Below are 126694 nucleotides of genomic sequence, written 5' to 3'. Positions count from 1 at the left end.
CATCCATACCTGTCCCTCTATTTAACTCCCTGTCTCAGAAGCTTACAAATTCATGACATCCTCAATTGAGCTTTGCTAAATTGTTTAAATACAAATATAACACAATCAGACGGCAAAGCAAAAGTCTGCTTCTGTTTATGTACGTATGTAAATATGAAACATATTATTTGCAACTGTCAGGCCGGATTTATATTTGGTTAAAATAGTCAACAGGATGTAAATTTAAAGGTTTTTCTACAAATGTGAGATGGGTTTGTGATATAATAGTGAGTGTAAACTGAGCAGAACTAGAGCCTTGTCGCTCCCAGGTTGCGTAACAGGACGTGCAGCAGGGAGGGAGCAGATTCTCTCATTTATGAACTCTGAACCAAAGATTTGAATCCTGGCCCTCTGATTTTACAAATGTGGCCCAGAGGACATAAAGAAGGCAGTCAGCCCGGGGGTTACTAGGAGTCATTTCCTGCCCTGGTTCTGTCGTTTTTCTTATGTTCAGTAAATTATCCCACCAGCCCATCTGTCTGCTCAACACATCTGGCCACTGAACTTGAGTGCACTCTGTCTCTCAGCAGATTGTCGACATGTTCTGTCATCAGCTGCACAAGATGCCGTTGGACTTTGAGAATCAATCAAATTTAACAAAAGGTGGTAAAAGGAAAGAGAACCTTAGATGTGACGCACATTCCACAGTCACTCATTCTTTTGAACAAACACTAATAAATAAAGATCAGGCACAGTGAGGTGAGAACAGCTCAAACGATAACAGAAAATGTTGAATGGTCTTCATTTGCTTTAATGTGAGCTAAAGTGCAAAAGGGAGAGATTGCATTTAGCGAAGGTCAGAAAAACAAAGCATGAATTTATTTTTAAAGCACCATCCCCTGCCATGAGTGTGACTTGTATCTCCTCTCATGACGCGCAACAACAGGTGCTGAGCCTAAAAATGTGACGGGCTGGTAAAACCCGGGCCTGATTCCTGGCAGGTTGTCATGGGAAAAATAAGAGTTAACACGCAGAAACTAAAACACACTCTTTAATAGCACATCTAACTTTGACTAAGATAGACAGAGACACTGTGTTTTTACTGCACATTCGGGTGTTTTTTACATTGATCTGGCTGGAGTGAATCTGTTTCAAGACTGTGATACATGAGGATGCTAACTGGACTTCCAATGGCTGTCTCTCCCAAATTCTTGCCACTCTTCCATAAAGGACGTTGTCGCCACTATGCCTCCGTGTGGATCAGTGCGGTCAGGTTGGCACGAGCGGAGGAATAAACAAGGTTGGTACCAATGAACAAAAAATGAAAGGTCAAGCAGTTTTGATGTCCTCAGTTTCCATGTCCTTTCATTTTCAATTCAAAAAAAGTCCAAAAAATGCAAGTGCATTCAGAATGTGCATGGAGGTTAAGCAGTTACGGTTTTAACTAGTAGCAGCAGAACAGCAGGTGACATTCTAAAAACTCTCCTCAATCCGACACCCTCATGAATGAACAAGATGGCTTTTTAAAGGAGCCACGCCCAGCTAGGTAAAAACCACTTAAAACAACTAGGGGTGTACAAACATTAGTTCCTTTAAAAGTAATGTAAAATTCCTCCAAAAAAAACACCAATGATTATGTAGAAACCGGGGCTTCGTTACAGACGTGTTTGTGGGGGGTCCATCTGGTAGATGTCACTTCCACAGATTCCCCCACCTGAGCTGTGGATCTCTGCAGCTCCTCTAGAGTTACCATGGGTCGCTTGGCTGCTTCTCGAATGAATGCTCTGCTTGCACTGCCTTGTCAGTTTAGGTGGACAGCCTTGTGTTGGCAGGTTTGCAGGTATGCCATACTCTCCATCTTCAGACTGAACAGAGCTCTGTCAAAGTCAACAGTAAAAGTAGAGAACCAGTATGGGCTCGGTGAAATACTGTGTAACTGCTACTCCTATTACAGAGTAAATAAAACATCAGCCACAGGGCTCAGGGCAGCAAAACGTCCTTTTGAAAAGGGTAAAAGGTAAAAAGATGTGTCGACAGCTTGCCTGCCTAGGTTTCCTTTAGAAGCCAAAGGGACAAATCAAGGGAGCCTGAAGTAACACCTGTAATTATACACCCCAATTCATATAGATCTTTGTTTAAATGTAACTTCCTGTAACATTCTTGGCACTGGAGCTGATCTAATTACTACTCAGCACACCTGTTCAGTCTCCACCCTGCCTGCAATTAACTCTCAATGGTTTACCTGGTCTCATCTCCATATAAACCCCGTTCTGATCAGCCTCCAGTCTCAGAGCGTCTCAAGCCATGGGTAAGAGCATTCCAGCTTTTTGGTCATTTTGTGACTCCGTCTGTTTGCCCGTTTGTTGCCCGACCTTTCTCTGCCTTCTGTCTCTGAGCCTACCTGTTCCCATCTGGTCCTGTCTGTCCGTCTGGAACCTGCCCTGTCTGTCTCTGGAGCCCAGGACCTGGTTACCCTGAATTGTGTGCCCTGGACTCTGATCCGACCTGCTTACCAAGTTCCCTCCCTGCTGTGTCTGCTCTTCATCGCTTAACCAGCCCGGTCTAGTTTGAACTCAGTTCTTGTTCCTGAAAAAAGGCTGTCCTGACCAGAGAGTCAATTTAAGCTCAAATATTACCCCTACATATTTTCCAGTGTTCATTCAATTAAAAGTCAAAGCACTGACGCCTGAAGTGGCGTTGCCACCAAATAAAATGCATTCAGCCTTTTGTTTAAAAACAATATTCTGGCTTAACCACTGTTTGCCAGCAGTAATGCAATCCAGTAGAGAATACAGAACACTACTGCAACCAGGAATACAGCAATAGATGAGCTCTACAGCTCATGTGAGCAGCAGTGGAGGATGACTGGTGCTGTCAATGTTTGCTGTGCCTCAGTTCTTGATTCCAGCTCTTAGAGAGTAAATATTGGTATACTGGGCACAAATCAGGGAAACTGCAAAAAGGAACTTTCCTAACCAGATGTGTAATCTTCTAAAAATTGGAAAAGTCTTCCTGATTTTAGTTTAGAAATTGTTTTTGTTATCCAACTACAACATGTGTTAAATTATGTTGATTATTTTGCTTTACTTTTCTACTTAAATCACAAATCTACTTTTCTTCCTCTGCGCATCAAACTAAACAGACTTTTTTAACTAGAGAGCTGAAATCTGCATTTTTGCATTTTATGGTGGTCAATAATTGAGGGCGTGACACAATGTAGATCTGTATATTTAGTTCCTCGGTCGGAGAAGAATACATGTGTTGCACTAGTTCTAACATAGCGACCGTAGGTTTTCCGCCGTGTTCATGAATTTTAGAAACATGTTTCTGTTCTTGAACAAATAGATGCTGTGCCGGGAAAAGCATCAAGATGTCTATTTGTTTGCAATACACTGCAACGCTGTGTGGCATGCTAAAACGATGGTGTTCAAAAATTAACTGTCTACCATAGCTGTGCTAAACTGTTTCAGTACACGCTTTTCAAATATTTAAATAAAAAAATCCCCAAATGAAAAAAAAAAGTCCTGGAGGTTTTGGCCATATTTTCACCATCTAAAGGCTGTGTGATTTCCAAGACATCCCATCAAGTGTAATATTCTCACTGCACTGGCAGATGGCTCCTATTTTTAGTTTCTCTCCCCTTCAGTCAACTACTATTTCTCACGGTGATCTATTTTTTTCCTCAATGTAAATGTGAGCTCAGCAATCCTCTGGCTGGAAGTCATTACTTCTTTATGCTCAGCTCAGACACAAAGTAAAACATCATTTCTATAAAGATAGAGCAGATTCACCCCAACCCTAATGAAACAAAACACCTTTAGAAGATTTAATCTAAAATGACTGTTCATGGTAGATTTAAAGTGCTACTATAGAGCAGTTTATTCTCTCACTAAGCGCTCCTAAACAGTCTGCTGCCTCCGTTACAGTCCCGTACTAATACTGCTGTCCAAGGCCACATCAATTCAATTAGGAGTCCGGATTTGAGATTACAAAGGATCAAGGTGTCATTAGAGGTTACTGAGGTTGTATTGAGACGGCCAAACAGATGGACTGGGATCTAGAATACAGTGGGGCATTTGATGATACATCAAGGGCCTAAACAACATCTTGGTTGAAAAAAAAATAAAAATCATAGTTGTCTACATGTGATTGTCTTATGTATGACAGTTACTGAAACCAATCATTATACATTTGACATATCAAATCTTAAAATATACATTATTTAATATAGTTTAGTTTAAATAAGGTATTTAGGACTAAATATACACAGATATATAAAATATAGAACTGTGTGTGGAAAACCTCTATCGATAGCTGAACTCTTGAGTGTGTTGGTATTGAAAGCAGTTCATAGTGGCATCATTGTACAGGTCTTTTGGTGGAAAACAAGCCCATATCATCATACATGCACCACTGTGCTCAACGGTTGGTGAGAGCTGTCCGTGGTGGCGTTAATGAGACCCGCTGTCAAGTTCCCTGATGAACCTGCTTTACATGAACTAATCTGTGAACCATAAAGCATTCATTTTGAGTTCCGTGAAAGGTAAGAACTTTAGTTTATGCATTTAAGTTGCTGAGCGCAATACTGCAACTCTATTACCTCGTTATTTTTGATTAACGAAGGGGAAGGCAGAAGTAGCAGGAGGAAACTTGAACCGTGGATGGATCTTGCCATGAATGAGGCTGTCCTGCTCCTGGCAGTATGCAGATGTTGGCAGATAATAGTGCTGAGCAGCTGTGAGGGGAGGACGTGAGAGAAGCCGGCCTTTCAGAACCCCGACTGAGAGGAGTGAACTAAACAGTTCTGGAAGAACATTTTGTTAAAGCATTCTTTCCTAACAGCAGGAGTGTTGACCCAAAACTGTCCCCTAGAGCAGCTGTGGGCTCTGGAACACTGATGTCTCAGCAAAAATCCTGCTTTTGTGTTTTTGGCTGCGGGAGGAACGAGTCGATGTGCTGTCAATATGCTTGGAAGGTAGTCAGCAGTTGGAAGAAGAGCATGTCAAATAGCACTGTATGCCCCCAGTACTGATGAAAATGAATAAGATGGAGATGTTAACTGCAGAGTACAGGCACCTACCTAGCATTCTGAAGCGGCGCGAATAAACATGCTTCTAAAGCTGTCCAACTAGAACTGCTTTAGTGCCAATGTTTTAGTGACACCCTGTCATGGTAAACAGCACAAACCTTCAGCTCTAATATAAAACAGTATATATTGATCCGCTGGTCCTTAGCAAGGTACAAAAGCTACTAAACGGAACCTTAAATGGAAAACCCAATCCTTTACTGTCTCCTTTACCCGTCTCCTTTAGTGACAGACTTATACATCCTGTGTGTAAAAAGGAGCGGTACCGCAGGCCATTTATCCCTGCTGCCATCAGACTTTTCAATGCCACTGCACTATAACATGGTGTAATAACACTGTAATAACTGTGCAATAACTATTTGATACCCTGTGCAATAACCTGTGCAATAACCTCTACACTGCAATAACTGTGCAATAACTATTTGATATGTTGATATTATTTTTTCCCCATCCACTGTAAATATCTGGATGTACTGTATATACCTCATGCACCTTTTCCTCCTTTGTGCACCTTCTGTTGCTTATAAGAGCAAATGTCACAAGTAAATCTCTCCATTGTGAGATCAATGAAGTTCTATCTTATCTTGTCTTATCTCTTGTCATATTGTTTATTTCACAGACACTAAAATTAGGGGCGAAGCAGTGACTAGCCTTTAGTAGATTCCTGCAGCTTCCACACGAATGAATCATCTAAACAGAATCTAGGTGCTGCTGATCAAATGCACAGATTACTGAAGCACATTTTAAAATCTGAGTCCATCATAGTACAGTGAAAATATTCAGCATAAATGGAAAACACATGTGAAAGTTTTCGACCTTCCCAGGAGCCGATGTCCCAACATGTTAATCCCAAAGTCTGCATTGCCTTGAGAAACGACCCCAAAACCTAAGAGCTCTGTTCCCAGATCTACAAGCCTCCCTGGGCATGTTAAATATTAATGTTCATGAGAGTATAATGAAAATGAGGAAGTATGGGTTTTTTAAAGGTCTGAAAATGGCAGCATAGCTCCCAGAACACAAATAAGACCCGGATAGAGGAGTTCAACCATAAATACTAGCACGCACTGAGGAAACTAAAGAGTCTAAAAAGAACAAAAGTGCATCTTCTGACACTCTGGGGAATCTCAAAACCACTGCTTCTGCAGTTCAGAGGTCAGATCATCTAAAAGCTGGCGTCTGGAGAACTCATCTGGTGCCTCATTTGCTTCGATTCCCCATATAATATAAATATGTATTTGCTATATCAAGAGCTAACTGAACACGCCGTGAGAATTCATCAATAATCTTTTCAGGATTTTTTATGGTTTTCTTGGATTTTTTTCTGTGCAGAATGTACATCTCATTCTGTACCCTCCTGTCATCGAAACAGTCAAAGGAATGATCCCACTTTGAGAAGTACTTCCCTCATTAGTAATGAAGGAAGTACTGATAAGCACTAATAATGTAAATAAATGTACTTCACATTCAACCGATAAATGTTCATTAAAATTGTTGCCTCTCTCTGGGTCAAATATGGCAGCAAGTAGTGAGACACACAAACTTGTATAATTTTCCGTTCATATTTATTGTATTGCATATGTAAAACGACAATGCACATGCTGTTTTCCATAAAATGGATGAATTCCTTCCTTTCTTTCCTCCTGATGGCCTAGTGGTTAGAGTGGGGTGCTTGCATCCTGGAAAGGCTACAAGTTCCCTGGTTTGAATCCCACTGCCTGCCACTCTGAGTCCCTTAGGAAGACCCTAAGCTCCAAAATGTGCCTTGGGTGTGTTACTTTCCTCTGCTCCTTAAGAGATGGGTTAAACACACAGTACACACTGGAATGTTCACAGTTGCAATGACTGATAAAGATGATTGTTATTATTTTGTCATGGACTCAAACAAGGATCCCAGGCCTTGGAAATGCTGACATCCCCACAGCATCACCGATTCTGCAGCATACTTAACAGTGGGAACGATGCTTTTCCACATACTTAACATTTGTTTCCCACCCGGGGTGTTTGTTAATAAAAGGTTCAATCTCTTTTAGTTTTGTCTAACAAAAACACTCATTACCAGTTACAGTCCCAGTAGAGTTTAAAATACTCAACATGTTTGTGACGGTTGGACTCCCCAAACAACCAGTTAGCACATAGATAGGATGGTGGTGCCTGTGAAGACTTGGCTGAACCGAGCATGCCACTGTTCGTTGTAGTTCTTTGTGAGCTTCAGAGATGTTTTCACCATTTTTATCATCCAATTCACTGTGTGCGGTGCCAAGACAGACAAGGGTGTATATATATATATATATATATATATATATATATATATATATATATATATATATATATATATATATATTTATATATAATGTGTCCTGGGAGGTCCTTTAAAAATCTAGGTTTCCATCACAGAGTGCAATACAATGATGCATGGAATAGTACATCTATTGTCAGTTGCTTAGAAAAGGCTTTGCATTACATAGACAGTAATAACTTTTTTCTATAACTAGTCTGATGTCACAAGTAGCTTTGTTTTTCTTACCTCATAAAAGGGAGATTGTAATCTGAGCAGCTGAAACAAGTGTTAAAAGAAAGAAGAAAAGGATCTCTGCCTCAGCCTGCTTACCAGGCCTTGAGCACAATGAACTGAACTAGCAGCAACGTCACACCTCATCTCCACGGAGGCGAATAAAATGACAGATGTTTATCTGGTCCAGAGCCATGTAGAGTACAGTGTGCAGGGCCTGGAACCACTGTGGCAAAGCAGTCAATGACAGGGTGCTCATCAATACCAGAGTGCAGGTCACTGCTAAACCTAGTCACACTGACCACTAGGTGGCAGCCATGGGTGGCAGGGATGGGTCTTTCTGGTAGGCTGCTGTCAGTGTAAAGTCAGGGAATGAGCTCAGAATAATTCCTCAGGGTGTGCAGAATTGCATTCTGATCTGGATAAGTAAAACTGCCAGCAGGTTGTTGCTTAACACATTTGTTGCAAAACTGCCAACTTTAGCTCAGTCAGACGCGATGAAAAGCTTGTGTCTTACCACAGATTCTCAGTTAGAGTTAGGTGTGGATGTTGACTAGGACGTTCTAACACATACATCTACTTTGATGCAACCATCCCATTGTAGTTATGGCTGTATGTTTAGGGTGGGTGTCCTGCTGGAAGGTGAACTTTCACCCAAATCTCTTTTAGCCTAAAACAGGCTACAAAGTTAGCTCTTGTTTTCCAGTAGCTTTTGTATCAGCCTCCATCTATCTTCCCGTCAACTCTGACCATCTTTCCTGTCTGTCAAAGAGGTACATCCCCACAGCATAGTGCTGGCACCACCATACCTCCATGGTTTCCTGTGTGGATGTCAGAGAGATGTGCAGTGTTTCTGCCACACAGTGTTTTGGCATGTAGAAGAAAAAGCTGAATTTTGGAGCCATCTGAACAGAGCTCTTGCTAGCTGTGTACTCTACATGACTTGTGGTAAACTACAAAGCAGACTTCTTATGTCTAAACAACAGGTTTCCTCTTGTCTATCTTCCATCAGGACCAGATTCATGCTGTCTATGATTAATGGTTATGTCAAGATATTTCCCACCTGAGCTGAAGATCTCTGCAGCTCCTCCCGTCAGGGTAGGTTGGCAGCCGTGTAGTTTTGCCACACTCTTTCCACTGTGTGCTACTGGACCTGGACAGAATTCTGTGAGATGTTCACTGCTTGGGTGCTTGTTTTAGAACCTAAAACGTCTCCACAACTGTATGCCTTAAATTATGTGACATCTTAAAGCAACGGGATAAACTGGATTTTATTTTAGGAATATCAGAATAAATAAAACATTCCACACTATTCAGATTTCTGCTCCTGAGTCTTCAGTTCTGTTATAATGTATTATTTGCTTTACACTTCACAGTCACACACTACTGTATGTATTGTTGGAGGTTTTAATGTGACCAAAAGTCCAGAGGTTCAGGAGGCATGATTACCTGCATGAACTCTTCATGGCTACTGTTTAGTTTTACGTCTCCAGTTATATTTGGCTCACTTTTCCCATCATCACATTAAAGTCTTGAGCTTCCGTCGCTTTTGGTTAAGTGTAATTAAAAGGTTGCAGCTCATGGATTTTTCAGAATGAGGAAAAACAGCATGTGAACTGAATGTTTTAGAGATAGCTCAACAGGTTGTTATTTTAACGTCCTTCGTGGGATAATGAGATTTTAAAGCTATAATAAAATTAAGATGGAAAAAGAGAGATCCTTCATTATTAGTTTTAAATTTCATAATCAGATTCTGTACTTTGAAGTCAATCAGAAATGTGTTTTTGGCAAACACAAGTGGGAAAATCGTCAAGGAGAAAGACCCCCTCATAACCACGTGAAATAGGCCAAAATGGAAGAGATCAGAGATCATGCTCCATCCATGGGAATGGGACTGCAGTGGAAGCCTCCAGCACCTGCCTCCCCCCCCCCCCCCCCCCCCCCCCCCATTCTTTCCATCCCCTGCTACATGACTTGTCTGGGGGCTGCACTGGGAATTACAGATGTTCTGTGTTTGGGATCTGGGTAAAAGGTCACCCTGCAGCCCAGAGCTGGGAGGGAAGATTTTGGGAAATTGAATCAGCATCTGTGGCGAGGTGTGCATGGGTAGCATGTGACTATGTAGTGACTGTGAAGTGGGTAGAGACGATAAAGGCCTGATCACAGACAAATGACACGAAGCTGATTCTATTTCAGCTCACTGGTCGAGTCTTTTGAAACTCTTTGATCTTCATAAAATTAGATCATGTTTTATGTCTGTCCTCCATCAATATTCCAAAGTCCTCTCTGAATGTATTGCTACTGCAAGCATATTAATGAGAATAGGACTCATCCTCTCCTATTCTCACAATCCTGTCCTAACCCTTTAGGACATTTTGTGTGCATTTTGTGTTTTAATTTTCATTCTGCGTTAGTTCCTCTACAGGACATTTTTCAATGGTATTTGTATTCTTTACTTTGCATTTTCACTTTAGCAAAATTAGGATCCTAATTCTATTTTTATCCAGCAGTTGTGTTGTAGACTTTGGATTAGACTGTGTTGGAGGTTATTTTGCTGTTTGTGACTAATTTCAGTTCAAACTTCGACTGTTAAACAAACAGGGCCAAATCTGAATCTGAATCAGGGTTAAATGCCAACTTGCTTCATACAACAAGGAATTTGACTTTAGTTCCACTTTGCTCTCACTGAAGCGCTACAAGTGCAATACACAGAACGGGTAAACAGAAATACTTTTCTTGTAAATATGAATACATACATTTTCAAAAAAACAGGAAGACATTGTTGGACTGGTGTAAATAACCATGGTTACAGCCTGGTTACTCTGACTGTTAAGTGTTTACCAGACTGACAGTCCTGGGTGGACTTGTACAGATGAGTATATTAAAATCAGGCAGATGTTAAGCAGCCCAAATCACTAAACTAAGAGTTTTATTTTAGCGAGCCTAGGTCCTTGAGAGCACAGTCCAGATCATGACCCCTTCCCCACCGTGTTTAACAGCTGCTTTGAGGCGTTTGTGCCCTTGTGTTTTGTTTGGGTTGCACCAGATGTACTGCTGTCTTGTACTTTATGACCAAATAACTTCATGTTGGTCCTGTTGGTCCCAACTGGTGGTTTCCTGGAGCCTTGCTGTTTGTTCTCATATCTATTTCCAAAGCTGTCTCTCTCATTGTTGAAAGTTATATTCCTAATCTCACCGTCCCCTCATACATAGGCAGCAGCAGCACTTCTTGCTGCTTTTAATGAGCAGTGTTTAATTGGCAGCACCCTGCTGGTAGTCGCCCAGCTCATTCCTGTGGAAGCAGTGAGAGCGGACGTAGTTTTTCCATAAACTGTTCAAGCTTCCCAGTTTAGTCTCAGTGAAATTAAGTCCCACAGTAGCATTGCTCAGGTTTTTGCCGATCTCAGATTTTATTTTGCCGTTTTTTGACCCTCAAAAACGGCAAAATACGGACCGGATGGACCGGATGTTTTTCCCTCATGTCCCCATATGTGAAGCTCTTGGATTAAAAGGCGGCACTTTGTAATATTTTGGGCCCATTGACTGAATATGTTCCAATAAATGAAGAAACATATTTGGGATGAGAGGAAATGGTGTGTCTGAGAGAACAGGGCTCACCTCTGCAGCTGGTGAAGAGTCTGCATGGACTCCCATCTACCCGTCACCTTTCACCTACTTAGCCTGGGCTGCAGACAGGAGAGGGTTAACACAGCTCTTTCTTTGTGGTCTGGACCGCTGGCTACCAGGCGGAGACTCTTTCCCTTTTGCTGAAGTGTGTGGGCACTCTGTCTGCGTGAACTTTCCCCCAATTCTCACAGTCTTCCAAAGCTGCCAGCCACAGATCTTTACAGAGAGACACCCAGGGCCAAATCATATGCACCCCCTCCCCCTCACAACATGCAAGCCTTATGTCATCAGTGGGGGATGATAAGGAAATCCTCACATAAAGGCGTGACATTGTCACTGATGATTGTAATGTTGCTCCAGTATTTGCCAGCCCAAAAACACTTAATGATATTTAATTTCGTTTTTAACTAAGACAGTCCATCTTTTAGTGGTTCCAGCATCAATTATGCATTTTTTCACGTCAGAGATGCACTATTCAGAATCCTGTGGTTGATTTCAGATTTCCCTTTATCAAAAGCTTTTACCCGCAAAAGCTGATTTCTGCTGATTTTTTTAAATTTCTCTTTAATAACTAAAATATGGGAAGATATGAGAACGGCACTGAAAATGAATTTTCAGGCTTTTTGTTATGAGTGGTCATTAATCATTTATGTTAAGCGCTGAGGAGACGTCACACTGTCTGAGAAAGCAGTTGCTGTCAACCCAGGCTTTAATACTAATGTAAAACGAAGAAAAAAATGTTTAAAGAGTTTAGCTTAAATTGACTTTAGCATCTTATAACAGTAATCAGTGTGGTTAGAATTTTATAAACAGCCCTGACTGTAAATGACCTCTACAGACTAGAATCTAACTCTACATCAGAGTTCTCCTAAAGGCTGAGAGTTGGAAAGCTAAAAAGAATCAACCAGAGCAATATATTGTTGTAATAAATAAACTTACTATTAAGTCTTGTTCTCTGTCTCCTGCACCTGCCACCTGAATTAACCCATTGCCTTTAAATAGCTTCTTACATCTGTCTGCTTCTTTGCTGTTCACTTTTTAACCCCTAACTGGTACATAACTGGTGGAGTCTTCTTCACTCACTAACAGCATCCACACCAAGGAGTGTCACCTGTTTTTACCTGTTTATAGATTAGGTTTGGGTCATTTGCTGATCAGAAGAAGGTCAGAGTTGTATATTTCTGACCTGGCTGTCACCGGTCAGGCCTGATAACCATTAAAAGCTGTTTTCTCCTTACATCTCCGGTCAATATCATGACAACCTTTCTGTTTCTGTGTTGTTAGGCCATGAGGATGTTTAGTCAAAAAAATATAAATCTAAACACTGTGAGAAAATGAGCTCTGATTAATTCATTGATTTTATTTATAAACAAATGACAAAAATTTAAAAAATTGCAAGAAGATGTATTATTTTTGACTGACTCTAAAGGCTTCTTACATTAATTTAGTTTTTTTTTCCTTCATCCTGCTGCTGCCACCATGTTGACTTGGTGTTATTTTAAATAAATACTCCAAGGCAGTGAAGAGATAAGATAGAAGGAAATGGATTGATAAGATAATCCATTCCAAATGATGTGCGTCTTTAATAGATCAAGGTTCCCGCTTTGATTCTGGAGTTTGCCTCAGAGATGTTAATGAACAGTTTTGGTTGCATATGATTTTTTTTCTCTGGCTCTTCCAGACAGTGATTTTTGTTTGGACATTTTCAAAGCTTTTTGAGGACTACGTCTACATCTGCTGTAACAGGGTCTGAACTCGCCGACAGAAGTGGAAGAATCACCCTCAGCGCACAAGCTTGTATCTGGAGGCTGATATGACTATCAGCCCATTTCAGAGTGTTCCTGATAAATGGATAAGCTCAACTAATAAAGAAATGTCACAGATCTCTCTCTCAGCTGTAATTCAGCGGCCACTCTCAAAGCAGGAAGGACAACTGTTTGACATCAGCTGATAGAAGCGATCTTCTGTTATATCATCTCCCTCCTCGGCCTCTGACGGTTAACAGAGAAGCGGAGGAGGAACAGAAACCTGAGAGCATCTGCACCCCTCCCTCTGCTCCGTTGGCCAATGGTAGGCAGCGGCACAGCTTACACTCAGGGCTGTGAAACTATAAAACAGTGGAGCTGTGGCTGTTCTTCCAGGAGCATCAGCTCTCCAAATCTACTCGAGAAGACTTGGCAGGACACAGTTTGAGGGAAAGTTTCAGCCATTTGGCAGCAATGAAGACAACGCTTGCAGCTCTGACACTTTGCCTGGTGGCGCTCATGGCCACAGCTTTCCCTTTTGAGCGGAAAGGGGCTTCACAGACCGGTGGTGGTGCCAAGGAGAAGCGTGCCCAGTATGCGGCGCTGGATGATGTTAACATCATTGCCCACGGCCTGCTGCAGCTGGGCCAGAACCTGAAGGAGCATGTAGACAAAACCAAAGGCCAGATGAGGGACATTTTCACCAAGCTGAAAGCCTTCAACCGCACCGTGGCTGAACTGGGGAAGGAGAGCCAGAGGCAGCAGACGGAGGGGGAGACCCTGAAGGCCCGAGCCGTGGGGATGGAGAACAGAGAGGGGCAGCTGCTCAACGTCACTGCTGAGCTGAAAGAGAAGGTGGAGGAGATGCAGCAGGAGAGGAGGACCATGAATGAGAGAATGAGCCGGCTGGAGGAGCGGGTGGACAGCATGCTGCAGGGCCACATGAATGCTGGTGCCAGGAACAACAGTGATGGACGCAGCATCCAGGTGAGCATGAAACCATCTGTGCGCTGGAGATCATTAGTTGAAGAAAGCAGATCAATGGGAGGGTGACTTGTTGGTGAGGCCACCTAACGGTTTTCCTCTGTGTGAAAGGCTTTAAGATGTGGAATATTGCTTCGCAAGGTACAAAGTGTGCACTGAGTGAAAATGCAGTGAGTGAGCAGTGGGTGGTGAGCAGCTTGCGGGAATGAAAGGGAACGTGCAGTACGTGCAGAGAGACCTAGAGGCTGCTAGACAAAGGGATCTGCAAGCATCAGATCCCGCAGTATGAAGGGTACCTTGCTGTTATGGCACTGTAGAACCTGGAAGATAACATGGTGAGACCCTGCAGAAGGTGGCTCATGAAAGCTGGATGCATCTGAGCGCATGAACGCGGATCCCTCATTGTGAAGCAGTTACGTAAGCACAGGTTTAAAGTATAGAAGCTTGTCTCTCAGCTAAACTCCGCTGACCGCAAGTTTGTTGGCTCGTCGTTGATTTTACGCACGGACTTTATGTAATCAGAAAGATCCACACGGGCTTTATTTGTGCCGCTTCTCTCCTCAGCTCATGCTGGAGGCTCAGAACAGACGCATCGATGATTTGGTGGAGCGCATCAGGCTCCAGCAGGAGAAGCTCGACAAGCAGAACATGCGCATCAGGACGCTGCAAAGTCAGGTGAGCGGCGCTCAGACGCACGGCCTGGAAACCTGTTCTCTGAAAGCAGTGTCTTATTCATTCATATTTTCCGCATCCCATGATGCTCAGATCCAGCAGCCCGGACAGAGGCCCTCACCGCGGAGCAGCGGCACCCAGGGCCCCGCGCAGAGCGGCGCAGAGCAGCAGCGCGACTCACCGCTTGGTGAGTAAAGCCCAGCGGCGTCAGAACCCCCACCCCCTCCCCCTCCCTCCCTTCACACCGACTAAAGTAGACTGGAGAAAATCTGACGCCAAATGTGGCGAACCATCTGTTGGGTGAGGACAGAAAGAAGCTTAAATCACTAACAATTAAAGTCAGTCTAATCTCGCAGAAATGGCAACAGGTTTATTACCTTTCAACCCCTCACACTGTTCACACAGGGACGTATGGAGTGCTGACTTTATTTAGCTGTGGCCAAACACAGAGAAAACATCATACACCAGCCCTGATCACAACCTTTTTAACTTCACATTTTCTGTAAAGTCAGATTGTCTGTCTTTTTTTTAATTGGCATTTATATTTATATTCAATTCCGATTATGTTCCGATCATGTTTATTTACGAGAAAAAACAGATCTGATTCGTGTAGTTAAGGGCTTATAAAAATTCAAACTCAAATCAATGCAAGCTATTTAGGTATATTGACAAATTCTGACTGATAAGATCCAAATTGATCTCAGTTCTCATACAAACCAGTCAGCTTTACTTCCTAATGCCGACTGATTATCTGTCTAAGAACTCAGGTTGTTTGCATGACGTCATTAGCTCTGCAGCAAGCATGTGGCGACAGTGGAGAACAACACTTCCCCTTTAATAATCCTCTAACTGAACAGTATATAGTTACATGTCCTCTTTTTAAATTTGTCTTTAAACCTTCCCTCAGTTAATTTGTGTATTTGTTAGCTTTCTAAAATGAATGAAGACTGAGTTTAGTCAGTGGAGCTCATGCTGTTGCTTAAATGTGGCCCAGCCAACTGAAGCAGTAACCAGTAAGGATGTCTGCTTTCATCCAGGCTGTGATGGACTTTTTCTGAGCGAGCGGCTTGGTTGTTGAACAGGCCATTAATGTAGAAGTGGCCCAGCTGTTTTCTAATTATCTAAACTGCAGAATCTAGGACAGTCTTCTGTAATAATGGTCATTAAGATGCAAAACACATAATAGGTGGGCTATGGCAATTGATGGTGGACAGACCCCAGATCAAGTTCTGTTTAGAGCCCCAAACACACTTGGAAGTTTAGTCTTGAAAGATGCAAAAGAGAAAAGTAGATTCAAATGAAGTAAATAACTAGAATTTTAATTGTTAGAGATGAGTAAAATTTGAATGAAAATACAGTTTAGTTCACACTTGAGCTCCTAACCAGGGCTGGGCAATCTATCGAGATTTAAAAAATATCAAGATTTTTCAAGAGGAGATATAAGATGAGACTACATCTTTTACATTGAGATGGTCTATGTTGTGTTATAATTATATTTTTATGTATAAAAAGTATGTAGGTTCATTTTTCAGCTGTTTCTCATATTTATCTACAGCAAAAAATTTGCCTGTGAGACATTCGGGGATGAAGCTGTGATTCAGAGATGCCTTTTTATAATTACTTTATGAAAAGAATAAGATATCGAGATAAATATCACATATCAGCATTCGGCCTAAAAATATGGAGATATTCTTTTTGGTCAATATCGCCCAGCCCTACTCCTAACTGTTTCTAGATGTGAATTAGGTGAAAGGTGACCATGGCTGAGGCGGCAGGTTGGTTTAAATCGTCCGGCACAGATCCCAATAATACCACAAAACTCTGACATCAGCAGCGCTTGGGGAGTGAGGAGAAATGGACAAGTTTCCCTGGCAGAGTTCCAACTGGGAAAAAGTTCAGCGGTCTCAGAATGCTTTCTGCCAGGGTCAAAGAGCTTAGAGGATTACTCAGAGCGAGGAGGGAGAACGTGGGGAGGCGGTGTTCATCTGAAACAGTGTTTTCACAGAAAACACTTCCCTCTGAGCCAAGGGGGAGGATAATGGGAAATGGCAATCTAAATTTATCTGCGAACCTTGTATAGATATCCTCCACTGTTTGGAAGACCCTTGTTCCCGCCCACCTTTGATGGCATCAGGCTCAAAACAAATGTTTGGACGTTCTTCGTGAGCAAGCAACCTTTCCCCTAGATCTACCAACCCTCCTCCTCTTCAGCTGTGGAGATCTTTACCTCCCCATCTCTGAACAGAAAGAAAACTCTCCTCTGTTTCTCCAGCTGGTATGAGAAGGAAGTGTGCCAAAGTTCAGGAGATCCCCCTGACCCCCGGTCAGTCTGCAGCTAAAGTGCTCATTCCTTTAGAGAAGAGGTCAGAACTTACAGGCATTCCCCAACATGATGTCAACATGAGGAATGGAGAGTTGGTGCCTCACTAATGACAGCACTTACTAGCTACAGGGAACCCATTTCTAGACGCCTTCTCCAAGATCCATCAAGAAAAAAACACGCTCATCTGATCAGTCCTGAGGCATGCAGCAGGCATGCAGCAGGCATGCAGCAGGCATGCAGCAGCCATGCACAGCTGCGTCACCACCTACCGCTGTGCACGTGAGGGGGGTGTGACGGGTTGCAGACATAGGAAGGGGGGAGGTGGAGGAATGTAAAGAGTGAGAGGTGTGTCATCCTATAGGTTGCAAGGCCAAGGAGCTGTAAAAGGGGGGAGTTCTGCTTGGGAACTGGGAGAAAGGTCATGTTTACAACAGGGACACACTTGTTTTTAAAGGCTTTATCGGGTGTGCGTTCGTATCTCCAGACTCAGTGCGATAAGCCGCGCTTCGCTTTCTCTGAGCGATTAGTTTTATTTGCAAACATTCTGCTTTCTTCCAGTTGAGAGGGGCTCCTTTAAATACCACTGACCTATTTCTGAGAGCTTGGCAGGGGCAACAGGCTCCGATTCATTCGCCCATCTGTGATGGGTCCTCTCGGTATCACAGTATCTGACATGTAACAGAGAGCGGGGCTAATTTTATGACTCGTTTAATTTCTGAAAAACAGACACCCTAGAACCTAAATGTGTTGGGCGTAGTCAGCATTCCTGGGGAAAAACGGCAACCCCCCACCCCTGATTATGTGCTGGACCAAGACCTCCTGCACCTCCTCCACAGGTCACCCTGGAAGGCATTGACCCGGAAGAAACCTAAAAGAGTACGAGGCTAAATCCAGACTGTCCAGTTTTATTCCGGCTTCATTTTATTAGCATCTTTGACAAAACAGGAGAAAAATCCAATAATATACCTACAGCCGCAGTTAGAGTATAGCTCGGCTGCGGTATCCCTCCTGTTCTTGTATTCCCGATGGCAGTAAAATAAGTTTCACCTACATGACGCCACATTTAGGCAGACTGTGAGTTTGATTTCTCCCTCTTCGTTGTTCCAGAGGTTGCCACAGACTGTCATGAACTGTTCCTGAGAGGAGAGAGCACCAGCGGGGTCTACGCCATCCAGCCAGTCGACTCGGAGCCCTTCAATGTCCTCTGCGAGATGACAGCTGGTGAGCAAACGTCCTCCCAGTGTTTTTCCCCCTGGCTGATGTAACGTTTGTTTGATCAACTTCTCTCCGTCGTTCTCTGTCCAGATGCTGGATGGACAGTCATCCAAAGACGGCAAGATGGCTCGGTGGATTTTGACCAGCTGTGGGAGGCTTACGAGAAAGGCTTTGGCAGCCTGAACGGTAAATGCTCTTTAGAGTTTCATCCACTTTCACTATCCGGTGTTAGCTGGTCAGGGCGGGGTCAGGGCGGTTGGTGTTCAGTTCCTCTGCTGGCCCTCAGTAGCTCCTGGCACCGAGTCTGAAGTCGGTAAAAAGATGTGGGCAGTCACGACAACAACAGATGTCGGGATCACGAGCTTTGAGGTGTTTTGGACAAATTATTTTCTGTTTCTCTTCAGGAGAGTTCTGGTTGGGCTTGGAAAAAATCCACACCATTGCCAAAAACAGCAACTACCTCCTGAACGTCAGATTCTCAGACTGGGGGGATGACTCAGCATCTGTCCGCTTCCCGTTTGAGCTTGGTGGAAGGGAAACCAACTACTCGCTCCTGATCCGGGAGACTGGCGCTACTGATACGCTGGAGAGCTCCATGGCAACAGACTCGGCCCTCGCTCTGCCTTTCTCCACCCGGGATCAAGACAATGACCGGAAAGCTGACGTCAACTGTGCCAAACACCTGTCTGGTAAGTACTAAGAGCGGCTGTGCTGTCCCTCTGATTGGTGAAAAAGCGTAGCATGCTAACCACATCTGAATCTGTTTTTGAAGGTGGTTGGTGGTTCAGCAACTGCGGTCGCTCCAACCTAAATGGGAGATACTTCCAGAGCCCTCCTCCCAAGCAAAGGCACCAAAGGAAGCAAGGCATCTTCTGGAAGACTTGGAGGGGACGCTACTACCCACTGAAGTCGAGCATAATGATGATTGCTCCCGCCGCCATCAACAAATCTTAAAGAGCTGAGAGAGACAAGGAGGAAAACAGAAAAGTTGGGAGAGAGAAGCAGATTCTGGACAGTCCGTTCTATTCTTGTAGATGTGTTTTTGTGGTAGATACACCCAACTCTTTGGTTTCCTCTTTGTGAGGGGAAATCGACACCAGAGCCATGGGGCTGAAAACAGGAGGACAAACAAGCTCAGTTTAAAAGAGTTTTTAGTGGCCTGTTGTGTGAAAACACAGAGACTTTGCTTATTACTCTGAGAAACCTCAGCCAGGGACTGAGGCTAAAACCAAATGTGCAGTGGGATTTTTTTCTGAAATGTTATCCCAATGAGGTTTCCTCCTGCAGATGTGAGCAAGTCTGGGCTTGAGTCACCGAGCATTTTCCAACAAGCTCAGACGCCTCAGTCAGGAGGCTGTGGCTTACTGCTGAGGTTGTGTAAAGCAAACGGGACTGTTAGCCTCAGATCAGCTGCAGAACTGCTCTGTTTCTGTGCACAACGTGAAACGCTGGGTAGCTTTTCTAAACCACAAGCTGGGGACCAAATAACCGTCTAAAACACAAACATGATGAGACTGGCGTTTGATCACTGGGTTAGCTGTCGTCAGGCAGCTTTATGCTATGTTGATGTCGATATTACTCCCTGTTCCTGCCTTTTTTACTGCGTTACTTTATGTTCTATAGTCAGAGTCAACTGAAACTATTCTTCACTATTTTTTCTGTGGAGAGTTTGATATTTAGTCATATTGACTAGATGTCCCATGAATGGCATTGTTTGTACATATTTGAAAAATTATTTTTTTTTTTAGAAAGCATCTGTTTCTGATCTTTGCCAGTCGACTTCAGAATTTGACGATTTAGATGTTTGTTTATTTCTTATTTAAAACCATGTAGCTACTATGTGCTGCATTCTGTCTGTAATTTATGTTGTTTGGGGGTGGGGTTAGAAGACAAATGACAATTTTGGCCATATTGAGCCAATAAAACTGATTTAAGCAAATATTTATTTTCGAGTATTCATTCATACTGTTCATTCATACTATTTTATACATATATAATGTTAATATTTATGCAAAATGATATAAAGAATAGGGTTAGGGTGACCTGACCCCTAACCTTAGCCTACCTAGTGACAAGAAATATGGAACTAAAATAAATAAAAATTACTCTGTTACTCTGAAAATTTTATGCAATTTTTCTGAGGAATACAACTACCAAAACCTGCATTTGTTATTATGTCTATATGAAATCAGTAGGCTGGCTCTTTATCATCTTTATCCAAAGTTATTAAGACGCAGTGTGGAGAGCCCAAAAAGCCACTTGCGGCTCAGGAGCAGCAGGTTGCAGCCTGCTGGAATGTAAAGTAAGCTTAAAATCTAGTTCTGTGCCATGACACCAACTAGTTTAGCTCAGAGCCACCAGGTATGCCGAGATGAGTGGTCAGACTTCCAGTTTTTCTCCACTCCAATGTCGATATGATCACTGACAGGTCAGGTAAATAGCATTCATTTTCTCTTGATCATGGGTCCTGTTTGTGGGAAGATATATTAGGCAGCAAGTAAATATATTTTTTTACATTTTTATATTTTTGCCTCAAATCCAAGGCAGCATAAGGGGATGTGCAAGTTTTACCAGGGCCCAATTCTTATAGCTGTGTGACTGGGTCCATGTAGCTCCAAAACTGCTGCTTTTAGAGGTTGTTCTGGTCCACAGTGGTCAGGCTCTATTGCCGGTTCATTGATGCACAAGGGGAAGGAAGGCTAGCTTGTGCGGTCCAAGCCAACAGACGAGCCACCGTAGCTCAGACTCATCCTGATAAAAAGGTGTTAGAATGCAGAGAGCACCACAGTTTGTTGCACATAGGGCTGCACCAGTCAGGGTTTCCAAACTGACCGAGGTCCACCGCCAAAACCACTAGCAAAACGTGAGGGAACATCAGAACATAATCGCAAAGGAGAAAGGTGATTTGGTCTCATGAATCACATTTTCTTTACATGGCCGGTTGTGTGTGCATTGCTAACAGAGGAAAAGCCAGTCAGGTGGGTTCAACACTCCATTCAGATTAGAGATGTGTACCTACTTAAGCATAACTTCATGGAAACTGTATTCCTTGATGGAGGTGGCCTCTTTCACCAGGATAATCTACCCTGCCACAAAGCAAAACAGATAACTTGATCTCCAAATTATCCAGATCTCAATCCAACATAAATCTGGGGGATGTGCTGGGCAAACAAGTCCAAGTATCCACAAAGGCCTTAAAGTTGCAAATTCCAGGACTTAAAAGATTTGCAGCTAACATCTTGATGGCAGATACCCAAACAAAGTCATAGTAGTCATAATGTTATGTCCCATCAGTCCATACTCTGTAATCATTCCACCCTGAATTTCTTTTATCCTAATTCCTCAATAAAGCCCAAAATGAAAATGACTATTGTGCCAAAAGTGGCTGCACGTAAACTAATGAAGTCCATTAAAGGTGCCAACCATCTGAAGCCCAAACACATAAAGATGTAGAAAAGCCAAACATACGTATAATGTAGATGACCTGCTATCGTGCACCCTGCATTTCCAGTAAAAGGCAGATGGCCTGAGTCTGTACTAGGAGTTCAGCTGCTACACTTGACATCCTGCAACATTACATAAAACAGGAATATGATGCATATGGGCCAGAAGCATCTCACAACTGATTTTTACACATTATAGTCTTATATTAAGAGATAATACCAAGCACATTTTAGTCCTGGTATATTCCATTTTTTTCTTCTTGCATTAGTGTAAAAAAATAATTTTGTTTATAAAAACTACTCAGTTTCATTGTATGCTTTTTATCGGTCCCAACTCCTCATGTGACATCAAAGTCAATTTGTAATTTTTCCAAAGGTGTTACAGGATTAGATTTGCTCCCACTTCATGCTGTGTAACAACCTTTTTCCAGCACATGCTTGGCCACACCTAGCAGGTCTCTTGCATGTTAGCGATCCTGATTGTGGAGTTATGTTACCTGGAAGCTAACGTTAGCAGCTTTCAGGTGTCAGCACTAATTTTCAGCGCAACACTTTGCACTTCCTTGCCCGGCTTAGTTAATTTGCTTCATCCACTGTGATCCTCAAGGCACAAGATCAACCTGTGTCACCGCTCAGCAGATGAAGCTGGAGCCCAGCCAACCTTAAGATGAAGCCGGTCCATCAAGGCTCCAAACATTTAAAAATAAAGAAGCCTTTCTGACCCTTTTAGAACAGCTTTGTAACCCAACAATAATAGTCAGCAGTACTCTTTGGAGGCCTTAAAATAAATCTATAAAAACTAGCTGTTTTGATTGGCATGAGCCCACGGGCCCTTTGGATTGTGCAGTGGCCTCTCTGTGGATTCTTTTGGACTGTTTTCCCTAATTACACCATCATATCTGTATAGCACTGTGAAAAGTATTTGTGCCTTTAAAGATTCCTTGTGTTAAAAGAAGAAACACATTTTGTGTGTTAAAACAGTAAAGGAAAATGTTCACTAACCGATGTCACTGCACTGTCTACCACTGGTTTAATGAGATCCAACCAATCAGGTGGGCTAATAAATCATTTATAGCTGCACCTTCCTCTATATTCTATGTGTGGACATCCCACATCAGATCCTGAAATAAGGTTTGCTTGGCATGCACCGTCTTTCCCAGTCGGATTTCTGACTTCAGTGATAGTATGGATTTCACCATTGAAATCTCTCATGAATGCCATTTCTGCCCAGTCTCTCTCTCTCTCTCTCGTATTCTTAAAGACCAGTGGGCCAGCAGTGCTTCAGTCTGGGTTGTTCTGTAACTTACCAGATGAGTCGCCAATGTGCTCTGGGAGTAAATTTGGTAGGACAGCCACTCCTGCGAGGGCTAGTCACTGCTGCATGTTTTCTCTGTTTGTGGATAATGGTGACCTGGCCAGCCAGACTGATTAGGTTTAGCATTCTAGTTCTGCACATTCTCGTGTCTTTGTGACCACACAAATACCGCAAGAATTCATCTTGCAGGCAAGGTTAGGATAATGGTCCCCAGAGGAGAAAGGACTATGGCACTTTGGAGTCCAGCAGTATTTGTAACTCTTTACAGCCCAATAGATGTCTGTGACTATGTTTCTTATCTGTTAACAAATTTCTTTCCAGTAGGACAGGATGTGTTGCCTTTTGGCATGTTTTACCCTACTTCATGCTGCCATCCAAGTTCTTAATGGTCGACCTGAATTACAGGGTTGGCCGTGGTTAATCACTGGGAATTTACAAGAGGGACAGGGTACTTTGAAAGGGTACTACCCCCAGATTATTAACCTATCTATTTTATATAAAAACGTTTTTCATCTAAAAAAAAAAAAAAAACAGCTAATGGTTTTGACTACCCTGTCAGTGGACATGCTGTTCTGATTAAAGGACGAGCCAACACCTAAAAATGTTAGTCACTTTATTACTGGGGAAGTTATTCAGCCAAGTTATATGTCATATTTTTCTAGCAATTCTGCATTTAGGAGGCGTCACCTTTTTGCACTTTCTTCTAAACTCTTGCAACAGTTTTGCCTTTCCAGCTGTTTTTGTTTAAATTCTGGTAGTGAAGTTAGCGTAAAGGTTTGATAGGCTCTGGTTTTGCCATTTTGTTCCCTTGAGTCCAGCATGGCTGTCCAGTCTCTGGTTTCATGTGGAGTATCAGTTAACCAGAGATAACACTGGCAGAGTTTCACATAAAGACAAGTATAACCACGGCCACAGCGCTGTCACAGGAGGAAGGCGATCCAATGAGGACCCTTAATGCTTCAGTTGAGAACCTGAGAACGCCTGCTGCAGTGGAGAGGCTCCGATCTGAAGAGGGACCTGATGTGTGCAGAAAACAATGCAAGGCCAAAAAGGAAAGAAATCACCAGTGACCTAGATAAGCAATTGCTCCATCGGTCTGGGAACAGTTAGGTCATTTCCAAACCACATGCAGTCCATAATCTGGTGTGAGAACACTTGACAAAGGGAAACAATCAAAGTGTGGGCGGCACCAGGGGGTAGCTTGGAGTTGCTATAGCAACACCAAGATTTTCTGTTATGGAAACCGAAACTACACCGTAGTAATTTAGTAATGGGTTAATTTAAATTTCAAATATAAAAATTGCTTTTATATAAGGTAATTAATGACTATATTGAGCAATCATATTTTTTGACCTTAGACGAATCTCACGGTATCATGTGAGGGAGGTTAACGTAAATCAATAAAGCGGTAAACTTATAACGGTGAGTTTGAAAATGGAGAAGTTTCTCGTTCTGCCAGCAACATCTCCAACAATTCTGGCCACGGTGAGACCGTGGAGTGATAGAACTGTACTAAAGCAAAAATCTCAGTCTCATTCTAAACATGTTGGAGTTCAGTACAGCACAAGCTGTGTGGAAGGAGAAAGCCTCATCTGGAACAATGTGCTTTGAATAGATGGAGCAGAGATGAAGATGTAAGACCAAAATGGACAGCATCGTGGTGGGAGAAAACAGAGCGCTGCATGTCAGCAAACACCTTTCAGCCATAGCCAAGCATGGAAGTGGAGGGGTTAGAAGGTGGGCTTGTTTATCAGACACAGGAACCGGGCACCTTGCAGTTATCGAGTCAACCGTGAGCTCCTCTGTTTACCACAGTATACCTCTAGCTAAATGTAGCAGCATCTGTCTCTCAGCTGCCGCTTGGCCATCTGCAGGACCACAATCCCAGCCACAGCAGCAGAATTACAGCAATCTGGTCTGAAGACATCAGTACTGGAATCCCACAGATCTAAAATCAATGCTGCCGTGGGGCCTTAAGAACAGTGCAGAAAGGAGCGGCTGATAGCCTCATGGACCAGGAGGAATGCTGTAATAAAGAGCGGGCCAACATACCGCCGCGACCACGCGAGAAACATCCTGCTGTAAAAGCTCCTAGAGGTGTTTCTAAAAACTACAAAATCATGGGGCAGCCTGTTCCCTCACACAGACACTAAAGTTTATTTTAATCAATACTAAATCCTGAAGTGGAATCTGTTTATTTCGTCCATTTGAGATTATATTTAAATCTTTAAGAATCTGATGTGATTAAAGGATTTTTTTTTTTTATGTTCTGACAATTTTCCAACAACTGTGCTAGCTACTTCCTACAAACCCCACTGCAGAAGCTCTGCAGCAAAGCCACCAATCTGCGACAGGTTCACTGGAAGCCCACAGAATCACAGAGCCTGTGACCGATTCATCCATTTATTCATGTACAAATTGTATTTCGTACAAAGCTGCTGTAAGACTCCACTGCTCCCCCTCCTGTTGTCTTTAGTGCAGTAAAAAAAAAAAAAGAAAAAAGAAATACCAGCATGATCAAGAGTCAAGAGGTACTTTGGCAAATATAAATTATGTATTGAGAAGGCAAGCAGACATGTTTAGCAACATAATGTGAGAGGAGACGACGGTGCAAAGGTATCAACGAGTAGCTTCCATCAGAGGCCAATAAAAAAAAGAATAAAAATCCGTAAAAATATTTTATTCTAAACAACACAGTTAAAATGGGTGGAAGAGCATCAATCTTCTTCCTTTCTCTGGTATTATTCAGACTTCATGTCCCTTACTCAACAGGTGTGTGTGTTGATGAGGAAGAGGAAGTGGGACGTGTGTGGGCGTAGTGTCAGAGTTCATGCCATTAAATACATGTAGAGATTCCATTTAAGGTCTAAGTAGAGTGTGACCCTCTTCCTGCTGCTGACTCCGGTGAATAAAACAGGTTTGGGGGGGGGGCAACTAACTAACAACAACACTTGGCAAAAACCATCTTGGGTTTGGAAATGTGGGCGAACCATGACACAAAACGCTGTGTCCTCGTCTCTGTTCAGCTTTGGGGTAGAACTCTTGGTTTACTTCTACTGGCGCAGGGCGAGAGTTTATGGAGGGGAGACAGAGCAAGACAGAGAAAGAAAGAAAAAAAACGTACAGCTGCAGAGTGGAATTAGATCAAAAACATGGCTGCTGGGCATCTGACAACAGGCTGGCAAACTGGAGACGGGTTGGCAATAACAAGGGCAGAGAGAAGAAGGAGGGGCATATGCTTGGAGAGGATATGAATTGGAGGATATAACAGAACTAGATTTCATTCTGCTCTAGAGTCTCATTTTAGAGGTATTGTTGTAGAAAGTGCAGCAGCATTATCTCGTAGTGCTCTCCAGACTCGGGGCAGCGGATACTGTGCCGCTCGTTGGGGTAGACCTGGAACATAGAAGCAGAGGAACCAGGAAACATCAGGGAGATCCATCACATTGGAAAAGTACACAGATGTGTCTAAGCAAAGCTGTAGTTGTTAAATAAAACACAGAGTCAATCTTATCGTGATATTTATACATTGAAAATTCAGATAGCCAATAGAAGTATGAAACTACAACTACAGATGCACCTCAATAAATATGAGTATCATCAAAAGGCTCATGTGTTTCAGTTTTCTAAATAAAAATGTGCAACTTGTGTGTTATATCAATGCATTACACACAACATAAAATATATCAAGCATTTATTTCAATGAACTTGTAAGATTATGGCTTTACAGCAAACCTCAATTCAGTTTATCCCACAGTTAGAATATTAACAGGAAAACAGCATTTTTCACAGAAATGTTTTGGCTTGCACATTTCACGGGGAACGCTGCTCACTTGACAGCTGGCCAGCAGTTAGTCACTGACACGGAGGGAAAAACAGTAAATGTTGTTAAAGGAGCACGCACCTCTGTACCCAGGTGTATGAGTAGAAGGAAAAAGTGTGGAACAAAAGCAGCCTTGAGAGAACTGTGTTTCCCTACCGTTCTACCAGGGGGGCACCCCGCCAACAACGCTCCCCCCCCCCTCCCCCCATTATTAGCCTTTATTAGCTTTACCAGACCGCTTCCTGAGCTATTTCTGTCTTTAGGCTCCCACATAATAAGGCGGACATGAGCCCAGGGACAGGTATGTGCATATAAACTGCTCGGCGGGAAGAAGTCTTCCCGCGCTGCCTCAAGGCAGCTGTGACTTGAAAGCACCTGCGGCGTCAGCCTCTCTGGGCCACGGACTGACAGCTGGCTGCCTGCTGTGGGAAATGTAGTTTGTTACAAGAAATGTAGCCAATTAGTGCACTCAAGTATGAAGTTTAAAATGTACACTGAGTCTGTGCAGTGCAGATAAAAAGCAGCCTGAAGCTCCTTTCCTATCCACCACAGAGTTGTTACTGTTGACCCTGTGGAAGGTCAAGGAGCAGGAGCTAGAAGCTATTATTAAGGGTATACGGATGAAGCCATATTGCAGCTGCCTTTAATGTTTCTCCTAAGCTGAGTCGTCGCTCCTTTACTGTCAGCTCAGAGTCACCTGCGTTCGCACTCAGGTAAACTCACACTTCCGTCAGGTGAGAAAGTTGTGTTGTCATCGGGAGTGCAGGACCATTGATATGATTATTTCATGTGGCGCCCTGAATACTTCAATATACTGAGAACGTTTGGATGATACAAATATGAGGATGATAACGACTGTTTAAACTCGATTATTATAAGCGTTCCCGTTAGTAAACGCCTCCATGGTCATTTTTAGAAGGCCCACAAAAATACTGTTTACTTTGATCGTCACACATCACCAAAAGTCTGTCTGGTGGAAATAAAAATCCACCTTCCTGAGTCCATCTATGAAACAAGATGGCTGCTTTATTCTTGGAACACGCATTTCTGTTGCTAGATAAGACTTCATGAAAGGATCAGAAAGAGATCCTAAATGTGATAACATTAAAATGTAATTGAGTTATACTCAAAAACATACTAAACTCTGGCAGATCTAGATTTTAAAGAGATCTTCACACAATCAAGAAGGAGGAGGCAAGTAGCCTTCAAAATATAACTATGCATTTTCCATATATCCATACAGGTTAGAGACAGAAAGATAAAAAGAGACAGAAACAGATAAATAAGAGAAAGATGGAGAGAGACACAAGCTGTATTCTGTGATATTAATGAAAAGCTAAGTGGAGGGAAATTCTTTGCGACACTTTCTTTACTGCATTAATCATCTGGAAATGTGAGACTAATTGAGAAAATAGACTTGATCTAAAGTTGTATCAAATTAAAATCTCTCTTTGTACATTAAAATAACTATTTTATTTTCTAAAAAAAAAAAAAATCCTATTTTTGCACTTAAAATAGGAAGAACTCATCTCCATCAACTTATTTCAAGTGCATTATATCTAATTATCTTATTTTAGGGGTAAAATTACTCTACTGGCATTAAAATAACTATTTTAATGTACAAAGAGATTTTTATTTGATAGTGAGATTCAGTTGACAAAACTAAACAAAAATCTCCAGAGAGGACTAAATTGGTACTGAAATTAAATTAAGATGTATCGTCAGAACGAACCTGGTCTTACATAATCTTCTGCGTTTCTGACAAACAGAATTTTAGGTTTTAATTTTCTCTAAGCAGTAATCTTCAAAATAAAAAGACAAATGCTTTCAGACACCAACCTGGAGCTGGTAGGGCTTTCCAGCTCGGATTATCTGTGACACCAGGAAATTGGTGTGGAAAAAGTGCACATTCTCGTCTAAAAAGCCGTGGAGGATCAGCAAGCGATTGGGCCTGCAAGGAAAAGACGCACACGGTTAGATTGGGATGTTTTAGAGAGCAGCAGGGCTCCACGGAGCGTGCTCACATCCAGAGGTCCTGACTGCCTGAAAGAGATGCACTGCAAAAACAGAACGAAAAATGAGATGAAATCTTCTTGAAATGAGTGTATTTGTACTTTGAGTAGGTAAATAAGATAATCTGCCAATGGAATAAGATTTTTGCACTTAAAATAGGAAGAATTCATCTCCATCAATTTATTTCAAGTGAATTATATCTATCCTATTTTAGGGGTAAAATGACTCTATTGGCAGATAATCTTATTTGCCTGCTCAAATCAAGGACAAATACACTCATTTCAAGAAAATTGTAGTTATTTTTAGTTCTGTTTTTGCAGTGTGAAATAGCTCAAATACTTTAGTTTGCTCTGACATGTTGTCTGTCAGATCACAGCTCTTCAAGGTGCAAATAAGTCTTGTTCCACCTCAGTTTGTAACTAATATTACAGAATTTAGTTAACTGATAAAATCCAGTTAATGATGAATAAAACTAAAATAACTTCCAAACCCTGAAAGCAGATTAAGATGCTAATAGTTTTTGCTGCTTTTTACAATAAGATTATCTTGTGTACAGATAGTAGTGGGTAAAGGGAAATTGTTCTAAGTAACAGGCTTTTTAAAATGAACTTGAGCATGAATTTATAAAGAAGTGCCCTGAAGTCAGGAACAAGCATGTCTAACATCTGTGCATTAGGTCAGGACAGGCAGAGGCAGAGGTATTGAGGCCTGCCGGCTGTCAGGAATGAGCGGGTGTGTACTGACTCGCTTGGCAGCTTGTCCACGTGCAGAGCCACCGATCCCTCCTCGTAGCCCTGCTGGTTGTTCTCAGGCACGTCCATGTAGCGCTCCGTGTAGCCCGTGTCATAGGCCATCCACACCGTCACCGGGGCGCCAGCAACAGCCAACTGCCAGCAGACAACAGCGGAGGACAACAGCATTAAATGCAGATGCTTCAGCTGAGGGAACGGAGCCAAAGCTGTACAGATGGGAAACTGGCTCCACAAGCTGAAATCCACCTTTTCAGCTCTAAAAACAACAGGTTATATAAAAAAAGAACTGTTCTAGTAAATTCTGCAATTTAGGCCAGTGATCACGTCACTGCCCAACACTGACACCATGTGGTTGTAAAGAGCAGCTTCAGCGCCTTGCAAAAGGATCTACACCCCCTGAACGGCTTTTTCTTTTTCCTTCTACAAACACAAACTACAAATGGCCTTTTTTATGTTACTGAGATGTGGTGTGACAGGTCAGCACAAAGCACAGCTTAATCCAGTGGATGGAAACAGATACGAGCGTTTCACAGTTTTTATTATTATTGTCTTAGACCCCGTTCACACGTTACCCCTCCATAAAATCCAGTGAAGCCAGCTCCCTTCAGAAACCACCCACACGGCTTTTCACGAATGACGTCCTGTTGGTAAATTTAGAAGAGCTCTGTGTGACTGAGCCACGGCCATTTCAGATGTGGACTAATGTTGAGCGGTGGAGGCTGAATGAGTCAAATAGTGACCAGATCTGTGCTGAATATCGCCTTAGCAGACATAATATGGCAACAATAAAACACGGCTGCGTTGGTATCTGCTGCAGTGACTCGCGATATGATGTTTGTGACCATATAAAGGGAGGTTTTTTTTACACTGATTTTCCTAAACCCCGAAAGAATGCCTAGAAAAGTTAGGAGCTTGTAAGCGGGATGGTTTTACTGTGGACAATCTGAGCAAAGATGGATATGTGCTCTCTACATTTCATCGGTGGTAACATCCCTCATCTTGGTAATCATAAACACGCCACACACTTGGGCTGAAGCAGGCTATGAAATGTGAGCTTCACTGTTGCCAAGTCCGCTCATTGGAAGCAACTTTGGGCTGGTTTTCTTCTAAGGTTGCTTGCAACCTTCACTTGTTGTTTTGGGGCTTGTTTTTGTGCGTGAAGTCGCTCATTTGGGCTTGGCTTTTTCCTGGTTGACATGCGGCGCAACACAAGCTAAAATATCCCCACAGTAAATATATTGTAGTAAATGCATGCGTTTGTAATGATTAGAAGCGGTTTGTGTATTACATTGTGGTGGTTCGCTTGCTGGGCTTTTTGGATAGAGCAGGTGGCTTGTTTCTCTCACAGGATTGGTGATCTTGTTTGTGTGTGATTACAGTGGGATGACTGACTTTAATGCTTCAGAAAAGAAGCTGTTTTAAAGTCTATTTTTTGGAATAAGCCCCGTTATAATTGGAAACATAGGCATGTGATAATATTTTTTTTCTTCTTAGTATCAGCGGTAATTCTACACGGATTCAATGGGTTTCTTCCTCGCGTTTGATCCATTGTGCGAGAAGATAGGACAGCCTCCACTACCTTTCTACTAATACTGCTTTCTTTCCTCTCATTTTGAGGCGTCTACATTTCAACCAAGGATTCTGCTGTTCTACACCGTTTCTCAATTTGAAACGGGTTGTATTCGAAGCTCCTGGGAAGTCGCCATCTTCCAAAATTATTGGTATTGCAGATGTTGGCATCCTATGTTTGTACTCTGCTTGTCCGAACATCTGGGCAACTGGTGGTGTCTCTGGGCAAATGTGACGTCATTCACGAAAAGCCCTATTAGTAAGCAAAGAAAATAAATCCAACACTGTGCATCACTCTAAACACATCATCTGCACCTTAAACAGTGGTGGCAACATCATCCTGTAGGGAAGCAGAACTGAGACCAGGGCAGAAGTTTACCTTCCAGCAGGACAGAGACCCTGAACATACAGCCAGAGCTACACTGGAATGTTTCAGTCAATGCAAATTCATGGAGTTCTAGTGGCCCAGTCAAAGTCCAGACCTAAATCCTATTGAAAAGTATACTAAACTTTTCACATTCTTTTTTTATAACAAAAAAAAAACTTCACATTATGCAATACATTATATTGTCTATGAAATAAAATCACAATTAATACAGTCAAGTCACGTTTTTTTCATTCTTTCAAAAAAGAAATAGAGTTTACAAATGGAGGCTAAACACTGATTAGTTTTAAAAAATAAAGAAAAAAGCCAAGACTCTTTCAGGAACACGATCCACTGACCTTGAAGATGTTGGGCCGCTGGATGAGGCCCATGAGAGACAGGAAACCGCCGTAGGACCAGCCATGAATGGCAACACGACTGAGGTCCACAAAGTTAAACCTGTCAGCCACGTACTGCAGACCCTCCACCTGGTCCTCTATCTCCACCTGACCCTGGACAGTCCAAGAAGAGTCATTTATTGCCATCTTTTTCAGCTCACCACATGGATCCCAGCGTGTATTATTTGGTTCAGTGTTGAGTTTCTCACTCTACCATTTTGTTTTTCAGTGCACCCTCAAACTCAAGGCCCCTCTGGCAGGAGCCCCTCCCATCAACGACGACCACGGCATAGCCGAGAGACGCCAGCGTGTTCAGACGCAGGTACTTCATCCCCTTGAAAGAGTTGTTAACCAGCTGTACCTGAACACACCCAAACACACACATTCTTCAAAATAATTCAGCTTTTCCTGACGTTGTTCATGTTGACTGGAACTGCGTCAACACACCTGAGGACCGCCGTACACGAACAGAACAGTTGGGTGCTTCCTGCCGGGCTGCAGGTTGTGGGGCTTGTACACCATCCCATACAGCTGGAAGCCCGACTTCCCTGGAAAGTCAAAAATCTCTGGCGGGTTGTAATCTCCGGGGCAACCTGGAAAACATGTCAGCACGCGTTGGTGTCAGGGCAAACATGCGCTCGCTGAAACTGCCTCGTTCCGATCAGATCCAGTTTGAGCTGACATGACAGATGTCAGTGGTTTGGAGGTGAACGGAACCTTTTCTTATTTTAAATCTAGGATCCACTCTGTTGTCATTTCTGTTGTAACATTTCTGCAGTTTAAAGCCAAAATGCCTTCTTTTAAATGACTTGATGAGGACACCCCTAATAACTGCGGTATTTCTTTCACCAATACGATCTGACTGACCTTTGGGTAACATTAGCGCTCTGAACCCACTTTTGTCACAATAGCTATAGAAGAATCTGACCTAATGAAGTTCTGAAGTGTTTACAGTCTTCTGTCCTTTAAGATGCTTTGGGTTCTGGGACAAACAGTAAAAGCAGAAATGTCTCAATTGTTTTGAGAACCAAACATCTGTGGAGTGGACATGGGAATGCTGGGACATCTTGCTTGTTTGTTTGATTCATGTTGCTGTTCCTTACTTGGAGGCTCCATCAGGCTGGCCCAGAACTCCGGGACCACTCGCAGGGGGTCGTCTTCTGAGCTGGTCAGCTTGTATAAGTGAACGCTCGGAGGCGTGCTCACGTTACTGTAGTGGCTCACGAAAAAGTCAAAGTTCTGTCAGGAGAGAGAGAGAGAGAGAGAGAGAGAGGACAGAGAGGCAGCGGCATCAGTAATGAGAAGGGTGGTCAGTACAGAGGTGACCAATGGAGTTAAAACTACTGAACATCTTTCTCCAGTAGACGTTAAAGCAAAATCTGCACCAGCTGCCTCACCAGACTTTATTTCTTCTGTGAGGTGCAGTCAAACCTGACAGAAATGACGGATGCTGACAAATAAAATGCAAGGAAATTCTCTCTATGGGAAGAGCATTGTTTCTTATTGATGTCCAGCCAGCAGAGACTTCTGTTGAAGTGAGTCTCGTCAACGCTAGACTAGTGGCAGCGGCAGAAATGGGACAGAAATGATAAAGTACCTGACTGACGGAGCAGCTGTGAGAGAATCCGGGCTTCGTTAGTCTGACCACGTCGCCGGGTGACTCGTAGCTGACTACATACAGGTGGTGCTCCAAAGGCGTGTCCCTGGTACCCTGGAAGTACACCATCTTGGTTCCCTCGTCAACCCAGATCTACGGGGAGAGAGAGAGCTTACAGCACCAGGAAATTGTGAAAATAATGAACAACTCTCTTGTTTCTAATAGCATGGGGGAGCAGCCTGTGTTGCGTCTGTTTTAGTTTAACAATTAAGTGGATGAAGGTCTTCATAAAGACCAACATACTTAGATTTAAACAGCTTTGGGAGAGAGAGAGAAACAGGAATAAATATCAAGACAAAAAAGGGCTGACAAATCTTCAATGAAGAACAGCAACCATGTGCTGATCCCGATAAGCTTGTGTTCCAAAGATATAACCTAGCACTAGATGTACAGTCAACTTAAAAAGAGATTTTTTTAAACTGTATGTAACCTCTGTTTGGGTGCATGAGTGTTTTTTCTTCCAAGAACTCTGTGAACCTATCGGCCTCACAGTGATCTGTAGAGACAACCAAACATAAACTTTAGATGGTCGACAGCCTCCTGACAGCCACTGAGTCGAGCCAGGAGCCGTGTCATGAACTACAGGGGCCCGTGTCCTGTGGCTCAGACACACCTCAGAGTCATCAGCTGTCTGCCACTGGGCTTTAGGCTTCTATGAGGGGTTTGTGTGGAGCAGCCATGTGGTCTTTTGTAGCCATGCTGACCTAATTGGTTTTCTCCGTTTAAGGGACATTGTTCAAGAAGGCTCGTGGTTTGATCAGAACTAGCTTTACAAATGTGAGCCCTGGAGCTATTTTGCTGATAGAGCAGAAGCCTCTTCCTGTCAACCCTCCCAAACAAGCCACGCTTGTTCAGTCTCCTTCAGTCATGAGCTTGATTCTACAGGTCGAGGCCTGTCAGGTCTCAGATGAAGCTTTTGGAATAGGGGTGTTTAGCGCTGCAGTCTGACATCGGGGGTGATTTTCCCAGGCTGCCCACTGCTAGACGGTCGACTGCTGTATGTTTACCAGGACACATTATTTCCTGTGCATAACAGAGGCTTCATAGCTGCTTCCCAACAGCCGTTGCTGATGTGCTTCCACTATTATCAGCACAAACCTGGATGTTCCAGACGATCATACCAGCCAATGATCAGCTATGGATGTATCTGACACCACCTGGTGGCTTATTGGAACGGTTACAGTGTGGGTGGAGCGGGCTTTTTATGCTCCACCATGCTCCACCATGGGTGATGTTGTTCATCTGAGGTTTTATTTGCAGAATTATAAAAGGTGGGAATAACAGGCTGTTCTTTATTATATGTCAGAAACCAGGAAGTAAAACCTCCAGAAGCAGAGCGCTGGCTTTGGAACTGCACAAAGGTTTCTCTACTGCCCTGTAAAACATTGTTGACCTTTAAATGTGTGACGCCTCATTCAGAGCCATCCCCGTCTTACCTTGGAACCATGTCTGGCCAGTACTTCCCATTCCCCACTGGTCAATGCTATCTCCTCCTTGATTGCACATTTAAAGTTTCCTGCAAAGAAGTCATCTATCATGACATAACTGCTGAGCATGTATTGACTTTTTCTATGATCTAATATTAAGCGAGGCAGAAACCTGCTCTCTTCTCTTACCCTCTGCATGATTGTATTCCTCTGTCCAGCGGTAGCAGCCTGGTTGTAACACCGATGTGATTTTATAGAGGTGGCTGAAGCCTGTTTTAGACTCATTTATCCAAATGAAGGTAAACTCGTCTTCTGTCGTTTGGATAAAGGGATAGAATATATCATGAACCTGCAAAAATAAAAATGTAGTCAGACCTCCATGCAGACGGACAAAAACCCGTAAGACTGTTCAACTATTCCTCTCGTTTGTCTTAATAGAACGTGTTTGTACATTTATCCAGACGTCAGTGGTCTCTTCGTAGATGATGTATGGCTGTGTGCAACTGGGCACAGCCTCCAGACTCTCCTGCCTCAGCGCAGAGTCTTCTGTGACAGGGATGAAGAGGTCTGGAGGCAGCAGGACAAGCTGCAGTTTCCTCTGGCTGCGATCCAGCAGCACTGCCCAGCCACTGGGAGGAAACAGAGCACACGGCTTTTATGCTGCTAAGAGTTGGGGAAGAAACAACCTTAAAAGTCAGCTAACCTGAACATAAAGCTAACTTTGTCCATATTTCCACCACACAAGAACAAGACTTCTCTGTATTTTACTGGACTCGTTGTGATGGAACAACAAGTAGTTCATGAATGTGAAGTGGAAAGAAAATCATTCAGTTTTCATATTTTTACAATCAGAAAAGTTAAGGATTTGCATTCAGTCACTACTTTATGAAACCTTCTTCCTTTGCGGTAACAGCTGCAGGTCTTTTGGGGTACATCTCTACCAGTCTGGACTTTGATTAGGCCAATTCTAAAACATAAATATGCTGTTATTGGGATTACAGGGTCATGTTCTGCTGGAAGATAAACTTCCACCTCACTCTTAAGTCTGCTGGATGCCTTGGGCATCATGAAGCTGTTTGTTCTCTAATGTTCTCTAACAAACCTTTAATGTCGTCACAGAAGAGTCTAGATTATAAGTCAATTACATGTCTTCTGACGGTGATGAGTGGTTGGGTGCACTGGACTTTATTCTGAAGTATCACAATTATGGGAGCCTGAATAGAAGTGTATGCCACATTGATTTTATTCTGCTTCCACTTCCCAACTATGCACTACTTTATGTTGAGCCCTCACAGAAAATCCCCAATAAAACACATAGAAGTCGGTGATTGATACGTAACAAAATGTGAAGAACTTCATGAGGCATGAATAGTTTCGCAAAGCACATTATATCGGAACACTGCACATCACATGTAGATAATTAATTTGGTCTAATGGTATTTTTCCCAGAAAACCCATCGTAAAGAGATTTACAAACCCAAACTTATTCAGAGACACTTACTATTTCCCATCTATCGTCCATCCTGCTCTGGCAATGTATTCTGTTCCAGGAAACAAGGTGCTAAATGGGACCACCAGCTCTTTCTCCTGTGTGCCAATGATCTGCTCACACACACACACACACACACACACACACACACACACACGCACACACACACATTAGGAAATAAAGTCATCAGTCCGAGGCGTTACAGCATGAACAGATGAAGAGTGACCTACTTTCCCTTGATGATCTGTCCTGATCTCTGCCAGTTTGAGCGTAGCCTGGGGATTTTTGCTACCTATACATTGGACAGAGGCAGATGTTTTTCATTTCAACGTTAAATGTCTCACAGTAAAAAAGACACAAAATAAGAGGCAAGTCTGACCTGTGCGAGGATATCGGTATGCATCTGCTTTCCTCTCCTCCAGCGCTGGAGAAGGAACGTGAATAATTTCTACTTCTGTCTCATCCACCTCCTCATATAGAAGGTGCAACGTTTTACCCCCATCAGGATCTGAAGGAAGATAGAAATAAGGAACCATAAGGATAACTATATAAACCAGCTTCCTGCACTTCCTGGACAGTTATGGTTCTAAGCACAGTTTGCTGCTCAGCGCTGACCTTCTGAGGCTGAGGGACACCACCAGTAACCAGTGAAACGGTCAAACTCCTCCTGGATGACAAACGTTGCTACACCTGCAGACTTGGGGTCCTCTTTGACGTTGTCTAAACCTGGATAGAAGGGATTACAGATAAATGCACATCCAGGTAACATTAGTGTTTAGTATTAATAGTGTTAATGTCTTATGTATTAGAAAACCGCAATAATGCAACACCCAATCATCACACAATGAGACAAAGATGATATAATCCCAATTTCTTTGCCTGCTTTATTGCTCTATTATGTAATTATTTGACCCAATCTGAACCAGATTTGGAAACAGTGTTGACAAACTATCCACCTTCAAAAGAATAAACAGGGACAACAGCAGGTACTGAGATTAAAATCTCATTCCATGTAAGCATGATGGGACAGAACATGTCGCTCATCTTTGTGTTTTAAAAACACCATGACTGTAATAAGAGGCGATGAGAAATAAAATAAAAAGCGAGACTAACTGTTGCAGATTAGGTATGAAACTCGGCCAACCTTTATGACAGTAGGTCAGTCTCCGCTCCTCGCCTGTCTTAACGTTGGCAACCCACAGGTCGTTGTTGTTAATGAAGGCGATGAAATCCGGGAGTCCAGGACAGATCTTGGGGTCCATCCGGGTGCCTGAGCACTGGCTCTTTATCTCCACAGGTTTTACCGGGGCAGACTGCTGAAAGCAACAAACAATCTTAGCCCAACGCCTGTTCCCTCACAATACCTAACTCAGTAATATTTCACCCTTTTTTTACAAACAGTTGGTAATCCCACCTGTAGCACCAATGGCACGTCAGAACCACGCAGCTTATAAACAACCTTGACTAAAGCTGAACGCACAGAGACTTTTCAAGGCTACGACAACGTTGCTTTGAGGGTTTCATTATCGCATAGAGGGGGAAATTAACTTGACAAAAGACAAGTACTCACAATGAAGCCATTGCTGCCTCCGTCTTGACAGTAGAAGAGACTATTACTGGCCTGAAAGAGGAAAAGGCCCGTCTTATCATGGTAGTCGTAGGAGGTGATACCAAACGCTCCCAAACGTTTGCGTTCTCTCAGCAGCTCCTCCTCTCGAGAGTAAGCCCCCTGGTGCGGTGTTGCCTGTGAGACACAACAGGGAAACAAGCGTAACCTCCTTTTTAATTCATTAACGAATTGTTTTGAAAGTCTGCGTCACACATAAGCAATGAGCCGTCATTTACCAAGCCTCCAAAGACCATGGCTGCTTAGTATTTTAAAGTTAGACCAGGAAAGCTCCGTCTCTGAGATCTTTAACAGTCTCCAGAGCTGCTGAGCTTCCACCATGCTTCAAGCATTCCACCGTCATCCTGGTCCCCAAGAAATGCCCCATCACAGGGTTAAATAGCAGAAAAGGGTTTGCTATTTAACATTAGACGTCAGGCCTAACAGGGTTAGGCCTGACGTCTAATGTTCAGCTAGTATTGAAGCATATGGAGGACATGACAGGGCTCAGCAGGGGTCCAGCAGGGACAGTCATGCTCCACAGCTTCAACAGCCAGATCAGCCTCCCTGTATCGGCTGGAAGAGCAGTTCATTAAATCTCATGAGAAAAATCTTGCAGTAATTCTTAATTCTAGTCTTAACCTTTAGAAACAGAGTAGTTCTGTTCAATTTTTTTCAATTCAATTTTATTTATATAGCACCAATTCATGAAACATGTCATCTCGAGGCACTTTACAAAGTCAAATTCAATCAGATTATACAGATTGGTCAAAAATGTCCTATATAAAGGGAACCAGTTGATTGCCTCAAAGTCCCGATAAGCAGCATTCCCTCCTGGAGAAGCGTAGAGCCACAGGGAGAGTCGTCTGCATTGTACATGGCTTTGCAGCAATCCCTCATACTGAGCAAGCATGAAGCAACAGCTGTGAAAAGATCCTTTGTTAAACTGAGATTTTTATCCAAAGTGAAATCATTTTTATCTTTTAATGATTTTGAACAGGTGATTCACACATTTATTAGCTCCCAACTTGATTATTGCAATTCTCTGTATGTTGGTGTAAGCCAGGCCAGCCTCTCATGACTGCAGTTGGTTCAGATCCCTGCAGCTCGCCTCTTAAAACGAGCAAAAAAGCGTGAGCATATGTCACCAGTGCTTGCTTCTCTTCACTGGCTCCCTGTTCGTTTTAGAATTGATTTTAAAGTTGTATTGTTGACCTATAAGGCTCTAAATAGGCTGGCACCTGCATATTTGTGTGATCTCCTGCAGCCTTATGTGGTCTCTAGACCCCTTAGATCTAATGTCTGTGTTTAGTGGTCCAAAGGTCCAGGCTGGTCCCCAGAGGTGATTGGGCTTTTTCTGTTGTAGCTCCTAAACTGTGGAACCATCTGCCCTTCATATTAGACAGGCCTCAACTCTTGGTGCTTTTAAACCTCTTCTTAAAACACATTTATACTCATTGGCTTTTAACATAGTGTGAGAGTTTTTCTCTAACAAATAAATGAGCCACACAAGCTATATTTACATGCACAAAATGTCACAACTGGATGTAAATGTATTTGGATTAGAAAACAAAAAATTAATCAAATTGTACCGTTTATACTGGCACACAATCAATTTGATCACAATGTGTGTTTATATGTAGCAGTCTTAATTCAGAAAAAAAACAATTCTGACATGTGTAGTTATCAAACTTCGCAAAAAAAAAAATATAAAAAAAAAATCCGATTGGCTTGCTTACAAGACGCATTTCTATACTGATTGGCCCTTTATGCCAATTACTTTTGGCCATATAAAACGTAGCTATTGTCTATTATAAAAGCAATACCATCTACTGAAACTCAAAGGTAAATCCCCATCAACAACCAACAGCGGTGTAAACTTAAGAGATTAACTCGCGGTAAGGAAGGAAGGAGATATAGCTGCCGCCTCTCACAGTGACGCAGAGACAAACAGAACTCTGTTATTATCTGAGCCCAAAAGCACCGAGGAGGCAAGCTACGTGGTCTCTGACATTTGTGCACACAACAACTGAGTCAGAAACAAAATTAGGGATCAAACTGCATTCCCACACAGCTGCAGAAGCATAACCCAGAGAAACGCAAACAACTCTTACCAAACTGTATTAAGTTGATCAAATAAGTTACACCAGGCAGCAACATCACACCCCATCAGATTCAGTCTAAGCAAAGAAGCAAGTTTTGGAATCCAACCTGAGAAATGACTTGTTTGTTACTGATGATGAATGTTGTTCTTATTTACTGGACAACTTGTTAGTTGAAGGATTGTTGTATGCTGACACTTTTGGCTAAGTCCCTCTTAGCAATAGAGATCTTTTGATCACAATGGGACACATCCCATTTGTGGATTTTATTTGCTTGCAAGTTCAAATATATACAAAAACTATTTTTTCAAAAATCCTATTGTAAATATATACATTTTGAATAGTTTTTATCATCAATTTAAATTTTATTATGAATAAAAGTCAAAATATTCCATGTTGTAATTAATATAGTATATTTATCTAAAATTGAAGCAAAATATATTTTTTTGCATTTTGTTTCATTATCTTATATTTTTATTTAATTAATTCAATTTATGGTTATTTCATATCATTCTAGCTATATGTGTGATTTAGTTTTTGAAAAAAGTTCTATACTCAAAATATTAATTAATATTTTTTAACTGTGGATTTCTCTGCTGCTCCATTAGTGCTGTAATGCTCTAATTTAGAATAATAAGACTGTATAGGCTCTATTGAAGGTAGGAATTAGCACAGCTCCTCTGCACAGCAGATGCAAAGTAAAACAGACTTGATAGAGTATGTGATGATCAGATTGTTTGGCTCTGTGGGGAATTCACCTGGAAGTGATCCAGCATCTGCTTCCAGGACAACACTAACAGGGCCTCCTTCCGGACCTTCTTGGGGATTTCTGAGTAGAGTAACGAGTTCTCTCTGCTTCCGTAAGGCATTCCTGTAAGCACACAGAAAAGCCTCAACCACAACATGCTATGCTTTTTACTGAAGTTAAAATATGAATTTATAGTGTTTTTCATGTCATATTGTGATAGTACAAAGGTCAAATATGAGAAAACACAAGGAATCAAAAATTAAACAAACATAAATTGAACTATGCAGTTGCTTCCATCAGCTTTGACCAGACTTACCAAGGTAGTACAGCCGGTGGGAGTGGGGCCCATTCTCATCTGTCTTCTGCACGAACTGGAAGTCATGGGGGGCCTTGTTGGCGATCATACCCGAGTATTTCCTGCTACAGTGGATGATGTCACGAAGGCCCTCCCAAGAGTGTTTCTCCACAAAGAACTGAGACGGCACGTCGTCCATCTCCACCACCTCTGTGCTGTCCCACAGGCCGTCAACAGCCATCCTGCTCACAGTCCCAACAACTGCATCGACAACGCAGGGAACCAATCAGTCGTGGGTGACCAGAACCACACGGAATCCTGAGAAGACTGAAATATTCTACCTTTTCCAGATGCCCTCTTTTCTGTCACAAAGCTTCACCCTCTTTTCTCTGTGCATTCACCGATCAGCACGTCAGATCCCCCAGAAATGTAACCTACGCAAAACAGAGTAGATTATTGGAGTTAAAAGACTATGATGGAAAAATGTCTAATTATTATAAGGAGATAAAACACTGAGTTTTCTTGTATTTGACAGCACAAACAGCTAGTTCACACACATCTGAGTCAGACCAGCATGACGCACAGAGCTGTGGGGGAAAAAAACCGAGGCTCCAAACCACTAAAGCTCCTGTTTTACCTTGCTTTGATAATTACTGTTGACTATGAAGCGTCCCCTTTCCTGAGAAACGCCGAGTTCACAGTGTGAGACAACCAGTGCAGCCAGATCGGGCGGGTTTTTCGGCCCAATCGGGCTTCTTTTGAACACGTTGGGCTGGAAAAAATAGCTCCAGGCAAGTCGCTTAACTTGGAGCTGCTTTCCAAAACGTTTGGTGGGATTAAAGAAAGTCTTCATAGGAAAATCATATCAAAACCGTTGCCATGGTGAGGGAGAAACATAAAAACCTACACATATGAAACGCTGTCTCCTTGCTCTCGTATCATCAGGTCATGTATTTTGAAATGTAGAGAATCTGTCCAACCTGACATCAATCAGTGACTGTCATTGGTTAAACAAGTGTCACTGTGAAGCTAATTGTAAGTGATCCCAAATGAGGTTAAGAGTTCAACTAAAGGCCTGAAGGCCTTCACTGTTAGGCTGTGCCTTGGCGTTGAGAGGTGGCGAAAATACTAAAACATGCTGCTTGTTGCAAGGTATTGTTAAAAAGAAATCAGAATTTACAATTTGATAAAACATGGAGCCACAAAAAATAAAATAGAACAAATAAATGCTAGAACAGTGCTCGATTTAAGAAAAAGCAACTGATAAGATGACTTTATTGTTTCTATATGATGTGTGTGACTCCTGGCGCCGATCGCGGTGCGCAGCTGGAAACTGGCACATCTGGCAACCCTGGTACTGATATGTCACATATGATAAGTCAGGGTCTACACCTCCACAACTGATCTGGCCAAAAACGACGTTTGATCCCCAGCTTGAGGGAGAAACCCCCCGTGTTGGTTTTAATGAGCTCTTGTTTATGTATGGAAGCAGGAGGCAGAGCATCTCTAGCGCTGATCTGCTGGAGCGTACAATTCACTATTTTAAATGGACATTAGTTTAAAAAAATACACGATCACTGGGCTGTCTTACACCAGCTAACATGCCACCCATGACGGTGATGAAAACCCCGGTGAAGCAGAACCACACCGGGGTATGTTAACAGTTAGCTAGGCTACAATGGAGCTTTGTTCTCAGATTGCAACTCTTCCAACACCGGTAACCCATAGCTGGCTCTTCGTCTTTTAGCACAGCCGCTATTTTATTTCACAGCAACAACCGAAAGCGAGAAGTGACCGAAACAGTAAATAAACAGCAGCGTTCCCCCTTCGCTACATTCTGACAGGATCTCCTTCTGTCACTTTCGTGCTCCGGTTAGCTAGCTAGCTAGCCGAGCTGGTAGCCGCCAAGAAGCGGCGGCGCTGGCTGTGAAAACGGATTCCTGGAGCAGCAGGCTCGTTTAGCCACCGGTCAAAGTTAGCGTCAGTACTCACCAGTTCGGCTACTGCTTCTTTCTCCAGCTGCTACGCCCTATTAGCTGAGTGTCAAACAGGTTCCGCGGCTGCTAAAGGCTGAATCCATGGCCGAAACAGCCACACAAGCTGCAGCTGGCTCACGGACCGGGAGGAGGGGGGGAACCTTGCTCCCGGTGGGACAGGTTCCACGTCGGTGCTGTTTCCTAGACGCACCACTCCAGAGGTTCCTCGTTCTGCGTGTTCTCCCTCGGTTTAACGTTCCAGTCTACCAGAGGGAGGCAGTCAACATTGATCGTACCACTGGTTTTAAATATTCCATCCATTCCGTGATCAGATCGGCCCAGATAACAGCCGGATGTTCACCGCCATGACTCCATCACCCTCTTCCCTACCTCCATCACCCATCAGTCCCCATGCCGTTTATTTGGAAGGCTCCTCACTGTTAGAAATCAATAATGTCCAAAACTAGAGCTGTTATATCAGCCTGTCAAATGGGATTTGGCTTAAAAAAAATGTAAACACCATTATGAAACTGAATTTAGACCCATGTTACCGCTAAAATAAAAGAACTTGACTCACCTAAGCACATAACCTGGTTAAGTTGAATACTCCTTCCCACTGCAGGTGTATTTTAGCCCCGGCATCCAGTGCCATTAGTTACCTGACTTCATAGTGCATATTGATAAGCAACCTTTGTGAAAAACTGACTATAAAAACAATAATTGTGAAAACATCTTGAAAGGGTTCACTAGAATGGCCAGCTTTCAACGTGTTCCAGACAGGCTTTCATCAAGGTAACATTAAGGCCTTTGTAGTTTTGTCAAGTGTAATAAAGAGCAAATTCCTCAGCCAGTAAAGCGAATGGATCCAATGAGCCCTGTGTTTCCCAAAAATAAAAAGTCAATGAAAGAAGGGGGGAATTAAATAAGAAAAGGTAATTCAAGACCTTAGCCAATGTGGGTTTTACAGACTTTAGCCGTGAAATGGAGATGACTTAATACGTTAAGACCCAGAGAAACCCTGAAGAACAGCCAGACACTGCAGTTGTGTGGAGAAGCCCAGTTTATTTTTTGTTTTATTCATACAAACAATACAGCCATTCTACTTCAGAGGGATGAAACGGGAAGAGTGCGTGGCTCCGATACCAGGGCGACCGTGCTTGACTGGCTTGTAGGTGATGGAGAACTCTCCCAGGTAATGACCGCACATCTCAGGCTGTGGAGAGAAAAAAAAAAAAAGAGCTGGTCAGACTGCTGGGTGTATGCACACAGCAGCACAGTGAAACCTAGAAACAGTGTAAGAAAAACAGCTGTTTCAGTCTCCACAAAGAAAAAAAGTTTAGAGGAATGAGCAGATATTTCTTGCACTGTGTTGCAGATCCTTCAAATTAACTAAAAAAGGAATAACTTTTGAATAGCACAGAATAAATCAACTCAGATTTCACTAAATGGTTCACATTTAGACAATTTGAGCCCCTTAAGCACAAAACAAGAACAGCCACAAAGATGAATCATTACATGTATAAAAATATACACATTGATTTATTTAGACATCTGGTGGAAGGAAAGCAGCTGACAGTTCATTGAGGACTTCTGTGCTGTTAAACTGTTACATTCTGAACGCAGCATTTCATAACACTTTGGTACCGTTTAACCAACAGTTATCCGTCTGCTTGCAGTTTTGACACAGCAGATGTCAACCGTCTCACCTTGATTTCAACCTGGTTGAAGGTCTTGCCGTTGTACACGCCGACCATGGAGCCGACCATCTCAGGCAGGATCACCATGTCCCTCAGGTGGGTCTTCACCACCTCGGGTTTCTCCATAGGGGGCGCCTCCTTCTTGGCCTTGCGCAGACGCTTGAGGAGGGACTGGTGTTTGCGGCGCAGGCCACGGTTCAGCCTCCTCCTCTGGCGGGCGCAGTAGAGCTGCATCAGCTGCTCGCTGCACAGGGACAACACAGGAGACAAGCTGGAGTAAAAAGCCCGCTCACTGCTGGAGTCCTTAAACTCAACACCGGCTGACACGGCACGCAGACAATAAATGCACCGTCCTTTTTAACACAGTGCCTGATATTTCAAAACGACCAAGTCTGGCATTATTTGCAGACAGACTTGTTTGGTTCGGGCTTCTTCTTCACCCAAAACTGATTCCAGCATCATTTCAAGGATGTCTCTAAAGTTTAGGATGTTTAGCCAGCATTTCTTCTTCTCCTGATAGATCTGTACATGAGGCTTACAACGGATCAAATGTTTGTGTTTCAACAGAAACTATTGTTTTGGTCCTTATTCAGGTGGCTAAAAGCCAACGTTTGGACTAAAACGCTCCAGTCTTAAGAGGTTAAACAAGGAAAGACATTTGGCTGACAATAGTTGAGAAACATTGAGATCACAGGGTGAATTCTCCAAGATATTTTAATATGAAGGCCAGGGGAGAAGTTGTTAGCCGCTGCAACAGGAAGTTTAGCTCCTGACGTGGTGAGGCATTCCAGCCCAGAGGACTGCGTAATCCCAGCCCTCCAGGACCAGCGTGGCTTTGAGTTAGGCACAGGAGCAGGTACCTCCTAACCCCAGCACCAAGTTCTACAAGAACCACCGCGTGATCCACTATTAGATCAGGCGTCTTCAACAAGGGAAGGACAGGAGCTGTCCTCCTCCAGTAAAAAAAAAAAAAAAAACAATCACAGCTTAGAGCAACCTGTGACCTGCACGCTCCTCCACCTCTGACTGGAGGATTTGCAATAAGGTGTTGCAATGAATAATTGATACGTTATTGATCTCACAATGGAGAAATTCCCTTCTGCATTTAACACATCACCTTAGGGAGCATTCTGGGGTTAAGGGTCTTGCTCAGGGACCCAGAGTGCAGGCGGTGGGGATTGAACCAGGTACTTGCATCCTTCTCAGAGCGCAAGCGCACTCCTCTAGCCACTAGGACCAGCACTCCCCCAAGAGATGCATCCCAGCAACAGACCTGGCCCTAAGCAGGGACCAGTTAAAGAAAAACTCAAAATAGAGCAGATAAGACGCACTGAAGGCCGTGCCAACACCAGACTGGCAGCGTGGCGAACACAGCGATGAAACTTCGTTTCAAACGAAGTCAGAGGAAGCAGAGAGATGCAACAGGCTACTTAAAGGGAAACTACATTCTCTACATGTCCGGGTTATCCAGGCTGCCAGAGAGAACACACAGGGAGATAGCAGGAAGTTGGAGCTTGTTACAGCAACTGTTCTCTTTTAGCTTTCGTCCAGCTGCAGAAGATGCTGGATTTAGAAATGTTGGAAAATATTAGAAATGCCTTTCTTTAGACTCATTATTAGGGTAAGATCTACATTCTGTAAGGGCCCTTCATTCCCTGTCCTCTGGTGTGGGTTACCGTGTCCAACACCTACATGGGTTTCTGCTTGAACACACTGACATCTACATCATTGACAGGACTGGAAGTGTAGATCTTTAGATCTAGTCTTCTAAGTCAGTTGCTCAGGACCAGGAACAAAAAGGAAGAAGGAACCCAAGAACACAAAGATGAACTAGTTGATCAACAGCCAGCTCTCCATGTCAGCTTGACCCATGCTGGGTCTAAATCCCACATCTTAGAGAGAAACACCAGCACACCACAACAAAGGTTTACAGCACATACATCACCTGCAGCTAAACGCCTGCATTCAGAACCAGCTTTATTGTTTCTAGACAAACGAGTTAGACTTTGGTTCCACTTTGCGCTCAATGCGCTGCCGTTTTCAACACAGTCACAAAGTGTAGCAGAACTAAGCCTTCGCTGGGACTTACTAAGACATGTCCAGAAGCTGGTCCAGGTCCACGCCTCTGTAGGTGAACTTCCTGAAGGTACGCTTCTTCTTGATCTCGGTGTCCGCCTGGAAGAGAACAGCATCACTGCGGTGACTGCGGCTAGTCGGGTTAGCATTAGCCATTCCGAGGGCATTAATAACGCACAGATGAGTTTATATTCCCCATAAAACCCTGACTGGTCTACTTCTAAACCCGCTTATATGGATTACAACACTATTCACTTTAACCTGCGCCCAAAGAGAACGCTTTATAAGTTTAGCTGAGCAAACAGACGGCCTAACCTGAGGCTTAGACATATCCCTTAAACGCAACTTTATCCGTCATTTCAAGCAACAATTTCTGTCTAAAATGTGTGCGAAATTCTCTTAAAATTAAACGATACAACCAGCCGAGCCAGTCGTTAACGTAAACGCTCAGATGGATCAGGATTGTAGTTTTATAAGCACCGCTCTAGCATGGACACCTACCATCTTGCCCGATGATCCAGTGGAAAAGAACGTTCAGAAGTCTCGCTCGCTGTGATATCGCGGGATTTGAAGCAAGACGCGTCTTCCGGTGCTATTGCCCTCTGCGAACAGCAGGTGGAGCATTTCGGCCATGAAAAAATAACAATAACAACAACAAGCATGACCACTGTCAAGAATTTACCAGTTTTGTTCTCTTTTCTGAGATACAGCGATAAAGACAGGCAGCTTTGTTCAAACATGCACTGCTTCTCTTAAAGGAAAGCCGCGTGGACTGGGACTGGAGACCAAGGCGCAGGTTCATCATCCAACAGGACAATGATCCTAAACACACAGCCAGAGCTGCAACGGAAAGGCCGAGTCAAAGTTCACCAATAAATCCCGTTGAGAATTAGTTGCAAGACTTGAACATTAATGCTGACAGATGCTTTCCACCCAGCCAGGCGAGCTTGAGCAATTTTGAAAGAAGAATAGGCTAAAAATGCAGTCTATAGATGCTGACATTTGGTAGAGACATACCCTAAAATAATTGCATCTGAAATATCAGTTAGTGCCTGCTTTGCACTTAATAATGATATCAAGGTGTGGCCAGGTGCCAAGTCCCAGTGGAAAGCAACATCAGCATTTTTGAACAGGTTTGTCAGCCAACGAGAACATGAGGTACATGGTAGACAGTCGGGCTGATCTTGGAATTGATAAAAACACAGTAGACCAACAGCAGCTAATAATAATAATAGACTTTGCTCCTTAAATCATTGCTGACTGTTGAAACTTCACACTGGACCTCAAGCAAGTGAGATTTTGTGCCTGTTTACTTTTCTTCCAGTCTCTGAGGCCTCGATTTCCTAGTGAAACACAAAACAGAAGAATAGAACTGCATACCAGCAGCAAGGTGAGATGCAAATGGAAGCACACAGATATACAAAAGGGTAAATATATAAAAACAATAACTAAGAATAAAAGACTGCACAGTAAGGGCAGATTTACAACCTGAGAAAAAAATACAGTACAGTTATTAGCAATTAAAATAGCATACTCAAGTGTGCAACTGAGGAGCTTGGTTTGTAAAGCCTGCAAAACCTCTATTTAAATTTATGCATAAGAAACACCAACAGACTATTCACAGGACTGAAAAATCTGTTACAAAAACAGCAGGAATGTAAACACTTATTGAATTTGTTGGGAGCAGTGATGGTTCTGAAGTCAAACAGCTGCTGGGAGGAAGGATCTTAGTGCACCAACTAAGTTCCTCCTGTTATTTTAATGTTCTACCCTCATCTTTAAGAAGGTTTTGCCTCTCATAGCGTCTGATATAACTCAGATAATAAACACCTTTCCTCTGTCAGTTGTTTTCCCCAACGCCCTAAAAACAACAATTATCAAACTACTGTTGAAAAGGAAGAATTTGGACCAACTACTACTGCATAACTACAGGGCCATCTCAAACCTTCCCTTTATCAGTAAGATTATTGAAAAAGCTGTGTTTCAACAATTAAACACCTTCTTAGCAATGACCAGCTGCTTGTCAAGGTGTTCAATGACATCTATATAATTGCAGACACAGTGCTGGTATTATTGGACCTCAGTGCAGCATTTGATACTGTCGATCACTCCATTCTGTTAGAGCGCCTGGAAAACTGGGTCGGCCTTCTGCTTGAAGGACAGGGACTTTTATGTGTCAGCAGATAACTTTACACCAGATACCACAAAAATCCCATATGGGGTTCCCCAAGGGACGCTCTTGGGTTGCCTGCTATTCAATATCTACATGCTCCCTCTAGCTCAGATCATAAAAAACAATAACATCAGCTTCCATAACGATGCAGATGACACACAGCACTACATCACCATGTCACCAGGTGACTATGAACCCATTCAAGCGCTGAGTAAATGCTCAGAACAAATGAATGCATGAATGTGCCAAACTTTTCTTCAGTTGAATAAAAGCAATACTGAAGTAATAATTTTTGTACAAAAAGGCCCCAGAGTACTTCAACCTAGACAACTTTGTTTCACGGCACACAAAGTTTGGACACGCGCTGGCGTGGGCTGTAATGTAGATTGTTTTTTTTTTTTAAACTTTGCTATGAGTTTGGTATTTTTTTTAATTATGTTTTGAGAAACTGGATTTAGGGTTTTTTGTTTGCTGTGAATCATAATTATTAAAAGGAAAAGAAACAAATGCTTGAAATATGTTTTCACTTTCAGATTTGAATTACAGAAATAAATAAACTTAACTATTTATCAAGATAGATAGATAGATAGATAGATAGATAGATAGATAGATAGATAGATAGATAGATAGATAGATAGATCATGCATCAGTAACATATATATATATATATATATATATATATATATATATATATATATATACATACATACGTTTGGTGGAACATAGAAATGGAGACATGGGTCATTGTGGCCTTGCCTGAATTATTGAGGATCTGGCCCACATGTCAGAGGACTGTGTATGTGAGAGGGTGCCAAGCAGCAGTGCAGAACCAAAGGTTGACTGTACTCTCAGTTTCTGTTATCTTGTATCACTTCAGGTACCTAGTTTAATTCAGAGGCCTGTAATTTGCGGAAGTCCTCAGATGACTCTGCAGTTTCAAAGGCCGGTATCGACAGACGGGAGGCTGAAACAAAACTGCCGATGCTTTTGAAAACGGAATAAGTGGTCTGTGTTTTCTGTGTTTATGGTACACTGAAAAACAGTCAAAAAATGTGTGTTGATTGTTGGCCTTTATGGTGTTTAACCCTCCTCTTCCATTAACTCAGGATGTCAGCTTTTCCAAATCTTCCATCATGCTGGAGAAGACACAGATCATTACCACGATGCGGCTGGATGGTTGGAAGAGGTGGATGAGGGACGTTTTGATCACACTATCTGATGACAGTGTTCTTGAGCAGAACAGTGAGAAACCCCACAGCCATTGATCAGAAGTTGTCTCCATGGATGGTATGAGGATGTTCCCCTGTAAGCGGCCCACAGGACCTGTGGATCTTATCAAAATGCTGTATTCCAAAGGTCTCTGCCTCATTGTGTGTGTGCAGTGAGCTTTTACCCACCTGCTGCTGCTGAGAGAGCGCTGAACTCGTGGCAACACGGTTCAGAGAGAGACGGTACCGAATGTTGCATGACACCTTTAGACAACCTGAAGCTCCTTCACTGCAGAAGAACCTCTCATCTTAAAGTGCTTCAACATACAGAAAGCTATTCTCATCACTCTGCACAAAAATAGTAACTGCAAAAAACAGAAACATCTGACAATTTGATGAAAACAATTGTTTTGTTGTTAAAATCAGCGCCAGACTAATGAATGTGGCGACGCAGGAGAAACGATGTGAAGCTGGACAGGAGGAGCAACACAGCACACACCAGAACCGCTAACAAAATATTTATCCCTAAAAACAGATTAGGCCTGTTTTTACTTTGTCCTAACACTTAAATGTTTCAGATCATTAGACATTTTAACATGTGTACAGGCTGCACAGTGTCACAGCTGGTAGAACTGTTGCCTCACAGCCAGAAGGTCCTGGGTTCCAATCCCAGCTTGGGTTCTTTCTCTGTGGAGTTTGTGTGTTCTTCCTCTGCATGGATGGGTTCTCTCCAAAAGCACGACTCATAATCGGTCTCTCTAAAAGTGCCCGTAGGTGTGTGTCTCTGTGTTGCTGTGACAGGGTGGACCCCGACCCTCACCCAATGAAGGTTAAGTGGTTATGGATGAAACACATACATTTCTGTAAAATAACCCGAGGCTTTCTAAACCAACTCTGAGCAATGAAAAATGACCACTTAAATCTGATGTGAGAACCTTGACAGCAACAACTGCTTACAAAAACTTGCAATGAACCTGTTGTCAGAACTGTGAAGCAATATTAGCCCACTCTTCTGCACACAAAGTCCTGACTTTGATTAGGCTACTCGTTTATTTTTGTCATTCAGAGGTTGTCCTGCTGCAGAAGCCAAATGTCACAAAAACACACGGGATGTTCTTCAGGATCTTGTGCTTGAAAACTGAATTCATTGTTCCTTGAATGACAGCAAGCTATGATAACCCTGTTTGACCTTCAGGATGTTCTTTTTCTGAAATGCTTTAATTTTACACCAGATGCACACACCCCTTCCACTTCTGCCTCATCGGTTCATATATTTTAGTCTTAGGGATTTTTATTTTGTTTTGTAAAGCTGAGAATGACCTTTGTGTTGTTTATGGCCAGCAGTGGTTCTCATCTTGGAAATATTTTTTGTCCTGTCCCTTCCAGTTCAATCAAACTCAGACCTTGACTGAGGCAAGAGAGGCCTGCACTTTTTCCGGAAACGTACTGCAAAACTGTTTACAATGCAACTGTCTATTGTTAAATCACTGCTGCACCTTACTGCATAATTGTTTACATTGCTTACATTGTTTTTACATTTCAATCTGCCTACTGCTCACTGCTGCACTTTATCCGAAAGTTAAATTGAAAGTTATCCTGTATTTGACTGTGATTTACCACTGCATTTTTCTTATCCTGTACTGTAAATTCACTGCAAGGTATCCTGTAGAGTTACTGCAATCTTTCTGAGCTGTATGAAAAAACGAAATTTCGTTCTGTATGCACTCTGTGCTACAAAATGACAATAAAGAAAGTCTAAGTCTAAGTCTAAGTCTTTAGATGGTTTTAGTTCTTTTGTGACCTCCAGGATGAGCTGATGGGATTTCAGACAAATATTTGAGGTCTGGTCACTCCTGAGAAGCTTTGCCACAGCTCCATCTGTTGATAAACGCTCTGACTGGTTCCATGTCGTCCCAAAGCAAATAATGTTTTGCTTTTTGAAATTTAATAAAAAGCAGGATCCACAGTCATGTTTTGTTTCAGTATTTTTCAAAGCCACATACCTTGGTGTTCAGCTGGCCATCAGCGTCAATGTTACAAAGAAACTGAAGTGAAACAAAGATGACATCTTTGCTTGCCAGATAGCTCTGGTACAAAGAGGTTGTACTGATGTCTAGAAACAAACATCAGGCCCACAATAACGGAAATATCAACTAGAGCAGGGCTCACCAACCTTTTTCAAACCGAGAACTACTTCACTGGTACTGTGTGATACGAAGGGCTACCTTTGAACTAGAAGAGTCAGAGCTCACCTTAACCTTATATAATATAAACACGTTTTTCATGCTTTTGTCATTTTAAATCTATATAAATACAACTATGATCAAAACAGGAGAGCAACTGGAGGGTTGTGCTATTTTTTGAACAGGCTTGAGGTGGGCCTGCAGGCACCATGTTGGTGACCCCTGGAATAGAGGGTTCTGAGGCTGTGCTGAAAAGAAACTGACAGATGTCATTGCAGGCTTCCTTATAAAAGGCAAAAATATAGAGTCACTAAAAACGAACAGCTACTGTATACATTTTATTAAACCACTTTCACATGTTCAGTTTTTCCTTATGGGCAACATTATTGCAGAGGAAAAACAAAATTCAACAACCATTGTTCAGACTCAGCATAAATAGCATCAGAAACGATCAATACATGATGGAAGGATTGTTCGCATATCAACCATTGTTCACAAAATATTCACTAAAACTCACTGAACAAAGATCCAGTATTCATGCTTGGAATGTTTGTAACTCCTATGCTGCCTCTGGTCCAAAGAAAACAAACCTATCTCCAGATGGAATGGTTAAGCAAACAAAGAAACCATTTCCTCCACTAAAGATAAGAAAGGAAGAAGCTTGTATGAGAAGAAAAAAAATGTTTTGTTCTGACTAAATCTGGATTTTATCCCTCATGTGAAAAACTAACTTGGCTAAGGTCAATGACCAATACTGAAGGACTAGAGATACTGACAGTATAACGCAGAAATGTACAGTCTTATTCACAGGGAGGAACGTCTATATGCTAATCTAGAAACTACAGATATAAACAGCATTTTCTTTCCACAAAAAATACATATTATAGTATTCTTAAACTACCCAAAATCAGTCTCATGTTGAAAACCAGGGGTTCTCCCTTCATTTAACGAAACGAGTCAGCAAAAAAAAAAAAAAAAAAAAAGCTTTCAGGACATAAAATTTCTGTAACTTTGGCACAAATAGTTCCAGTAATAAACAAGCTAAATCAAACAGATGGTTTAAGCAAATTACTAAATATTTTACGTATAAAAAAGAGGAATCACAGAAATACAGCTCATGATGATATGTGTATTAATTGGGGCTAAGGACACATTTATACAATACTAAAAAGGATGGGACCCAAAATGACGGTGCAACATCCTATGGATAAAAAAATAAACCATCTGCCTGGCTCCAGGCTTTCTAACACAGCGTGCCACTTTGTTCCCAATGCCCTCACTCTCCATCCGTTTAATAATCTGTCCCGTCATCATGGTATACCCGCTCCTCTTCTTGGTAACCCTGGTAACCTTCATCGTTGTAGTCGTGGAAGTACTCTCGGCCACTGCCAGCTCCATTCTGATCGTTGGGGACTTCTCCAGCTTTGGGGCAGTACTTGGAATCGTAGATCTGCCGTCCCAGCCCAAAGTTCTGCCCACTCTGGTTGGCTCCCTGACTGTAGCCCATCTGCAGGGACATGGTGCTGTTGTCGCACTTGTCTGTGCCCAGTTTCTGGTCATAAATTGCCCGCCTGGTCCCAGGAGCAGTCATCCCAGCCTGTAGGAAAAACACTGCATTCATTTCATTTTCTCCATGCAACACTACAAAACGACTACTCAACCAGACCCATTTAAAGAACCCACGTGATCAAGTGTTATTTAAAAAAAAAAACAAAAAAAAAAACAGTGTGGCTAATCCGGTTTGTTGCCTTGTACACTAGAGCCGTTACGGCAGCAGGACCAGAAATGCACAGAATCAACTCCTCAGAGCTGATTTCCCCTGAGGCCCTAGAAGAGTGAAATAATGATGGGTTTAGAAGCACTACCTGACTCGCTCCCTTGTTGGTTCCCATCTGCAGACTGATGGTTGTGTTGTCCATGGGGGGCTGGATTTGAACTTTAGGATCATATAAATGCCTCCTGGTGCCATATGCATTCATACCGGCCTGGCTGGCACACTTGTTGGTCCCCATCTTTAGACAGAAAGGTTAAAAGACTTCATTTAACAGGCAGATTGTGAACGCGTGTAGATGGTACTTGCAGAACGTGACATGGGTAAATTATTGCTCACTGCAGCATTTTAAAGTGTTCCACAATGTGTGGCTTGTTTATGCCACAAGGCCAGCAGTCGACTAATGACTGAAAGCTTCAGTCAGCGCTTTGCTACAGTGACACTAGTCTTAAATATGCAGCAAGCAACAAGTTTTATATCAGGTTTTCCCAGTCTTCAGGTAACGTCTACATGACATGTTCCTTAGCAACAAGGCAAACAAAAGCAGTAACAGAACAAAGAGTAACTCAGCTACTGAAACGGGGTCAATGTGAAATCAGACCAGTTTCAAACGTTACAGCAGGGAATGATCACAGCAGCTAAAACAGAACCCTGAAACTCTTTTCCCACAAAAACAGCAGAGAAAATCTGGACACGGACCGGCTTGTTTCCCCCTTGTTTCCTACTGACAGTGTAACACGTACTGCAAACCAACAGGGACTTCAGTCATGGGAAACAGCAGGTGTAAATAAGGGAGAGTTGTTCCCTGCTTCCCAGTCCCTCATGCACATGAGACCAAGGTAAAAGGTACCTGTAAGCCGATGACACACTGTCCAGCCTTCATCTTCTCCTCATCGAACATCCGCTGCTGCTTGTCTGCATACTTTATGCCGATGTCCACCCGCGACTGGCAACCCTTGGTCTTAGCCTGGCAGAGGGGATATAAAAAGGAATCGTTATTCTCATTCCAGAGTAGAGCGGCTAAAAAGGAGAAAAAATATCTTTTTTCAACTACATCAAAAAAAGGACAAACATAACGGAGGAGAAATCTTAAGCCAGAACAGGCCACACTGAACTGCTAGCAGCTTGTGATTGCTGTGATGGTGTCTCCAGTCACACAGATGACAACCGACCCACCTGATACATCCATTATAGAAATAGGTCTTAATAACAACCATGCCGTGAAAACGTTAATCATTCGTAGCCTATAGCTAAAAAAAGAAAAAAGAAAGTGTAACCAAGTACCGCTGATGGGATTTCTATAAATTCCAGGAGGTTAAATCCAGGAATTAGTTTTTCACAGAAGTTATCTAATTTTAATCCCATTTACACACCAGCCTACACAGCAACACTCATATCGGTTACCGACAAGTTTAAGCCAACTATTTCCTAAATCCTGTTTTCAGTAACCTTTATGCTGTTAAACACAGGCGGGACGTAGCTCAGCTAAAGTTTGATTTCAGTCCACCACAAACCAAAACAATTGTTTCATGAGCTGTTTTTACTGGTTTGTGTACACGGCTGGATGTTGGGCAGTAAACTGGTTCCTACAGGGCAGTCTGCTGCCCTGCACAGCGAGTCTTTTGGTTTCGTCACCGCGTTATAGCAAGCAGCTCCATTCTCCAGCTACAACAGAAGGTTGATGTCTTCAAAAAGGTTAAAGTACACTTACAATTTCCAATGATTTCAAGTCTTTAAGGCCTAAAACTTAAATGACTAAATGCCAACTTAAAGACCCAGCACTAAACAAAGACATCAACCAAAACAAGATAGGACCTTCGTTTTATCTAAGCTGTAAGATATAACAGGAAATAGGAATTTTGAATCTGTTGTGTTAAAAAAAAAAAAAAAAAAATCCATTATTGTGCAGAGTTCAGCTTTTCACTGACGACAATTTAAAAACCCTTAGTCTAGCCAGAAAGCATAAAGTTGGTGGTAGAGAGCTGCGGGAGCTGCTAGTGGGTTGTAGACTCACCATGCTAGCCAGGGCGAGCAGCGTGGTCTGGACCTGCGTCATGTTGCCGTTCTCAAACAGGTCGTTGGCTTCAAAGATGTCGTGAGGCTTCAAGCCGTAATTTGTGATGGCTTTGATGAAGTTCGTCAGGTTCTCCAGCTAGGGCCACACCAAATTCAATAGTTAAAATTTACCCCATTTGCATGACCGTTTTCTTTTAAAGCAGAGCTCACAGATGCTTAAACAGAAAAACAGCCCATCACGTTATTAGCAGGAAGCATCATGTCAAGGCATGATGTAGAACAGCTTAAGCCTTTTAACTCTACCCTCTGTTAACAATGCGTGGAACAAACAGCCGTCTGTTCCATGAAGGAACCACACCTTGAAGGTTAGTCGCCAGCTAACTCACCTGATGCCAGTTCAGCGCCGACTGGTTGATCTTTTTCACAGAGCCTGGCTGCAGTTTGTTAATGAGCCTGGAGGAAGAACAGCAGAAAGTCACCAAGCCACTCTACAGGCTAGAAAAGACGCTATCAAACCGTTTTGGTTCAGCATGGCGGGCTCGTGTCGTCTGCTTACTCGCACAGAATAATTCCGTTCTTCAGGCCTTTTTGGAAGTCGGGGCCGATGGGGCAGCCGGTGATGTCCTCAATCCAGATCCTGAGTTCTTCTTCCTTTTGAGGGTCATACTTCTGCGCAATCTGGTTGGACAGGAAGGTCAGAGGTCAGGCCACACGTGCTTCATACAGGCCAAGCTTTTTGAACAGTAAACGCATTCAGAATTATCCATAGATCTGTTTTTGTAAGGATGGTAAAAGGCATTGATTTCCCCCATGAGCTCGGCCATGTTTAACGGGTTGCTACATGCGCTGGTGTGGGTCACAAAGCTGCTCGCTGCAGCCAGTGCTGAATAACACACTGAGAAGGCTGCACAAAGTAAAGCTTCATTGGCACCAGGGAGTTGCAGTTGTGCCTCAGTGACCATAAAGGGGGTTTTGTCTTGGGCTTAGTTTTCACAAATAAAAGGCAGACGCAACACACAGATTTCCTGTTTGTTAAACTGCTTCGTTTTCCTGAGAAGTACACAGAGCCTATTGCTAAAAAGGGGGCGGGAGTGTGAAGTTCACACTGTTTAAGTGTTACTGATTACTAAGATTTTCATTTGTCACCAGGGAAGTAAGCAAGAAAAACAAAGAGATTGTTTGGCCGGAAAGCGGGCCTAAAGGATGTGGATAGTGAACACAAACACTGGTTAGGGCCGTAGTGACAGGACCAGTGGAAAGGGGAGAACCCCACAGCAAAAACAGATCCACACTTCTGCTCTCCGGTGAAGGTGTTGAATGATGTGCGTGCAGACTCTTCAGACCCAACGACACCGCAGAGCAACCTTCTTTATACATGGAAAGCTGGCTGTACTCCTAAGGAACATCTACTTTCTAATTAAACTCCCTGCGTTCAGTTAGCCACCTATTAAAGACAACAGTGGCAATCTGAATTGCCCACAAAGAATCTGAAAGATGTAATTTACAATGACAAGCTGAACACGAGGAATTTAGCCCACAGCGTTGGAGTAAAAAACAGAAAAGGCTGAATGAGACAACAAGGAGCAGGACTGAGCGTGCTGACCCAGTAGAAAGAGGACATTCTGCACCAGCGAGCAGAAACTGCTGGACAAAGTCAGAGTAAACTTCTCAGAACAGGTACTCTGTGTGTTTAAAGAGCTTCCAAACAAAAACAAGTCTGTGGGAATCTTTGAAGGTCTGAGCACCACTGAGATCCATTAAAAAGTTCATGCTGATTTTCATACCCTGGTCCAGGACGTGGGAAATAAGTATTTTTAATCCATAAACTCACTAGGTTTACTCCAAAAACACGGGAAAGAGTCAATAAGGTCCTACATACCTATAATCCTAAATTAAAATAGAACATCAGACTGGCTTCCTTTACATTTAGCCAGGTTTTACCAATATGCCAATAATCTCATCGATCTCAGTTTAAAGGTGCGTTCACATCGAACGCTAATGGCGTCACAATGTTGCCACTTTTAATTATCCCGGCTGTTTGCACAGCAGACAGTCACAAATACGGCAGCACATTGGCGCCACCTACTGACGCTTTCACTGAACTGCCACTCCAGCCTCCTCACTCACTTTTCTCCAGGCTTGGTCCGTTCTGGACTTGTCTGGTTAGTAATAATCGGTTGAGTCATACAACTCAGGCTGACCGCAGACCGCCACCATCAGCCAGTGTGCCATGTTGAATGAAAACAGCTTCGTCTCCGCTGCATACCTTCCCCCCACGTTCAGCTTTTTCAACTCCAACAACTGTCGCTTTGCATCCATCGCAGGTGTCGTGTCGATCTGGCTTTGCTTTAATCGCCAAGATCGCACGTTTTGTGTCGCTAGAATTACCTCTGGGGCTTCACGTAGTGTCACGTCTTTGCTGTGTAGCACCCGTGCATAGGGATATCATGTAAGTCTGTGGCTCAGGCTGCTACATTCGCGTTCCATGCCAACGCACCTTAGCACTTAAGCCTGGATTCTGCTCGAAGCATCCATAACGTCCGCAGGCCACATTACATAATCCTGGCTACCACGCCCCTCTGCAAGGCTAAAAGATTCTGCAACGCACACCTAAGAGGATTCCTAACTACGCACAGTCCAGCGAGGAAAAACATGGCGGATGAGCAAGAGCTCCTTCTGGCGAAGGTTTGTAAATATAGACATCTTTATGATTTGGCCCATAAAGATCACTGGGATGAACAATTTGTTAACAATTCCTGGACAAAAATCACCGTCAAGGAAGAGACTTTAAAATGTTGGAAACAACCGTTTTCTACTTTCTCATGTAGTGGGGAGAAGTAGCTTGGGGTAGGAGCACAATGCTGCCCTCTAGAGTCTAGGAGGATAGTGCTACTTCAGGGGAGCATAAATGCTGCAGACGTGTCCGGACATCTCATTTCCACGCACATCGTACGCATGTGTGTCAACCATAAACCAGCCTTAACTACATGGAGAGCCCCATGCAGAAAAATATGGCAGACAGGCAACTTATCAGCAGTGGCCATGATAAGTACTGTCTGAATAGTCCAGGCAATAAGGAAGGAGGTAGGAAAAGAAGCCTGTATGCTTCCTCCCGCAGCAAGTTTAGCATAGAGACTTTGTGACGTCCCTTACCGGCGCTAAATTCCTATAAGGAATCCCACAATCCTTTGTGTGGCATGACATGAGCACAGCTTCCCCACAACAGAGTTCTTACTGTTGACCCCATGAAAGCTCAAGGGGCAGCAGCTAGGAGCTAGAGTTAAGGGTATTCAGATGGAGCCAGGCTGTGCAGAGCTCTGCTAAAGAGCTCATACTGGAGTCAGGTGTTTTGACGCAGAGACATCTAGAAGTTGCAGGACACTGGCGCTCGAGGACTTAAGTTTGAGACCTCTGATCTAGAGTCTAGGAGAGTAGTGCTACTGTGGGGGGAAAGCCGCACGGAGCACAAGTCCTGCAGACACTGTGTCCGCACGCCTCATTTCCGCATGGAACGCAAGTGCGTCAAGCTGGTTTATTGAGGCTGGGCGATATATATCAATATTTTTAGGCTGAATGCCAATATACAAGATTTATGTCTATAAGTTCTTCTTTTCCTAAATTAAAAAACAGCTGTAGATAAATCTGAGAAACCGCAGAATAATAGCCTACTGGAATATATAAAAGTATAATTCTAGCACAACACAGACCATCTGGATATAAATTATAAAGTCTCATCTTATATTTTCTTTTTTTCAATATTTTTTTAAATCTCAATATATTGCCCAGTCCTAGTTTTATTGGAACAAAAATCACTTGGTATCCCTTAATGTGCGAATCTGTGAAAACGTAGGCGGTGCGTCTCCTTTTAAATGGCTGACATTTGACCGAGCAATGGAAGGAAATACCACTCCAGCGAGCGAGGAGAGGAGCAGCAGGAGTTAAGAGGGAACTCCACATAGCTCTGCTGAAGACAGAGGGAGGGGGAGGCTGGGACCCCGTCTCTCCCAAACAAGGACACGTCCCAAAGAACGCAGATGGAAAAAACATCTGAAGGATGTGGAGGCGAGTTCTAGTCTTTGGGAGGAGACAAAACTTTAACTGATGATCTTCGCAACAATGCGTGCCATCTGAACGTCATCTCCCGATTTAGCCCTTAAAAAAAAGACGAAAAGATATGGACAGCCAAAAACACACTGATATGTGCAACTATAAATGGCTTATTTTCATCTGCTGTGTTAAGAGAGAGTTCTCATGATATGCAGCCTGGCACGATAACAAGCGTTATCAGATCCCCAACTGAGAAAAGGTCACTGAACTTAGACCCACAGAGATTTATATCCAGTGCGTGAAACTAAAAAGTCAAATTCCAGGTGTGGACACAATAAAGCTGATTCTGGTCATTTAATAAGAGCCAACTGGCCAAAATGGGGATTAAAACCAAACCAAGAGAAAATAAGAGTAAACAACACTTTCAGGTTATATAAAGCAGACAGTTGACTAATTCAGCTCAGATTTGAAATAAAAATGCAGTTTTCACGCGGGACCCGGTCCTGCGTGTCTGTGCAGACTCGTCCCAAACACTTCTGATCGTTTTGAGTGTTTTAGATTTTAGAGCTGATCAGAGGTGCTCCGGGTTCTTCAAAGGCAGCGGACTAGAACTTAGTACCGAACCCAACTTCAGCCTCTTCCAGACGAAGGTGATTCCCCTCAGGAGGCCACTAAACTTCCTCATTACCAACAGGACGGCTCATTTGGCAGAGCACATTTTCCAGAGGTTAGGGGAGGACTCGGCCGGGTCAGATGCCCGCAGGCCGGAGGAGAAGTGACAGGACACCCGGCGGCAGACGGAGCGGAGCGGAGCGGCGAGAAAGCAGCCCAGCCGGAGCGAAGTCAGGCTTTCACGCAGAATGCCGGCCGCTCATAGCTGGGACTGCTTCAGGAGTGACATTAGCTGCTAATGCCGGTCACACAGCGGGGAAGAAAGTGCTGGAAGCGGGACAACTTTTTTTTTTTTTTTTTTGCCACAACGACATAGTTTGGTTACCAAGATGGGCAACGCCCATGAGTTTTAAAACTTATTCCAGAACACCGAGAAGCGAGAAATTTCAACTTGAACACGTTAACGCCAGGTTCTTTAAACACTTTAAATGTTTAGTTTCTCCCAGCGAAGAAGGGAAAGGGGCTAAATTAACTTTTACATCAGGCTTTTGTTTCCCGTCCACCTTTAAACCTGACGGCGCGTGGCAAAATGGAGGCCAGGTGACTCCGAGTCTCGCGCTCCCCCAAAAGGCCACACGTGTACAGTGCGTGAAGAAAACTTTTTTTTACGGGTTGCTTTTTAATTATTGCATATATATTTATAAAACACACTTACTTTGTTCTTCACCTCTGCTGATAACCCGTAGGCAGGACCTTTGTTGAAGGAAGCCATGGCCGAACTGTCGTCACTTCTTTTCTTTAATGAATAAAAACAACAACACGCCAACTTCTGAACACAAAACGGCACTTAATGATCGTTGACGGTGTCTGCCAATGAAACCCTGAAGAGAACAAACTACTTCCTCTGTTTCTACGGCCGCCAATTAGAGCGCTCCCACGGTCTCGCAGTCAAAGAGAAAGGTCGAGATGGTTCCCTGCTCCTGCCTTTGGCTCACACAGAACACTAGACTTTATTGGGTGGAGCCTGAAAAAAGTTGTTCTTTCTTCCTTTTATAGAAAGCCCCTATTAACATGATATACGTCAAGAGCACTAGATTACACAATTAGATAAGGCTGGCTGTTGAAAAAGAATTCTATCCGTGAACCCAGCAGGCAAATTCTATAATCAATCAAAGCATGGTTTATTATATGTCATAAAACATATGTTATTCAGAATGGTTCCTATTACACTTTCTTCTGTTAGGGTGAATTTAGATCAGGGTAGTCTATCAGGAGGTTGTTGCAGATTAGGGCAAAATTATTGCAGACCTGACCAAATTTTCCTATTGAAAATATTTGGTATGACAAAAAGTATGTGTCTTTTGATAACCACGATTTTCTTTAATTTCATAATAAATAGAACATTTATCCAACAACTTTCAATTAAATGCAGACTTTGGTGCACCAAAATCTTCTTTTAATTCATTTATTAAAATTGGCTAAATACATCAAGCGTTTTCGAAAACTGGGTGGCAATCTTTCATAAGGGCAAATGTACAAAACCCTTTTTGAGTTTCAGACCAATAATTTCCACATCCCTCTGCTACAGAAAGTCTGACCAATTTGTTTCATAAAAATTATTTTAAATATATTTCATGGTCTTTGTTGAGCATGTAATATAAAAAAAATCACAATATAATTTTGGAGTATTTTTAATTTTTATTATTCTTATTGGCTCTCAAATACTTTTGACTGGACAATTTTGGCCCATGTGACAAACAGTTTTGGACACCCCTGCCTTAGAGCCTGTGGCTGATTTTCCTAGGGAAGCTGTTTGTGTAATATTCATAATTATATTCTTAATATCAAATATCAGTCACACTTTTTGTCTATGTTTTACAACTACACTGCAGTAGTTCAACATTTACTCTAAATACTAACATAGTACACTTTAATATAGCTCCCAATTCTTTAATACAATACACTCTTACTTACTAGTAACACTTTGTTGCACTTATGTCCAGGTAGGAGCAGAAATCAGCACACCATAATGATGCTTTGGTAGCATAAAAGTTCCAATTAGCAGGCTTTTTGATGCACCAACAGGAGCAAGCTAATCAGTTACTGTGTCAGACTACCCCAATATGTATTCAACAGAATTTTGGCTCACTAGTTCACTAATTACCCATTAATGTGCATATTAGTTTGCAACATGTTGGAAATTCTGCTTTTGCCCAGCCTACCCTCTGCTCCCTTTTACACATCTACTGTCCATTATTCTGGTAGGTTGACCTCAAGTTCTTCAACTCTGTGTAGCTCCACAGTACCACATGTCTTTTCCTGGTTCGCACACATAAAAGTGCAAATGCCTACTAAATTATTACAAATCTTCTGTTTGTAATAATCAATCCTGCCAGCTCAAATGAACCATCTGATTCCGAGGCCAATGGCTGCATAGTTTTTCTGTGTGTGTTCTTGTTTTACACTCTGCTTAAGTAATGCCACAGTTTGCAGACATTTCATTTGGGTATTTTAATCCAGATTAAAAGTAAAAAGTAGATAACAGGTTATTATAACATGTGAACGACACTAATACACGTTTGTCAAATTTCAATCAACTTTAAAATGTTATTACTTGGCAAATTTTCAGTTTTTTTGTCCATCTGATTATCTCTATTGGTTTTTTATCAAGGCAAGAAACATGAACAAATTTTTAGTTTTTTTTTTTTTTTTGGTCCATCTGGTTATCTCTGTTGGTTTTTAATCAAAGCAAGAAACATGAGTGAAGTAGTAAAAACAAGCTGATTCTAAACTTTGGAAATTCTTCTATCCAGGAGGCAGGTGAACCTTTTCCTTGACAACCACAGGTGTTCATTAGCAACGCCTGCCTTCCTCAGGGTTAAGGAGCTCTGTTCGCCATCCCTGATTCCAGGCGAATCATGGTGGATTCTTATTTACTCAGAAGTCAGGTTTTCACAGTTCCCAATGGGAAGTGCAAAAACAAGCCCAAGCCATTTGGACTTTTGACTGGGCAAGTCAAGAGTCTGTTAAGAAATCCAGAGTCTAGGTTTATGTTAAAATATCCTTCTGTGAGAATTATAAAGGAGATCACAGCTAAAGTTTCCACATCAAACAGCGGAATGTCCACACAACAGACCAAGAAAGGAATCCTCTTGCTGCCTTCTGTACTCTTTGCTGTAACTTTGTTAATCGATCCTTGGCTCCGCCTCCTTCCTCTCTTCCTCTAGTCGCGATTTATATCGAAAAGTCCTTATATGGAATGAAACTTCCCAAATTCCTGAATGGGGGAGTGATCCATCGGCCCGCCCTGCATACCAGACGTGCAGCGGACGAGACGGATTGTCGCACTTTTCTGAGTCACAGGGGGAAAAAGATTTTTTTTTTTTTAAAGCAGTTGCTGAGGTGACGTAATGTCGGTGTGGGTTCATCGCGTCCAGCTTCAACTGGCACGTCGGGATTTGTAGAAGTTTGTAGTGAAGGCCATGAACTCACTTCTTTTGAGGTCATGGGTCAGAGGGGAGGCCTTCTTATTATGGAAACAGGGAAAAAAAAGAAAAAAAAAACTAAACTTGGAGCAGAACAAAACTAAAGCACATTCCTCCTCACTTCATGGAAAAGTTACAATCTTGGACGATCTTAGGCTGAATCCCTACTCCAGTAACGCAAGATGACGTCTTGTTTCACCAGTAGTGAAATAATTCTAAACCTGCGTTCCGATCAGATTATTTCACTTTTAAACAAGGATTAAAAACTTAGCAAAAACTCGCCCGTGCTTTCCACAGACTTTAACCCCGTATGATGTGCGTCTGCAGCAGTGGCAGCTGGTGTCTGAGCTCACAGCAGATGGAGCTTCTCTGTGTCTGAGTCCGGTCATGGCCAGCTGTGCTCCTTCCTGGTGACGTCATCCAGGTGTTCTTGCAGCTGACTCAGTCTGAGAAAGAGAATAAACTGGAAGGGAGGCTCATCACACACCCTGTGAAACATGTGTCACATAGCTGAGTTGTGAGAAGGAGGGAAACTAAGCAGCTAAAACAGAGACTCAGGGCCAGTAGTGGTCATAAAGAAGTCACCGGCACACACAGCAAACTCTGCCGGGGGGTTAGGACCCGTTTTGTATCTCATATAAGGTCTTGATACTTTTCAGATTAGCTTTACCCACTAAACTCACACCACACTAAGCAATAATCTCTTACATAACACACTGATGAAGTAAATAAACAACTGGGCCGTTAGCTCCCCCTTATGGACATACCGGGTAAGTACGACACATCACAAAAAATAACCCAAGTCTTAGGGCCATAAATTGTGAGACTGACATGTTGCTTTGCACAAACTTTTTGCTTCAGTCTTACTGTGAAGAGTTAATAAATGGATTTCAGTTGCAGAAAAAATGTATGAAAACTGATTTTATTACTAAAAAACCTGATTTGCACTGTTTGACCCCTCCCCATGAAATGACCTGCGAGCTTCGTTTCATCGATCCTGCTCAGGAATCCCAGAAGAATACCTCATTCTAAATGCCTTTTTTTAAACTCAGTAACGCAAACTCGACTTATTGTCAAAAGGTCTTTTTAGAGAATTTATTATTGGCTCTTCAACTAAATACACAGTGTGCAAATGAAAAGGCTTCAGTGGCTCCTGAGGCTCGATGGGAACCCAAATCTAAAACTAGGACTGAGATTCAACCCTGGGCCAGCCCTGTTACTGGGCACTGAGCAGCTGAAATTACTCTGGCATTCTGCTGAAACTAGAGGAGAATGGTAGCTTTAAAAACGAGTGGAACTTAAAATCATTCTTGTTTTCTCAACCAAAGAAAGCGGTTATCACCACTGTTCATGGCCAGGATGTTGGATCCAAAACCAACCATGTATTCAGTCAACAACTTCAAGGAGGGAGCTTCAGCTGATGTGAAGAAAACTTCAGGCCACCTAAGACAGTCCAGCTTCAGCTTCTGAAGAGGATTCGCTTAAGGTATGGGTTCCCAAGGTGAGGGTCGCGAGATTATTCCATGCTGATGTGCTACAAAGATTTTGTATTTCCTTCTTTGTCAAACCGATACCAAAGTTTAACTTTGACTTACAAGATGATCCACATTCCTCATTTTAACTCAGGCGGAAGGCTGTAAGTTTTTGTGAGAAATCTTATAAAAATACTTTCTCATAAAAAAAATGCCCCACATCAAAAGGGGGCCACCAGTCTCTAGCACTGATATTTTGGGGCTTGCAGGCTGAAATGTTAGGGAACCCCTGGTTAAGGGTTCAGGCTTCTCACCATTGCTCAGGAGCTACTTTACCCAAGCAATGTTGTCATCATCAGTGTTTATTCCAGAATGGAAGAGCACCTAATCAAGATGTATAAAGGATGACTGCACTTGCGTCTCAAACTAGGATTTCATCAGTTATTCAAAAACACACATTTATTCCTGTTTAACGTCATGATTATGGCTGACAGCTTAAGAAAAACCAGAGCTTGTAAAACCACAATATTAAAGTAGACCAAATAAAAAATATTTTAATTAATTATTTTATGGCCATTTCAGTCTGGACTGTTGTCTAGTAGACACCATCAAAGGAGAGTAGGCCACAAGAAGGTCATTGCTGAAGAAGCTGGTTCCTAACAAAGTGCCATACGCAAGCATATCAGTGGAAAGTTGAGTGGAAGAAAAACATTTGGTAGAAAAGGGTGTGGACTGCAGCAGGGGTGCTTTAAAACCCACCATCCACGGACGCATCTACATGCAAATGGCTAGAGCTGTGTATCAAGAGGAAGATGACACAGCAGGCAACAATGCAGAGAAGCTGAAGGAAAAGCAACCTGCACCTTTGTAACATTATTAGCAGACGCAAAGGCTGTTTCACTGATGCAGGAACAAAAAAAATAGAGCCCAAAAACAAACATTTACCGCATATACTGCACGGTACAAGGACAAGCTTTTATTCATCGCTCTTACATTGTAACTTTCTGAAACACTAAAACTGTTAGGTTGTTAAAATTAGTGCCTGAAATAAATCAGTGTAATGAATTTTTATAATAAAATCCCATCTCATTGATTCTCCAGGTCACATGAGCCCCACCTGTAACTGGCTCTGGAAACTGCCCAGATCTTAGCTGCTTGTAGACACAGCCAGCAGCTTCCTCTCTTTTAAATGTCTCACATTAAAGTTTACCAGAGAAGCATGTGAAACACACATCAAAACCCGCGGCCATGACCGGACATTGAAAAATAAACGCTTTGACGGAAAACTGCCCTGCAAAGGATCCACAAATCAGGTGAGAAAACTGGAGGATTTAGATCTTTTATTTTTTTCAAACAATTTAGAGATGTTAAACACTGAACAAATAAAGACGCCCCAGTCAACACTCCAGAAAAAAGATCCTTAACCTGTTGTCGCATTCGTCCTTTATTGCCAGCTGTGTTGTTGTGCAGTTCACCGTTACCTGCGCCCCCCCGCAGAGCGCTGCGTACAAAAGGAACAGACATCTGTGCATATACCAGGCGCGCATCGATTGTGGGATTTGGAGTTGTCACGCATTAACTCACAGACAGACGCCTTTAATGCGGAAGCAAATCCAGATTTAGAATTTACCAAGGCACGTTGGTGGGGAAGAAAAAACCAAACCCAAAGAATGAACAGAGGCTACACACGGGCCCATCTGCACTCCAATCACGTGAGAGCGGCAGCGAGCGGCGCTAAGAACCGGAACCAGATCCAACACTGTCGCTCACTGGATGGGAAATGCCACGACGTTTGATCCTCATGGCGCTTACACATGGAAGCAAAACAAACCCTACCTCCAGATCTGCACATAACCTTTTGGGCCCATCATATGGGTGACCGTACATTCACTCAGAAACACTGAGACAGAACTTCAGAAGGCAACCAAAGTCTTCCAGGGTAACTAAACGAGCTTCGCCGTTCACACAAGTCCTTCCTTTTGACTCTGGCATGCGATGACCTACCTGAGGAGCGTTACTGGACATGTTTCAACCCCCGCTGACCGGCTCTAAGTGACAAATGAGCACTTCTGGAGGCGTCCAAAAGCGCGTGCCCTGGCACTGAATGGACCTTTAGGAGCTTTATGGTGAGACAGAAAGAGTTGGAGTTGGTGAACGGTCGACTTGGAATGTTAACCAGAAATATTTCTCCAATCTCAAAGAAAAGCTACACAAACGTTTGGGAGATTCATGATGACAACACTGTAATTTAAAACAGAAAAAGGAGAAGAAAAAAAAACATTTTTTTTGAGAAGCTTTTTTCTTTAGAGCATCCCATAATTGAACTGGTCAAAAATAAATAGATGTATACATAAGAAATTTATAATTTACTTTTCATATTTCACATAAAGCCTCTTGTAACTGCCAAACATGTTCCAGTATGTGACATTCTGGACACGTTCAGCTTGGACTGTGCCTAGGTAAGGTCAGCACGCCGGTCCGGACAGAGCAGCCAAACCCAGGACCTCCCTCTACGTTTAACCCCAGGATCCTGCAGACCCTCGCCAGGAACGAGGAGAGAAAAAGAAAACAGGATCACGGCTCTGCGCCTGAAACAGCAGCGCCGCTCTGACCTTCACAGGTCAACACGGCGCTGACGTTACAGGTGGGCAGAAATAAAGCTGCCCTCTCCTCTGTGCCTCCGCTGCCAGCATCAGTTCTCTGAAACACGGACCTCGTCTCTTTCACTTTCAGAAACAAAACAGAAACAGCCCTTGATATTATAAACTTAACTTTGCTTTCAATCATTATGCTTTTAATACCAAAGTCTCAAGAGATTTTCACAGAAAGAGCCATGGGGAGGGAAGTTTAGTAGGTCTGGTTCTTGCCAAACTCACAGTGGACAAACGAAACCCAAAAAAAAAAATAAATCAAACTATCTGGTCTCGGTCGAGACAAAGAACTTAGAGAAGAAACAGCAGCCTCCCCGAACCTCTCAGTCTAGGCAAACATATGGCAGGATGTTCAATTTGCTTTCATCCCCGTGAGGGTCCAGTGATATGCACTCTGTCCAGTCATACCAGGCGCCCTTGGTGTCATAACAACCGTTAACACCGGGCCAGTTCCGCGTGTGTATCCTGTCCAAGTCCTCCGCCGACAGCTCTCGACTCACCCCCGGCAAATCGCCCACCGAGCCGTCCGTCTGCAACACGTGCGTTTTCCTCAGCTCCTTGGTCTCCTGCTCTTCCCTTTTCAGATATTCAGACATGAAGAAGTGTGCGCTGGGGGCCTGGACCCCTGAGGAGGTGAGCACGTTGCTCTGAAGGTTCAAGTAGGACTGGATGATTTCGTTCCTGGACAGCTCCTTCCAGTTAGTCTGGCGGAAGGGGTTGGGGCCGGGGCCGGGGGCGGGGCCGGGCGTGGAGGTGGTGGCAGTGGGCTGGGGGGGGACGCTCTCAGTTCTCTGCCGGGACTCTGCGGGGTCTGGAGTGGGGACGTCCTCTGCCTGAGAGGGTTCTTTATGCACCAGAGGTTTGATCTGGCCCGTGACCGGGTCGAACGTTATCCTGCGCTCTTTTAACCTCACAGGCTTCGTTGTGTCCTCTACTTTTTGACCGTCTAAGTTCACAGAGAAGTCTCTCGGCCTGTACTTTCTCCTTTTATGGTCCAGGCTGGGTGCCGTCGTGCCGTCCGCGTCCTCACCCACCGTCGTGCCTCCCTCGAACGTCGATCTGTGCAGGTCGGAGTTCTGCTGAGGAGCAAGCAGGGAGGGGGAGAGCGACGGGGACTCCAGCGCTGCGGCGATGTCGTGGGGTGGGCAGTGAGACGGGGTTTCTGACGTACTGGCTGACTGCAGGGGAGCCCTGTGAGAAGAATGTGGCAGTTTCTTAGCGTAAGGCGCCTGGCCTGGGGAGGACACAGAGTGAGAAAAAGGCAAGGGAGAGTCTCTGGAAGATGGGCTTGGGATCGGCGTCCCTTTAGCTGCGAATGCTGCTGAGCGCTTGGACACAGAGTCTTGCTTTCCGCTCCTCGGACTGGACGCGACGCTACGGGGACTCCTGGCCTGGAAACCGCCACCGCCTTCATCCAACCTAGCCTGCTGCTGCATCACGGCCACTTTGATCAAGGAGGAAGCGCTGAGCGGCTTGGCCGCTCCGGGAGAGCTGGGCCGAGGCTTGACGGCGTTTATGGGAATCCTGTTAACTTTGTCGTTTTCAGGGTGGTCCACCCGGGATCTGTCCGGAGACGGGACCGCCTCCTGGTCGAGCAGCGTGACGGGGCTGCCAGCGATCCCATTGGTGGGCGGTGAAACAGAATTGTCGTACGTCGTCGTCATCCTGGCGATTTTCTCGGGCAAGTACACCCCGCCGTCTCTGGGCTCCGCCCGTCGCTTCCGGCTGCTTGATTTCTCAGCTTTGGGCGAATACGTGTTGTGGACATCGTTTCTGGTCTTGACCTCAGGGACGCCTTTCCCCGACACGGAGAGGTCCGCAGGGGAGGAATCCGTCCTGCAGGGATGAGAGCTGCCGTTGGTGGATCCAGGGACACTGGCAGCCCCGGCCGGCCCAGGTTCTATCAGATTCTGCCATTTTCTTAACAGTTTCTTGGCTCGCTTCGCTAGGTCTTCATCCCTGGCCTTCTTCCTCACATCGTTGATCAGTTTTCCAAGCCGAGTTTCCTGGAAAAAAAAAAAAAAAAAAGATGTTGTGACTTCAACATCCACGCTGCTAAACTACTGTCTGAACAGCTTGTTCGTGGAATATAAAATCTTACCTCAAGTGCTTCTTTGGTAATTGGATACTTCTCAAGACAGGCAATTACTTCCAGTACAACCGCCATATCACATATCTGTATCGGGGACAAGTAAACAGTGTATATGACAAACTACAGGAGGAAATAAAAACAAAAGGCAGAGATGGTCCACGAAACAGGCTGGTAGCAGGAATCAGGCTAATTTCAGCTTGACCAGCTCCAGAATCTGATCGTTTTCTTAACGCTCCAAAACTAGGTGCATTCCAAAAGAACCAAACAGAAGCACATCCGCTTTTAAACTCTTATTCAGGGTCGCTACAACCGGCTCTAGAGGCTGCAGGTCGTTTCGCTTTCTCCCTGTCCAGCTTTCATACATGAGACTTTAAGGTACACAAAGGGACACATATTTGTACAAATTTGGAGGAAATTCTGTCAAAATAGTGTAGGAGCAAATTAACTGGAAGCTGACTTGAACACAAACGAGGAAGTCTGAACTTTAATGTCTGGCTGCTCTGTTTTATTCCTCTGAGGGTTTAACTTAGTCTCTGAGAACACGCCGAGTCTGCCTGCTGGTTATTAATGCTAACCATGTCACTCATTTCAAGGTAAGATGCTAAAGAGTCAAAAATGACAACTCTATATTACTTAGTTTAGTATTAGTACTTTTTTTTTAATTAGTAACTAATTAAAACTGCTCTCTGCCTTACAAGGCGTCTCATCAGCTCTGCTCCTCGTAGAAATCACTGACTGTTCACTGCAGCAAAGCTAAGTAATTATTCTTAACGAGTTCTTCATTTTACCCACACTTCTTAATTATCCAACAGAATAATCCTAACAGGCTAAAATTCTACTGGCCGATCAGAGACTGGCCTGATATGTGATGGATGCATTGGTGTCAGTGACAGAGTCTAGTCTCCCTAAGCCCAGAACAAAGCCGGTCCATAAGGGGACAGGAGACCCTCGGTGTCTGGGCTGCCCTAAGCGCTACGGAGTGGTGTGTAATGGCATAACTTACACCGGGGCACCATTAGCAGAGCTGTTTGCTTCAGAGACAGACCGACGTTACAAAGCAAAGATAGCCGTGACAGCTCCTAATCCTGCCGTGTTTCAAACCGTCCACGCTAAGGCACAGCGTGAGAGTGGACCACGCACGGGTGGAAAACATTTCTAACCTTTCTAAGGGCTTTGCGCTGGTGGACATACCTGCATTAGGCGACCAGGCTACGGCTAGCATTCAACTTGGTGTAGAGGGAAGGACCCGACTATTTCCTAAAAGCTGCCTTTAGCATCATGAGCTAATTTCTAGTTCCGACCTCCCGTACTTACGCAGTGGCGGCTCACACGACGTACCGGTCATGTAGCAGGAATTATAGCTAATGTTGGGGTGAAATGAGCGTGTGTCGATACAGTGAGCGGCTGGTATTGCTTTCATGCCGCCGTGTGTTCGGAAAGCTGCCGTGGTATTACGGCTAGGCTAGCAGTTAGCATGCTAACGGTATGTAACGGGAGATGTCTAATCAAGGCAGCGCTGTTGCTAAATTAGCTTTAAAGCTAGCTGTCAACTCAGACGCGTCTGTGTCGTCCTGTCTCTGAAACATCAGGTGTGTCGGTATCGGCTACGCCGTTGAGCAGTTTATTTTTTAAAAAACAACAACAAATCAACCATCTTAAAGCCACTAGGCAAACTGCCGTGTCGCGTTAGCCACAGTCCAGATAAACAAGCTAAAGCTAGCTTTAGCATTCCTCACATTGCTCTGACTGTCAATGGCCAGCAGCAGCCGGTCCTTCATCTGCTGCGGGGTTGCTGAGACCGTTGTCATTGCCTGTTCGCTGCGATCCGGGGGATGGAGGGAGGAATCCTCCAAAATGAGAGCCGGCTGACAACGAAGACTCAAAGTTCACTCGCAGAACACAGCGGGCGCCCGAACAGCATATTTTCTGTAGCCTGCGAGGTAAACGGCTCAGTTTATCTCACATGGAGGAGGAAATGTGTGGGCTCTGCTGGCCGTTGGCTCCTGCCTGCTTCGGCGCTCTTCCAACTACCAGCTGCTGGATCTCTCAACGGCCTCCTGCTGCATGCTGGGATACGAAGTCTGCGTCGTGACGTCTTGACGTAGTCAAGTAAACATCCAAAGAACTATCAACAGCCATGGAGCTTTTTTTTTTTAAATAATGAACTCAAAGGAATCAAATAAAGTAAATTAAAACGACATCCGTGTTGAATGCGTCACAGTTGCTACGAGGTGTAACATTTGTGTACAGTAGAATTCTAAAGTGAATTAGAAAGTATAAATGTTGACCTTAACTACTGAAAGAGATTTCAGTTAAAATAAACCCGTGAAAATAAAAGTGTGACATTATATTTTGGTACATTAACATTCTGCCACAAAGTCATAATTTGTTGTTATTTGTGTGTTTGAGTCTTCACAAAAAGAACCACAACAAAAGGTACCCAGTTTTGTAGGGCAAATATGGGTAAGAAATGGGCCCCGGGAAGGGTTGTCAGTAGGTTAATAGCCCCACATTTATTACCTATATAGGTTTGATGCACAACAACATTGGGTAAAATTGAGACATTTATGAGTTTTATGTGTATTAGCCAATTTTCACTTTTAAAAAATCCATTCAAGACCCACCTAAGGCCTGCAACGGGGTCCGGACTGGTTTTACTAATGTGGTTTCTATTTAGTCAACCAATTTACATCCCACACATGAAGCCTATTGTGACCCCAGGCCCAATAGTACACTTCCAGCCTGAGCAAAACTCACATGTGATCCACATGTTGGCTGTGTGTTTTCCAAGTACTGTCATAGTAGGACATCTGTAAACAGCTGGAAAACAGGAGTTGGACTTTTGTTGGTTTAATTCATACGCCAGAGAAAAGAATAGAAAGAAAAACATATCAAGTTACACTGCGTGATTAGTTGAAAGATTTACTTATGCTTTCCATTTTTACTTAGAAGTTAAAATTTAAATTTTTTAAGTTGGACAAATGATCACAAGAGTCCCTGAATACAGAATCAAGTGGGAATGTTGCACAGTTCTCACCAGTTGTGATCCCAAAATCCCATATGGCAGCCTTGTGTATAAAGTTCATGATCTAAACTATGCTTTAACTTTTTCTGGCTTGTGTTAGATGCATTTTTAATGCTTTAATTATTCTAAGATAAGTTATATTATTTCACAAAGGAAACCCATCCAAAATGGGCAGGTATAATGATCGGGTGACAAAGCCGCCAATGTCCGTTGCGTAACATTGGCATACCTTCAGAGAGCATGGAGAAATGTTGTTCAATATCAATTTTAAAACAGCACGAAGTGTTGGCTTAATTCAAGATATATTAAACGATTTTTCAGGTCAACATTCAGCACTTGAAGCTAAAGGATGCTCAGTGCAGGCTGCCCTTCTCAAAAACTCACCTATGTAACTTGCGTCATGTCACCTAATTAAAGTGCCGCGGCAGTCTGAGCTCGCCTTAAACACAAGAGCTAACTTTATGAGCTACTACTTTTCTCATCCTCAAGTCAAAGTTTCTCATAGTCATGGTTATTATTACAAATACAGTAAATACAGTTCTCAACCTTGTATGTCAGCTTTTCCCCTATGCTGAAGTTCCTTTAGCCTCTCATAATCAGTTGATTAAGCCCGTTGTCTGCCCCGTAGACATTATATACATGGACACCTCATTACGTGCTGGAGCGCATTTTACCTCACCACTATATTGGATGGGGCTCTCCTACTCAAGGCTGGCATAGGAACCGATGGGAATAGACACAGAGAGAGCAGCCTTGCTCGTATTTTCTGCTGTTTCCTGTTACGGTACGATAACTGAAAGTAGATTACGTGGTTTAGATCACCGTTTTGAGCTGAGATTGGTTCTGAAGATGAGTTTTACTTGGTGAGAACAAGGCAGAAATCCAACAGATGGGCCATAATTTTATGCTTTTAAATTTTTTATCGCTGTATTTCACAAACTAAGGCTGAATCACATTGCCACATTAAGTTTCCTGGAGTTACGGAGTGCCAGCACATGCAAGAAGCTGTACAAAACAATTATTTTTCAAGGGCCCCAGCCCTAGTTACAAGGCCAGTGTAAGGACACTGGAATGATCTAGAAATTTAAAAGAACACATTTCCAGGCCTTTAAAAAAACTGTGTGTATAAAGTGTGAATGCACAGCACGCAAAAATATTAAGAAATTATTGTTGGTGACTTGGAGTATAGGGAAGGCTTAGGACTGTACATGGGAAGTGAAATAAACTTAAATGAACAATCCAACTTGATTCTTTATTAAAATGAACAATTTCTTAATTTTTACATAATACCACAAGACTCATTGTTTAAGAGCATAAAACAGTATTTCAGCATAAAAGCACGTATTTATTTCCATATTTAATAATATACCATAATATGTTTGTATTTGTTAAATAGCATAAAACAAAGTATTTCAGTATGAAATCCGTACATTACTTTGCCATATGTCTGTCAGTTAAAGACCAGAAATGTATGAAATGCGTTGTTTAAACAACATATTTCAGCATTATAACGTGTTGTTTCATGTGTAACAGCATCCTGTATCCTAACTGCATCTCTGCCATTTGTACCAAACTAAACCGTGTGAAAATCTGGTTAAAATATAGGTAGTTATGATTTATTTAAGTTGGCCAAATAGCTTCCTCAGTACAAATAAATGCACTCGGGTCACGTGAGAGACCCATCCAAGATGGCGGTCTTGCTGAAACGTCAGCGCCAGTTGGCAGCACCAGTACATGGTCCGTCTACCTATATCTATCTCCTCCTTTTTGTGTTCCAATTTACCGCCGTCGGACAGTAGTTAAAAATAGGAACGCTCACACTGTTAAAACAATAACAACGACAATAACGTTGTTCTAGGCGGTATTTTGTGCAAATAAACAGAGCTGAAACATCCTGTCTGATGACCACTGAAAGGTAGCACCTGTACGACTGACTAAATGTTACATAAATAATAGAGAGCTGCTACAAACAGTCAAAGTATCAGCTTTGACTCAATGTTGCTGCAAGTAGCAGCCATCAGGAATGCTGATGTCGGGTACCACCCTGTTGCACCAACTTTCCAACTTGTAATACCGGCGTTAAGGGCCATTTCAGATAAACTTTCCGACCCAGAGGTTGAGAATCTCGACAACAGAGGACAAATGGAACGCACTATATGTTCTGCCCCATCTTCCTCTGACACGGCTCTGGAACTCCCGCTCCCTGGCTCTGCCGAGTACAATCTAGGGGGGTGAATGTGGCCTTGTCTTTACTAGTAACTCCATGACTTCTCAATCTGTTGGTCCACACTGGTCTGCTATCAGAATCCAAATCACGGAGACTGTTCATTTTGCACAGTGGCCTTCAGCGGCGGTATACCTAAAAGCCACAGTTCTAGTGTCCCCTAGTGGCTAAATGTTACACAGTGCTGCTTTAAGTTAACAGAAATCTTGGAAGCAAAATACAAAAAATAAGAGATGTGAATTAAGAGTCTTATATATCCACTAGTGAGTCTTTTAAATAATTTATTTTTGTATTACATCAACTGAATTTGAGCAATCAATACAGTGCAGCAACAAATAAAATGAACATATTATGACATCAACGCAATAATTATTAATGAAAACTTTATGCTTGGCAGCGTTTTACCAGCAGATGGCGTCCTGGAGGTTTTAGTGCATAACCCTTAATCAGCTCATCCTAGCAGTATGTGTTAATTCAAGAATAAAAAAAACTTTTTAGACTGTTTAGTAAGGGTTTTACTCTAGAGACAATCTAAATGTAAGACATTTTTAACACAGCTGATATATTACTATCAACATTCCACTCTTTTCCCCAGTTAACCAATTTTAGTTGTAAAATAGCTCCTGCAGTTATTATTACTGAGGCTTTAAGGAACACATGGCCGAATGGTGCGATCATTATTTTTCATTTTTCTTTTTTTTTTGCCCAGTTCCAGTGCAAAAAGAAGCCAAGGTTCACATTTTGTTTTAGATCTGTATTTGTGAGATGATCTATCTATCTATCATTTAGCATTTCTATCATATATCATGTTTCCTGTCTTGCCATGCGTGTTTTCATCTGAAGAAACATGTTTTATGACTAAACATAAATAAACATTTTGTGAAACATCAAGTCATGTAACATCTATGAAGTTGTGTTGTTCCTGTTGCAGAATATTTAGAGAGAAAACACACAAAAACATCTGGTTTTACTTATATAACATGAGAAAGTAACAAAAATAGGCATCTTCTCCTAACGCCCAGCCAGCCCTTGGTGGAATTACCATTTTGTTTTGGGTCACGGTCACATTGCAGGTTCCTTTTCTGCTTCAGTTTACCTCATTTTTTGGAATTTGCTTGGAAGGCCAGTAGTTTTGAATGTCCTCCACTTTGTAGACTCTTTCCCATACAATGGATTGGTGGATTTCAAATTCTTTCAAGACCTTCAAATAGATTACCAGACTCATAAGATAATAAAGTCTATGGTGGTCACTCTCAGTTTGAATGCCAGGAGTAAACCAGACTACATCAGGGCAAATTGCCCTCAAAATGATGAGTAACAATGTTCTAATCATCTGCACCGATAGCGACACACCCATAAGATTTATCTCTGATCTGAAAATGATCTTGCAAAAAAGACAGAGATACCTGAAAACTCTTTGTATTGTCAGATATATTTATTTATATTAAATTTACAAAAAATGAAACAGATATGAAGACAGAAGCCATCTCACAAGAAAAAATACATCAGGTAATGTTTGAATAGAAGTGTTTTTCATCTTCAGTGCAGCTCACATTACAGCTAACTTCAATTATTTTGGTCCAACTTAACTTAACAGTTAGGATAGAAAACACACAATTTGAGGAACAAGGTGTGAACAAGTAATTCTTAAAGGGTTTGCTGGAAAAAAAATATGAAATCACCAAGCTGTGTTGCAGAATGCTAGAATTTGCATATTATATGAGAATAACGTTTGCTGTTGAAGTGAGAACACTCCTGGAGCACAGTGCAGCTCTTTACGGCAGTAAACTGCATTTTAGGGTTTGGGAAAGTAACACTGTGCTCCAAAACAAAACACTATATATATATAGATATATATATAGATATATATCTATATATATAGTTAGAAGATTTTAGCTGCCATTGTAGGAGGCTTAAACCAGCACTGGGCTGTCCTCTAAATGCACATTAAGGATTCAGTTGCTGCAGGTAACACATTGGGTGACCATACATGAGTATGAGTCCCTTTCACCATTCAGGTTTCACTTGTGTTTTTACACATTCTGTCAATACGCACAAACACATTTTAAAGCATCTGTTTCCGGTATTTCATATTATATCTCTAAGTCTATTTAAATAAGATGTACATAAGATACTATTTCACTGACTGTTGTTTTAATATAGGACAATGAATGCTTAATTCAAAGTAAAATACATGTTGACATACCTTCATGCACAAATAAAAAGTACTGCTCTGAAATGTAGACATTGCAGTATATATATATATATATATATATATATATATATATATATATATATATATATATATATATATATATATATATATATATATATATATGAAATAGCTCAAATCATCCCTAAGAAAAAAAAGATCAGCCAGTTTGATGGCTAAAACGATACAATACTCTCTTGCTTATGGTTGTTTTGAATTTTGATCCAAATGTTGATTTGCTACTAAAATAAAAAAGTTAAGAAACTGAGTAAAGCTCATGCAGGTTTACTGTAAAACAAATTCCTGTTAAATATCTATGGGTGCATCTTACTACATTAGAATATCATCAAAAAGTTGATTTATCTTAGTAATTAAATTCAAAAAGTAAAACTTCCGTAGAGTCATTCCACTCCGAGTGATACATGTCAGTTATCTATTTCTGTTCATTCTGATGATTCAGGCTTACATCTAAAGAAAATCGAAAACGCAACTTCTCAGAGAAATAGATTTTTCACCCCCCCCGCCCCACCCAAACATATGTTGGGGAAATGTGGTGGCATACAAAATTGGAAAAGAAAAATGCTGACTTGTCAGATATCTTGAAGACAGTCATTATCATCCTCCACGAGGGGGATAAGCCCCCAATTAACATTGTTAAAGAAGCTGGCTGTTCACAGACTGGCACATTAACGGAAAGTTGAATGGAAGGAAAAAGTGTGGTAAAAATGGTAAACAATCAACGGGAATAACTTCTGCCTTGAGTTGATTGTGAAGCAACAGCCATTTAAGAGTTTGGTGGAGATTCCACCAAACTGCAGATTCAGAGCTTCTAGAAACGCCACACGCAGACAGATCCAGGACATGGGCTTTGTGTTAAACCACTCCTGAACCGTAGACGTCAGTAGTGTCTTAGCTGCGCCAAGCAGAAAAAGAACTGGACAGTTGCTCATTGGTTCCAAGTTCTCTTTTCAGATAAAAGTACAATTTGATATACCTATACCACCAAGGCACCAAAAGCTGCTTTAACAACAACGGCGGCACCGCACTGGCTTGGCCAGTAAACCGGCCTAATCTGAAGACCTGTTGTCAAAACGAAGATGAGAGACAACAAAGTCGACAATGAAGTCGAGCTGAAGGCGGTTATTAAAGCAACCCGGACCTGATGAACATCTGGGAACCAGGGGTTGATCTTCTCCACGCCAAGCTGCATCGTTCCAGTAATTCATGTTACACTTTTTGAATTCAACTATTGAAATAAATGAACTTTTTATGATATTCAGATTTATTCAGATGCAGATGTTTTAGAAATCTATGTTATTACACATCTGGCTATAGCAAGTACAAAGGAATGAAAACTCCAACCAAACAACAGTACTTTCAGGACATGAAATACACGAGGATGGTGTGTAAAACAAATTTCTATTCACTAACCTTGCAGAATACAATCTACCATTTTTTTTGATTGATACAAAGCTTATTTCCCCAGTGTTGAAATGATTGAACTGATTGACTGTTCAACGACCCTTTTCCTAATCTACAGTGCAGTTGCTCATTAGTCCAGATCAGGGTTGAAACTTAGATGAAGGCTTTGGCAAACAAACTTTGCTCTGTTGTAAACCATTGTCCCTGTAAACACTGGTGCTTTACCAACAGATACCTGAACGCCCATGTAAAAAGAAGTGACAAACACAGACAACACATTAGCTGCAGAAAGTTAAAGGAAAAAGCGAAAGAAACAGGGCAACAATATATCAGGCTCACTGTAGAGTCCGGAAATCCAGCAGAGAGATCCAGAAGTACTTCTCAGTGCATTTTCCCCATTTGACATCATCTCACAGTAAGCACAAAAAAAAAAAAACATTGTTCCTACAGTACAGCAATATACACAACTATTCTACAGGTACTTTGACTTAATCAAAACTCTGCGGGTGTTGCACAGAAAATAAACACGTACTGTATACTGCAGTGTAAAACACAGTACCAAACAACAGCGTCCACGTGTGCATAAAAGGCTCATCACCGTACATTTTTAGGCTTCACTTACATACACATGACACAAGTTGAACATGACAACACAGTTTTAGCAAAAAACAAACTTAAATATTTAAACTGAATGTCTTTGACATTCAGAGGAAACAACCACCAACAAAAGCAGAAACCATGTTTGAAATTTCATGCAGTTACTAGGAAAAGAAAAGTCATACATTTCTCCTTTAGACTGTGTTACAGTAAAGGTAAAACACGCAGAGTCCTTAGAACATATGAAAGTAGGAATCGTTGCAGCTACAGAATAATTGTTTTCTCAGTGACTAATAGTGATGCAAACTTAGTGTCCAAGAAAAGTGCCTGTTCTTAATTTCATATAAATTTCACCTGCTCTGATTCTCTGGCTGAGATTGTGACTGACTTCAGGAACTGAATTGATTGCATTCAGCACAGTGTAGTCACACGTCCTGCAACCGTCAAATCCTTTCCGCATCACAACTCAGCTTCAGCAACGCACAACATCCTGTTGCTCTTGATTTTTATTTCCAATGCCAGTACAAAAATACGATCATTCCACTTTTAGCTGTGCTCGCTTTAGTGTACCTCAGGTGCTGGGACAATCTATTTAAAAAGCTTGATTTTCTGTCTAGATGTTCAACAATTTTATGCCAAACTGAAGACGTCCTATTTTAACATAGAGGATAATTCTAAAATGGCCAAAAGCAGTCTCGGCTAAAGTCAAAATGCAGGTTTATACTAGAGATGCACCAAGAAAACTATATTTTTTAGCTTAAAAACATAAAGAGGAAATATTCTGCTGGAAACAAAAAGACATTCAGATTGCATTGCTTCTCAGAGGAAACCTTAAAGCTACATCCTGAAAGTGAGATTAAAATTATTTCTAATTTCTGATGGAATCTGGACCTTCTGCAGGTTAATTTTGCATCCGCTCATCTATTAAATCAGTTACACAGATAGACACAAACTAATAGACATTGAGGTCGGATAAAAGAAACCTCCACATTTTCAGGTAAAATTAAACCTAGTTCTATTGAAGCAAAGGTCTGCAATCAGATACGAGGGGAAAAAACAGCAGTTATAATCTGCATGTGCTTATTCTTTGTTAGCCTCGGAAATTTACCACACACAATATCAAATAAAAAGCTGTTGTTTTTTTTTTAGCCAGCAGATTTATCAATGATGATATTGGGGCAAAAATGTCAGTATTGTACCCAATTATGTCAACAGAAACCATTAAAATCATACTGGCAGCTCAACGCTTTAAGAAACCGGCCAGAACACACAGATTGGTGCATCCCTTGTTTAAACCAAGTTTTCAGACCTAGAGATGACATAATATTAATGTGAATCCCTAACTGTATTTACCATGCACATTTCGTTCCATCATTGGGGTTTGATTGTTTTTTTTTTTCTTCAACATTTTTCCATTACTCAGACCCAGGATCTGCTGCAGTGACAAAATATTCAAACACAAGAATCCTAAAATATGACCTAGTTAAGTAAAACACATCTGGTATAAATTACCCTGATATATATTTTTTCAAAAATAATTTTAATTTAGCTTTTTTGTGTTTTTCCTTTTTTTCTATTTCTGTACAAGAAGGCAAGTTTGAACAAAGACGGGGCAAACAGGTCCAGTTCACCTTAACAGTCACTGGGATGGGGCGTTCAATATACAAACTCTCATTAATCAGTGTCTTTTAAATGAAAGCATAAAGTGCAAAAAAATGGAACACAGCTGTGAATGAAGTGAAGGTAACCGCTCACTTGAACGCACATCGAGACAACATCGAGACATATCTCAACACCAAAATAATGAATTAAAGACGAAAACCACAAAAGCATGACGATGCTATGACCAAATTCAAACATAAAGCACAAAGAGGACAGGCAGAGCTGCTTAAAGTAACAGGTGAAAGGTATTTGGCTGTACAGGTAGTAAAAAAATAGAAAAAGGAGGGAATGAGGATGACAAAATAACAGCAACACAACCACACGGATGTAAACTAAGTACATTCTCATTGCATCAAAAGTGCCGTTCTAGAGGCAGTTCAGCTGACTGGAAAATAGGTTTCACCTACTGAGGTCCCATCTTTGGGAGAAATCCATGAGTCTCCAGCGACTGCCGAGCTTACTCTTTTTTTCTTCTGTATTAAACCTTAAAAAAGAAAGAAAAGTCTTTTGAAAGACATCATCGTGCATTCCAGAGGATCCTCCACATTGCCTTAAGTTTCACATAACGGCTTCACACGTTTCAGTCCTCCTGGCCACAGTAGTTTTGCATAGATATCATTACGCAAAATCTAACCACATTCTGTACATGTAGAGCAAAACAAGCCTGTAAACATCGTTTTCATCACAAGGACTGAACGGATCCCCGTTTAGGTTTGGACAGATGAGGCAGTAGTGACAACGCAACGGTAAGTTATGTAGGCAGAGCAACTCGCAACTCAGTAAAAATGACTTCTTAACTTTTATCCTGTTTTTTTTCTTTTTTCTTTTTGCATGAAAACCAAAACGTCAAGCTTTTAAGGCAAAACAAGTATCCACAGTGATTTATGATTTCATGCATAACTGATGAATCTTATTCCCTTTGATAAAATCTAGATTCAGAAAGGTCCTAAAAATAAAGTAATGACTCAGCGCCTCTTGGGGCATATATTACAAACTGTCGAGAAGGTAAAAGCACAAAAACCACAGCCAGACTAAGAGGACTCGACCTCAAAACACTGTGTGTGAACAGGAAGCTGGATTGGAACATGTCAAGGGGCTTTCTCTGCAGATATGTTACTGTGGTTGGTCACTGATGCAGACCGGGACACCAGGTTGTCTCTGCTGTCATCGAGCTTCCTCAAACAGTTAACCAGGCGTTGAAAACAGATCCATACGGTGAATGTGGAGACTGAGCCATCTACCGCATTCATCCCATAACTTATCCTGCCGTGTAAAATGGAAACTAGCAGCAGTCCTCGGGAACATTTCCATGCAATTCCCTAACAGAGGACTTTTTTTTTTTTTTTTCCTAAACTCACTGTCAGGGGGTTTGATTGAGTGAAATTGCTAGTTCTGCTCAGGCAGAAGAGCTGAACGGCTCAGTTCAGGTACCATTTCCAAAGCAACCAAAAGCACGTAGAGCGAGACTTAGAGGCGGTCGAGGCGAAACGCATCCTCTGTGGCAGGGTCAGTGAGGATCATGTCGGGGTCATTCAGCATGTGCAGGCCGTCCAGCGTCAGAGGGTCGATTCTTAAATCATCCAGTGGGAACTGGGAGTCCACATCGAAGCTGATGTCTGTGGAGAGCGAGCTGGTCAGGTCCTTGGGGAGGCTTGGAGGAGACTCTCCACTCACTGAAGTAAAACAGGACATTTTATTTCAAAAAACTGAATGAACATTTTTTATGAAGTGTTTGCAGCAGAAAGGAAAGCTTCCATTGCAAAAATTAAGATAAACTATCAAGTTAAAGGGAAACAAACAATGCCTTGCAAATTTATTCATGTCCTTGAACTTATACTTAGTACAACACTGAAAATACAATATTTCCAGGCCTAGACAAAAAATTACCTCAAATGAACCCAAAATGGAATGGGAATGCTGAAAAAGCAAAGGTCAGATACATTTTATAACAAGATAAGATAGCAATTCCTTCATTGTCCCGCAATGGGGAAATTAGGCTGTGCCAGTGGCAAACACACAGTTATACACAATTATTAGCAATGAAAAGAAGAAGAAAAGAACAAACTAGTCTAATCTAAAATTAGCTCTAAAGAAACACCAAGAGTAGAAGCTAAAAAGTAAATACCAGAGTAAATGTTGCACAGTGGAGTATTATGAGAGAGCAGATGTGATCATTTATTTTGTAATTTATGTTTACAGCGTCTGCATTTTTTCCTGGAACCTTGATAGGAACGGCTCCCAAGGGCCCCCTATTGACAAGCGGCCACTGCTGCTGGTCCCCTTGTATTCTCCCACTGAGAGAAAATAAAGGAAATGTCTATTCTATTCAAAATTCTCCAGAGACAAGACTAATAGATCATTCTTCAGTTGTCCAATTACACAAATGTAAGTTATCTGCAAATAGTTCTTTAAGATTCACCATGTTGGCGCTGAATTTAATGTTTTCTCTGCCGAACATTGTTACCTTTGGCACTTTCAATGGTTATAAAAAAAGCATTTCAGACAAATTAGCTGAAGAAAACTGGAAGCAAAAGGGCTAAATGCATATCAAATTACTTCTATGGTACGTCTTGTCAAAATAGTGATTCTTTATCAAGCTCATCATGAGCTAGATGTGTTTTAGGTGCCTTGGGAATGATCAGCTGTATGGAGTGAATGGACAACTGTTTAATGAGGCTAAAGATTGCTCAAACCCTCTTTAAAAGCACACTAGCAGCTGGCTCACTAGAAGCAAATCACGCATAAATTACGAGTGAGTCTATAATTTTGCACGATACTTGAGATTACTGCATGAGCAAGTCAAAATAAAGCGTTGAAGCAGCACCTGTGAGGATGATGTTGGGAATGTTGCCATGGCTGCTGTAGCCGAGCTGCTGTGAGTCTTGAAGGTTGCAGTGGCCGGTCAAACCCATCATCAGCGCCTGGGAATAGTTGAGGGTTGATGTCTGGCTGTACAGGCTGTCAGAGCTGATGGGGGTCTCCATCATGTTGAACTGTGCCAACTAGAAATAACAGGAAACATACCCTACTCCAGCTAAATGTATATTTGTTTGTGAAGCAGCAGCATAATGGTGACACACACGCAGACACACAGCCTGACCTGTTGTGAGAGAGCGCTGGCCTGAATGGATGGCAGCTGCTGGTCATAGAAGTCTGCAAACACACTGCCCAGTATGGAATTGTGCTGCAACAGACAAACATGTCAGATCAGGTCGTTTAGACTTCCGTCCAAACTCTTTAAAGACCGTTAATACGAATGATGATGAGGAAGAGATGGTGTAAACATGTTAACAGAAGCAGTGGTGTATGGACAGAACACACTCAAAGCAGCAGTACCACCGCGTACCAACAGGATGCTTGGTGTTGCCTTACAGCATAAGAAAACACATTTCTTCAGCAACTTGGGCATGTTTGTCAAACACTACTGCACTGATTCTTACATGGGTTCAGTACAATTATTTAGCAAAAATCATATCAGTTTCAATAAACATAATCATTTTTTAATCAAAATCCATATGTCTCCAGGGTATCCTTTCCTTTTCAGCAATCCAGCCCCAGACTCTAGGCAAATATTGAAAGTGAATGTTCAGTTTATCTTCAGCTGCTTGAAGATTAATCTTTACCATAATGGCTTTCATTGTCTCTCTCTCTCTCTCTCTCTCTCTCTCTCTGAAAGGTAATTCAAGGGTTTTCACACAATTTGGATTCTAAATACCTGTCTTAACTTTGAAGAAAGCTTGGGGAAGAATGAGGAATTCAAACCACTGAGTTACACCAGCATTGGATTTCCCTTTGGAATGAATAAAGTATTTTTGAATTGAATTGGATTTGAAAACAGAAAGGCTATAAGGTCCAGCAAGTCCTGATGGCAGAAAACAGCCCAATCATAATCAGGAGGATCCAGTTGGGGAAATGCCATTTCCTTTCTCAGGGCTCTCTCTCTCAGCAGGAAGGATCGTCAGCCTCAGCTTACAAATACTTTCTGTCCAGACTCTGATGGTGTTGGATGTTTGTCCGTTTAGCCTGTTTTTGAAATTCATCGTGAAGTTTAGGAATAAAAAAAATCTATATCTTGTTGGAAAATGAAAGAACATTACAGTGAACAAAACTAATATTAACCAAGTTGATCCAGGCTTGGCTAACCTGATTGGCCATAAGTTTCCGTCAGCCGCCCTCTCTTCATGCTTCACACTTTGCACGGACTCAGAACTAAGAGCTCAGAAAAGGCAGAGGAGTGTTTTGCCGTATCTACTTGAATGACCATTAGAAAAAAAATTATTTTACCATTTTAACACATTTACTTTTGAGAGGAAAGTGCTTCAGAGATATCACTAGCTAGACAATATAATATGTCTGTACAAGACGACTCAACGTCTACTAGCATGCGTAAGAAGAGATGCAGAAGGAAGCTTTAAATACCAGACTTAGATCACCAAAGAGCTTAATATGAAGATTTATTGGCATGCATCCAAATTCATAATTTTTAATAAAAGCCTGAAAATCTTTGCATATGGGCAACCTCAAGAGCTCACTCTGTGGAATAGAAAGCTGTAACTTTTAAGTACAATACTGTCACCTGTTGTCAGTATAGTGAATTGTGTGCATCTGCATATGGATAAATATGTTCAAGGTCAGTTTCTTAGTGTTATCCATTAAATGTATGTATGTAATGCATTAACATACTGTACACTGATGTACCAATATTTGGAACAGTGAGTAGTTCAGTCCATAAAAAATGTAAAACTAAAGACAATTTCATGTTATAGAGATGGTAAAATAGAGCTGAAAAGCATATCTCTTCAAAGTAAAAAAGGAACCTTCTATACAAAAATTGTTGCAATGACTCAGAAAAAAGTTGCTTCCATAACAACATCAATGATGTGAAACCATTCAAGGACACCTTGAAAGCCAACGACTGAAGATTTTGCAGGTGAATCAACATTTTATTGGTGGTCGACTATTGTTCTGCGACAATGCTCCCCATTCATCATATGTAGCTCACATACATGCCCCAGACAAATATTTCATATGCTGGATATTTTTTGGTAGAGTTGGTAAATTAGGTGTCAGTTAGAGCTATGTACAGTGGAGGATACTGGGTAAAGAAACAGCAGCTTGATAAGGAAAGGATGGTCAATAGGGAATCAGATAACTGCAGTATCTGGCTGAACTTTGGCAGGAATAGCCATCCATTTCCGTTAGAGCATATAGTGAAAACATGAATATGCCATATGTGGTTTACTGGAATTGTCTTGTATTATAGTGTGAAATAACCAAGACGATGACTGAACAAATCTAGGGATCAATATCTGATGAGTTTAGGTTTAGGCCTGAACAAAAAGTGGTGGAGCATGTTCATATACCTATGATAAATTATTGTAAAGGTAAGGATTTCATTACTCCTGACAACGGGAGCAGCACGAGACAAAGTGAACATAAAGGTCAGGTGATGCTAAAATAATACAGATTAAACCTTACTTTGGAACATGCAGTAGTCAAATAAAACCATGTAAAAAAAAGCTATTACAGCAGTTTAAAGCACCACTGTTTAATTTTGCGACAGTGGCTTTCAGGGGCGCTAAACCTGGAGGTTACAGGTTTAGCGTCTCTATTGGCTAAAAGCTACACGGTGCTATACGGACTATAAAGCGCACTTAAAATCCATTAATTTTCTCAAAAATTGACAGTGCACCTTATAATCTGGTGCGCCTTATATATGATTACCATTGTGGTTAGTGACCAATTTTATGTGGTACAAAAATCTGTATCCCAAAATAAGAGTCGTCGAAAGTAAAGTGCCATGGATGATGTAGTTGTGACAAGCTAAAATCTGACATTTCGAATCAGATATGGTCAAGACACGGACTTTTATGTGATCAAAACATATATTACTGGTAATTTAATACCTTACCCATACATTACTGGTAATTTGTTTTTCTCTGAAATCGGGGGCCTCTGGTCACCCTACCGGAGGGGAGGAGTGATATTACACACTTGGGAAGAATATGTAGTGCGCCTTATATTCCGGTGCGTCTTATATATGGACAAAAACACACATAGACACGTAAATCTGAAAAATATGGTACATCTTACTCTGATCAGAGTGTTTCACACAAGATGATTAGTGGGGGCCACAAGGTTCTACATCCATTTCCCATGTAAACAATCATCGGCTTCTGGGTAAATAACAGATGGGTGGGTGGGTGAATGGCTATTAGATTTTTGAAATTGGAAATGTTTTATGACAGTAAAAGTGGTTTTGGCTCTTCTCAGACTAGAAGTTAGAGCCTCAGGCTCCGAAGCAAGTATAGGCCTACATGTACACTGTCTGTTTAACAGTCAGGAGCACCAAACTACATTTTTTGTTACATTTTATATACGATTTTAAAAGTTAATTCTTCAGTATTTATTGTTCATTTATAAAACTTGTATGTAAAAGTACTGTGAAAAGTTTTTTTTAAAACATCTCCAAATGTGTCAAACTCACATAGGGGACTAATTTTGGGGGGCATTTTAGCTATAAGAAAAACACAAGTAGGAATGGGCTGGTTTCTAAAACCAACCTATCCCAAGAATTTTAAAAGCTAAATTTTTTTCTCCCTAGAAGTTGGGTCTAGCCTTTTTCTTTGGCTGCCAGTGCCTGCAGTAATCCAGCAATGTCTGTCCTCCACCTCGGTGCTCCTGCACTGTTTCCTTTCTGACAAGCAAGCCAAATCTGTCTGTTTGGAAATACATTATATTGCTAAAAGTATTCAGTCACCATTACTGACTCGCATGTGAATTCATTCTTAATCCATAGGGTTCAGTATGAGGTTGGTTCACCATTTACAGCTAGAACATCTTCAACTCTGAGCATTCCTCCAGAAGCGAACTTGTTAATGTCATACGCTGATGTCGGACTCTGTGCAGGCCAATCAACGTCTCTCCAAACCGTTCTCACAAAGCTGTGAGCATGAAGTTTCTGCTCTAGAGTCCAGTGGTGGTGTGCTGTACACCACTGCATCTGATGCTTTGCATCACATTTGGTGATGTGTGGCTTGGATGTAGCTGCTCGGCCATGGAAGCTCATTCCATGAAGCTCTCCACGCTCTGTTCTCCAGCTGATCTGAAGACCAAAGGAAGTTTAGAGGTCTGCAGAGTTGACCCCTACAGACTGACTGCAGAAAGTCGGTGACCTCTGAGCACTATGCGCCCCAGCATTCGCTGCCGTCAGTTTACAGGGTCTACCCATTTGTGGATGATTGGACTTGTTGCACAGGTGACATCTTATCACAGAACCACGTTAGGATCTGCTGAGCTCCTGAGAGCGATCCATTCTTTCACAAATATTTGTAGAAATGGTCTGTATGCCTAGACGCTTTATTTTCTACACCTGTGGCCATGGAAGTTATTGGAACACCTGATTTCCATTATTTGGATGACTGAGCAAATACGTTTTGCCAATATAGTGTATTTCCATACACAAAAGACACAGAAAGTCATGTTGTGGAAACTGAAGGAACCCAGCCATCACTTTGTAAAAACTAGTTTCACAGTGCTACTTGTGCCTGCGGACAGATTTTGACCCGCTAATACCACCCTATTCTGCTTTTGATGCTCTCTAAAGAAAAGACAAGCAACAAGGTTTAAACTTCTGAACGCTTAAAGCGTAACCCAACCCCAGACGCATTTTGTAAAAAGGCCTACTAAGAGTGCAGTTCCAGGATGAGCGGTGTGGGTTTTAAGCAGTGCTAGTTGCCGTGGCAGTCAGGGCGACATCTAGTGGTTTTTGCCACGGAAAGGTCTTTTTTTCCTCCTCCCAAACGCAGGCAGGGCTATGGTGACGAAAGAGTGTACCGTTGGAAAATTCAACTGCAATCGCCACCGTTCAACCCTAAGAGGGCAGCACTGAGACAGTTTTAAGACAAATAACTACACAGGTACACATAAAATGTAAAAAAAACAGCACAATAACATTAAAAGCCGTAGTAAAATAGTTTATACAGTTTATTTAAACAAAAAAAGTTGATTTTGGGGTGGGTTACACTTTAAAAGCTAATCCAAAATGTAGCAGGAATTTGTTTAATGTTTTAGGAATAGTCGTTGCTTTTTTAAATCAAAATGAATAGATTTTATTTGATATTCTTGTTTGAAATTAAAGTGCAACTAGAGTGATGCGGTGAAAGCATGGTATGTCTGCCAATAATCATACAGTGAGAATCCCATACTATACTGATCCGTGCATAGACACACTTGGAAAGAGAAATCAATCGAGATTTGTTGTTGTAGAACAGTTTTAACTTGCATGGAAACTACAAGAAGCCACAGAGGTGAGCAGGTTTTCCTTTGTGTTAATGAACTAAATAGATGAAACTAAAACAAAGAGATAAATGAACAATTAATTGATTGCCTGTATATCAATAAAATCAACAGAAATCATGCAATCAATACTAGGTTCTATACTCTCTTATAGGTCTCTGTGCAGAACTGACTGTTGCATAAAGACCGGGTATGACTCAACATACCGTTATGATAAAGTGGAGGGGAGTTTCCCCCACACTTCGTCCTCCTGCTGTGATTTGGCCTTGATGTTTTAATTAACACAAACCCAGTGGGATATAAAACACGCAGAATAAAGAGAATGACTAAAGAATATAGACCCCTTCATGACTTCAGACTTCTCGCGCATGCTTAACTCTAGACAGTTAGAAATTCTCTTTTAGATGTCCTCGTATGATCAGCCACAGAACCTCTCCTGTTTCAGCATGACCTCATGAGTAATTGGATCATATCCTCAGTCATCTTAGTCTGAAACCACATTATCAGTGTTTGCTGCAGATGTCCCCACAGAGCAGAGCAGGACAACGGGGCACACGAAACAGCAGTTGTGTTTTTGCCAGTGAATGACCTCGGGATTACAGAGGAGTCCCTGCAGCACAAAGACAGACCAGAGGGGGCCGAGCAAACAGCAGGACACACATGTGGACACACACACACACACACACACACACACACACACACACACACACACACACACACACACTGAGAGACTCACCTCGCCCAGGTCCCTCACCGCTGTTGTTTCTGTATCCTTTTTCATCTCAAGCAAACAAAATCCATCTTTAATGCAATCAAAGCAAATCCTCCTTCACATTGCAGTTATTGCATTCTTTGTCCTGAGGTCCTCTGGTCTTTTTGTGAACTGTGCCTCATAAAAAATCTTCAGCGCTCTCATTTGATCGGTTTGGTTTAACTTGAAGCTATTCTCTGTGCGCTAGGTTTTGTTTCTTGTGATCTTCCCATGTCACTAATAGAGATACAGTGATCACAGATTTGCAGCCAATTAACAATTTGAGATTTTTGTAAATGTAAGCCTTTACAAATAATTTTAGACTTAGACCTTAAGTGTGATTTAGACTTAAAGTACGCTGTTAATTTTACTGACATAACTGGAAGTAATAGAAATTTTATGAAGTGTCCTGACATGACCCTGAGAGAGAATCTGTGGGAGACGACTAAATATTAGGGTGATGGTTAGGAGGCTGTCCAGCCTCCAAGAAAGGGAGCACAACACCAAAGCTAAATCCTCAGAATACCATGGAAAACATACAAGAAGCTGCTTAGTAATTATAACATGGGTTATAATCTAAATTTTGAGAAAGTAATTTCATCATAAAATGTTCTTAAAAAGCTGTCTATTTTACACACAATAGATACTGCTTTTACATCTTTTGAGAGATACCTGTCTAATTTTAACCAGAAGCAAACTTTCTTGGTTGAATGAGAATAACTTTAAATTAAAATCTACCAAGGGTATTAATAACTTTGGGCTTAACTGTGTATATTACAAAGACACAATTAAGAGAATGTAGAACCTTCCTAAAGGTGCATAAGTTAATTATTATTTATTTTCTTTCTCTTTAGCCCCAGTTCCACCGACCCTACTCTGTTTAGCTCGCCTGCCTCGGCTCCTCCCTTCTCGGTTTATCTTCGTGTGATTTTTGTTTCACCTGACCTAGAAATGCCTGGAAGAAGGAAATGCCTCCATGGGGAGGCAAAGTATACGGTGAGAGCAGTGGAGCTACAATGAACGGTTGAAACTGAAGCTCCCTGGGTACATAAACACAAGAAGTGCCCATGTGAAGCTAGCAAGTGGAAACTAAGAAGGAACGAGCATGCACACTGACGTTATGTGAGGGCGTCACATTGATTGGCATGTCAGACAACCAATAGATAAGGTGATCCCCGGAACACGAAGCCGAAAATGACTGCCCACATTACATTTAAACTAACAACAAAATAAGGCACAGCTCCCCACCAGGCAGACAGTCTCAACGGTTCTCAGTGTGTGCATGAGAGACGAAAGCAGAGAGAGGCTCCAGTTTGACTCACGTAGTTAGAATTTACAGCGTTATGAGATTTTTTTGCCTCAGCCATGGCGGGAGTGACGAGCACAAAAGATCGGCAATAAAATAATTTTTACAGGTCTCATTTCTCCTTGCCCCTCAGCCATTCACTGAAAAACAGTGTGTTCAGGTCAAAACTCCTCTGGAGTCCACTCGGTTAGACCGTGCTCTTGAGTAGGTCCAGAGAAACTCGAGCTGACCGTGAAAAAAAAAACTATTCCTGAGACCCTTTGTAAGCGGGCAGAGCAGACGGGTGTGCGGCCAAACCGAGCCGGTGGAACTGGGGCTACAATTACAATTGCCTAACATGTAAAATTAGTTTTCCTCTATTTACCACAGTTGCTTCTCCAGAGGCTCCGTTAGTCAGTTTAGGGGCGTTCGCCTGGGTGTTACACACTGAGTCTCCACCACCAATAACGCATTAGCGAGAGAACGCGGGCTAACTTCAATATTTATAGCTATTTTACTTCAGAAGACATGACGGCTCTAAACAAAAGAGCCGCGCAAGAGCTGTCTTCTCCTATGCTCTTACATAACACTGGCGTCATTTCAACTTGTCGCCAGAGGGGGGCAGATGACTACAAAAATTGTGGAACTTGCGCTATGCTTCTTTAACTCTGAAATTTCTAAAAGACTGTTAATGTTTTCTAGTTCAATTAGTCATATTCCATGACAAATTGATAAAAGCTTAAAGGGATAAAGCAAAGCAACCTAGCTGGATCACATGTTGCCTTCATGTTATTTGCTTTAACACTCTCTTTCTCCAGCAGCCTAAATGGACTGCAGAAATATCGCAATGTATTATAGAAAATTTTAGTTTGAAATACATTGGAACATCTCTAGGTATCTTTGTGCTTAATTTTTTAAACCAATGCTGAAAATAGCCAACTTTGAGCCCTCTATGCTCAGTCATACAAAAGAGTGTTGATGTTAGCCCTTTCTGCTTGACAATGGTGAAGTCACTAGTCAGAAAAAGATAGGATTTATTTAAGGTTTCTCACCAGCAATTTTTATTTTTGCACTGTCTGTGATCAAATAGAAATGAAAATGTGTTGCCCTGATCTGCAGTACTACTGAACCAACAGAAACAAGCTGGATTGAGGGAGGGGTGGGTTGAGGGTTTCAGCAACACAGACCCCTACGCGCCAAAAACAACCACAGAACTACATTGCAAGGGACGGTGATGTCAACACAAAGTGAGCCCTCAGCTCGTCGGCTCACGCGCCCTTACTTGAGGTGAGCCTCCGGGTGAGAAGCCTTGATTGGAGACGGGAGAGGTTGGAGACTGATTGGCAGAGGATCCAACCCTGTGGCGGTACTGTTGCAGGGAGGCAGTCTGACACGAGAGGATACATCCATGTTATTCAGACAGGAGCGCATCCTTTCTCCAGTCAGTGGATTTGTTATGTGCCGTTCCTCTCACACTGCATATGACGCTTTCCTGAACACATTGTTGCTTCAACTGGTGTCATTTGCAACCCAGGATACGAGCATCACCTCACATTTACAGTCTTTGTAAAGTATTCAAACGCTCTGCAACACATTTTGTCATGTTACAACCGCACACTTCCAGGTATCTTATTGGGATTGAATGTGCCAGACCAACAGAAATGATCTTGTAATTGCTGAATGATGAGAAATAATAGCACAATACTATGGTTTTCAAGTATTTTTTAACAAATACAAATCTCTATTTGTAAAGGGTGGCATGCATTTTTATTTAGCCCCTTTGACACCAATAAAAAACAGTGTAATACATTGTCTTCAGACTAAGTAGTGTAATTTTAACCTGAGTGAATATCTAGCTGTTCTGTGAGGGCGTTAGTGGTTTCTTAGAGAACGTTGCTGAACAAACAGCATCATGAAAATAGATCAATGAGAAAGTTGTGGAGACGTTTAAAGGAGCGTTAGGTTCTAAAACGACATCCACGGATTTGAACATCCCATAGAGTTCCATCACCTGAACATGGAAAAAAGACCGCAAGACTGCCGTCCTTCTAAACCGACAGGCTGGGCAGGGACAACATTAAACAGAGAAGAATGAATCGTCTTCTTACTGAAAAGTGCTCCCTAAAGAAATTTCACTTGCATTGCCTTGTTAATGTGGGTTTAACCCCTGAGCAGCACACTGATATGTCAATAGGTGTATGAATGTGAGTGTAGTTGCCGGAATGAAACCTTTTGTGTAAAAAGCTTTTTGAGAGTTCAGGCTAGACTAGAAAAGAACTACACATGGTCATTTACCATTTAGGTATGCAAAATATTGAAAACCATGTATCATGCTCCTTCCACTTTACATTTATGCATTACTTTATGTTGGCAAGTCACATAAGATCACAAAAAAATATGTTTAGATTTGTTGCTAAACCAAGATAAAATGTGAAAAAGTTGAAAAGGGTTTGAACATTTTTGCCAAGCACTGTCAAGGAATGAACGTGCCAAATACTGCATGTCACTTCAGTGCATAACTAAAGCTGGCCGGGATGAGGAAGAAAAAGGAAGAACGTCAGGGAACGAATGAAAACCAGAAAGAACCCAAAATTCAACCATGGCAAAAGAATATTATAAAACTAAGGATAATCAGCTGCATCACTTTGGGTTTTTAGTACCAATCCAACAGAAATCAAACATGTAAATTTTATAGTTCACATAACTCATAGGTCCCCAATAAAACAAAATATAGGAATTTTAACTTAAAACTCAACAGGCTATCCCATAATATTGCAGACAATATCTAAAACAGGCTCAGAGAGGGACAAAAGAATCAATGCCAGAAAGTGTTTAAAAGTGCTGGAAAGAAGAATAGCAGCTCTACAAACAGATAACGATTTTGAATGTCTGGTAGGGCAGTTATAATAATAATAATAATGATGACAGGACATAATACAGCATATCTTCAGAATAAAAAGCATACGTTAGCTTCACCTTAATGCTTTCCTCTCACCACATACTGCAAAGCCTTCACATTAGATGAGTTGGATATGAACCACTTATGTTCAACAATTCCCATTCCTACTTTCATACTGCAGTCATAAAGCAGCAAAATCAAATATGTTAACAGAAAACTGTAAAACAACAAAACACTGTAAATCTGCAATGCTTTAATTTGTAAATAAGCTGAGTATGGTGCAGATTGTAAAGAACACATGTTCTAGGAATTTTAAATAAAAAAAAAAAAAAACACACTGTACAACCAGGGTCCGAAATTAACACTCGCCAGTCGTCAAATTTCCCGTTTGGCGAGTGAATTCCAGAGGGCTAGCTGCCACATGGCGAGTAAATGTTTGTACCAAATAAATTACAAAACCCATTTGGGCTGCGGATGACCCGTTCACAGCTCTGTCCATCCTGAGCTCAGCCTAAATTCCTCCTTCTGCAGAGCAGGAGGCATGGGGGGAGAGCGGCTCCCAGATAAATCCTTCATTCAGAACCAGTCATGGCTGCACGCTGGATCAGAAAACAGTTCTGCTAGCCAGATTCAGTCTAAAACGGCTATTAGTCTGTTTATAAGTTTCTTTCTTATTTATTCTGCATTTTTTTAACTACGTGCTGGGCTTGATGAAACTCTGCCTTATTCACAAATGAGACCAACATGGATAGAATAATCGTAATCTGTAGTGCTTTTTATTGGCTGGATGTGAATCTGATAATTCGTATTGTGCCTTTTATAATAAACTTAATATTTTCCTATCAAAGGTAGGAAACAAAGATTTCTCTTCCGGGGTCCAGTCAGCCAGCCCCCACACCACTAAATTAACATGATCTCACTCTTAATTTTTGGTAAAAATTGAGAGGTCTGGTGAGGATTAATATTTTGGCAGGTAAAAAATATGCCTGGCCGGTTGATTTTTACATCTACCGGCCAACTTGGCCGGTGAATCAGGAAGTTAATTTCGGACACTGTGTACAACTGTGTGTTCCTTTCAGAGGAAGACTTAAGACACAAAGTATCACAGCTAAAAATCTACCGATTGATGCCATCTGACTAAAACTCCTCAGAAAGAACAGGAACCAGCCAACGTACCACTTATAACGTATACGGACACACAATGTATGGGCTGTGCACTGCTCACCGTGTTCATGTCGATTGTCATGTTAGTTTGTGCAGAAGTCTGGTTGTCTGACGAAGAGCAGGAGTTCACAGAGGACGGCAGCTGGACTAGTCCCGTCTGCTGGAGAGCATGCAGTAAAATCACAATAAATAACAATTTCTCATAATGCAACAGAGAGAGACAAATAAAAGCTAAATAAATGCTAAATACACAACGTAATGCTAAGCTGAAAATTGATAGAAGGACCACAAAACTCACTATTCTACTCTCTACAGAAGCGTATGAGACAGAGCTGCTTTTCTACCCCATAGCAGCAGCGCTACTGATGTCAGTTTCTCCAAGTGACATCGCAAAACCTTTTGAACCAATAGCAACACTGATTCGAAATTCAATGCCTGACACCCGTTAAACCTAAGGAGTGCGGCAAACTGATGGCTTTAGACACAAAAGCAAGATCTGTACAAATATGTAGTAATCGGTCAAAATAATCACCAGGATATGTAGACAGCCCTTTGAGAGAATCATGTTAACAGTTTATTAGCAAATTAAGATCATTTGGGGGTGAGTTAGCCTTTAAGTCAAACATTAATGTACCATGTACAAACGCCCTCACCGCCTGCTGGAAACAACCACATCACGCAGGCCTAAACACATTTCTGAAGTGTTTGATCAACAAGAACGATGGGGCTACACATTACTGAGTCACATTTTAGTGCTGGTTGAGGGGTTATGAGTATTATTGCTCACGTTTCTACGTCAGCCAATTTGAAGTTTTTGGTTATGATCCAGCACTAAGAAATGCAAATCCCGGTCTCAACATGTTATTCAGGAGTGTAAGTGGGATGAGGTTAACAGATGTTTTGAGTAACAGCTGGCTTTGGACAGAAACTCACTTGCTGGTTCTGGTGTGTCTGGGGGATTGACTGCTGGCTGATGAAAGAATACTGGGACAATTGTTGCTCGAGATCCATAGCACTGATGGCCACCTGGGGAGAACACAACAAGAATGCAACCCATTTATCAACAAGTCATATCCAAACAGAGAGGAAACATGCAAATGCTAGCCAGGCACTTCAGTAAACTCAATTAAAACATTGTCATTAGGAGCAAGATGCTAGATTCTTGAAGGCTGTAACTGGATGTATGGAGTTAAAAATATCTTTACGAACAAATGATAAAGCTAAACAAGTTTCAGATAAGACATCATTAGAACATCACAGTTTCCCTAACCCAGTTCCATGTTGGAGCAGCAAACTGGGGCAACTCTGACTGGAACAAAATACTGTAGCTATATGTGGCTGTAAGAAAAAAACACCTACATGTAGGAGCGACTGCAGTGTCCAGAACGTCTTTGGTAAGTAAAAATACTGATAATGACGCAACACTAATGTAAAGCACTTCACGACATCTTGCCACTTGGAATATTGGAAAATTATGTTTTATTTTATTGTTTTTGCATTTTAATTTATTGCTGTGAGACAGGCTGAATAAAGATGGAAGAACTGAGTTTTGCAGATAAGAATGCAGATGTCCTCTATATATCAATAAGATGTTTAGATGTCTGTTTAAGGCATTGTGCCATTTCTGACTGGAAATGACATAGATCTGTTTGTTATCACGGCCACAATGTGAATCCTGGACAAGTGGGTCAGAGCATCTCCAAATTTGACAATGACCTGGGACATCAATCACAGGTTAGAAAATCAGTTCTATTCCAGCTGTGAAAGGACTTTATCATTTTCATCAGCACCCTGCATGTCTGCTGCAATACAATCCCTTCATATAAAGCATACACCTGATGTTCAGAAACATTTTTCTTCAGGGAATCCTGTTTGATGCTCTTATACACACTGTGTTTGCTGCTACTTTCACTCTTCTTCTGTAATAAAAACACAACCCCAAACCCACTCATACGGATCACTTTTGCCTTTCACATCATTCAAGTTGAGCTGGCAAGATGACTGGCCGTGTGTTTGTTAAATGCAGATGGAGTTGCTGAACCAAAAGGGAGTGGCCTACCTGAACATCTCAAAAGATCAGAACATTGTGTAAAACCAAGCCACAAAGAGGTCATTGCTGAAGAAGCTGGTTGTTCAGAGAGCTCTGTATCCAAGCATATTGACAGAAAATTGAGTGGAAGGAAGAAATGTGGTAGGAAAAGGTGCACTAGCAACAGCGAGAACCGCAGCCATGAGAGGATTGTTAAGTGAAATCCATTCAAGAATTCTTTTGGGGGGGGGGGGGGCTTCACAAGGAATGGACTGAGGCTGGAGTCAGTGCTACTACACCCAGACAAATACTTTACGTGGGCTACAAATGTCCCATTCCCGTGTCAAACCACTCCTGAACCACAGATAATGTCAGAAGCATCTTATCTGGGCTAAGGAGCGAAGGAACTAGTCTATTGTTAAATGGTTCAAAGTCCTGTTTTCAGCTCAAAGTAAATTCTGCATTTCATTTGGAAATCAAGGTTGCAGAGTCTAGAGGAGGAGTGGAGAGGCACAGAATCCATGTTGCTTAAAGTCCAGACTGAAGTTTCCATGTCATCTGCTGCATTTGGCTCATGCCAAATTCGTCCAAATAATTCAATTTTAGTCTCATCTTTCCAAGCTAATTATTCCTGAGGCTCTAGGGCCACAGTGTGTACAGCATAGAAGCTGGGTGCATGCTGCCGCACATTCCCACTGCAGCTCTATGACTTGGTTTGTACCTTTCTAGTGATACAGACCAATTTGGCAACACCTGCAACAAAACTGTTAATGACGTGAAAACTGTATTTTTACACTCCAGAGAGATGATGAACAATTAATTTATTTAATGCTATTGTTATCAGTATCAGGAATAGTAGTATTTGGTAGTATTTCAACGTGTGCATTTAGAGAGGATTTTCTGGGCCAAGATGAAGACTGTCTCGTCGGCCACAAGGCGTTTACAGCCATGTGCACAGTGGCAAGGAGCTCTGCATTCGTGTTTCTGTCCAGCTGTTGGGCCTGTTGGGTTTCCTATGTGAGCCTTTTAAAGGGCTCTAGCTGACCGATTAGAACCATAGCAGCTAAATCTGAAATTAGCCATGCAGATTTGTGCAATTAGATCATCTACATCAGCCAAGCTCATCACTTTCACTTTAAATGGAGCTGAACAGGCCAACATTACAGGGTGGTGTGCAGCAAAAGCCGGTTTTCCTGCAGTTACTGAAGCGATCAACTGCACATATATTGCCATAAAAGCAGGATCACAGGAGGTAGCTAGCAGTCCATATCCTTACTGCAAGGCGTCTCTGTGTGCCTTGGGCTCCCCAGTGTCAGCCATTGTGGCCAATTTGTACATGGAGGAGGTGAAGAGCAGAGCGCCGCAGTGCTTACAAGGGAACACCACTAACTCACTGGTTTAGATATGTGGATGACACTTGGGTTAAAAAACCCAACAATCATTCACCCATCCATCCATTTTCTAACATGTCTATCCCTTCTGGGGTCGCGAAAGGTGCTGGTGCCTATCTCAGCTATCATTGTGCGAGAGGCGGAGTACACCCTGGACAGGTCACCAGTCCATCACAGACCCAATAATAAACTGAACATAAATATAGTGTTTGATAACTAGGGTCAATTGGGATGAATGCACTTGATTTGGAATGTACTTTTTTTAATTGTAAAGTGCCTCAAGGCAACATTTTCCTGACTGCTCTTGCCAGACAGGCAGGGGCAGTCAACGGCGGTTGGAAATACACCCGATCAGACAGCTCCATCGAGGTCAATGGTGTGGGACCTCACTAGGGTCCAGGAGTCCCCCCAACCCACAGCCCGCCCAAAACATGCCTGTTAATCATTGGCTGCCAGCCAGGATTCCACCAAGCTGCTCATGGTCCGAGTGCCCACAACAAAACCACCACACAGCAGGGTTCCCACCACCACAGCAAAACCTGTATGTAAGGGTTCCTGTTACCACAAAACATCTGGGATGTTTTGAAATGGACAAAACTAAAATAAATCCAACAAATCATCCATAACATTCTCACGTTCCAGGATTCCAAACAGAGAGTACCTGGGAAAGAGGGAGTGGTGGAGACATTTGGGAGAGCTGCAGGTTCTGCTGCTGGTGTGAGTCTCCTGCATTTAGGATGAGAGGAACCATGTTGTCCTGGCCAGACTGGATTTCCATGTTTACTGCAGGCTGAGAGCTGTTCACTCCTACCCAGTACACAAAAACAGCAAGGAGAAAATCTTCTTAAAAGCACTCACATTAAATTGCCACTAATTAGGTTCAAACTGTTGAAATGAACAGCCCTGGCGGTTCTGTGGATGTATCTTTCAAAATCAGGACTGAGAACTAAACGATAACTTTTTAACGAGCCCATGGCAGCATCTGAGGAATACCTTGACTGCTACCCAGATTCTGTGTACTGCTGGGAGAGCCGAAGGAGGGGGCAGCTGCATCGTCTGAGTCAAGCGGGGTGGGCAGAGGAGGAGGAAACTGGATGTTGGTGAGGTCAGGAAGAGATCCACCGCTGTTGTGGGCTGCTGGTTTCAGCGAAGTGGACAGCTGCTGCTCCATGGTGGGGAAGATGCTGCAGAAAACAGCCGCCGTGAATCTGACAGCAGTGGGCAGATAAACCCAGCACAATCACAAACACTCAACAGTTTATGCAGATTACTCGGTGCACATTCATTTCCAAGAAAAACAACTCTAGAGTTGTTTGGACTTCACTCATCTTTTGGCTTTCATTACTTTGGCAGGAAAGTCAAAAAAGAAGTGTTTCAATTCCCATCAGATGGCTTTAATTAAAAGTAAATACCTTATTTATACTTTTTAATTATCTGTGAATGGAGTTATAAAGTACACCATCTTTCTATAGTTCAACACCTTTTTAAAAGCATGCAGCCTGGATGCTTTCAGATTTTCTGCTTTCATATTCGGACAGGCCCTGTGCTGGACTGGCGACCTGTCCATCCTTGTTTCTCTCCCAAAAACCACAGAGGATAAGCACCAGCCATCACTCATCCCTGCGAGGATAAGCCCGTATAGATAATGGATGGATGGATATTCAAATAAGGCTGAGGTCACCTCATTTGGAGCTGAAGAACTTAAAAAGAACCTGCTTAACCACTTAATTGTTTTTAATGGTGTTAACCTAATATCGTTGGACAAGATTCGGGAGCCTTCTTTATCAGGATTGTCCTTCAACTCCTCATACCTGACTGTCCTGAATGCCTGTGAGAATACTTCAGCTTTTTTTGTGTCTTAGCGTGTCATTAATCACCTGTAGTGATGCTTTAACTTCGAAAGCTGAGATAAATGCCTCTTTTTTTTGCTATCTTCTCTTTATTTATGTACCAGAGAGGTCACTGAAGCTATAAATTAAATAGGGTTGTGGTATGTAAATCACAATTGTTTCCAGCAGTCACATTTTGCTGATTGGGCTTGACTGGTATACACACGGTTTAATGCACAGAACTTGTCCAACAATCACACATATCTGCACCCGGTTTTAAATCCCGGAATGTACTCACTGGATCCCAGGAACTTCACAGAGCTCGGACTGTGTCACGTTCTGAAGGGAGAGAAAATGACAGCCAAAGTAGTGAGAGGGCCGCAAAGAAATGTGAAATACTCATATCCAGCAGCTTCTACCTTTTTACAGTCCCAGGTCTGCTTTTGTCCATCGTCCTCAACCTCCTGTTTAATGACTCCAGAGCCTGGTACAGTCAGTAAGAGAACTGGAGAGACGGAGACAGAAAACATTCTTTTCAGTCTTTTTGGTGCGCAAACATCAATTCTATTAGCTCTCATAGAAACCAGAGCACATACGCCATTGTTAATTGTGTTGAATTCATTTTAACATGAAAAAGAAAGTAGATCAGGGACAGCATAAAAGTAAAACTGAATCAAAATGAGGGATAAAGTTACAAAAAGATGATGAATACAGTTTCAACCCAAGCATCTAAATTTAAAAAACAGCCATTAGCAAGAGCATTCATCAGCTACCACATGTTCTCGCCAATCAATTTTCCTTCTACGCCTTCAAAGCAACATTCAGACCCTTTCATCGTGCACTGGAGGGCACTCGACTGAGCCATCAAGAGAGAGGAGCAAAATACCACCGAGATAAACAAGATTACTACAAAACAGCCCATCCACTACCATCCACTTCAGATTACACACAAACGCCTCATTAGGAGCACAAACTAATTATTTCAAAGCAGAGCTAACAAACAACTTGAGTTAAACCAATTTAGGACAGCAAAACTTTCCTTTATTTACTGTGTATCAAGACAAAGTAGGATTACAATCACGATGTCCTATACCTCGTTTTGGCTGAAGTTCCTGGGAGCCTCCGGTGAAGGAGGCTTGCTGTGCAGGAGTCAGTGTGCTTTGATGCAGGGCCGAGTCCGAATTTGTCCTGCAGTGCACAAGTCATACAGTGAAATGTATAAAACATTGTAGACAACAAGCAGAGCCTGTGGAGATGTTATCCACCGTGTTGCTGTGCATGTACACCGTTTAAAAGAACTAGAACAACGCTCAATGCAAACCCTAATTCAAGTTGAGTTGAGCTAATTATAACGAGGAAAAATGCGCCTGACGGAACAATAGCAATAAGAAATATCCCCTCCCCCCTGCAGTGCCTGTAAGCCGAGATTCAGACCCACTGGGACTGAAACATGCTTCTACAGGTTGCGTGTATTGCTTGGTGTGTTACTGAATATCACCGTAAGAGTTTGAAGTCTTCAGTATTAAGCCCCGAACCTCAGCTTGATGTTGTCAAGTTTGGAGGAAGTGAGAAGACCGCCACCAAAGATAGTTGGCATAGTCTGTATATCACTGATGCGTAAAATACAAACATATATTTACTTTTTGATGATTTTAAAATGTACAATGATTTGAATGTATAAGAGCCCTTAGAAGATTTCTATACTTATCCCAGACAGAGTTCTTCTATTCAGAAATGTCTGGTACGTGAATTTCTGTTAAGATCAATATGGCTTTCCATCCAGGGCGGCACAACCATGGGGATCTTAAAAGGTTAAAAAAGTTCCTGACAGTTGTGCAGGAAGGATTTTTCCAGTTGCATGTTCAGCCAATTTGAATGCATGCAATAGTGACTGATTACACTTAAGCTGATGTCTAATTTACAGTGAATACTTTATTTCTATCCATATACAGTCAGATTCAATAAATTAGAATATACGGAGGCTAGATTGTCACATTAAAAGCACATTTTGAAAAAGAAAAAAAAACTTTTAAGCTGGTATTAAACATACGTTTCATTAAGCCCCCATTTGTGCATGAAAAATTTTGTTTTTTTGTTGGCCTGATGCCAAATTCTAATCTTAAATGCTGTGTTTTCATTAGCTGGAGTTAGGGGGGGGGAAAAATCATAATTAACAGAAATAAAGCTTTTAAAACATACCCGATTTGTGTTAATCTATATATAGTGTTTCCCTTAGTGAAATGAGTTACTGAAATAAATGAACTTTTAAACAACGTTCTAATTTATTGAATATAACTGTATATCTGTCTATCTAGAGCAAGTAATATAAGATTACAATTAGAAAGATTTTTATTCCAATTCTTTATGTTTCTTATGTACACACGGTACTAACAAGGATTTATGTAAAAACGCCCAGCTATTTCCATAGTACATGCCTTCAGGCCAGCTTCTGTTCAGAAATTGAAAATCCAAAACAGAAAAAGATATTCATTTCAGTTTAGCTAGCATAGAAAGTTAATGTTAAATCTGTGAATGGCCGTGCCACTATGTACATAAACGTCTTTATGTATGATTGTATGCATAACGATGACAAGTACTTTAAAACATGCACTGTTTCAACAAGTCTAGCCTTGAATGCAGGCATAAACTACAGTTACCACCACATTTTCCTCTCAGGTTGAAACGTTTTTTTAAGATCACGGAGCATCAACACTGCTCCACCCACACACTTGGCACAATCTTTGGTGCTGCAAGAGCTTCTAATTAAACAGAGTCGAACTCTGTGAGCATTAGTTACCGTTTTTAAATGTGCTTGATTTTTATTTTACCTGATTAAAACGAGGCAACAGTCAGACTTCATGACGGATTTTTTAAAGAATATCTAGTAGTTTTGGAATATATTTGTCATAGCATGCAGGTGTAATACACTAAACAAACAATAATCAGTTATTTCTCAAAGTCAGTAAAAAAGTGTTCCAGTTCTACTTTAAGAATCAAGAATGAATTATCTTTACTGTCATTATGTAACCACACACACAAAACAAAACATAACATTCAAGTCGAACGCACCTAAAACACCTCTGAGAAGCTAAAGGGTGTGCAAATAGTCCTTAGTGTCTGATAAGATGTAAATGTTCAAGTCAAAAAACACAGATAGCAGTGACTTTACACAACGATGGAAATTACTGTGAACTATTGTGCAATTGCATGAATGTGTCAGACAAATTCTCTCAGAGAAGCTAAAAAGTGTGCAAATAGTCCTTAGCAGAAATTGAATGTTGAAGTTAATGGATGCTCAAGTCAAAAAGGCAGATAGTCAGGTTACAGGATGATCTAAAACACTGTGCGATTGCATGAATCTATTAGACAAACATTCCTGCAGAGGTGGAAAGTGTGCAAATAGTCTCATTATCATCAGTTTTGTTCCTAAAACCGTTTCACAAGAGAGGAAGATACGGTATATATGAGGCACAGAGTGAAACAGAACTATGTGGAACTGAGCAGGAGGCTGTGTTGGGGCCACACAGTCTTACCTTCTCCAACTGGTATCAGGAGGCGGTGACAGATACACTGAGCCATATGGACAGCTGTCAATGTTAGACTTCAGGTCAAGAAAATCATCTGAAGACAGACTTGGCGTGTTTCAAACAGTGTTTCATGAAGACAGAATGAAAATGGATATCTGCTAACAGTTCCTTACTACGCACACTTTAACTTCCTCTATAACTTCTAATCCAAAACATAAACCGTAAAATGTAAGTACACCCAACTCTCTTTATTTATCGGAACAGAAAAAGAAAGAATCCGATCAGGGTTTTTTTTAGCTCGAAGAAGAAGAAGAACACACAAGATACAGCGCAGAGCAGCAGAATGTGCAACATTCAACAGTAGTCTTTTCTGGACAAAATACTTTTTGTAGTTTGTTCAGTTGCAGCTTTGCAAACTAAAATACTGCTGCCATGTTCATTTGCAACAGACCAAACCTGATTGAATACAGTTGAGCCTAAATTATTCACATTTCCTAATTTTTTTTATTTAAAATTAATTTTAATTTAACCAGGTTTCTGATAGCAAATGAGACTAGCCTCTTTCAGGAGCAAAAATAATGTAGAAGGTGAATCAATAAAAAAATAAAACAGTGTTTTTATAATTACAGTTTGATTAAAAAAATGGCCTGTTAAAGGTTATTTATACCCATTTAAATAATCAATTTCATAATTTCTCTAGGCATTACACCAATCAAACCTTTCTATAATAGGTGACAAGCTTTTGGATTTTTTTATTCAAATTAAACTCTGGACTCTGCTGGGTCAATCTAAAATATTAATATTACTTCTGTCCGTAAAAAAACTGTTAACCTTGCCTGTTAATGTGTAACAGTGCTACACATTATCAGTCTGGCTGGCCAGGTTAGAAACATGTTGTTCAAATTAAAAGATTACTTCAAACTTAAAAAAAGCAAAACATTTGGACTCAATTGTACTGAACTGGATCTGGTCTGAACTGAGTGTCAATATTTAGCTATCTGGGGCCTGCAGTGTCAGATATAGCTCTTAGTTTTTCTTTTTGTTTTTTTTGGTGCAGTTTCTCAGATCATTGCCTAGTAGTTTAACATGAACCAACTCGTTGAGACGAGCACGCCCCACAACACTGCTTACTTTCTTTGGTTCTTTCAACTGAGGAAAAAAAAACGCTTTGTCTGCGCGGCGTGAAGTACCTGTATCCTAAATTGTTTAGAAATGGCTTTCATACCATTCCTAAACTGACAAGTACCAACAGTTCTTTTCTGTGATCACTGCTGACATCCTTCCATCTGGCCACTGCAGACAGTATACTTTCAGCTGGATACTCGTACAATTGTCTTCTCTAGCGTCATGCCTTATGATAGTCACTTGTGCTGTAAATCTTTAAAATAAAACAGAACCAGATGATATATCTGAATCTCACTTAATAGTACCAGGAAACTTTAATGAGTGACAAAAAACAGTGCTTTATTTAATATAATGACATATATCGATATCGATTTGAAAAATATTGTGATAGAATTTTTTTCATATCACACAGCCCTACTCATGCCTACCTAAACCTAACATGACACTTAATCTTAACCCTGTGACCAATCACTAATAACATTGATAACAATTTCTAAATTATTATTATTTCTCAAATTTTGTTAGATGTGTCCAGATCTAGTTGTTGTCTAGTTTGATTTAAAAATTAAACCTATCCCCATTTTTTTTATTTAAAAAACAGAAATGCATTATTATGTTTTACAACAGCATCAATTTTTGGTAAGATTTCCAACCTATTCCTGCTGCTTTGTGTTATGAGGTACGCTGCACTGGGTAGATTCTGAGTTCAGGAAAGAGAAAGCAAAGCTTCTGTGAATTATAAACATGTCGACTCTAAAGTCCAGTATCACAGGCTTGAGACAGTTTCAAAGGATATCTGGCGTCCATGTTTGTCTATAGAGAGGGGTTTCCGATTGGGCGATGTGATGCGACTCCGGTCACGGTAGACTCTGTCTACCAATCCGTGGTGCCGCGTAGATCTATTAGTGTCAAGCCCTGAATTCTGAGAGATGATGACAGAACATTAGCGATTAAAAATCCCAACTGAATCAGTTACTGTATGCACATTATCCTCTCCTCCTAAGAGACTTGCATGGATAATGAAGTAGCAAGGAGTTACTGTGTAAATGAATGAAAGCTTTCCCTAAACCATGAAGTCATGAGTTTACAAAAGCATTGTGTTGGCCGAGGTAAGGTGTGTTTGGCCCACGTTCTACTGATCTTTGCCAACAGAAATGAAATAAGGCCTCTGAGCACATACTGGCTGTAGAAGAAGTGGAGAAGATAATGTGACTCATGGCAAAAATATATATGCAAAGAAATTTAAATGAATTATAAAATAAAAGAAAAAGCAAAAAGTACCTTGAAACTAGATCCATCAGTTGAATACCAGAGGTTTATCAGAGAAACGTTGTTGATTTTTTTTTTTTGGATGCTTGTGTGATTTGTTTAGTTCAAAATGTTCTATATGTTGAGCGAGCCATTCTTAAAATGTGGGTGAAAGAGAGACATGTTATCCATTCTTTCATAAAGAGAGAAGGATGTTATGTAGTACTGTTCTATGGTAAAAGTTCATCTAACCAATTTCTTAGCAGCTTTTCTTGCTTGTTGGTTTCAGAGAAAAGGAAAATCTCAATTCTCTTTAAAGCTCACAGTTCCAATGAGAATTGTATACCCATTCATCATGACCATGAATATCTTTAATTTGAGGCTTTTAATTATTTATTTACACTTCCTGGCCAAAAATAAAGTCGCCACCTGAAAAAAAAGGTCACACTTTTTAATATTTTGTCAGACCGCCTTTAGCTTTGATTACGGCAGGAATTCGCTGTGGCATTGTTTCGATAAGCTACTGCCATGTTGCAAGACTTATTTCCACCCAGTGGTGCATTCATTTTTCACCAAGATCTTGCATTGATGACGGTAGAGTCTGCCTGCTGCACAGAGCCTTCTCCAGCACATGCCAAAGATTCTCAATGGGGTTAAGGTCTGGATTCTGTGGTGGCCAAAGCCATGTGTGAAAATGATGTCTCACGCGCCCTGAACCACTCCTTCACAATCCGAGCCCAATGAATCCTGCCATTGTCATCTTGGAGTACGCCCGTACCATCAGGGAGGACAAAAATCCATTGATGGAATAACCTGCTCATTCAGTATATTCAGGTTGTCAAGGCAAGGTAAAGCAAATGTATTTCTATAGCACATTTCAGTACAGAGACAATGCAAAGTGCTTTAAATGATTAAAATACAGGAAAAACAAACAAACAATAAAAGCAAGGTAGTCAGCTGACCTCATTCTTTGAGCTCATGCTGTTGCTGAACCTGTACCTGACCAACTGCAGCAACCCCAGATCATAGCACTGCCCCCACAGGCATGTACAGCAGGCGCTAGGCATGATGGGAGCATCACTTCACCTGCCTCTCTTCTTACCCTGATGCACCATCACTCTGGAACAGGGTAAATCTGGACTCATCAGACCAAATGACCTTCTTCCATTGCTCCAGAGGCCAGTCTTTACGCTCTTTAGCAAATTGAAACTGATTAGTGGTTTTCTTAAGGCCAAACAGCTGTTCTGTCCCAATCCCTTGTGGAAATGTTCTTGCTTTCACTAACAAAGCCCGGAATTCTACTGTTGTCTTTCTTCAATTTGACTTCATCAAACATTTAAGTGATCGCCGATCGCGATCACTCAGGATTTTATTTTCTGCCACATTCTTTCCTCGAAGACGATGGGTCCCCACTATCCTTCCAGTTTTTAACAATGCGTTGGGCAGTTCTTCACCCAATTTTGGTAGTTTCTGCTACCTCCTTAGATGTTTACTCTGCTTGATGAATGCCAATGATTTGATCCTTCTGAGACAGACTGACATCTTTTCCATGACCATGAAATGTGTCGTTCCACATGTTTGTTTAAGGAATGAGAAGCAACTCATTGCACCAGTCGGGGTTAAACAACTTGCTGCCAGTGGAAACATAATCACCCATGCCGTAATTATCCAATGGGAGGCTTGTAACTATTTGTTTAGTTAAATCCAGGTGGTGACTTTTTTTGGCCAAGCAGTGTAAATTTTTCATACAACATAAAACTTTAAGGTTTGAATAAAAAAGCAATAACGGTTTGCTATTATAAGTTTGATATTATTGTACATTTCCTCTTATCCAAACAGATGGAACATTATACAAATGGGCTCAGAAATATACACAAATCCCCAGATAAGGACTTGGCTTACCTCTCCGTATTCATGCAAGCTACGTCTTTGATCCTTGTTGACAAGGCCATGCTCCTATTCTAGGTAATTTTAGCCAAGCCGCACAATCATGTTCTACTTAGAAACATATTTTTTTCTCCCACTACAGTCTTTTCAATTACTTTTACTTTTATACTTTAAGTAGTTGTGAAACTTGCACTTTTATACTATAGTATATACTATAGCTGAGTTAAAAAGCTTGACTTGATACTTCAACTTCTACTGGAGTGTTCTTAAACCCTGGTATCTATACTTCTATCTAAGTAGTAAAAGTGACACGTCTGAAAACGACAGGAGAGGAAGAAAAGAACTACTCAAGAGCAAATAGATTTCCCACCAGAATATTAAGTCATTTTGTATCCTTGTTGCACCTGTGAGACGAATTATCCACAGTCAGGAAAACACCAGATGTCTCTTCACTATATGTCCTTAAAACCTTTGTTGTTTTGATCTGAGTGGTTGTTTTCTTGATCTTCTGTGTTTGGAGTCCCTTTATGATAAGGAGTATTTTTGATTTCAACTTCAAGGTGTGGATATGATTATTACATTCATTTTGTGCAAAGAACCCATACATGCTCCCAGGCATTTTGCTATCAGCACCTTGCTTGACAGATGGTAGAGTGTTCTCAAGTTTAAAACCCTCACTTTCGTCCCCGTTGAGCCCCTCTGTAGGTGCTGCTGGCTGTTCAGAAGCCTCCAATCAATCTCAAAATATTCCAACAATATGAGTGCCTTCATGAATTGAGCCTGTTTAGTAGAACCACTGGAGGTGAGGTGATAAACTTGACTAGGTCAATGTTGAGGGCTGTGCAAATAAATATGCGTTGGGCATCTTATTCTAAAGGTTAAAACATATGTGTGTGTGTGTGGGGGGGGGGGGGGGGGTGTTAGCCAGGCTCACATCCATTGTGGACACATCTCTCACCCACTGCACTGGACTGTAGAGGAGCTCACCAGCTCCTTTAGTGGCCAACTGAGGCACCCTCTGTGCAGGAAGGAGCGCTACCATAGGTCTTTCATCCTCACTGCTGTTAGATTGTTCAATTCTACTTACAATGATTGCCATTCTAGCATGTTCACCTCCTGTCCACATACATATACACAGACATGTATGTCTGTGTATATGTATGTGTGTATGTGTCTGCATGTACATATTAAGTTGTTGTTGTTTTGTTTTGTTGTTGCTTTGAGTTATCTTATCCATACATCTCTGCTTCTTGGTTCTATATTTCTTAACTATTGACAAGAGCTGATGTAACGGATGAATTTTGCCATTGTGAGTTTATCGTAATTAGGTCCTATCTTATCTTAGTTCAGCGATGTGTTGAGCACATAAAACAATTATTTGCATTTCTGCTCAATTCATTGTGTCCCACCTAATGTGTGTTAAGGGAAATGATTGGGGGACATCAAATGACACTTTGCACAAGGTTGTGGTGTAGTCATTGCTACATCTAACCATTAGGCCTCAGAGCCAGTCGACGCTAAAAGGAGTGAACATTAATGGCACTGCCAATGCCTCACTTTGGTGACTCGAAGGTGTAATGGCAGCAGATTAAGTCTAAACATCCTATGCCCACTGAGATGGCCAAAAGAAGGCATGAACTTTCTAGCATGAACCATTTGCTAAATGGGCTCATATGTCGTCTGACCAGAAAAAGGTTCTCAGTAGGCATTTGGCTGACAAATGTCAGTCAACTTCGAAGGTGTCAGTTTTAAAGAAAGGACTGCCTTGATCAGGATCCTCTCTCCACTGTAGACAATGACACTGGTATTACTGGAGTTTCCAGTTCATGGAAGGCTTAACACTTAATAATCACTGGGTTCTGTTGAAAGGTTCCCATCAAGTTCCTTTGAGGTAAATACTTTGGCTCTACTTCTAGACCTGGCCTAAGTGGTAAAACATGACCTGATGGTTTCATCCAATTCTTGGAATCTACAGTTAGTTAGAAAAGACTTTCCCAACGTTAACAATTTACAGTTACCTGTCTATGAGTTTTTATTATGTTCTGTGGACCCTGCCATTGATCTGTGTTGATTAACTTATATTATGTCTGTATGTATAATCTTTACCCTATAGCTGCATCTACAAATGACTCCCCCTGACATGCATTACTAAAGCTCCAAATTTAACCGGCCATTCATACCTATGATGATTGTGTATAAACCTCTGTCCAAAGTGTATTTTGAAACTGCCCAGAAAAGTTTGCTTCAATGTCTCTTTGAGTTTCTTTCTACGTGCACACAACATGATACACAAAGACAGACATTAGCTAAAATTAATTTCATCTTTAAAATCCACTAAAATTTATTCCAAGTGTATTTTGTTAAATATCCACACAAAGCTTTGGCTTCTTCACCCAACTACAGCCTGTTCATCTCTACTTTAGAACAACAGATGTAACCACATAGGGGCGAAGTCTTGTGTCAGTAATACACTTAGTCCAAAAATCCCTTTTTTAAGACTGTCTTACTACTGGGAGAGGCTCTGACAGCACAGAGTATACTGTAATTTTGTATAGTTAGGTTTATTCTAAATAAAACCTCTTTTTGTTTGCAGACAGCTTAAAGACTTGCTCAGGATAAGTCAGGATAAGGCTAACTTGCCCTGAGCAAGTCTTAGGAAAACCATAACCAGTAGATCTATTGAAAATGTTTTGACAGGAAAAAGTCTGTTCATTCAATTTAGTTAACGAAGTGAACAAACGTCTTATGTTTAAGAGCAATATATAGAACATTTTTGGGTTTAATAAAGTAAGAAAGATGGCAATAAAATGCTATTAAATGACATAAACACTGGAAAACCACAGCTATCATCTGTCAACAGAAGGAAAGTACTATAAAGCCATGAATTTACAGGATTACTTGTGAATTCAAGTTCCGTTTGGGATTGTTTTATCTCACAAAGCTAATACACTTCCTACCCCTGTCCCTCACCTCAAGGCATGGGCCGCTATGAGTTCCTACTGGTTAGATAACCAAGAGTAAAAATGCCCCAGTTTCACTTTATTAACACACAAACATTACACCAAGATGTATACAATTCCCAACTTTGTTTTCATCTATTTAAACAGTCCATCCATAGATATGTAAAATGTAGGTATATACCAGTAAAGTCTTACCTGAAAAGACACGTCAGCAGAGCAGTTTCCAACCTGATTCACATTTGGCAGAGACCCTCCATAGTACTGCCCACGGCTCGACCCCATCTGCAAATACTTTGTGTCCTGCAGCTGTAGCTGCAAACAGAAAGAACAACATCGGATAAGTAAGAAAGTTTTACAAAGTGTTTTTAGATTTTCACACCCATCAGGCTTGTGTGCTTTTGTATTAGGTCCCTCGTGGTCATTATTTTATTCCCAAAACAGCAAATGTGGGGAAGAATCAACTTGTTTTTAATTAAACCCTTGTTTAGATGGAAATAATAAATACTTTTTCCAGTAGCAGGACATTTTCTGGTGTTCATTTTTTCTACTAACCCCTCCAGTCTGTCTGTTTTTATATTTAAGTCCCCTAGGCCAATACTCTAAGAGTCACCTTTCACTGTTATTCCAGCTACAGTTCTTTTGGGGTGCTTTACCCACTCTTCTTTGGCAGTATCTTGTTTTCCATCAGTCGGACATAGAGGGGCTGTGAACATCTATTTTTAAGTCTTGGTGAGCCTTTAAAATACAGAAAGCGGGAAAATATCAGCATAAGCTAATATTTTACCTGCTGCTTTCTTTACTCTTCTTGCCAATGTTGTAAAATAATTGTCTGTTTGTGTTTTTATGTTTTTCACCTGGTTGCAAGAAAAATGTCCCCTATGGGGCCGAGAAAAATGTGATACAGACAGTATGCTGTACTACTGGATTTAGGTGTGGACTTTGATGGGACCGTTTGAACACCTCAATATGCTCTGATCCTAAATACCGGTTCTCAGTCCGTTCCCTGTAGCCACATGACTGTCCTATTAAATTAATTGGAGATTAACAGACTCCTGTAACATTTGATTGCATGCTGAGGAGGTAATAAAAATCATCAGGCATGTTTTAGATGGGTCTTTGCTAGAGCACAGACCCATCTAAAACATGAATGACATTGGCCCTATAGGACCCGGAGAATCACTGATCTAAACCAGTCCATTGTAGCTCTGGCTAGGTGAACTTCTTCTACAAGACCCCATATTCAAACAGATTCTCAGAGTCCTTTCAGAGCTCCTAACTTAATCTAAAAATTCCTACGTAGGAGTTTTAGCTTCAGAGTGATTCAGATCGCTGCTGAGAGCGACTGTGAGTAAGGAGACGACAGAAAGTTTTATCTTAGAGAGGAGGTGTGGTTGACCCCGTTACTAGGTGTGGTTGACCCTGTTGCTAGGTGTGACGCTCTCTTCAGGAGCTGTGATTGGTTAATAGTACAAGAAACAAGCACCAACAAAATGTGCTCCCAGTAATCAAAGGAGACAAATGGACCGATTAGACTGGATTGAGAAATCTGACATAATGAAGAAACTCAGCTAAATTAAATAATTGTCACATCGCATCAAAATGTTGGAACGCACCTTATTTACATCTTCATCGTCATTTTGATTTGCTTGACCATACTGGTCATTTTACTACTTCTTCTATTATACTATTCCAGGGGTCACCAACATGGTGCCCACAGGCACCAAGTAGCCCCCAAGGACCACTTGTGGTGTCCTCAAGCCTGTTATAAAAATAGTACAACCCACCAGTGAGATGCATTTAAATGCTATTTTAATCTGTTGCTCTTCTCTTTTAATCATACTTGTATTTACATAGATTTAAAAGCATTAAAAACATGTTGATATGTCATGAAGTTAAGGTGAGCTCTGACTCTTTAGTTCAAAGGTCAGTACAGGTAGCCCTTCATATGACACAGTACCAATTAAGTAGTTCTCATTTTCAAAAAGGTTGGTGATCCCTGATCTATTCGATTTTGACGTGCTACCAACTGTCAGCATTTTACTGGGATTGCCTGCTTGTATAAAGCGGCTGGATTTGGCAAAAACGACCGACATGAAATGGGGAAAGATAAGGTGGAGAAAACCAAACTAGACAAAGGAGCAGTGTCTCTGTCCACACAGCATTGGGAGGAGAATAGAGGAGCGTTGAAAGGTAAACTGGTCCCAGGAGCACAGTGCAAATATACAGACTTTGCAGGGATAAGAATACTTTTGTAAGGCGCTGTATGTAATTTCTACATTACTTCTCAGAGCAAAGTTCAATTCATCACCTGAAAATAGAAAGAGTTTGGCAAAGCTGCAAACTAGGTCTGCGTCATATTAGGAGAACCTGCAATATGCAATAATGTTGACTTACAGTAGACTAACTAATAAATATAAAGTGTTAAGGTCTTCCTGCAAACACACATACCAGTAAATGAATAGTTGATGGAGCTAATGGTGGAGGAAAACAAATCATAATTTTCATCTGAACAACAACTGGATTTAATTTAAAGAGTTGCAAAGTTCTGGCCCACATCTGCTGTTTTGGGAATGAAACAACTTAGTTGTAGTGTCTTGTTGAATTATTTGTAAAATCCTTTACTTTAAAGTTTTCAGATATTGTATATTCACAAATTTTGGGAGTGCTTTTCAAAGTAGTACATAAATGTCTTCCTATTTGTATTCAAAATCTATTTAAATTAAGAAAAGGACAATATCATTTAAGAGGATTACTTATTAAAGTAAGGACTAATATAAAAAAATAGATGTGTTTCTTTTTCTGGTGTGAAGTTATGAAATGGCCTTAATGAAATGATGTACATCGCTGTCACAGTTTAAGAAAATGTTAAAATGCAAATTAATAAATGTTTATTTTTTTGCCAGGTGATTTAAATGTAATATAATTAAGATGTTCATGTTCATAAACTAATTGTGATATTTATCTATTTTCTTTTTTAGTAATGATATTCTTGGTTATTCCTTTTTTATGGTATAGGCGTCAACAAGCCGAGTGCTTCAGCCTATTCCTTCTTCAGATACTAATTGTAAAATTTTCTGTCTATGGTGATATTGTGTATTCTTCAGAGGTGTACTTATGTATGTATCTGAAACAAACTTCATTCATTTATGCCAAACGTAACCACTCTTTATTTAAAAGGGACCTCCCTTTCCGTTTTCCATTGGAGAACCCATCCCCAGTCAATTAACTTAGCTCATGGAAGCAGAAAATCTAATAATAACAATTACTACGCCTGAATCAAGAGTGTATTTTAATAAGCCTCTGACCTCAGAGTGTATCTCTCTGTCTCTGAACACCTCCAGTACTCTGTGGTCGAGGATCGCATGCTCCAAAGGAGGCCAAGAGGCCGATCTGAATCTTTTATATCACAGCATAACAGGCACAGAGAGGGAAAGCAATGAGAGCCGTGTCCCCTGGTCTTTTACCTGACCTGCTGCAGCCTCATGATATTTGTAGCAGCGGTCAGGACCCTGCTTCCACTCAGCCGCTGCAGCCCAGCCTCTCTCCGCCGGATTTGTTCTGAAAGCCTGTGCTGTGAGGCTTAAATTTCGCATAATCTCACGGCTTTCATATTTTGCGTTACATGGCACTCATGTATCAGAGTACACAGGCCCGAGGAAACCGCCAGACTAGACAAGTTCGCTAAGCCGCGTCCATGCGCACACACAGCCAATGTCTCTGGCATCCATGCAGGCGATGGGGCAAAACCCAAATCCTTTACTTCAGTAAACATATTCATTTAGATTTCACTAAGTATGTATTTGTGCTCAGACAGCAAGACCCGAGGAGGACAGCAGCGCCTGGACGCGCGCTGTCAGATAGGCGCACGCCCCTCAGCTTTGCGCTCCCGCAAAGCTGAATCCATACAATAAGTTTTCTTTAGACTGGAGCCCCTACAATCCACATGAGCCCTGCGGGACGGGGATCTCCCGCCTGCCCCGTCTGCAGCGAGCGGAGGGAGAGCGAGGCTCCAGCTGCTCTGAATGTCGTTTGTTATTGTTTACCATGGCTGGCCAGGCTGCCTGCTTGCTTCCTGCTGCCGCCGCGCTCTGCAGCCCACCTCCAGCTGACAGCTCCCCCTCAACAAAGCGCACAGAGCCAGGAGAAAAGCAGTGTCCTCACCCTGGCTGCCCGCGTAATGCTCAGGTCCTTCATCACCTCCTCAAACGCCGCCGTCTCCTCTGCCTGCTTCTGGTTATGTAAAGCGATTTTCTCGCTGAATTTCCGCGGATTGTTCGAAGTCGCCATGTTTCGCTCTTCTGCTCCGTTTTTTCCCCTACAGTGGTCAAGTTACACGGAGTGCAGGCGGCCAGCTTCCGGTCAGAGCTTTAAACCAAACCAAAACAACCAAGCACGTTCTATTTTTTTATTTTTTTTTATTTCACAATACCATACTATATCATACTCTGTATGAGTGCCGTTTAGCATATTAAGAGCTGTGTGTAGTTAGTATAGTTAGCTCCATACAGTGTATGATTTACTAGAACGCTATCCAATTATTCTATTGACTATGAAAAATTGTTGGAAGATATAAAATAAAACAATGGTGTCCAGTTAAATCATACTAAACTATACTATAGTGCTTTATACTTTCTCCATCTGCTGTACACAGCATTGTATACAATGGCATAATATGTTTGCATTGCCTACCATGATTGGATTATTGGGTATACTGTACACTAAATTGTATAATACTAGTAAACCACAAAATTCATATAATTAAGTAACATAGTACTGTACATTTTTAGCATAGTACAAGTGTTGAGTTGAACAGAAGAAAATTCACTGTATAGTATAGTATAGTATAGTATAGTATAGTATAGTATAGTATAGTATAGTATAGTTACTATACTATACTATACAATACTATACTATAGGATTGCTGTATACATTGTGACATGATACTATATCAAATTAGACACAAACACAAAGTGATCACCTTATGTAGAGTAACATCTTATTGCATATTTATTACTATAATAATACGATTGATACTATATAAATACTGGAATATAATAATACTATTAATATAATAATGAAACTGCAGTGTGCCAACAATTAGCTGTCATGTTTGCTAGAACATAGTTACATGTTTATATAATGAGCTTTTTAATCAACTTAAATGCAATTTAAGTGAAATCGTTTACCCCAGTAATTGTGAGTATAGGTTCATGACTTAAAAAAGTAAAGGAATTTAAAAAAAACAATGAATTAAGAAAATACCTGACAGAATCACTGACATAAAGTACATACTGAAATAAATGCAGTCAGAACTGCAAATCAAAGCTCCAATGCTCTGCCTTGTATTCCACGGGAAGTTGCGTTCATGCATTCTTTTGAACAGATGTGTCGATTGTGTAGAATTCACGCAGACTGTGGGAGTTTGTTAAATAAATCCATTTGGAGGGAGAGCTTTTATTGCGACTGCTGGGGCTGCCTGGTTTCCAGGCTGTTTGTGGCTGACTTGACACGTCTCCTCTTGCAGAAGCTCTGCATGTTCACGTTGCTGCGTGGGGGTGTTGTGGAGGCGCACATCTGGACTGCGGAACAACTTAAGACAGGATTTTGTGCGTGATCTTTATGGAATTCCTGTTGCCACGCCACAGCATACCTACAGATTATTATTATTATTATTATTATTATTATTATTATTATTATTATTATTATTATTGTTGTTGTTGTTGTTGTTGTTGTTAGCATGATTTTTATCCTTTTTCAGTCATTTCCCACCCAACACCATGCTGTATAAGCTACTGTATATGCACTGACTGTAGTTACTTCATTGGTAGTGTCGATGCCAGCTGATTCGATGATACCAAGAAGCTCTGCGTTTATCTGGGATGATGTAAAAAGTTGTGTGCAGAAAGCCTCCCTGCTTGTTCCCATCATTAGTGAACAGAAAACACCTCTGGCCTGTGTTGTGTTGCCTATATTAATAGTTGTATTTTTTCAGCCACTGAAAGCAAAGTGGAGCTGTTTCACCTGTCAATAAGAAGCTGTGTGATTTGGTTGTAAAGTTACCATGGTAACACAACAATGGAAGCAGGTTCAGGGGGAGGTGGAACACCCCTACTGTTGTACTGATGAACGAGCCTCAAGTGGTAAACAATGACGACTGAGACTGTTTGTGAAGTCCCATAAAGGAGGAAAAGCTCTTGCCAGGGAGGATTTCTGTATCCAGCTGTCTCTAGTCTGGTAGTGTCCATAGCCTTCCAAAGCATTATAAAAGCTTTCTCCGACCGCTTAAAAACTATTATGTTTTTATCATTGCATAGTAGTGGAGCATTAACATAGAAAAAGCCCAAGAGGGAAAGATACCAGCAATGTTCTTAGAAAAGAGATTGCTAAAAAAATGGGTTTATAATTTAGGTTTACTTTGTAGATTATTTGGAAAGCTTCCAGTTATTGAGTCGTCACAGAACTCTGCATACAAACTATTCTAGAGCAGGAGTTCTCAACCCTGGTGCTCGGGACCCATTGTCCTGCACGTTTTAGGTGTTACCCTGTGTCTGCACATAGACTTAGACTTAGACAAACTTTATTGTCATTTCAAACTATATTGAAATATAGAGTTTAGTAATGTAATTTCTAAGCTCTTATTTATCATATTTTGTTTTTTTAAATGATTTCGCTCTAAATAATAGTGTTAGATGAGCAGATGATAATGGCAAGCACTGGATTGTCATCTGGGCTGCACAGTGGTGCAGTGGGTAGCACTGTTGCCTTGCAGCAAGAAGGTGCTGTGTTCAAGTCCTACCTGGGTCTTTCTGCATGGAGTTTGCATGTTCTCCCTGTGCATGCGTGGGTTCTCTCTGGGTACTCGGTTTCCTGCCAGAGTCCAAAAACATGGCTGTTAGATACTGTTAGGTTTATTGGCCTCTTCATTCTCTGTGTGAATGGTTGTTTGTCTCTGTGTTGTGCCTGTTATTTTTATAATGATCCTCAACACAGCTGCAAATCTGCAACAGGTTGGCTGAAAAACGGAATAATAAAATATTTTGGTCAATAAAGTATAATACTTTGATCAGTTATTGAATAAACATTTTTTTATTTAGTTTCATTTAAACATACTTTAATTCATTTATTAAACTAGTGGTTTGGCAGCTCTTCATTAATAGCTTTTCATTAAAGCTATTCATTTATTTCTGAATTAATTTCTAGTTATGGCAGGATCGGTCCTCCAATGCTGCCAGAGTCTTGTTAATACCCAGACCTTGGTCTGATTGAAAGACAGCAGTGAGAGCTGTATGCAAGAAATGTCTACAAACCTACCTGAACTGAAGCAATGCTGTAAGGGGAAAAAGTAGGAGTACATTTTTGTGCAACAGGTGGCTTTCCAAGGCAAGACTGGTTCATTGAAAATATAACCGTTCATACATAAGGCGACCCAAAGGGCATTATACAAAATCAAAGGAGAAACATGTAAAAAAATAATTAAAAAAAACCTTGCCAAAAAAAACCCCATTAAAGTAGGAAAAGATTATTTGAAAAATATTTCATTTGAATAAACAAATGTTAAATTGTAATACAATGTTAAATCTCATCATGGATCTGACTGTTAGTAAAACTAACAGTGAAGTGCTGAAGTAAGCAATAATTATGGTTTCCTGATGTAAAGCAATCATAAATATACATCTGTCAGAAACTAAAGAAAAAATAGAGATGTTGACAAATATAACAAGAATACGGGTGCAGAGAAAAATTATACGTTTATAAATCCTTAGCTGTTTTTGATAAACAGCTAAGGATTGAAATTGAAATATCAACTTATAGCCGACATTTTGATCAGTTATTGAATAAATCTTGTCTTTTTTATTTTCTCGCATTTATTGCTACATTCATTCATTTATTAAACAATTTATGTCCTTTTGAATTGTTTTTAATCCTAACAGGAATGGTAAATGTAACACTTTTTCCAGGTATACTGATCACTCAAAGCGCTTTACACTATAGCCACACTCACACACTCACACTCATCATACAGCTAAGACAGGGCTCAGGCATGTGACAGGGAGAAGCTGGAATCGAACCGGATTGGTCCTCCAGAAACGCTGGCTTTGCGTTCTTTCCATAAAGGACAGGGCAGCGTGACTTCTGTCTTTGAAGCTGCATCAGCGGCCCGGCCCTCATTGGCCGCGCCAGCTTCCCGCTCCAATGATCCAAACCCATATAGGTTAGGTTGGTTTGCCAGACTAAACTGTGTGTGTGTGTGTGTGTGTGTGTGTGTGTGTGTGTGTGTGTGTGTGTGTGTGTGTGTGTGTGTGTGTGTGTGTGTGTGTGTGTGTGATGGACTGGGCACTTGTTAAAGCACTCCCCTGCTCTCTCTCAGTGCACAGTGAAGATTGGCACAGGACCCCACCCAACCATGCAATGATTAGGCAGGCAAAGAAAATGGAGAAATTGATGCACCTGGCTTCTAAACAAACCTCATTGCCTCTGGAACAATATGGTTTGGATAGATGTGACCTAAGTAGAGCACCATGTCTGGACAAAACCGAACATAGAGCGCCAGCAGAAAGACACCAGACACCTGGTAGTCATGGCAGCGTTGTACTGTATCAATAGCACCTGGGTACCGATTGGTACCCAAGTCATTTTTGTCAAGTTTAAAGCCATCTGTCTGACACTGGAGGCTTGGTCCTAACTGGGCCATCAACAGGACTATGATCCCAAACACAGACAAGTTGACGAAGAACAGAATCACAACATTGCAAAGGTCCAGTCCATGCCAAGACAGTATTGGGATGCTGTGGTGGGACCTTAAGGCAGCTGCATGGAAGTGAATAGCCACATACCTCTCTAAAGTCAAGCAAAACTGCGAAGAAGTTTCCTACATCAGTCTTAGAGAATAACGATGGGTATAGGAGGCTAAATCCACATCTTTGGTGCAGTGGACCTAGGTTTGAAATTCTAGTTGTATCAGGGTGGGCATCCAGGATAAAAACTCTGCCAAGTCTGTGTGCAAGTTGTCACGTCTTACTGTGGTGAGCCCTGAATAAGGGAGCGGCTAGAAATAATCCATCCCAGAGAAAAATGAAGGCATATCAATCATTCTGTCCAGGAGTGATGCTGAAAAACTAGTCCATGCATTTGTTACTTCAAGGCTGGACTATTGTAATTCTTTACTATCAGTCAATCAAGTCCACAAAATGCAGTTCAAAGTCTTCAACTGATCCAAAATGCTGCAGCAAGAGTTCTGATGAAAATAAACAAGAGGGATCATATTTCTCCAATTTTAGCTTCCCTTCACTGGCTTCCTGTTAAATCAAGAATAGAATTTAAAATTATTCTTCTCACGTATAAAGCCCTTAATAATCAAACTCCATCATATATCAGAGCTCTGATTACCCCGTATGTTCCTAACAGAGCACTTCGCTCTCAGACTGCAGGTCTGCTGGTGGTTCCTAGAGTCTCTAAAAGTAGAATGGGAGGCAGATCCTTTAGCTATCAGGCTCCTCTTCTGTGGAACCAACTCCCAGTTTTGGTCCGTGAGGCAGACACCCTGTCTACTTTTAAGACTAATCTTAAAACTTTCCTTTTTCATAAAGCTTATAGTTAGAGTGGCTCATGTTACCCTGAGCTACCTCTATAGTTTTACTGCTATAGGTCTAGGCTACTGGAGGACATCAGGATCTATTTTTCTCACTCTGCTGATTTCTCCTACTGTTCTCCAGTTTTGCATTGTTGTCATTTCAGCTTTTAACTTTCTGTTCTCTCTCTTTTATCTTCATAGTAGGTACACCTGGTCTGGCGTTTTGTTAGCTGTGACATCATCCAGAGAAGACAGATCACCCGCTACTACCATCTAATGTAGAACAGATTACTAGATCAATGTGTGCTTCTGTACTTTTTTGTCTCTCTTGTTGTGTCTCTGCTCTGTCTTCTCTAACCCCAGTCGGTCGAGGCAGATGACCGTTCATACGGAGCCCGGTTTTGCTGGAGGTCTTCCTTCCCGTTAATGGGGAGTTTTTCTTTCCACTGTCGCTTCATGCTTGCTCAGTATGAGGGATTGCTGCAAAGCCATGTACAATGCAGACGACTCTCCCTGTAGCTCTACGCTTCTCCAGGAGTGAATGCTGCTTGTCAGGACTTTGATGCAATCAACTGGTTTCCTTATATAGGAAATTTTTGACCAATCTGTATAATCTGACCCAATCTGTATAATATGATTGATTTTGACTTTGGAAAGTGCCTTGAGATGACATGTTTCATGAACTGGCGCTATATAAATAAAATTGAATTGAATTGAAAATAGAAAACTGCTTAAAGTTCAAATCATATTGAGGCAATCTGATTTGACTTCTGTCATGTTTTTATTTCTCTGAGCTTGTATTTGATGCAGTAAATATGGTAATTTGTTTATCCATTCATTCAACCACCCACCAGTAATCGTCCTTGCAGGGTGGTGGACGGACTGGTACCTAGCTCCAGAGGTAAATGTGTTCTAGGTGCTCTGCTTCCTACACAGGTCACTAGTCCAGCTCAGAGCAACACAGAAACACACAGGAAATGCAACCATGTACACAAGGGCTTCAACGATATTTGCTACATTTATCATTTTTGTAATAACACCATGCACAAAATCATTGCAGCAAAGACCTGCTTGGGCTGCAGTAAATGTTGTTCCAAAGGTAGGCCCACGAGGTTTTCTTGGACGGTTATATACACGGTTATATAGCTGGTGAGTCTTTAGTGCAGCAGAAAATGCTTTTTAATCATTAAGAAACTACATTTAAGTTGTTTTTGTCTGACACAGCTGATGTAGCCAGATGCAGCCTTTATAATAAAACGATGAGATGAAAACAATTAATTCATTTTTGTTCCCTGCAGCTGGATTAACGTTTGACAATGAGGTTTACGATTGCAATAAACCCAAAGTGAAAGTACATAGGCCTATAGTTAAGATGCTTCTTTTTTTTGCAAGCTTCATTGTTATTGCAACATTTGTCAACACTATCAAGTTTTCTTATGTAGTGCAACCCTAATGCTCTCACACATACAAACACACGCACACACACACACACACACACACACACACACACACACACACACACACACACACACACACACACACACACACACACACACACACACACGCAAAAGGGGAGCTTAGAGGCCAATTAATCTAACATCATGCTTCTGCACTGTGGGAGCAAGGATAAAGGCAAAGACCCATGCAGAGATGCAGAGAACATGCAAACCTCACACAAAAACAATTTCCTCACAGAACCAGGACAGACATGTAGAAGTTATCTCAAACGATGTATTTTTAGACAAACTCTTGTTGCAGTATTTTACACCATGGAGTCTTTGGAGACTAACACCTTCTCAGATGTTTTCCCCTCACAGTTTTGGTAAAAACACGAAATATGCCACGGCGCGATGGACCGACTCTGACTGCAGGGGGAGACAAAGAGCCTTGTAGTCTCACCAGGCTGTTCTGGTGCTGCCTCGGTTCTGTTTATCGTCTGTTTCACTCTCAGTGGGTCAGTGCATTTTTTTTTTAAATTGGCAATCTGAGATTGGATTCAGCACAACTGGTTTTCACGTGACAGATTTGAACATTTATTGAAATTAAATTCATGCTTTGTCTTTGTTTTGTTTTAAAAAAAAAAGATTAATTTGACCTACTTTGGGAATAGGAAATTTAGTCTCTGTGATAAATACCTGCGGTAAACTGTTTAGTACATTGCAAAAGAACTGAAACTTTTAGATAATTTCTACCACAGCTCTGACTCATCCCAGCGCTGCGTGTCCCGAGCCCGTAACATCATCAGGGACCCCTCACACCCCCACCATGGACTGTTCTCCCTGCTGCCCTCTGAGAAGAGGTTCCACAGCATCCGCTGCAGGACCACCAGGTTCTGCAGAAGCTTTTTCCCTGTCGCCATCAGACTGTGGAACTGCTGAAGCTATAAACTGGACTCTGTACTACAATTGCATATTTGCACATTTGCATCATTGCACCCTTATCCAGCATTACAGATGCTGCCGAACTCTCAGTCTCTAAAATGCATTCTTGCACAAATCATTTCTGCACATACAAATGTTTTTTAAGAAATACTCACCTGTACACTGGGATCGCACACTGTCTCTTTGTCCTGCATTGTTTACGTTTCAATTGTTGTACTGTTAAATCACTGCTGCACTTTACCCTGGAACTGTAACTTATCCTGTAATCCACTGCAATTCACTGTAAATTTCAAGCTGTATGCAAACGAAATTTAGTTCTGTACACACTCTGTGCATACAAAATGACATATAAAGTTGTCTAAGTCTAAGTCTACTGTAAGTCTATTCAGCCAGCACTGACCAAAATTGTAAATTCCTTACTATTTAAATTTGGAAGAAACAGGGCAGATTTAGTAATTATCTCATCAATTTTTTAAAACCATTCTTAAATTAATGTGTGGTTAGAATGGAAATATGGGGGTAATTCAACATGTTGGATGAAGGAATATGAATTAGAGAAAGAGACAAAGGTCCTGTTCAGCCTGACACTAGTCCAGTTGGACTTGTGTTTGTTACTGTGGAAATCACTTTCTGTCAATTGGCCCCAAAGCTGGAAGAGACCAGTATACCTGCAGCATCTGAAAGTCATGTGCTGATCAAATTGGCAGATAGATAAAGATAAAATTGTTTTTCCAAAAATAAATGACAAACAAAATAAGAATGAAAAAAAGCACAGAATAAACTTAATTCATGCTGAAACTGCTAATATGTGTCACTCATAATATGAGTCACAGTTTGCAAATAAGAACAGCACAAATTCACCACCTGTCAGCAAATGGTTATTTTCAGCTAGAGCTTTTACAGGAAATCAGGTTTCAGCTGTTTCACCCACTTCCATGATCTCAGTAAAAGGGAACTTTCATGTTGCAAGTGCGTGTTTTATTAAGAAAAAGTGTTCTTCCACTCATTGCACGCAACTCGAGCTGCCACGCTGGAACCTGTCCAACCAAGGTCAGAGTTTTTGATGATCTAAAGCTTGCCAGAAAGTTGTTTCACTTGGCATGGATGCTATCTGACTTATTTTCATTGCTTGGAAAGAGAATCTGTCCTGTTTGGGCCTTTTATTTGACATCCAAGAGACTGAGACTGATTTAACCGAGGAAGGGTGAGGTATATTTTTGCATACAATAGGTCAAATGTTTGGAAGAAAATTCCAAGTTGTTTCATGGGTGTACTTTAACATAAAATAGACGTGATTTTTGTACAAGCCGTCCCTTTAGAGAGCATTTCTACACTGTATATGATGCATGCTTTTAGAGATCATTTAACCTATTTCATGTTGTCACACTTGTTCTGTTTAAGTCATTTCTTGAGTCAGGCAGTATTCGGGTCTAGGACGTGCTTATGAAATTGAACCAACATGTGTTTCAGAAAACCCAGAGCTTTTACTCAAGTAAGAGCAGCACTACTTCAACAATTTTATACTCAAGTAGAAGTAAAAAAAAAAAGTCATCTAAAAATTATAAGGGTAAAGAAGTATTACGTGATTTGACTACTCAGTTCTTGAGTAGTCCTGTTTAATCTGATTTATTTAGCAAAAATTCAAGTCATCATGAAGAGAAAATATAAAATGATGTGCTTTTTCTGCTACTTTTAATAGTTAAATAAACACATCATCGTACAACAACAACTTTAGGCAGAAGATCCCATATTTCCAAATCTTCCAAGTTTTCCACAGAATAAAACTTTCGACAATACTTACACTGAGTAATGTGCTGAAAATATGTTGAAACAGATCAAAGTTCTCGCAACGATGGCCTCTGTTGTTTACTGTATGTTTGGTTAACCCTCAAATGTCACAGCAGCCTCAGAAGATAGAAAATACCATTAGAACAATGAAGCTTGATTACAGACCAGGAGTCTCACCACAACTTTGTCTGTGTATGGTGCTTTTTAGGTTAACGTGTTTGTTACTCGAGGTGACTAAAGTAGCCAGAAATTGTAATCAAGTAAGAGTACCAACACTTCATAATAATAACACAGAGCTAGAAGTAAAAGTACAATGCAGAAAATCTACTCCTAAAAGTAGTTTTTCTAAAAGGTAAATGGGGAAAATGGTGCATATCAATGATAGCAAAGTCTCATCTTGTAGTAAATCCTTTTCCAAATCAATGGAACCAATTCTCTGTTTCAAGAATGGCAGTGGGAACAGAAATTTGAAGTTGGTCTCCAGATATTTGGATTTTACTTTAAGTGTATCTGGATATATTTCAAAGTCTGTTGCATGGAATATCATTAAAGATATTGTGTGTAACACTGTGTGGTTACTTTTATAATTACAGATCATGATTATGAACGCCACTTGTGACCAGGGAAACAGCACCGACACCTGTCCGCAGGTTAGGTCCTCCTCAGGTCTAGCAGTTGGACTTCTGATCTTCTTCATTTTCCTCGCAATCATAATTGGAGGGCTTGTGTTCATGTACCGGAGTAAAATCAGGACTTTGGTGGGGTTCAGAGAAAGACGAGGCCAGCAAAAGGAGGTCTGTGCCGAAACCCCACAAGCTG

The 126694-nt window shown here is 41.6% G+C and overlaps 6 protein-coding genes across 13 annotated transcripts; 1 reads left to right on the top strand and 5 right to left on the bottom strand.

Annotated features, from left to right (window-relative positions):
- The first annotated feature begins 13420 nt into the window (after positions 1-13420).
- On the top strand, positions 13421-20083 carry angptl4 (angiopoietin-like 4). Its single transcript, XM_012873617.3, has 7 exons — positions 13421-13933; positions 14495-14605; positions 14696-14789; positions 18033-18146; positions 18231-18326; positions 18545-18829; positions 18913-20083. The coding sequence occupies exons 1-7, from the start codon at positions 13421-13423 to the stop codon at positions 19092-19094; spliced, it is 1395 nt and encodes a 464-aa protein (XP_012729071.2). The 3' UTR covers positions 19095-20083.
- Positions 20084-25287: 5204 nt separating this feature from the next.
- On the bottom strand, positions 25288-43298 carry LOC105933875 (dipeptidyl peptidase 9). Of its 3 annotated transcripts, none has more exons than XM_012873614.3 (21): positions 43134-43292; positions 41483-41575; positions 41163-41402; positions 40857-40969; positions 37961-38134; positions 37535-37706; positions 37006-37116; positions 36770-36898; positions 36621-36682; positions 36403-36503; positions 35353-35530; positions 35091-35250; positions 34911-34990; positions 33415-33567; positions 32921-33056; positions 32265-32410; positions 32032-32178; positions 31779-31931; positions 29479-29621; positions 28561-28672; positions 25288-26294 (listed from the first exon to the last, which is right to left on the bottom strand). In XM_012873614.3, the coding sequence occupies exons 3-21, from the start codon at positions 41380-41382 to the stop codon at positions 26202-26204; spliced, it is 2583 nt and encodes an 860-aa protein (XP_012729068.2). In that variant the 5' UTR covers positions 41383-41402; positions 41483-41575; positions 43134-43292; the 3' UTR covers positions 25288-26201. The 3 variants fall into 3 exon arrangements, with proteins under 3 accessions (XP_012729068.2, XP_012729069.2, XP_035993757.1); XM_012873615.3 differs by having other exon boundaries at positions 37535-37703; positions 43134-43291; XM_036137864.1 differs by lacking the exons at positions 25288-26294; positions 28561-28672; positions 29479-29621; ... (6 more) ...; positions 35091-35250; positions 35353-35530 and having other exon boundaries at positions 36402-36503; positions 37535-37703; positions 43134-43298.
- Positions 43299-44159: 861 nt separating this feature from the next.
- rps15 (ribosomal protein S15) lies at positions 44160-47492 on the bottom strand. 2 transcript variants are annotated; one of them, XM_012873656.3, is made up of 4 exons: positions 47392-47492; positions 46904-46989; positions 44824-45058; positions 44160-44330 (listed from the first exon to the last, which is right to left on the bottom strand). In XM_012873656.3, exons 1-4 carry the CDS (start codon positions 47392-47394, stop codon positions 44217-44219), a joined length of 438 nt encoding a protein of 145 aa, XP_012729110.1. In that variant the 5' UTR covers positions 47395-47492; the 3' UTR covers positions 44160-44216. The 2 variants fall into 2 exon arrangements, with proteins under 2 accessions (XP_012729110.1, XP_021177773.1); XM_021322098.2 differs by lacking the exon at positions 47392-47492 and adding an exon at positions 47206-47235.
- Positions 47493-52779: 5287 nt separating this feature from the next.
- Positions 52780-61903, bottom strand: cnn2 (calponin 2). The gene is made up of 7 exons (XM_012873641.3): positions 61616-61903; positions 56798-56919; positions 56628-56694; positions 56240-56377; positions 55076-55192; positions 54320-54466; positions 52780-54051 (listed from the first exon to the last, which is right to left on the bottom strand). Exons 1-7 carry the CDS (start codon positions 61670-61672, stop codon positions 53746-53748), a joined length of 954 nt encoding a protein of 317 aa, XP_012729095.1. The 5' UTR covers positions 61673-61903; the 3' UTR covers positions 52780-53745.
- A 5277-nt stretch (positions 61904-67180) lies between these two features.
- Positions 67181-72690, bottom strand: crsp7 (cofactor required for Sp1 transcriptional activation, subunit 7). The gene is made up of 3 exons (XM_012873650.3): positions 72337-72690; positions 70610-70684; positions 67181-70514 (listed from the first exon to the last, which is right to left on the bottom strand). Exons 1-3 carry the CDS (start codon positions 72406-72408, stop codon positions 68832-68834), a joined length of 1830 nt encoding a protein of 609 aa, XP_012729104.2. The 5' UTR covers positions 72409-72690; the 3' UTR covers positions 67181-68831.
- Positions 72691-79330: 6640 nt separating this feature from the next.
- crtc1a (CREB regulated transcription coactivator 1a) lies at positions 79331-116460 on the bottom strand. Of its 5 annotated transcripts, none has more exons than XM_021322085.2 (15): positions 116297-116460; positions 112331-112447; positions 106837-106962; positions 104922-104983; positions 102482-102576; positions 101808-101893; positions 101687-101727; positions 100553-100767; positions 100221-100366; positions 97073-97165; positions 96201-96299; positions 93359-93463; positions 84843-84926; positions 84567-84744; positions 79331-83415 (listed from the first exon to the last, which is right to left on the bottom strand). In XM_021322085.2, exons 1-15 carry the CDS (start codon positions 116420-116422, stop codon positions 83210-83212), a joined length of 1779 nt encoding a protein of 592 aa, XP_021177760.2. In that variant the 5' UTR covers positions 116423-116460; the 3' UTR covers positions 79331-83209. The 5 variants fall into 5 exon arrangements, with proteins under 5 accessions (XP_021177760.2, XP_021177761.2, XP_012729025.2 ...); XM_021322086.2 differs by having other exon boundaries at positions 96201-96296; XM_012873571.3 differs by having other exon boundaries at positions 100553-100743.
- Positions 116461-126694: the final 10234 nt, after the last annotated feature.

Source organism: Fundulus heteroclitus, chromosome 6, assembly GCF_011125445.2.
Source record: "Fundulus heteroclitus isolate FHET01 chromosome 6, MU-UCD_Fhet_4.1, whole genome shotgun sequence".
NCBI classification, from domain to species: domain Eukaryota; kingdom Metazoa; phylum Chordata; class Actinopteri; order Cyprinodontiformes; family Fundulidae; genus Fundulus; species Fundulus heteroclitus.
This window is presented reverse-complemented; position numbering and strand designations above follow the sequence as displayed.

Bases quoted from the DNA above. Each gene is read 5' to 3' on its own strand.
- crsp7 (XM_012873650.3), bottom strand. From the start codon at position 72,408: ATGACAACGGTCTCAGCAACCCCGCAGCAGATGAAGGACCGGCTGCTG. The intron at 70,685-72,336 runs GTGAGGAATGCT...TCCCCGATACAG, and splicing joins CCATTGACAGTCAGAGCAAT to ATATGTGATATGGCGGTTGT. The intron at 70,515-70,609 runs GTAAGATTTTAT...TTTTTTTTCCAG, and splicing joins TTACCAAAGAAGCACTTGAG to GAAACTCGGCTTGGAAAACT.
- LOC105933875 (XM_012873614.3), bottom strand. From the start codon at position 41,382: ATGGCTGTTGACGGCCTGTGGGACAGCACAGAGGTGGTGGAGATGGAC. The intron at 35,251-35,352 runs GTACAAACACGT...TTATTTTTGCAG, and splicing joins CCACTGACGTCTGGATAAAT to GTTCATGATATATTCTATCC. The intron at 34,991-35,090 runs GTAAGAGAAGAG...ACTTCTTTGCAG, and splicing joins GGAATACAATCATGCAGAGG to GAAACTTTAAATGTGCAATC.
- crtc1a (XM_021322085.2), bottom strand. From the start codon at position 116,422: ATGGCGACTTCGAACAATCCGCGGAAATTCAGCGAGAAAATCGCTTTA. The intron at 101,728-101,807 runs GTAGAAGCTGCT...CTCTCCCTTCAG, and splicing joins AGACCTGGGACTGTAAAAAG to AACGTGACACAGTCCGAGCT. The intron at 93,464-96,200 runs GTGAGCAGTGCA...CTCTCGTGTCAG, and splicing joins TGACAATCGACATGAACACG to ACTGCCTCCCTGCAACAGTA.
- cnn2 (XM_012873641.3), bottom strand. From the start codon at position 61,672: ATGGCTTCCTTCAACAAAGGTCCTGCCTACGGGTTATCAGCAGAGGTG. The intron at 56,920-61,615 runs GTAAGTGTGTTT...CTGTCCAACCAG, and splicing joins CAGCAGAGGTGAAGAACAAA to ATTGCGCAGAAGTATGACCC. The intron at 54,052-54,319 runs GTAGTGCTTCTA...TTTTTCCTACAG, and splicing joins CCAACAAGGGAGCGAGTCAG to GCTGGGATGACTGCTCCTGG.
- angptl4 (XM_012873617.3), top strand. From the start codon at position 13,421: ATGAAGACAACGCTTGCAGCTCTGACACTTTGCCTGGTGGCGCTCATG. The intron at 14,790-18,032 runs GTGAGTAAAGCC...TCGTTGTTCCAG, and splicing joins GCAGCGCGACTCACCGCTTG to AGGTTGCCACAGACTGTCAT. The intron at 18,147-18,230 runs GTGAGCAAACGT...TTCTCTGTCCAG, and splicing joins CCTCTGCGAGATGACAGCTG to ATGCTGGATGGACAGTCATC.
- rps15 (XM_021322098.2), bottom strand. The intron at 45,059-46,903 runs GTAAGTCCCAGC...GTCCCTGTGCAG, and splicing joins CAGCTTCTGGACATGTCTTA to CGAGCAGCTGATGCAGCTCT. The intron at 44,331-44,823 runs GTGAGACGGTTG...TTCTCTCCACAG, and splicing joins TCAACCAGGTTGAAATCAAG to CCTGAGATGTGCGGTCATTA.